This window comes from Ranitomeya imitator, chromosome 2 (assembly GCF_032444005.1).
Source record: "Ranitomeya imitator isolate aRanImi1 chromosome 2, aRanImi1.pri, whole genome shotgun sequence".
In the NCBI taxonomy this organism is placed as follows: domain Eukaryota; kingdom Metazoa; phylum Chordata; class Amphibia; order Anura; family Dendrobatidae; genus Ranitomeya; species Ranitomeya imitator.
In genome coordinates, this window is record NC_091283.1 from 372,257,177 (window position 1) to 372,395,550 (window position 138,374).

Genomic DNA, 138,374 nt, shown 5'->3' on the forward strand with positions numbered 1-138,374 from the left:
ACCCTGAAACCACTCCGGCAGCATCTGAACTATGCCAAGTCAGCGGTACCTGACCAGACCTGTGTGTCTGAACGAGAACCTATCCCAGTTGTCTGTACTTTGTCATTTTCCGAATATTTCCTGTCCTTTACTTCACTCCTGTGTCCCTGTCCAGCGAACCCAAGCCCTGGGATCGGCAGCTGCAGAATCCGGACTGCCTAGGAGTGGTGCCTGCAGCTCAAGCCTGACTCTAGTGAACACCAGTTAGCAGCTTAGCTTCCCCCCTCCTAGGCAAGTATGCATACACGTATTTTAGATTGGGATAGTTAGTTAGTAGAGATGTGTGAGCACTAAAATCAATCAATTTCTAATGTTTGGATGCTCATTTCGAGTAACGAGTATAATGGGAGTCTAGGAAATCGAAGAATTTTTCTGGCAGACAATACAAGGAGGTCTGGGGGCATCTTGCCTTGCGCAGGCGTGTACTATGGAGGACAGAGAATGAACTTCAATCCAATATTGCAGCCAGCATGCAGCCAGCGGGTAAGGAAAGGGTGAATCAAACACCTGAAAACCCCGCCCCTATGGCTGAAGATTGTTCCCTCCAAATTCAGGTGACAGAGTCCCTTTAAGCTTATTTCTTCTTTGCTGCCTTAGGCCCCTTTCACACATCAGTTTTTTGCCATGAGTCGCAATGTTTCAAATTTTGAACAAAAACCCGGATCCGTTGCAGATTGTGAAAAACTGATGTGACGGATCTGTTTCTTCGATGGATCCGACTAGGGGAGCTGGCTAAAGGATCCTAAAAAAATCGGAGCATGCTCAGTAAGGCTACTTTGACACTAGCGTCGTGTGACGGACGTCACAATGCGTTGTTTTGGAGAAAAAACGCATCCTGCAAAGTTGCCCGCAGGATGCGTTTTTTCTCCATAGATTTGCATTAGCGACACATTGCGACGTATTGCCACACGTCGCATCCGTCGTGCGACGGATGCGTCGTGTTTTGGCGCACTGTCGGCAAAAAAAGGTTACATGTAACTTTTTTTGTGCGTCGAGTCTGCCATTTCCGACCGCGCAATGCGCGGCCGGAACTCCGCCCCCTCCTCCCCGGACCTTACAATGGGACAGCGGATGCTTTGAAAAACTGCATCCGCTGCCCCCGTTGTTCATTATTTTCGAAGTTTGCATCGGTACGTCGGGCCGACGCAAAGTAGCCTTAAAAAAAATGGAATCTGTTGACGGATTCCGTCACTTGACAGATCCGGTGCCCCTAGGCTTCCATTCTAACAAACAACGGACGGCGACGGATCTGTCTTTTCGACGGAGACAAAAAAAATGTTACTTTGTCCGTTGTCTCCAGCCGCCGGACAGACAATTTTCGACGGACCCAGCGAAAACAGATGAAACATGAGGTCGCTAATACAAATCTATGAGTTTTTTTTTTCAAAATTTTACGGATTCCGACTGAGGGTAAAAAATTTTTGTGTGAAAGTGGCCTTAGAAAAGCCAACACAACTGCATCAATGTCAAATACTTAATATTAATCATCAATTCGAATCCTTAGGGTATGTGCACACATTGCGGATTTTGCTGCAGATCCGCAGCGGTTTTGTGGATTCACACCAGTTTTCCATGCGTTGTACAGTACCATGTAAACGTATGTAAAACAAAATCCCAGTGCACATGCTGCGGAAAAAAAACGTGCGAAAATGCTGCATTGTTTATTCCGCAGCATGTCAATTCTTTGTGCGGATTCCACAGCATTTTAGACTTGTTCCATAATAGGAATCCGCAGGTGTAAAACCGCAGGTGGAATCCGCACAAAAACCGTGGTAAATCACTGCGGATTTACCAAAATCAGTGCGGAAAAATCTGCACAAGATTCCGCAACGTGTGCACATAGCCTTACAATATTAAGTAATCAAGCTGTATATGTTGTGGCATATAGTTTTCCATAGGGTATATAGGTGCCTATACATTCAACAGCCCAGATTTTACCATGGTGACTTAAGGATAAAGATAGCTGGTGAAATATTAAGATCAAACACACAAAATAACAATTACCTAGATGTTTCTGTGCTCACTGCATGTGCCACTGTCAGGACCGTAGATCTCCCGCCCCGACGTGCGCGTTTCGCTACCCTGCATGTTCTGAGTCGGAAATAGTGTGTGCTTAAATCTAGATGCCAGACAATAGAAAAAATCATCTAAATACTGTATAATGCCACTGGTTGTCATGACGTACCACGCATGCGCGAGTGGTAAAATCCTGATGAAAAATTGGAGATGAATATACTTTTTATATTTCTTTGAGTTTTTGTCATGTTTTTTAACCTGTTAATTTTTTTCTAGTTTAAGCTTACTTACTTGATGCCTTGGATGACGTATCTTGGTGGGGAGTCGCTCTTCTTTGAGGGATCCATGGCTAGAGCTGTAATTGTAACCTCTGTCAGACACAATATTCTCCGGAATGCTATGCAAATGAACCACATGCTGAAAAAACAATGGAACCAGATCTGAGGAGGAAGGCAACTTAGGCAAAGGTACCAGATGGACCATTTTAGAGAACCGGTCACAAACAACCCAGATAACAGACATCTTCTGGGAAACAGGAAGATCCGAAATAAAATCCATGGAAATATGCGTCCAGGGCCTCTCAGGGACCGCCAAAGGCAAAAGAAACCCACTAGCGCGGGAACAGCAAGGCTTGGCCCGGGCGCAAGTCCCACAGGACTGCACAAAAGCACGCACATCGCGAGACAGAAGGAAGGCCACCAAAAGGACCTAGCAACCAAATCTCTGGTACCAAAAATCCCAGGATGACCAGCCAACACTGAACAATGAACCTCAGAAATTACCTTACTTGTCCATCTATCAGGAGCAAACAGCTTCCCCACTGGACAGCGGTCAGGCCTATCAGCCTGAAATTCCTGAAGCACCCACCGCAAATCAGGGGAGATAGCAGAAAGAATCACCCCCTCCTTAAGAATGCCAACCGGCTCCAGGACTCCAGGAGAATCAGGCGAAAAACTCCTAGAGAGGGCATCAGCCTTAACATTCTTAGATCCCGGAAGATACGAGACCACAAAATCAAAACGGGAGAAAAACAGGGACCATCGAGCCTGTCTAGGATTCAGCCGCTTGGCCGACTCGAGGTAAATCAGATTCTTATGATCGGTCAGGACCACAACACGGTGTTTAGCTCCCTCAAGCCAATGTCGCCACTCCTCAAACGCCCACTTCATAGCCAACAACTCCCGATTGCCGACATCATAATTGCGTTCCGCAGGCGAAAACTTTCTGGAAAAAAAGCACACGGTTTCATCAAAGAACCATCAGACTCCCTCTGAGACAAAATGGCCCCTGCCCCAATCTCAGAAGCGTCGACCTCAACCTGAAAAGGAAGAGAAACATCCGGTTGACGCAATACAGGGGCAGAAGTAAATCGGCGTTTAAGCTCCTGAAAGGCCTCAACAGCCTCAGAGGACCAATTCGTCACATCAGCGCCTTTCTTCATCAAATCAGTAAGGGGCTTTACCACACTGGAAAAGTTGGCAATGAAACGGCGATAGAAATTAGCAAAGCCCAAAAATTTTTGAAGTCCCTTCACAGATGTGGGTTGGATCCAGTCATGAATAGCTTGGACCTTAACAGGATCCATTTCTATAGACGAGGGAGAAAAAAATAAAACCCAAAAAAGAGACCTTCTGAACTCCGAATAGGCACTTAGACCCCTTCACAAATAAAGCATTATCACGAAGGATCTGGAACACCATCCTGACCTGTGTCACGATATGGTATGAAATATCATAAGTAGTTCTCTAGCCTGTGTGGGCTAAGCCCCCCTTCTTGGAGCAACAGTTTGTAGCTGCAAATTCCTGGCTTTCCTTCTCTGAGAGTATGGGGGAAGAGAGGTTTTATTGCTCTGGGGTCGTAAATTCCAGGCTCAGAGGAAAGTCCCTCACCCCTCCCACATTCTCTAGTTCAAACTGGAAAAGTGGCTCCAAGATTCAGGAAAGATTCTTTGTTTAGTTTTTGTTAGATATTAGGCAAACGATTTAAGCTAGAAATACGAAAATATATATTTTTATTCTCACTCGGTGTATCTACACAACCCGCGAAACACGAGCTTTCTAACTCCATCTGGTAAAGAAGTAGGGATTTCTCTGGAAATATGTATCCCAGATAGGACATATTTGATCTCATTAGAATGCCCACGTTAATCTGAGATGAATGATGAGTTTGGTCTGACTCTGACATGTTTTGTAGTGAAGTTATAGAAATCAGAGAGAATAGTTTAAAGTTTAGGCAGAATGTAGAGAGAGGAGGGTCTGGATAAGCCAGCCTTTCTGTGATGTCACAGCCTTAATGTTTTAATGCTGAAGCGACTGCGGGGTTAATAATTATTGTTCCTGCCTGTGTGGGAGTAGTTATCGCGTCGCTGCAGCGTGCCCAATAGCCAGTACATAGCAGGCAGCCTTTCTGGCGACTAATTACCCAGGGTGCAGTACCTAATCTGACCTGAGAGAAAGGGGGGCGCCAGAGAGCTGCAAGTGTTAAGTGGAACTGTAAGCGGGATATACATAAATCCCTGCAGTTCGTGGTATATAGAAAGCAGTGGGATACCTAGAATAAGCCCCTGCTGTAAACTAAGAGGTCAATAGCCTTGTGTGGGTTTTTTCATCACATCGTGGAGTGGAGGGATAACTAAGATAAGCCCCCTGCACATGTGATAGCCGTCTGTTGGCCTAAAGTCACCTCAATCCGTGACGTAGGGGTGACGGTCACGGTGTGAATCCTGACCCATTGGTGACAGCGGTCAGGGGGAATCGTGACAATTGGTGGCAGCGGTGGGATATCTTAGAGCATTAGTGATTTGGTTTGAGTAATCATTCCTCTCACTAAAAACTTGCAGAAAGTTCTTGCGAGGACTCTGCGCAAATAAGTTTGGAGAACGAACTCAGTGCTTTTTAGTTGTGAGACAATTGTGTACTGGTAATTATCCCTTCCCTTTCTCTTCGTTTTTCTATCCTATCTTTTATTTGGCAACCATGGCTGCGAAAGGGGAAGCCTGGTACAACCAGCAGAAGAAGGACTTTCTTGCTGGGATATGCACGTGCCATGGCCTGAACCCCCAGGGCAAGACCAAGGCTCAAATGGTCTCTGAACTGGTGCAATTTGAAGCAGACCAAGCCAGGCCACAGAGCCCAGAGGCCGCAGAAGCCAGCACAAGCGAACATGGTGCTGCAGCAGAGGTCCAACCACTGAATACGGGCCCTACTGGCAACCAGGGGGGTGCAGACCTCCTCCTGCAGCTGGCTCTGCAACAATGCTCCGCAGATGACCTAGAGAGGCGTCTGCAGCTGATCCTGCAATACCAGGAGCGAGCCGAGCGAGAGGCCGAGCGGGAGGCTGAGAGAGCCGAGCGCCAAGCCCAGCGAGCACATGAACTGGAGATGCTCCGGCAGGGGGGGATGCCCTCCACCGCCCAGAGACGTGAGCCCAGCAGCGCTCAGATACCTAAGCCCCGGCCCGATCACTTTCCTGTTATGGAGAAGGACGGGGACTTGGACACTTTTCTGCGGGCCTTTGAGAAAGCCTGCAGGCAGTATCAGCTGCCTACAGATGAATGGGCCCGATACCTGACACCAGGGCTGAGAGGTAAAGCTCTGGAGGCGTTTGCTGCCCTCCCTCAAGAACAAGATGGTGACTATGAGGCCATCAAAAAGGCTCTGATAGCCAAGTACCAGCTTACACCCGAGGTGTACCGTAGAAAGTTCCGGACCCTCCAACGTGGCCCACACGACAGTTACAGTGATGTGGTGCATGGACTGGGGACCCACTTTGACCAGTGGACCCAAGGACTGTCAGTGACCACCTTTGCACAGCTGCGAGACCTGACGATCAAAGACCAGTTCTTTCATCTTTGCCCAGCTGAGGTGCGACAGTTCGTGATGGACAGAGAACCCAAAGACGTGACGAAAGCAGCACAGATTGCCGATGCCTATGAGGCCAACCGTAGATCGGAAGGGCGGAAGCCAGTCACCACCAGCTGGAGAGGGGGTAAGCCTGCAACCAACGCCAGTACCCCTGCCAGCCAACACACCAGAGGTCCTGGCCCCGTGACCAACAGCACCAGACCGACCACCGAACCTCGCACATGTTACACCTGCCGTCAGACTGGTCATATCAGTCTCTCCTGCCCAACCAAGCAGAAGAACACCCAAGCCAAGGCCCCAGGGCCTAATGCAGCAGTTCTTTTAGTGGGTGGTGTGGTTGGGAGGGTGTGTGACAACGTACAGCCCGTCACTGTGGGAGGCCATGTTGCTACAGGTCTCAAAGACACCGGGGCTGAACGAACCCTCATCCGACCCGAACTGGCGGCCCCTGAAGAAATCATTCCGGGGAAAACCCTAACTGTCACTGGGATTGGGGGCATCAGCTGTCCCTTACCGATGGCCCGGGTTTTTATTGATTGGGGTGCTGGGAGCGGGGTGAAGGAAGTGGGGCTGTCTGATAATTTGCCCACTGATGTTTTGTTGGGGACTGATTTGGGGAGGTTGGTTGCCCACTACGTCACTGATACCCCTCCCCAATCTACTAATGAGGGTAAAGTTAACCCTGATGATGATGATGATGGGAGATCGCATGTGTTACCTGACCATGCTTTATCTTGTAATGATGCATCTATTAACCATTTTTTTCCTAGGATTGATGGTGAAAATGTTGTACCTGTGCCAGCTGAACCTGATAATGATTTTTCTGTGAAGGTTAATGTGTCCATAGGTACAGGCGTGCCCAGCCACGTCGCTCTGCGGAGTGAGACGGCTGAGGAACCCCTAACAGGGGCAAGTGTCGGTGCTACCGGAAATGGGGAGATGCATGGGAACCGTGAGGAAGGTGATGCCATGAAAGTGACCAGTGCCACCGAGGAAGGTAACTGGCCCATAAGTAGCACTGCCCCTGAAGTGTTGGGGGTGGATGGGGAGGTAGAGCCCAGAGCAGCGCCGGCTGATGGGAATGTAGACACCCCCGGGGAGACTGCCTACGTAGCTGCTGTCACCCGCAGTCAGAGTGCCCGGAACGCAGATAACTGTCAGCCTTCCGGACCCTCCTCAGTCACCACTGTGACTGAACCAAAGGTGGACCCAGAGCAGGTCCAAGAGGGTTCCCGTGGGGAAGGGACCCTGACGTCGCTTCTGGCTTCCCCTAGCCAGGAGTTTCAGGCCGCTCTGCACACAGATGCGAGCCTAGAGAGTTTGAGACAACTTGCCGGGACGCCCTTCTCCGAGACTGATAAGGAGAAGGTGTTCTGGGAACAAGGAAGGTTGTACCGGGAGACAGTACCCGGAGAATCACAAAAGGAGTGGTTGAGGGAAAGACAGCTGGTCGTCCCGCAGCAATTCCGGGGTGAGTTGTTGCGGATTGCCCATGAGATCCCGCTAGCTGGACACTTGGGGATCAGCAAAACTAAGGCCCGGCTGTCTCAACACTTCTATTGGCCTAAGATGGGGACAGATGTGTCAAACTACTGCCGCTCCTGTATCACTTGTCAAAGAGTGGGGAAGGCGGGGCCTGCTCTTAAGGCTCCCCTGATCCCTTTGCCAGTGATAGAGGAGCCTTTCCAGAGGATCGCGGTGGACATTGTGGGCCCGCTGGCCGTCCCCAGCAGCTCTGGAAAGCAATATATCCTTACTGTGGTAGACTACGCTACCCGGTACCCAGAGGCAGTAGCTCTGTCGTCAACTAGGGCAGATAAGGTGGCGGATGCCCTGTTGGCCATCTTTTCACGTGTAGGGTTTCCCAGGGAAATGCTTACTGATCAAGGGACCCAATTTATGTCTCGCCTAATGGAGGCTCTCTGTAAGAGAATGCAGGTGAAGCACCTGGTATCGAGTGCGTATCACCCACAGACCAATGGCTTGTGTGAACGCTTCAATGGTACCCTCAAACAGATGCTACGCATGCTGGTTGAGACTCAAGGGCGCGACTGGGAGTGGTACCTCCCACACCTGCTGTTCGCTTACCGAGAGGTTCCGCAGGCCTCGACGGGGTTCTCACCCTTCGAGCTCCTGTACGGCAGGCGAGTCCGGGGACCCCTTGGGTTGGTAAGAGAATTCTGGGAAGAGGAGCCAAACCCTTCTGAAGTGTCCATAGTGGAGTATGTCATGCGCTTCCGTGACAAGATGCAGACCTTGACGCAGTTGGTGCATGACAACATGACGCAGGCTCAGGCTGATCAGAAGCACTGGTACGACCAGAACGCCCGGGAGCGGACCTACCACGTGGGTCAAAAGGTGTGGGTGCTGGTCCCTGTACCAACGGATAAGCTTCAGGCAGCCTGGGAGGGCCCGTACGTCGTCCACCAACAGCTCAACCCGGTCACGTACGTGGTCACGCTTGACCACGCTCGGGGTAGGCGAAAGGCCTTTCACGTCAACATGATGAAGGCTCATCACGAACGTGAACCTTTCGTCCTACCGGTCTGCAGCTTACCCGAAGACGGGGAGGAAGACACCCTCCTGGACTTGCTGGCCCAAGCCAAGGCCAATGGGTCCATCGAGGATGTGGAGGTAAGCGCCTTGTTAACTGAACCCCAGCGGGTGCAGTTGCAAACCACACTGGAACCCTTCAGGGTCGTATTCTCCAACCGACCTGGGAGGACTGAGTTAGCAGTCCACGAGGTGGACACCGGGAATCACGCCCCACTACGGCGAACACCCTATCGAATCTCTGACCAGGTGCAGCAGACTATGCGCCAAGAGATCGATGAGATGTTACAGCTGGGGGTGATTCGACGGTCAAAGAGCGCGTGGGCATCACCTGTAGTTCTCGTGCCAAAGAAGGACCGGACCACCCGGTTCTGCGTGGACTACAGGGGGCTCAACGCCATCACAGCCTCGGATGCGCACCCAATGCCGCGCATGGAGGAGCTGCTTGAGAAGTTAGCTGGCGCAGATTACCTAACAATAATGGATCTGAGTCGAGGATACTGGCAGATTCCCCTGAGCCCCGAGGCGCAGGAAAAGTCCGCCTTTATCACACCCTTTGGACTGTACGAGTCCACGGTCATGCCCTTCGGCATGAAGAATGCCCCTGCCACTTTCCAGCGGATGGTCAACCTCCTGCTTCAGGGACTGGAGACGTACGCCGTGGCGTACTTGGATGACATTGCCATCTTCAGTCCCTCCTGGAAGGAACACCTGCAGCATCTCGAGGAGGTGCTCAGGCGAATTCACCAAGCAGGACTGACTATCAAGCCGGGAAAGTGTCAGATGGGCATGAGGGAGGTTCACTACCTGGGGCACCGGGTAGGCGGGAACACCCTGAAGCCAGAGCCTGACAAAGTGGGAGTGATCGTGAACTGGCCCACTCCCGTGACCAAGAAACAGGTGATGTCCTTCTTGGGCACTGCAGGGTACTATAGGCGCTTCGTAAAGCACTATAGTAGCCTGGCAAAACCTTTGACGGACCTCACCAGGAAGAAGCTACCTCACATTGTCAACTGGACAGATGGCTGTGAGGGGGCCTTCCAGGCGTTGAAAACCGCACTGTGCAACGCCCCTGTGTTGAAAGCAGTCGACAGCAGTCGACCGTTCTTGGTGCAGACCGACGCCAGCGAGTTTGGCCTTGGTGCTGTGCTCAGCCAGGTTGACTCGGAGGACCAAGAGCACCCCGTGTTATACCTGAGCCGGAAACTTTTGCCGAGGGAAGTGGCCTACTCCACAATTGAGAAGGAGTGCCTGGCCATAGTCTGGGCCCTGCAGCACTTGCAGCCCTACTTGTATGGTCACACTTTCACTGTGGTGACCGACCACAACCCTCTTCGCTGGCTAAACGCCATGTGTGGAACCAACGGCAGGTTGCTACGCTGGAGCCTTGCCCTTCAGCAGTTTGACTTCACCATTGAACATAAAACGGGCAAAGAGCATGGGAATGCAGATGGACTCTCCCGCCAGGGTGAACCTACTGAGGTGCCCATGGAGGCATACCGTGGGGTACTGCCTCCCTATCGCACACCAAAAGGGGGAGGTGTCACGATATGGTATGAAATATCATAAGTAGTTCTCTAGCCTGTGTGGGCTAAGCCCCCCTTCTTGGAGCAACAGTTTGTAGCTGCAAATTCCTGGCTTTCCTTCTCTGAGAGTATGGGGGAAGAGAGGTTTTATTGCTCTGGGGTCGTAAATTCCAGGCTCAGAGGAAAGTCCCTCACCCCTCCCACATTCTCTAGTTCAAACTGGAAAAGTGGCTCCAAGATTCAGGAAAGATTCTTTGTTTAGTTTTTGTTAGATATTAGGCAAACGATTTAAGCTAGAAATACGAAAATATATATTTTTATTCTCACTCGGTGTATCTACACAACCCGCGAAACACGAGCTTCTAACTCCATCTGGTAAAGAAGTAGGGATTTCTCTGGAAATATGTATCCCAGATAGGACATATTTGATCTCATTAGAATGCCCACGTTAATCTGAGATGAATGATGAGTTTGGTCTGACTCTGACATGTTTTGTAGTGAAGTTATAGAAATCAGAGAGAATAGTTTAAAGTTTAGGCAGAATCTAGAGAGAGGAGGGTCTGGATAAGCCAGCCTTTCTGTGATGTCACAGCCTTAATGTTTTAAGTGTCTGGCAGGCTCTGAGGAGTCTTTCTGCTAGATTTCTTCCTGACTTCTTGTCCTCTCCTGAAGCCAGCAGCATCCCATGGACTGGGATATATGGAAACTGCCCTAGCCTGATTGCCTGCAATGCGTTGAACATGTGAGTGATACTTTTTTCTCATTTAATCCCTGTTTATTTCATAATTACCCTTGTACATATTTGCAATTGTCTCATTTGTAACTTCTTTATAAAATATTTTTTCATAAAGCACTGCCTAATTAATTTCAATGGAATATACTATTATATATTAGTTCGTTCATCCATGCTCTAAACTTACCCAGTCTTCTGAAGTGAAATACGCTACTGTTACTGTTGAGTTGGGTTAGCTTCGGACCCGTTTAATCGAAGCTGGTGGCAGCGAAAGTGTGCAGACTGTTGAGCGATGCTGAAGCGACTGCGGGGTTAATAATTATTGTTCCTGCCTGTGTGGGAGTAGTTATCGCGTCGCTGCAGTGTGCCCAATAGCCAGTACATAGCAGGCAGCCTTTCTGGCGACTAATTACCCAGGGTGCAGTACCTAATCTGACCTGAGAGAAAGGGGGGCGCCAGAGAGCTGCAAGTGTTAAGTGGAACTGTAAGCGGGATATACATAAATCCCTGCAGTTCGTGGTATATAGAAAGCAGTGGGATACCTAGAATAAGCCCCTGCTGTAAACTAAGAGGTCAATAGCCTTGTGTGGGTTTTTTCATCACATCGTGGAGTGGAGGGATAACTAAGATAAGCCCCCTGCACATGTGATAGCCGTCTGTTGGCCTAAAGTCACCTCAATCCGTGACGTAGGGGTGACGGTCACGGTGTGAATCCTGACCCATTGGTGACAGCGGTCAGGGGGAATCGTGACAACCTGCTTCACATGAGACTCCCAATCATTGGAAAAAATCAAAATATCATCCAAATATACGACCATGAATTTATCAAGATAATTGCGGAAAATATCATGCATGAAAGACTGGAACACAGATGGAGCATTAGAGAGCCCAAATGGCATCACAAGGTATTCAAAATGGCCTTCGGGCGTATTAAATGCAGTTTTCCATTCGTCACCCTGTTTAATACGAACAAGATTATATGCCCCTCGGAGGTCAATCTTAGTAAACCAACTAGCCCCCTTAATCTGAGCAAACAAATCAGTAAGCAGAGACAAGGGGTATTGGAATTTAACCGTGATCTTATTAAGAAGACGATAATCAATACAGGGTCTCAAGGAGCCATCCTTCTTAGCAACAAAAAAGAAACCCGCTCCCAATGGTGATGAAGAGGGCCGAATATGCCCTTTCTCCAAAGATTCCTTAACATAGCTCCGCATGGCGGCATGCTCTGGCACAGACAGATTGAAAAGTCGGCCCTTAGGGAACTTACAACCAGGAATCAAGTTAATAGCACAATCACAGTCCCTATATGGAGGAAGGGAACTGGACTTGGGCTCATCAAATACATCCTGGAAATCCGACAAAAACTCAGGGACCTCAGAAGAGGGGGAAGAGGAAATTGACATCAAAGGAACATCATGATGTACTCCTCGACAACCACAACTAGTCACCGACATAGTTTTCCAATCCAGCACCGGATTATGTTCCTGTAACCATGGAAATCCCAGCACAACAACATCATGCAGGTTATGCAACACCAGAAAACGGCAATCTTCCTGATGTGCAGGAGCCATGTACATAGTCATCTGTGTCCAGTACTGAGGTTTATCCTTGGCCAAGGGTGTAGCATCAATCATCAGAGAAACAAAAAAGTTGAGTTCCAGCTCCTTAAAACATGACGTTTATTATATCCAAATATAAAATCCAAATGTCCATGGTGTGCAACCTCCCACCGGTAAGTGCCTGGGATGACAGAGATAAACGGCTACGCGTTTCGATCGGAGTGATCTTTATCAAAGCCATACCTGGATCAGGCAGCTTCTCCTACTTATAAGGAGGCTCACCCAACCAGATCATTCATTTGAGTCACATGGCAATTTGACAAGTCCTTTCATCTAAAATCATTGTTCTATATGTAACAACATAACAAAAACAAAGGATTAAAATCACATCAGTGGCGTAGGAAGGGGGGTGCGGGGGGGGCGGTCCGCCCCGGGCGGCACAATGCTGGGGGCGGCCGGCGCTGCAGAAGAAGATAAAAAAAAAAAAAAAAAAAAAAAAAAAAAAAGACGCCCCTTTAAATCTTCGGGCGGCGCCGTCCGCCGCCACGACCAGGGCCAGCTCCGCTCCCCCCACCCCCGGGTCCCGCCCCCCGCTCTATACTCACCTCTCCTGGTTCCTGCGGCGCCGGCAGCTGCAGCCTCCTCTGACTCTGCGACGTCTCAGAGCAGAGGGCGCGATGACGTCACTACTGTGCGCGCCGCTCTGCCTCTCTGTCCTGAGCGTCGCAGAGCCGGAGAGACGCTGACTGCACCGGACCTGCGCTGGGAACGGGAGAGGTGAGGATTTTACTTTTTTTTTTTTTTCTTTATTTCTGACTGTCTGGGGCTGGGGCAATGCTGGAGACCATGGGGCAGAATGCTGGACACACTGGGGCAATACAGGAGACCATGGGGCAGATTGCTGGACACACTGGGGCAATACAGGAGACTATGGGGCAGATTGCTGGACACACTGGGGCAATACAGGAGACCATGGGGCAGATTGCTGGACACACTGGGGCAATACAGGAGACCATGGGGCAGATTGCTGGACACACTGGGGCAATACAGGAGACTATGGGGCAGATTGCTGGACACACTGGGGCAATACTGGAGACCATGGGGCAGAATGCTGGACACACTGGGGCAATACTGGAGACCTAGGGGCAGAATGCTGGACACACTGGGGCAATACTGGAGACCATGGGGCAGAATGCTGGACACACTGGGGCAATACTGGAGACCATGGGGCAGAATGCTGGACACACTGGGGCAATACAGGAGACCATGGGGCAGATTGCTGGACACACTGGGGCAATACAGGAGACTATGGGGCAGATTGCTGGACACACTGGGGCAATACAGGAGACCATGGGGCAGATTGCTGGACACACTGGGGCAATACAGGAGACCATGGGGCAGATTGCTGGACACACTGGGGCAATACAGGAGACTATGGGGCAGATTGCTGGACACACTGGGGCAATACTGGAGACCATGGGGCAGAATGCTGGACACACTGGGGCAATACTGGAGACCTAGGGGCAGAATGCTGGACACACTGGGGCAATACTGGAGACCATGGGGCAGAATGCTGGACACACTGGGGCAATACTGGAGACCATGGGGCAGAATGCTGGACACACTGGGGCAGTACAGGAGACTATGGGGCAGAATGCTGGACACTCTGAATACTGGAGACCATGGGGCAGATCTCAGGACACATTGAGGCAATGCTGGAGACCCTGGGGCAGACTTCTGGACATACTGGGGCAATACTGGAGACCATGGGGCAGATTGCTGGACACACCGGGGCAATACTGGAGACCATGGGGCAGAATGCTGGACACACTGGGGCAATACAGGAGACCATGGGGCAGATTGCTGGACACACTGGGGCAATACTGGAGACCATGGGGCAGAATGCTGGACACACTGGGGCAGTACAGGAGACTATGGGGCAGAATGCTGGACACACTGGGGCAATACTGGAGACCCTGGGGCAGATTGCTGGACACACTGGGGCAATACTGGAGACCCTGGGGCAGATTTCTGGACACATTGAGGCAATGCTGGAGACCCTGGGGCAGACTTCTGGACACACTGGGGCAATGCTGGACACTGGGGCAGATTGCTGGACACACTGGGGGTAATATACTGGACACACTGGGGCAATGCTGGACACTGGGGGTAATATGCTGGACACACTGGGGCAGACTGCTGGACACACTGGGGAAAGGCTGGACACTGGGGCAGATTGCTGGACACACTGAGGGCAGATTGCTGGACACACTGGGGGTAATATGCTGGACATACTGGGGCAGATTGCTGGACACACTGGGGGTAATATGCTGGACACACTGGGGCAGATTGCTGGACAACATGGGGGTAATATGCTGGACACACTGGGGCAGATTGCTGGACAACATGGGGGTAATATGCTGGACACACTGGGGGCAGGACTTGAGGCATGGGCAGAATGTAGATACGGGGCATGATTGGAGACACGGGGCAGGATTGGATCATGGGGCAGGACGGATACGATGGAGGCTGGTGGGGCAGGATGGGGAGATCATATGGGGTAGAATGGATACTCATGAGGGCAGGATACGACAACATATGGCTGGAGCCAGGAATGAGATAAACGGGGCCAGGGTGGGGAATATTATTACCATAGGGGATAATTAAGGGATATTGTTACTGCAGTGATGTATTTATTTTATTTTTTGAGTATACTGTTTTAAATGGGGGGCGGTCCTGTTACTGTGCAGAGTGACACTATATCACCTTTTTTTCTTCATGTGGTGTAATGTAGAAGTTGTGAAAAATTAAGTAATGTGTTCTGCAAGCGGAGCTCGAGATAACTGTGTTATTTCCTGCAGAAACGAGTCCTGGCTGGAAGGAATGATGGCGGTCTGTGCTGGATGAAAGATGAAGGACTTCACCTAGAGACGTCACTGGTGAGTCAGTGTTACCTATACACTGACACTATACACTGTATACTATATAGAGGTCCTGTGTATAATGTCACCAGTGATCTCTGTATTACCTCTACACAGACACTGCATACTAAGTACAGATCTCCTGTGAATACTGGCACTTATGGTGATAGTATTGTGGTTTTTTTTTTTATTACTGATCAGTATTGTAGTATTCAGTCACTATGTGGTGGTAATATGTGGTCTGGAAATGGTGCGGTGGTATTTGTCCCTTGTATGTAGTATTATTCGGTCACTATGTGGCCTGGTCATGGTGTGGTGGTATTAAGTCACAGGTGTGGCATGTGGGGGTGACACCATTAGGCCCAGTTTAAGTTCTACAAAACAGGAAAACCATTTTTGGTAACCTTTGTGTGTATTGAGCTGGGGGGGGGGCGCCAAACTCGGGAACAGCCCCGGGCGGCAAAAGCTCTAGCTACGCCTCTGAATCACATTCAGCAATAATGTAACATAACTTCATGACTTTTATTCAATCCTGTTGGGACGCAGGTGTTCAATTGGAAAATCCAATATGCTTCTCGTGTGAGAAGCCGGCGTCTAATGTCACCACCCCGACTGGGGGTATTAACCCGTTCAATGCCCTGAACCTGAAGAGTGACAGTGCTGCGTGCATGGTGCATAATAAAATGTTTGGATGCTGCTGATATATTCCTGTTATTATTCTGAGTGTTGCCTATGTCATATAAGTGTTCCCTAATGCGTGTTTTCAATTTTCTGGACGTACAGCCCACATACGACAGGTTACACTCTATACATTTGATTTTGTATACCACATTGCAAGAATTACAATTGATGTACTGCTTTATATCAAATTTGATAGTTTCATCCGCATTATAAAATGTCTTTTCAATACTAGCGAATTTACATGTGCTACAATTTCGTGTACCACACCTGAAAAATCCTGGATAATTTAACCAGGTTCTGATGGATTTATTTTTGGAGCAGAACAAGCTAGGGGCTATTTTATTACCAATGGTCGGGGCTCTTCTCGACACCACATTAATGCCAGAATTTAGTATGTTATACAGCTGCGGATCTTCATATAAAATAGGTAAATATCTGTTGACAATATCTCTAATTCTAGCGAACTGCGGGCTATATTGAAAGCATATGTATGGCTTTTGTTCCATTTGTAAATTTCTATGTTTTTGTGCTGTAACTAGTTCTTTGCGATCTTTTCCTGCTACTATTTTTTTAGCCCGATTAATTGTCCATTGAGGGTATTGTCGATATGTTAATTTATTTGCTATTTGATCGATTTCACCCTTGAGATCTTTTTCTGAACTGCAATTCCTTTTAATCCTGGTGAACTCACCCACCGGAATTGATTTAATTGTATGCCTGCTATGGCTGCTTTTGGCATGCAGTATTGTGTTACCCCTCACTGGCTTGTGATGTGTTCTGGTGACGATATTTGAATCTATTTGCCCCGTGAGCTCCAGATCTAGAAATGATATACTTTTACTATCTGCCCTATGCGTGAATCTAATATTGTACTCATTCTGATTCAGGTACTCCATGAAGCGCGGTATGGCAGACACATCACCCTCCCATATCATGAGCGTATCATCAATGTATCTGCCATACCACGCCACATATTCCAAATACGGATTGGTCACGGAAAAAACACACTCCATCTCCCAGAAGGACATAACCAAATTAGCAAGGGAGGGAGAGTATTTCGCACCCATGGCCACTCCAGCTTGCTGCATATAAAATTGATTATCAAATGCAAAGAAATTACTAGTGAGCAAAAAATGTATTACCATCAGCAGATATTCAATCAAATCCTCAGAATACTGACTGAATTTGACAAGGTGATATTGGATCGCTCTTATTGCTAGATCGTGCGGGATGCATGTATATAAAGATATAACGTCGCAGCAGAGCCAGGAATAATTTTTTTTGCCATATCTTACCATCAAAAATACGTAATACCTCCTTAGAATCTTTTATATATCCAGGGGAACGTTTTACAAGTGGCTGGAGGAGAGAGTCTACCCATTGACAGAGTCTTTCATTGCAGGACCCGATTCCAGATACTATGGGTCGCATTGGGGGAATCCCCTCTTTTTTATGTATTTTAGGGACCCCATATATTATAGGAGTGACTGGATATTCAACTATTAAATATTCCATTTGTATTTTAGTTAATACCCCCAGATCGAATCCCTCCTTGATAATGACATCTCTCTTTTTAATAATTTCTTGTGAGGGATTATTTTTTAGTTTCTTATACGTGATTTGATCAGATAATAGTTCCAGCATTTTTTTCTGATAGTCCACTGTGTCCAATACCACTACCACCCCTCCCTTATCTGACATTTTAATTGTAAGATCTGGCATATTTTGTAGCTCTCTTATAGCGTTACGTTTTTTTATAGATATATTCTTAGGATTGTATTTATTATTAGTTTTTATTTCCTTGTTTAATTGTCTGAGTTCCCTTTCTATGTTTTCTTGAAATTTGTCCATACACTCAGATCTGGCCTGGATTGGATAATAGTAGGGATTTTTTGTAGTAAAATTCTTGGAAACATGCACCCGGTCACTATCCAGCAATGTATCTGAGCTGAGATCTTGTAGCACAATTAGTGCTACTTGTTCTTTGAAATCCATCTGTGAGTACTCATTATCCACCATAGGTGGTGCTACAGATCCTTCCTGACTTAATTCCTCTTCAGTATTTTGCTCCTGATAAAAATGTTTTCTGATGGTCAGGTTGCGGATAAATTTATTAGTGTCCATAATTGTTGCAAATAGGTCAAAATCCTGGTCAGGAACAAAATTTAGTCCCAAGGATAAAACTTGGACCTGTTCTGATGATAAACTTCTGGATGACAGGTTAAGTACATTCGTATATTCATTTATCTTTTGTGCAGTTTCTTGTTGCGTGTAGTCATTCCCCCGTCGTTTGTGTTTTCTCCCCCCCCCCCGCCTGCTGCGTTTTTTGGCTGGCGGTAGTTATTTCTTGGGGTATATACTCTGTTTTCATTCAGGGAAATGTCTGACGCACTGGCCTGATTGTCTGATGAGTCAGGGTCTGACGAAGTAAAATATACATGCGATTTTTCTTTACTCTTAGCGTTTTTTCGTTTATGGCGAGATTGACTATACTTCAGTATCGATTTCGGGGTTTTATTTATATTAGTCCAGTTACCCCAATCATACACTTTATTAGTCGCATAATCGTCAGAGTCTCTAGTAAATTTTCTTTTTTTCCGATCCATGATTTGTTCCTCCAAACCCATAATTTTTTCTTTGGTTTGTGTCATAAGTGCATCAAACTGTGCACCTGTTTTATAATCATTCAAAAGAAGATTTACTTCATCTATTTCCTGCTGTATATTTTTCAATTTGTCCTCTTCATGTTTAATAATAAGATTCATCAAATCCTTCGAACATTTGCTTAGAATAGAATTCCACTCCTCCAAGAATTCTGCTGAGTATACAGTTGTGGGTATTTTTCTAATTCGCAGACCTCTTGGGATCATGTTCTTAGCCACATAATTATTTAATGTGGTTTGATCCCACCACACTTTTGTTTCCTGCATCATAAGTATTTCCAATTTACTCATATTTTCATTCAGAGTGGATATACCCACATCTTCATTTTCATGAGTAGAGAATACCTGGGCAGCTTTACGAAATCTGTCTCTTGTTATGTCCATAGCCATGCTGATATGTGAATAATGATAAAAGAAAAAAGGCTCTGTATCCCTTGGCAACTAAACCGGTAATAGACAGTACATTTGTCCGCAATAACTTTATCAGGGAGTAGTACAAGGAGCACGGCAGTCCAGCAATATAAATAGTAACAAAGAGAAAAAGAGTTTGTAGCCAGCTCACCGGTAAATCACCGCAGGTGCACGGGACTCCGCTGCAGGGAGACGATCCAATCATCAGAGAAACAAAAAAGCAGCCATAGCAGGCATACAATTAAATCAATTCCGGTGGGTGAGTTCACCAGGATTAAAAGGAATTGCAGTTCAGAAAAAGATCTCAAGGGTAAAATCGATCAAATAGCAAATAAATTAACATATCGACAATACCCTCAATGGACAATTAATCGGGCTAAAAAAATAGTAGCAGGAAAAGATCGCAAAGAACTAGTTACAGCACAAAAACATAGAAATTTACAAATGGAACAAAAGCCATACATATGCTTTCAATATAGCCCGCAGTTCGCTAGAATTAGAGATATTGTCAACAGATATTTACCTATTTTATATGAAGATCCGCAGCTGTATAACATACTAAATTCTGGCATTAATGTGGTGTCGAGAAGAGCCCCGACCATTGGTAATAAAATAGCCCCTAACTTGTTCTGCTCCAAAAATAAATCCATCAGAACCTGGTTAAATTATCCAGGATTTTTCAGGTGTGGTACACGAAATTGTAGCACATGTAAATTCACTAGTATTGAAAAGACATTTTATAATGCGGATGAAACTATCAAATTTGATATAAAGCAGTACATCAATTGTAATTCTTGCAATGTGGTATACAAAATCAAATGTATAGAGTGTAACCTGTCGTATGTGGGCTGTACGTCCAGAAAATTGAAAACACGCATTAGGGAACACTTATATGACATAGGTAACACTCAGAATAATAACAGGAATATATCAGCAGCATCCAAACATTTTGTTATGCACCATGCACGCAGCACTGTCACTCTTCAGGTTCAGGGCATTGAACGGGTTAATACCCCCAGTCGGGGTGGTGACATTAGACGCCGGCTTCTCACACGAGAAGCATATTGGATTTTCCAATTGAACACCTGCGTCCCAACAGGATTGAATAAAAGACATGAAGTTATGTTACATTATTGCTGAATGTGATTTTAATCCTTTGTTTTTGTTATGTTGTTACATATAGAACAATGATTTTAGATGAAAGGACTTGTCAAATTGCCATGTGACTCAAATGAATGATCTGGTTGGGTGAGCCTCCTTATAAGTAGGAGAAGCTGCCTGATCCAGGTATGGCTTTGATAAAGATCACTCCGATCGAAACGCGTAGCCGTTTATCTCTGTCATCCCAGGCACTTACCGGTGGGAGGTTGCACACCATGGACATTTGGATTTTATATTTGGATATAATAAACGTCATGTTTTAAGGAGCTGGAACTCAACTTTTTTGTTTCTCTGATGATTGGATCGTCTCCCTGCAGCGGAGTTCCGTGCACCTGCGGTGATTTACCGGTGAGCTGGCTACAAACTCTTTTTCTCTGTGTAGCATCAATGCCCCTCCAAGGAATAGGGCTCTGCAAAGGCTGCAAGGAAAAACCACAGCGCCTGGCGAATTCTAAGTCCATTAAGTTCAGGGCAGCGCCTGAATCCACAAATGCCATGACAGAAAAGGACGACAATGAGCAAATCAGGGTCACAGATAAGAGAAATTTAGGCTGTATAGTACTAATGGTAACAGACCTAGCGACTCTCTTAGTACGCTTAGGGCAATCAGAGATAACATGATTTTTTTTCCTCTTGATATCTGGGTGGTTTAGGATATATGTTTTGGCATGGATGTTCAGGGTTTGTTTTCTCGTGTGGATCAACTTGCTGCAAGAATACAGAGTATCCAGGACTATGTTGTTCAGACTCCGGCTTTAGAGCCCAGAATTCCTACTCCTGATTTGTTTTTTGGGGACAGATCCAAGTTTTTGAACTTTAAAAATAACTGCAAATAGTTTTTTGCTTTGAAACCCCGTTCTTCTGGTGATCCCATTCAGCAGGTGAAAATCATCATATCCTTGCTGCGTGGTGATCCTCAAGACTGGGCGTTTGCTCTTGAAACAGGGAATCCGGCATTATTGAATGTAGATGCATTTTTTCAAGCGCTCGGATTATTGTATGACGAACCTAATTCTGTGGATCATGCAGAAAAAAACCCTGTTGGCCTTGTGTCAAGGTCAGGAAGCGGCAGAGTTATACTGCCAGAAATTTAGAAAATGGTCTGTGCTCACTAAATGGAATGAGGAGGCTCTGGCTGCTATTTTCAGAAAAGGTCTTTCTGAAACCCTTAAAGATGTTATGGTGGGCTTTCCTACGCCTGCCGGTTTGAGAGAATCTATGTCTCTAGCCATTCAGATTGATCGGCGTCTGTGCGAGCGCAAAGCTGTGCACCATATGGCAGTATCCTCTGAGCATAGTCCTGAACCTATGCAATGTGATAGGATTTTGACTAGAATAGAACGGCAGGAATTCAGACGTCAGAATAGGCTGTGTTTTTACTGTGGTGATTCGGCTCATGTTATCTCTGATTGCCCTAAGCGTACTAAGAGGGTCGCTAGGTCTGTTACCATTAGTACTATACAGCCTAAATTTCTCTTATCTGTGACCCTGATTTGCTCATTGTCGTCCTTTTCTGTCATGGTATTTGTGGATTCAGGCGCTGCCCTGAACTTAATGGACTTAGGATTCGTCCGGCGCTGTGGTTTTTCCTTGCAGCCTTTGCAGAGCCCTATTCATTTGAGGGGCATTGATGCTACACCCTTGGCCAAGGATAAACCTCAGTACTGGACACAGATGACTATGTACATGGCTCCTGCACATCAGGAAGATTGCCGTTTTCTGGTGTTGCATAACCTGCATGATGTTGTTGTGCTGGGATTTCCATGGTTACAGGAACATAATCCGGTGCTGGATTGGAGAAACTATGTTGGTGACTAGTTGGGGTTAATACGCCCGAAGGCCATTTTGAATACCTTGTGATGCCATTTGGGCTCTCTAATGCTCCATCTGTGTTCCAGTCTTTCATGCATGATATTTTCCGCAATTATCTTGATAAATTCATGGTCGTATATTTGGATGATATTTTGATTTTTTCCAATGATTGGGAGTCTCATGTGAAGCAGGTCAGGATGGTGTTCCAGATCCTTCGTGATAATGCTTTATTTGTGAAGGGGTCTAAGTGCCGAATCACCACAGTAAAAACACAGCCTATTCTGACGTCTGAATTCCTGCCGTTCTATTCTAGTCAAAATCCTATCACATTGCATAGGTTCAGGACTATGCTCAGAGGATACTGCCATATGGTGCACAGCTTTGCAATAGCTGGGAGGCATCTTGTATAAAAGGCACCCTCCCCAATAGGAAGGTGTCTGAGCAACCCCTATAGTTTGTTAGTGGTAGCATGTGTGCAACTGTATGTTGCCATGTCCAAGTTAGTTACTTATCCTGTACTGTGCCTCTAGTCCTATGTAGTTTATACATGACCCTGAAACCACTCCGGCAGCATCTGAACTATGCCAAGTCAGCGGTACCTGACCAGACCTGTGTGTCTGAACGAGAACCTATCCCAGTTGTCTGTACTTTGTCATTTTCCGAATATTTCCTGTCCTTTACTTCACTCCTGTGTCCCTGTCCAGCGAACCCAAGCCCTGGGATCGGCAGCTGCAGTATCCGGACTGCCTAGGAGTGGTGCCTGCAGCTCAAGCCTGACTCTAGTGAACACCAGTTAGCAGCTTAGCTTCCCCCCTCCTAGGCAAGTATACATACCCGTCTTTTAGATTGGGATAGTTAGTTAGTAGAGATGTGTGAGCACTAAAATCAATCAATTTCTTGATTGAAGTTTGGATGCTCATTTCGAGTAACGAGTATAATGGGAATCAATAGGAAATCGAAGAATTTTTCTGGCAGACAATACAAGGAGGTCTGGGGGCATCTTGCCTTGCGCAGGCGTGTACTATGGAGGACAGAGAATGAACTTCAATCCAATATTGCAGCCAGCATGCAGCCAGCGGGTAAGGAAAGGGTGAATCAAACACCTGAAAACCCCGCCCCTATGGCTGAAGATTGTTCCCTCCAAATTCAGGTAACAGAGTCCCTTTAAGCTTATTTCTTGTTTGCTGCCTTAGGCCCCTTTCACACATCAGTTTTTTGCCATGAGTCGCAATCTTTCAAATTTTGAAAAAAAACCCGGATCTGTTGCAGATTGTGAAAAACTGATGTGACGGATCCGACTAGGGGAGCTGGCTAAAGGATCCTAAAAAAATCGGAGCATTCTCAGTAAGGCTACTTTCACACTAGCGTCGTGTGACGGACGTCGCAATGCGTCGTTTTGGAGAAAAAAACGCATCCTGCAAAGTTGCCCGCAGGATGCGTTTTTTCTCCATAGACTTGCATTAGCGACACATTGCGACGTATTGCCACATGTCGCATCCGTCGTGCGACGGATGCGTCGTGTTTTGGCGCACCTTCGGCAAAAAAAGGTTACATGTAACTTTTTTTGTGCGTCGACGTCGAGTCTGCCATTTCCGGCCGGAACTCCGCCCCCTCCTCCCCGGACCTTACAATGGGACAGCGGATGCTTTGAAAAACTGCATCCGCTGCCCCCGTTGTTCATTATTTTCGAAGTTTGCGTCGGTACGTCGGGCCGACGCAAAGTAGCCTTAAAAAAAATGGAATCTGTTGACGGATTCCGTCACTTGACAGATCCGGTGCCCATAGGCTTCCATTCTAACAAACAATGGACGGCGACGGATCTGTCTATTCGACGGAGACAAAAAAATGTTACTTTGTCCGTTGTCTCCAGCCGCCGGACAGACAATTTTCGACGGATCCAGCGAACACAGATGAAACATGAGGTCGCTAATACAAATCTATGAGGTTTTTTTTTCAAAATTTTTCGGATTCCGACTGAGGGTAAAAATTTTTTGTGTGAAAGTGGCCTTAGAAAAGCCAACACAACTGCATCAATGTCAAATACTTAATATTAATCATCAATTCGAATCCTTAGGGTATGTGCACACATTGCGGATTTTGCTGCAGATCCGCAGCGGTTTTGACGCTGTGGATTCACACCAGTTTTCCATGCGTTGTACAGTACCATGTAAACGTATGTAAAACAAAATCACAGTGCACATGCTGCGGAAAAAAAATTCGCGAAAATGCTGCATTGTTTGTTCCGCAGCATGTCAATTCTTTGTGCGGATTCCACAGCATTTTAGACTTGTTCCATAATAGGAATCCGCACAAAAACCGTGGTAAATCACTGCGGATTTACCAAAATCAGTGCGGAAAAATCTGCACAAGATTCCGCAACGTGTGCACATAGCCTTACAATATTAAGTAATCAAGCTGTATATGTTGTGGCATATAGTTTTCCATAGGGTATATAGGTGCCTATACATTCAACAGCCCAGATTTTACCATGGTGACTTAAGGATAAAGATAGCTGGTGAAATATTAAGATCAAACACACAAAATAACAATTACCTAGATGTTTCTGTGCTCACTGCATGTGCCACTGTCAGGACCGTAGATCTCCTGCCCCCGACGTGCGCGTTTCGCTGCCCTGCATGTCCTGAGTCGGAAATAGTGTGTGCTTAAATCTAGATGCCAGACAATAGAAAAAATCATCAAAATACTGTATAATGCCACTGGTTGTCATGACGTACCACGCATGCGCGAGTGGAAAAATCCTGATGAAAAATTGGACATGAATATACTTTTTATATTTCTTTGAGTTTTTGTCATGTTTTTTAACCTGTTAATTTTTTTCTAGTTTAAGCTTACTTACTTGATGCCTTGGATGACGTATCTTGGTGGGGAGTCGCTCTTCTTTGAGGGATCCTTGGCTAGAGCTGTAATTGTTTGAAAGAAGATCTTAATTAGTCCTTATACCCTGAACGTAAAAGAAGAAAGAAAAAAGGAAAGAAAGAAATATAGTTTATGTAGAAAGAAGTGTTGCCCTTTTTGTGTGGGCTTTCTGATTTATTGAGGACTTTTTGTCTTGAACAGATAGAAATATGTTAGATACATGAGATATCAGGTGTGAGGCAAAATCCCTGCTCCATAAGTTAAAGGGAACCTGTCACCCCCAAAATGGAAGATGAGCTAAGCCCACGGGCATCAGGGGCTTATCTACAGCATTCTGTAATGCTGTAGATAAGCCCCCGATGTATCCTGAAAGATGAGAAATAAAGGTTAGATTATACTCACCTGGGGGGCGGTCTGATCCGATGGGCGTCGCGGTCCGCTCTGGCACCTCCCATCTTCTTATGATGACGTCTTCTTCTTGTCTTCACGCTGCAGCTCCGGCGCAGGCGTACGGTCTGCCCTGTTGAGGGCAGAGCAAAGTCCTGCAGTGTGCAGGCGCTGGGCCTCTCTGACCTTTCCCGGCGCCTGCGCACTGCAGTACTTTGCTCTGCCCTCAACAGGGCAGACAAAGTACACCTGCGCCAGAGCCGCATCGTGAAGACAAGAAGATGGGAGGCCCTGGACCGCGATGCCCATCAGACCGGACCGCAGCTCATTTTCCATTTTGGGGGTGACAGGTTCCCTTTAAGTACAGTTAAAAAAAAGTGCTAGTACTTAGGTTTATAGCAGCAGTCATAATGCCGGACATCCAGAAATCTACATACCTGGAGACATAAGTATTAAAGGCAAAACTTTGGAGAAGACAAGTATGCATATAGTTACCCAGATGAACCTTTTAACATGCATTCCACTAGACTGCTTCTTCAGAAAGGGTATGAAGAGAAAGCACACGTCTGGTTACTTTTATATGAACAAGCCACCTATCAGCTGGCTATAGATATGCCAGGGAGAGCGGCATCACAGTCCATCAGTTATGGTGTAATTACCGTATATGCTCGAGTATAAGCCGAGATTTCCAGCCCAAAAAAATGGGCTGAAAGTGCCCCTCTCGGCTTGTACTCGAGTCATGGTCGGCGTGAGGGGGAGCGACGACTGTCAAATACTCACCTGCTCCTGGCGCTCCCCTTGCCTGTCCCACGGTCTTCGGGCGCGGCAGCTTCTTCCCCTGTTCAGCGGTCACTGGTACTGCTCATTAAAGTAATGAATATGGACTCCACTCCCATAGGGGTGGAGCCGCATATTCATTACTGTAATGAGCGGTACAATGTGACCGCTCACTACAGGAAGAAGCTGCCGCGCCCGAAAACCGTGGGACATGTGGGGACCGCTGTTGTGAATTCCGCTCTTGGGCTCCCTCCGGTGGTTGTAAGTGGCACTTTTGTGAGTTCTGCTCTTGGGCTCCCTCTTGTGGTTTCTAGTGGTATGGCTGCTCCTTGGAGTTAGCTGTCATCAGCTGCCTCCACTTATCGTCCGCTATTTAAGTCTGGCTCTTTCTTCAGCCTGTGCCACTTGTCAATGTTTCCTGGCTGGATTCACATCTCTGCTTGGATTCTCCTGGTTTCCTGACCAGTTCTGCAAAGATAAGTTCTGGCTTTGCTCATTTCAGTCCACATGTTGTGGACTTATTGTTCTGTGCCTTCTATATTTGTCCAGCTTGTCAGTATGGAATTTTTCTGTTAGCTGGAAGCTCTGGGAAGCAGATTTACCCTCCACACCTTTAGTCAGGTGTGGAGATTTTGTAAACTCTGTGTGGATTGTTTTGTAGTTTTTATACTGACCGCACAGTATTCTTTCCTGTCCTATCTATCAAGTTAGACTGGCCTCCTATGCTAAAATCTGATTTCATTTCTGGGATGTTATTTTCCCCTCCTCTCACCGTCAATATTTGTGGGGGGCTATCTTTCCTTTGGGGATTTTCTCTGAGGCAAGATAGGTTTCCTGTTTCCATCTTTAGGGGAAGTTAGATCTTAGGCTGTGCCGAGGGGTCTAGGGAGCGTCAGGTACCCCCGCGGCTATTTTTAGTTGCGCTGCTAGGTTCAGGGTTTGCGGTCAGTACAGATACCACCTCCTTCAGAGCTTGTCTCATGTTGTTCCTAAACCACCAGATCATAACAGTACAAGTGGCCAAAAATGAATAAAATGTATCTCAAAAGAAGGAAAAGAAAGTTCTGAACCATTTTTTTTTCTGTGCTTTGGTTTGTCTTTTTTTTTTCCTCTTGATCTCTGGGTGGTTCAGGATATATGTTTTGGCATGGATGTTCAGGGTTTGTTTTCTCGTGTGGATCAACTTGCTGCAAGAATACAGAGTATCCAGGACTATGTTGTCCAGACTCCGGCTTTAGAGCCCAGAATTCCTACTCCTGATTTGTTTTTTGGGGACAGATCCAAGTTCCTGAACTTTAAAAATAACTGCAAATTGTTTTTTGCTTTGAAACCCCGTTCTTCTGGTGATCCCATTCAGCAGGTGAAAATCATCATATCCTTGCTGCGTGGTGACCCTCAAGACTGGGCGTTTGCTCTTGAAACAGGGAATCCGGCATTATTGAATGTAGATGCATTTTTTCAAGCGCTCGGATTATTGTATGACGAACCTAATTCTGTGGATCATGCAGAAAAAACCCTGTTGGCCTTGTGTCAAGGTCAGGAAGCGGCAGAGTTATACTGCCAGAAATTTAGAAAATGGTCTGTGCTCACTAAATGGAATGAGGAGGCTCAGGCTGCTATTTTCAGAAAAGGTCTTTCTGAAACCCTTAAAGATGCTATGGTGGGCTTTCCTACGCCTGCCGGTTTGAGAGAATCTATGTCTCTAGCCATTCAGATTGATCGGCGTCTGTGCAAGCGCAAAGCTGTGCACCATATGGCAGTATCCTCTGAGCATAGTCCTGAACCTATGCAATGTGATAGGATTTTGACTAGAATAGAACGGCAGGAATTCAGACGTCAGAATAGGCTGTGTTTTTACTGTGGTGATTCGGCTCATGTTATCTCTGATTGCCCTAAGCGTACTAAGAGAGTCGCTAGGTCTGTTACCATTAGTACTATACAGCCTAAATTTCTCTTATCTGTGACCCTGATTTGCTCATTGTCGTCCTTTTCTGTCATGGCATTTGTGGATTCAGTCGCTGCCCTGAACTTAATGGACTTAGGATTCGTCAGGCGCTGTGGTTTTTCCTTGCAGCCTTTGCAGAGCCCTATTCCTTTGAGGGGCATTGATGCTACACCCTTGGCCAAGGATAAACCTCAGTACTGGACACAGATGACTATGTACATGGCTCCTGCACATCAGGAAGATTGCCGTTTTCTGGTGTTGCATAACCTGCATGATGTTGTTGTGCTGGGATTTCCATGGTTACAGGAACATAATCCGGTGCTGGATTGGAAAACTATGTCGGTGACTAGTTGGGGTTAATACGCCCGAAGGCCATTTTGAATACCTTGTGATGCCATTTGGGCTCTCTAATGCTCCATCTGTGTTCCAGTCTTTCATGCAAGATATTATCCGCAATTATCTTGATAAATTCATGGTCGTATATTTGGATGATATTTTGATTTTTTCCAATGATTGGGAGTCTCATGTGAAGCAGGTCAGGATGGTGTTCCAGATCCTTCGTGATAATGCTTTATTTGTGAAGGGGTCTAAGTGCCTATTCGGAGTTCAGAAGGTCTCTTTTTTGGGTTTTATTTTTTTTCCCTCGTCTATAGAAATGGATCCTGTTAAGGTCCAAGCTATTCATGACTGGATCCAACCCACATCTGTGAAGGGACTTCAAAAATTTTTAGGCTTTGCTAATTTCTATCGCCGTTTCATTGCCAACTTTTCCAGTGTGGTTAAGCCCCTTACTGATTTGACGAAGAAAGGCGCTGATGTGACGAATTGGTCCTCTGAGGCTGTTGAGGCCTTTCAGGAGCTTAAACGCCGATTTACTTCTGCCCCTGTGTTGCGTCAACCGAATGTTTCTCTTCCTTTTCAGGTTGAGGTCGACGCTTCTGAGATTGGGACAGGGGCCGTTTTGTCTCAGAGGGAGTCTGATGGTTCTTTGATGAAACCGTGTGCTTTTTTTTCCAGAAAGTTTTCGCCTGCGGATCGCAATTATGATGTCGGCAATCAGGAGTTGTTGGCTATGAAGTGGGCATTTGAGGAGTGGCGACATTGGCTTGAGGGAGCTAAACACCGTGTTGTGGTCCTGACCGATCATAAGAATCTGATTTACCTCGAGTCGGCCAAGCGGCTGAATCCTAGACAGGCTCGATGGTCCCTGTTTTTCTCCCGTTTTGATTTTGTGGTCTCGTATCTTCCGGGATCTAAGAATGTTAAGGCTGATGCCCTCTCTAGGAGTTTTTCGCCTGATTCTCCTGGAGTCCTGGAGCCGGTTGGCATTCTTAAGGAGGGGGTGATTCTTTCTGCTATCTCCCCTGATTTGCGGCGGGTGCTTCAGGAATTTCAGGCTGATAGGCCTGACCGCTGTCCAGTGGGGAAGCTGTTTGTTCCTGATAGATGGACAAGTAAGGTAATTTCTGAGGTTCATTGCTCAGTGTTGGCTGGTCATCCTGGGATTTTTGGTACCAGAGATTTGGTTGCTAGGTCCTTTTGGTGGCCTTCCTTGTCTCGCGATGTGCGTGCTTTTGTGCAGTCCTGTGGGACTTGCGCCCTGGCCAAGCCTTGCTGTTCCCACGCTAGTGGGTTGCTTTTGCCTTTGCCGGTCCCTGAGAGGTCCTGGACGCATATTTCCATGGATTTTATTTCGGATCTTCCTGTTTCCCAGAAGATGTCTGTTATCTGGGTTGTTTGTGACCGGTTCTCTAAAATGGTCCATCTGGTACCTTTGCCTAAGTTGCCTTCCTCCTCAGATCTGGTTCCATTGTTTTTTCAGCATGTGGTTCGTTTGCATGGCATTCCGGAGAATATTGTGTCTGACAGAGGTTCTCAGTTTGTCTCTAGATTTTGGCGGGCCTTTTGTGCTAGGATGGGCATTGATTTGTCTTTTTCTCTGGCGTTTCATCCTCAGACTAATGGCCAAACTGAGCGAACTAATCAGACCTTGGAGACCTATTTGAGATGCTTTGTGTCTGCTGATCAGGATGATTGGGTGTCTTTCTTGCCGTTGGCCGAGTTTGCCCTTAATAATCAGGCTAGTTCGGCTACTTTGGTTTCACCTTTCTTTTGTAATTTTGGTTTTCATCCTTGTTTTTCTTCTGGGCAGGTTGAGCCTTCTGATTGTCCTGGTGTGGATTCTGTGGTGGACAGGCTGCAGCAGATTTGGACTCATGTGGTGCACAATTTGATGTTGTCTCAGGAAAGGGCTCAACGTTTTGCTAACCGCCGTCGGCGTGTTGGTCTCCGGCTTCGTGTGGGGGATTTGGTTTGGTTGTCTTCTCGTCATGTTCCTATGAAGGTTTCTTCTCCTAAGTTTAAGCCTCGGTTTATTGGTCCTTATAAAATTTCTGAAATGATTAATCCGGTGTCTTTTTGTTTGGCTCTTCCTGCCTCTTTTGCCATTCATGATGTTTTCCATAGATCTTTGTTGCGGAGATATGTGGTGCCCGTTGTTCCCTCGGGTGACCCTCCTGCCCCGGTGTTGGTTGAGGGAGAGTTGGAATATGAGGTTGAGAAGATTTTGGATTCTCGTTTTTCGAGGCGGAAGCTTCAGTATCTTGTCAAGTGGAAGGGTTATGGCCAGGAGGATAATTCTTGGGTTGTTGCCTCCGATGTCCATGCTACCGATTTGGTTCGTGCTTTTCACTTGGCTCGTCCTGATCGGCCTGGGGGCTCTGGTGAGGGTTCGGTGACCTCTCCTCAAGGGGGGGTACTGTTGTGAATTCAGCTCTTGGGCTCCCTCCGGTGGTTGTAAGTGGCACTTTTGTGAGTTCTGCTCTTGGGCTCCCTCTTGTGGTTTCTAGTGGTATGGCTGCTCCTTGGAGTTAGCTGTCATCAGCTGCCTCCACTTATCGTCCGCTATTTAAGTCTGGCTCTTTCTTCAGCCTGTGCCACTTGTCAATGTTTCCTGGCTGGATTCACATCTCTGCTTGGATTCTCCTGGTTTCCTGACCAGTTCTGCAAAGATAAGTTCTGGCTTTGCTCATTTCAGTCCACATGTTGTGGACTTATTGTTCTGTGCATTCTATATTTGCCCAGCTTGTCAGTATGGAATTTTTCTGTTAGCTGGAAGCTCTGGGAAGCAGATTTACCCTCCACACCTTTAGTCAGGGGTGGAGATTTTGTAAACTCTGTGTGGATTGTTTTGTAGTTTTTTTTTTTAACCAATCAGTATTTATTGAACATTTTTCACAATAAACAACATATCAGAATGAAAAGGGAAGGTGGGATCAGGGGAAAAATCCAATGTATACCGTATTAAGGACAACACTGTAATCAATACAAAATACATAAATACAGTGTCACATAGAGGATAGAAGAAATAAACAGAAAACCAAAAAACAAGAGCAGAATTGTAGGAGCAAACAGTTTAAATAAGGGAAAGGGCAGACTGAGATACAAATGGCGAGGATGTCCAAGGGTCCCACCACGAGAGGACCTTAGCTCTTTTCGAAAGACCCCCTGCCATTATGACCTCATAACAAAAATGTAAATCAATCCTGGAGATCAGCTCTGCTCTGGAGGGGGAAACGGAGGTCTTCCAATGCTTCGCGATACATTGCCTAGCAGCCACTAGGATATTAGAAACTATGGGGCGCAGGGGGGCAGGGAGATCGATGAGGGAGATGCCCAGGACAGCGAGTTGGCCACTCAGAACAAGGGGCATACGGATCAGATCCTCAATCAAAGTCTCTACCTCACGCCAGAAGACCCGGACCTGCGGACACGACCACCAGACATGAGAGGAGGACCCAAGGGCGCCACATCCCTTCCAGCAGCGCGGAGAGGTAGCCGGGAAAACCCTCGCCAATCGGGCGGGGGTGAGGTACCAGTGGAGCTGAATTTTTTTCACCTGCTCCAAGTGGCCCAAACAAGACGAGAACCTAGAACGGTGTACCATAGCAAATTGCCAATCCTCCAGGGAAGCCTCAAAGCCCAACGCTGACTCCCAGGAAGACATAAAAGGAAGTTTGTCAGTAGAACCAAATGAAATGAGGGCTTTATAAATTATGGAGATGCCATGTGGCACAATGGTGGATGGTCTGAAAAATCTATGGGCCGGGTCCTCTGTCAGAGGCGGGGGTGCACCGAATGACCGCCACGGTCTGAGGAAGCTGCGAATCTGCAGGTATTGAAAGAAGTCAGACCCAGTGAGGGAAAATCTCCCTGCAAGGTCCTCAAACGACAAGAGACCGTCCGAGCCGAAAAGGTCCGCCACCCGGTGCACCCCACGCCTCGTCCAGGAGGCAAGAGAAATGTGGACAATGGCACACTCCACAGCCTGCAAAGAGACATAGTCAAACATGAATGTTAGGAGAGAAGTGCTAAGGAGCGCCCATAGTTTAGATGCGTTCCTAATAGAACGGAGACAGGGGCCCACAGGAGGAACTTGAAGTAGTTGGAGCTCCAAAAGCAATCTAAGCGAGTTTTGGGGAGCAAAATGGGATTCAATCAGAAACCAGGGCAAACATGAGTTCCCCTCCCACCATATTTTAAGGGGCTCAAGGATCGCCGCCCTGTAATACGCCTGGACCGCAGGAGCTCCCAACCCCCCCGCAGAGTACGGAAGGGACATAATCCGACGCCTGACCCTATGGGGCTTCTTATTCCAGATAAATCGGTCTATCAAAGATTGAAAAGCCGAAATAAACTTCGAGGAGATAAAAAGGGGAAGGCACCGAAAGAGGTACATTATTTTGGGGAGGAATAGCATTTTCGCCGTTTGTATGCGGGCCATCCACGAGAGAGACGCGCTTGATATTTGCTCCATGCCCCTCCTGACCTCCGAAAGAGTTTCTTCGCAATTTACTCGGACTATGTTATCTAGCCTAGTAATCTTGATGCCCAGATATGTAAAGCCCAAGGGAGCCCAAATAAAAGCATATTGAGATTGAATTTGAATCTGAAGGGGGGGGGGAGGAAGAGGGGGAAAATTGTGGATTTGGTGAGATTAAGTTTATAATATGAAACCGCCGAAAACTCAGATAGGATGGTGGTGATTGCAGTCAATGAAGTTAAGGGAGAGGTGCAGGTCAGGACCACGTCGTCGGCATAAAGACCAATTTTATGTTCAGTTCCCCCCACCGCAATTCCCCTTATGTCCGCGCACTGCCTGACCATGGCGGCCAAGGGCTCCATGATCAGAGCAAAGATGATAGGGGAGAGGGGGCAGCCTTGACGAGTACCGTTCCTAATAGGAAACGTTCGAGACCCGAATCCCGCCGATCGAACCGACGCGCATGGGTTGGAATACAATGCCATAACCGCTTTGCTAATCTGCCCGGTAAGCCCAAATTTCTCCAATGTGAGCTCGATATAGCCCCAGTGCACTCTGTCAAACGCCTTCTCGGCATCGAGCGACAGGAATACACTGGGGAGACTCCCCCTCTCCACCACATCCAAGAGATCTATCAGTCGTCTGGTACCATCCCTCGTCTGTCTGCCAGGAACAAACCCAACTTGGTCGGGGTGAATGAGATCAGGAAGGACTGAGAACAATCTATTGGCCCAGACTTTTGCGTAAATCTTAACGTCGCAGTTTAAGAGTGCTATCGGGCGGAAGTTCCCCGGAGATGTTGTGGGTTTCCCTTGTTTGGGGAGAGTCGCAATGGCTGCCTCCAACCCCTCAGCCCTAATACTACCAACCGCCAGCCAATTATTAAAAAGACGCAACAGAAAGGGGGCAAGGACAGGAAAAAACTGAGCATAGTAGGAGAAGGGAAAGCCATCAGGCCCCGGGGAAGAACCCTTATTGGCCTCTCTGATAATCTGCGAGAGTTCAGACTCGACAATGGGGGAATTTAGGAAGGAGAGCTGCTCCTGAGTGACCGAGGGGAGATTAGCCCTCTCCAAGAACGCCAAAATTGACTCCCGCGTAGGTTGAGGAATCCCCAGGTCAGACCCGAGGTCATAAAGCGAGGAATAATAAGAAGCAAACTCCTCCGCAATCTGAATCGGGTTGCGAACCTGGGAGCCGTCAGACCGGAGCAAGAATGGGATCTTGGATTGGGCCTCTCTCTTCCTAACACGTCTAGCCAGAACAGCACCCGCTCGATCCCCCATTGTGTAGAATTTGGCTTTGGTTTTCCTCAGGGCCTTCTCAGCCTTATGGAGGAGGAGATTGCGAACATGTATGCGGGCTTTAGAAAGGTCAGAGAGAAGCGCTGGAGTAGGAGAAAGTTTATGAGCAGATTCCAGGCGAGATAATTCGTCTAAGGCTACCTGAAGCGCCGCATTGTATTTCCTCTTAGCCTTTGCCGCTAGCTTGATGAAGTGACCCCTAATCACCGCCTTGTGGGCGAACCAGAGGGTATCGTCACCAATGTCAGGAGTGTCGTTGGAGGCAAAAAATTCTCCCAAGGCCTCCTCTATACATTGGGAATTGGATTGGTCAGCCAGGAGGTGGGCATTAAGGCGCCAACGCGCAGGGGGTCTGATGGCCAAGGGGTCCTTCAGGGTAAGGGACACCGGGGCATGATCCGACCAGGTGATACTGCCAATATCTGCTGCGATGCAGTGAGGGAGAGCCACGTCATTCACCAGCACAAAATCGATCCTGCTATAAGAACCGTGTCTGGGAGACAAAAATGTGTAGTCTCTCTCACCGCAGTGCAGGTACCGCCAGACATCATGCAAGTGGAAAGAGTCAGCTAGAGGCCCGACTTCACATCTAGACAGTGAGGAGGCAGAGCAGTCAAGGACTTTGGACATTGGGGCATTGAAGTCACCAGCTATCAGCTTGTGCCCATGTTGAATATCATTAAGAGTTTTGAATACACCCTCCAAAAACTTAAGTTGGCCTACATTAGGGGCATATATCGAGGCAATAGTATATGGGGCATTATTAATGAGACACAACACCACAATGAATCTACCCAATGGATCCGCTATAGATCGAACCAGTTGGAAGGAGTTGGACCTGCTGAAGAAAATGGCTACACCCGCCTTTTTTGATGGGCCATTGGCAAAAAACTGATGCGGGTACAGACCTGATTGCATTCTGGAGTTATCACATTCCAGCAAGTGCGTTTCCTGGAGACATAAAATATCATGACGGGATTTGCTCAACTGACGCCAAACCACAGACCTCTTACCCGGCGAGTTGAGGCCATTAACGTTAATTGAATACAGTGAGATACTCATTGAAAAGGCATAAGAACAGTTTTACAGTCCTCAAACACTGATAACCTGAGCAAAGGCAAAGAAAACATGTGGTCAATATAGCAGGACATAAGAAAGGGCAAAACAGAAACAGGAGAGAAAGAACATAGGGAAACAAACAGGACATACAACAAAAAAACCAGCGGACCAAGGTCCATTCAGGAATATCCTGAGTCCAGAAGGTGAGAATCAAAAACACAGTTCACCTATGGGGCAAACAAATGCTGCTGGAGCTCTCAAGCGAGAAACCAACGCAGCTTAAAAAAGGAAAAAAAAGAAAAACCAAGTAAATCCGTGCGGGAAAATAGCCAGGAACCAAAGATACAGTAGACTCAGGCCTCCTCCCAGTCCGGTGTGATACGGGCCCTGGGACCTCCGTCAGACCCATGCTTAGGAATGTTCACGGCACTCGAGGAGTCCGGAGTCGGGAGTCCCCATTTAGCGAGAGCCGAAGCCGCGTGGGACGGAGTTAGGCAGGTAGTGATTGATCCATCTTTGCGAATGAGCAGCTTCGTCGGAAATCCCCAGCGATACAGGATGCCTTTCTCTCTGAGGATGGCAGTGTAGGGGGCGAAGGTCCTCCGCAGAGCCAAAGTGCCCGGAGAGAGATCCGGAAAGACTGAGATGTTTGCAAATCGTTCAGGAAGCGCTGGGGTTCTCCTTAGGGCCTGTAGGAAGTCCTCCTTTATCTCAAAAAAATGTATGCGCGCCAGCACATCTCTGGGAATGGAGGGCCCCAGGCCAGAGGGTTTAGGGATCCTATGCACGCGGTCTATTATGAAGTCCTTTGGCGCGAACTGCGGTAAGGCTGCCGCCATAAAGTCCTGCAGGAATGACTTCAAATCCCCTGCCAGGACAGATTCCTCGATGCCTCTCAGTTTAACGTTATTTCTCCTGGACCTATCTTCCAGGTCCAGGGCTTTAGCGTGGGTTTTAGCAGCTAGGGTTTGCAGGGATTCATGTGCGTCCCAGAGCTCATTATGAGAGGAGACCAGTTCCGCCATCTTGCGCTCCAGGCGGTCCGTGCGGTTGCCCAGCTCTGCCACCTCTCCTCTTAGCTCAGCCAGCATAGAACGCAAGTCCTCTTGGATGGAGGATCTAAGGTCCCCAAGCAGTCCTCTAAGGAGAGATGCGGTCACCGGGCCATCAGCTGCGTCAGACGCCGAGCCGCCTGAATTTAACGCTGCTCTGCCAAAATGCGACGCTGCTGCGTCCGAATGTAGCGCTGTTCCATCTGGATGCGACGCCGCAGCGCCGGACCGCGACGCCTGAGCGTTGCGTTGTGAGGAGCGGGAAGCCCTGGGGGAGGACGGCGCCATCTTGGATTCCGGCGGTGGCTGCGGGGTGGCTGCAAAGAAGTCGGGAATTCTCCTAGGGGGATCGCGGTTGGACGCTCTGGATTTCCCCATGCACTCACCGACGCTCCGGGAGCCAGCACCGATGTCGTGAAGGCAGAAGAGGACACCTGAGAGGTAGAAGTGTGCCGCTTTGAGGTTCCTGGCTGAGGAGCTCCCACTCTGTGCGACCTACTCCATCAGCAGACAGGCCACGCCCCCTGTTTTGTAGTTTTTATACTGACCGCACAGTATCCTTTCCTGTCCTATCTATCAAGTTAGACTGGCCTCCTATGCTAAAATCTGATTTCATTTCTGCATATGTTATTTTCCCCTCCTCTCACCGTCAATATTTGTGGGGGGCTATCTTTCCTTTGGGGATTTTTTCTGAGGCAAGATAGGTTTCCTGTTTCCATCTTTAGGGGAAGTTAGATCTTAGGCTGTGCCGAGGGATCTAGGGAGCGTCAGGTACCCCCCACGGCTATTTTTAGTTGCGCTGCTAGGTTCAGGGTTTGCGGTCAGTTGTTGTTCCTAAATCACCAGATCATAACAGACCGCGCCTGGATCAGGTGAGTGTTTCATATTCACCTTTCCGCATTCCGCCGACGCTCCGTCTTCCGCTGTTATGTTTGCTAATGACAGGTGTTATGAAGGCAATCCAGAAACACAGTGTGCTTAGCGATCAGAGCGCACACAGTGATCTGACAAATACCCAAAAATACAAGAACGAGCTCTGAGACGTGGAAACTCTGTAGACTGCACACCTGATCCTATCCTAAACACAACTAAAAGCGGCTGTGGATTGCGCCTAACAACTACCTAGGCAACTCGGCACAGCCTAAGAAACTAGCTAGCCTGAAGATAGAAAAATAGGCCTGACTTGCCCCAGAGAAATTCCCCAAAGGAAAAGGCAGCCCCCCACATATAATGACTGTGAGTAAGATGAAAAGAGAAAACATAGGGATGAAATAGATTCAGCAAAGTGGGGCCCGATATTCTAGGACAGAGCGAGGACAGTAAAGCGAACTTTGCAGTCTACAAAAAACCCTAAAGCAAAACCACGCAAAGGGGGCAAAAAAAAACCACCGTGCCGAACTAACGGCACGGCGGTACACCCTTTGCGTCTCAGAGCTTCCAGCAAAACAAAAGACAAGCTGGACAGAAAAAAAGCAACAAAAAAGCAAAAAGCACTTAGCTATACAGAGCAGCAGGTCACAGGAGCAATCAGGAGAAGCTCAGATCCAACACTGAAACATTGACAAGGAGCAAGGATAGCAGCATCAGGCGGAGTTAAGTAATGAAGCAGTTAACGAGCTCACCAGAACACCTGAGGGAGGAAGCTCAGAAGCTGCAGTACCACTTGTGACCACAGGAGTGAATTCAGCCACAGAATTCACAACAGTACCCCCCCCTTGAGGAGGGGTCACCGAACCCTCACCAGAGCCCCCAGGCCGACCAGGATGAGCCGCATGAAAGGCACGAACAAGATCGGAAGCATGAACATCAGAGGCACAAACCCAGGAATTATCTTCCTGAGCATAACCCTTCCATTTAACCAGATACTGGAGTTTCCGTCTAGAAACACGAGAATCCAAAATCTTCTCCACATTATACTCCAATTCCCCCTCCACCAAAACCGGGGCAGGAGGATCAACAGATGGAACCATAGGTGCCACGTATCTCCGCAACAACGACCTATGGAATACATTATGTATGGAAAAGGAGTCTGGGAGGGTCAAACGAAAAGACACAGGATTGAGAACCTCAGAAATCCTATACGGACCAATAAAACGAGGTCTAAATTTAGGAGAGGAAACCTTCATAGGAATATGACGAGAAGATAACCAAACCAGATCCCCAACACGAAGTCGGGGACCCACACGGCGTCTGCGATTAGCGAAAAGTTGAGCTTTCTCCTGGGACAAGATCAAATTGTCCACTACCTGAGTCCAGATCTGCTGCAACCTATCCACCACAGAATCCACACCAGGACAGTCCGAAGACTCAACCTGTCCTGAAGAGAAACGAGGATGGAACCCAGAATTGCAAAAAAATGGAGAAACCAAGGTAGCCGAGCTGGCCCGATTATTAAGGGCGAACTCAGCCAACGGCAAAAAGGACACCCAATCATCCTGGTCTGCAGAAACAAAACATCTCAGATATGTTTCCAAGGTCTGATTGGTTCGTTCGGTCTGGCCATTAGTCTGAGGATGGAAAGCCGAGGAAAAGGATAGGTCAATGCCCATCCTACCACAAAAGGCTCGCCAAAACCTTGAAACAAACTGGGAACCTCTGTCAGAAACAATATTCTCAGGAATGCCATGCAACCGAACCACATGCTGAAAGAACAAAGGTACCAAATCAGAGGAGGAAGGCAATTTAGCCAAGGGCACCAGATGGACCATTTTAGAAAAGCGATCACAGACCACCCAAATGACTGACATCTTTTGAGAAACGGGAAGGTCAGAAATGAAATCCATCGAAATATGTGTCCAAGGCCTCTTTGGGACCGGCAAGGGCAAAAGCAACACACTGGCACGAGAACAGCAGGGCTTAGCCCTAGCACAAATCCCACAGGACTGCACAAAAGTACGTACATCCCGTGACAGAGATGGCCACCAGAAGGATCTAGCCACTAACTCTCTGGTACCAAAGATTCCAGGATGACCAGCCAACACCGAACAATGAAGTTCAGAGATAAGTTTATTAGTCCACCTATCAGGGACGAACAGTTTCTCTGCTGGACAACGATCAGGTTTATTCGCCTGAAATTTTTGCAGCACCCGCCGCAAATCAGGGGAGATGGCAGACACAATGACTCCTTCCTTGAGGATACCCGCTGGCTCAGATAAACCCGGAGAGTCGGGCACAAAACTCCTAGACAGAGCATCCGCCTTCACATTTTTAGAGCCCGGAAGGTACGAAATCACAAAGTCGAAGCGGGCAAAAAATAACGACCAACGGGCCTGTCTAGGATTCAAGCGCTTGGCAGACTCGAGATAAGTCAAGTTCTTATGATCAGTCAATACCACCACGCGATGCTTAGCTCCTTCAAGCCAATGACGCCACTCCTCGAATGCCCACTTCATGGCCAGCAACTTTCGATTGCCCACATCATAATTACGCTCAGCGGGCGAAAACTTCCTGGAAAAGAAAGCACATGGTTTCATCACTGAGCAATCAGAACCTCTCTGTGACAAAACCGCCCCTGCTCCAATCTCAGAAGCATCAACCTCGACCTGGAACGGAAGAGAAACATCTGGCTGACACAACACAGGGGCAGAACAAAAACGACGCTTCAACTCCTGAAAAGCTTCCACAGCAGCAGAAGACCAATTAACCAAATCAGCACCCTTCTTGGTCAAATCGGTCAATGGTTTGGCAATGCTAGAAAAATTACAGATGAAGCGACGATAAAAATTAGCAAAGCCCAGGAACTTTTGCAGACTTTTCAGAGATGTCGGCTGAATCCAATCCTGGATGGCTTGGACCTTAACTGGATCCATCTCGATAGTAGAAGGGGTAAAGATGAACCCCAAAAATGAAACTTTCTGCACACCGAAGAGACACTTTGATCCCTTCACAAACAAAGAGTTAGCACGCAGGACCTGAAAAACCATTCTGACCTGCTTCACATGAGACTCCCAATCATCTGAGAAGATCAAAATGTCATCCAAGTAAACAATCAGGAATTTATCCAGATACTCACGGAAGATGTCATGCATAAAAGACTGAAACACAGATGGAGCATTGGCAAGTCCGAACGGCATCACTAGATACTCAAAATGACCCTCGGGTGTATTGAATGCAGTTTTCCATTCATCTCCTTGCCTGATTCTCACCAGATTATACGCACCACGAAGATCTATCTTAGTGAACCAACTAGCCCCCTTAATCCGAGCAAACAAGTCAGATAACAATGGCAAGCGATACTGAAATTTAACAGTGATCTTATTAAGAAGGCGGTAATCAATACACGGTCTCAGCGAACCATCCTTCTTGGCTACAAAGAAGAACCCTGCTCCCAGTGGTGATGACGATGGGCGAATATGTCCCTTCTCCAGGGATTCCTTCACATAACTGCGCATAGCGGCGTGTTCGGGCACGGATAAATTAAATAATCGACCTTTAGGGAATTTACTACCAGGAATCAAATTGATAGCACAATCACAATCCCTATGCGGAGGTAGAGCATCGGACTTGGGCTCTTCAAATACATCCTGATAATCAGACAAGAACTCTGGGACCTCAGAAGGGGTGGATGACGAAATCGACAAAAATGGAACATCACCATGTACCCCCTGACAACCCCAGCTGGATACCGACATGGAATTCCAATCCAATACTGGATTATGGGTTTGTAGCCATGGCAACCCCAACACGACCACATCATGCAGATTATGCAACACCAGAAAGCGAATAACTTCCTGATGTGCAGGAGCCATGCACATGGTCAGCTGGGCCCAGTATTGAGGTTTATTCTTGGCCAAAGGTGTAGCATCAATTCCTCTCAATGGAATAGGACACCGCAAAGGCTCCAAGAAAAACCCACAACGTTTAGCATAATCCAAATCCATCAGATTCAGGGCAGCGCCCGAATCCACAAACGCCATGACAGAAAACGACGACAAAGAGCATATCAAGGTAATGGACAGAAGGAATTTGGACTGTACAGTACCAATGACGGCAGACCTAGCGGACCGCTTAGTGCGCTTAGGACAATCAGAAATAGCATGAGTGGAATCACCACAGTAGAAACACAGACCATTCAGACGTCTGTATTCCTGCCGTTCAACTCTAGTCATAGTCCTATCGCACTGCATAGGCTCAGGTTTAACCTCAGGCAGTACCGCCAAATGGTGCACAGATTTACGCTCGCGCAAGCGTCGACCGATCTGAATGGCCAAAGACAAAGACTCATTCAAACCAGCAGGCATAGGAAATCCCACCATGACATCCTTAAGAGCCTCAGAGAGACCCTTTCTGAACAAAGCTGCCAGCGCAGATTCATTCCACTGAGTGAGTACTGACCATTTCCTAAATTTCTGATAATATACTTCTATATCATCCTGACCTTGGCACAAAGCCAGCAAATTTTTCTCAGCCTGATCCACTGAATTAGGCTCATCGTACAGCAATCCGAGCGCCAGGAAAAACGCATCGACACTACTCAATGCAGGGTCTCCTGGCGCAAGAGAAAATGCCCAGTCTTGAGGGTCGCCACGCAAAAAAGAAATAATAATCAAAACCTGTTGAATAGGATTACCAGAAGAATGAGGTTTCAAGGCCAGAAATAGCTTACAATTATTTTTGAAACTTAGAAACTTAGTTCTATCTCCAAAAAACAAATCAGGAATAGGAATTCTTGGTTCTAACATTGATTTCTGATCAATAGTATCTTGAATTTTTTGTACATTTATAACGAGATTATCCATTGAAGAGCACAGACCCTGAATATCCATGTCAACACCTGTGTCCAGAATCACCCAAATGTCTAGGGGAAAAAAAAAAAGTGAACACAGAGCAGAGAAAAAAAAAAAATGATGTCAGAACTTTTTCTTTCCCTCTATTGAGAATCATTAGTTGGGGCTCCTTGTACTGTTATGTTTGCTAATGACAGGTGTTATGAAGGCAATCCAGAAACACAGTGTGCTTAGCGATCAGAGCGCACACAGTGATCTGACAAATACCCAAAAATACAAGAACGAGCTCTGAGACGTGGAAACTCTGTAGACTGCACACCTGATCCTATCCTAAACACAACTAAAAGCGGCTGTGGATTGAGCCTAACAACTACCTAGGCAACTCGGCACAGCCTAAGAAACTAGCTAGCCTGAAGATAGAAAAATAGGCCTGACTTGCCCCAGAGAAATTCCCCAAAGGAAAAGGCAGCCCCCCACATATAATGACTGTGAGTAAGATGAAAAGACAAAACGTAGGGATGAAATAGATTCAGCAAAGTGGGGCCCGATATTCTAGGACAGAGCGAGGACAGTAAAGCGAACTTTGCAGTCTACAAAAAACCCTAAAGCAAAACCACGCAAAGGGGGCAAAAAAAACCCACCGTGCCGAACTAACGGCACGGCGGTACACCCTTTGCGTCTCAGAGCTTCCAGCAAAACAAAAGACAAGCTGGACAGAAAAAAAGCAACAAAAAAGCAAAAAGCACTTAGCTATACAGAGCAGCAGGTCACAGGAACAATCAGGAGAAGCTCAGATCCAACACTGAAACATTGACAAGGAGCAAGGATAGCAGCATCAGGCGGAGTTAAGTAATGAAGCAGTTAACGAGCTCACCAGAACACCTGAGGGAGGAAGCTCAGAAGCTGCAGTACCACTTGTGACCACAGGAGTGAATTCAGCCACCGAATTCACAACATTCCGCGTCCTCAGCACTGACTGTTCAGGTCAGAGGGTGCAATGACGTTTTAGTGTGCGTGCCGCCCTCTGCCTGAACAGTTACTGCGGAGAGACGGGACGCTGAGGAGCAGCGGGCAGGAACGAGAGGTGAGTATGTGATTTTTTTTTTTTTAGTGCAGCAGCAGCATTACATGTGGCACAATGGTATATGGAGCATCTACGGGGCCATAATGAACTGCATGGAGCATTATATGGGGCATCTATGGGGCCATAAAGAACTGTATGGAGCATTATATGGGGCCTATTTTGTATGGAGCTTCTTATGGGGCCATCATGAACTGTATGGAGCATTATATGGGGCTCCTGATTCAATATGGATATTCAAAAACACTTAACCTACTGATGTCTCAATTAATTTTACTTTTATTGGTATCTATTTTTATTTTTGACATTTACGGGTAGATGCTGCATTTTCCACCCTAGGCTTATACTCGAGTCAATAAGTTTTCCCAGTTTTTTGTTGCAAAATTAGGGGTCTCGGCTTATACTCGTGTCGGCTTAAACTCGAGTATATATGGTGCCTGATCAGCTAGGTGATGGCTTTATCATGGAGAAACTGAGCTGCAAGCCCGCCTGGTGAGCTGATATTAATAGCCTGGGAACCTTAATGGCTATTGGCTCTATCCCAGAATATTTACATCAGCCCTCAGTCGTTGGTTTTCCCTCTACTAGTTATGAAAATTACATGGGAGCCCTCGCCATTTTTTTAATAAATAAAAAATAAATGTCAGTCTGGGAGCCCGCTGATATGAACTGGAATAACCCTACCTCATTCTCACCCTCACTGCCATCAGGTGTCAAGGTGTGCACCAAGTTCTGCCAGATAGGGTATGTGCACACGATCCACAATAATAGCGTTTTGGATGCAGCTCACCTGCGCTTCGTTCAAACTGCTGCGTTCTACCATACAAGCACAGTGGATGGGATTTATAGTAATCCTTTGCCCACTGTGCTTCTATTTGACGTTGCTTAAACTCATCCGCAGCGCGGGTTTATGAGCCACAGCATGTCAAGTTCTGTTGCGGAGACGCTAATTTCTGCAACAGAAATTTCCACAATAGAATGTATTGGATGCTGTAAAACTGCATTGTTCAATGAACACATGCAGAATTAACTGCGTGATTGAATGCAGCATTTTAGATGCAGTGAAAATACACTGTGACCAAAGCGCTGATATTTCCTGAACGTGGTAACTTACCCTTGCTGTTTGGTTACAGCCTATGTAGGTTCATTCTGTGAATCAGATGTGTCAAACTGCATTCCTCAAGGGCCGCAAACAGGTCATGTTTTCAGGATTTCCTTGTCTTGCACAGGTGATAATTTAATCACCTGCACAGAATGATTCCAGCAGCTTGTGCAATAGAAGGAAATCCTGAAAACATGACCTGTTTGCGGCCCTTGAGGAATGCAGTTTGACACCTCTGCTGTGAATGCTCCTGTATAGGCTAGTGACAACATGGGACATCGCTTTAACCCTTGGATTACCTCAGGACTTGGGGTTAAAGAAAACAAAATTTGAGCTTAGTTTAAGTTGGTATACATGTAGCACATAAGCGCATGTTCACTTTGGCCATAAAGCATATAAAAACCAACAAGAAGAAAAATTAATATACACCCTGCTGTAACTAAATAAGTAAAAAGCAAAAGTGCATTTAAATAACACAGGGTTCTTAGTAACACTGTTTTTCATCAAAAATAGAATAAAAAAGTCATCCCACTGTCGGCAAGGTGACCCTGGTCGGGATGGTCCTATACTGTCTAATATTAAAAACCTTACCATGTGTCACAGTGTTTTATTCTCTGTGTTTATTTAACTCTTTACTTACAAATTTAGTAATGAGGGTGTCTGACTGACACCTTCATTACTAAACCTAAAGGCCCCTTCACATTAAGCGACGCTGCAGCGATACCGACAACGATCCGGATCGCTGCAGCGTCGCTGTTTGGTCGCTGGAGAGCTGTCACACAGACCGCTCTCCAGCGACCAACGATGCCGGTAACCAGGGTAAACATCGGGTAACTAAGCGCAGGGCCGTGCTTAGTAACCCGATGTTTACCCTGGTTACCATCCTAAAAGTAAAAAAAAACAAACACTACATACTTACCTACAGCTGTCTGTCCTCCAGCGCTGTGCTCTGCTCTCCTCCTGTACTGTCTGTAAGCACAGCGGCCGGAAAGCAGAGCGGTGACGTCACCGCTCTGCTTTCCGGCTGACCGACGCTCACAGCCAGTACAGGAGGAGTGCAGAGCACAGCGCTGGAGGACAGACGGCTGTAGGTAAGTATGTAGTGTTTGTTTTTTTTACTTTCAGGATGGTAACCAGGGTAAACATCGGGTTACTAAGCGCGGCCCTGCGCTTAGTTACCCGATGTTTACCCTGGTTACCAGTGAAGACATCGCTGGATCGGTGTCACACACGCCGATCCAGCGATGTCTCCAGGGAGTCCAGCGACGAAATAAAGTTCTGGACTTTATTCAGCGACCAACGATCTCCCAGCAGGGGCCTGATCGTTGGTCGCTGTCACACATAACGATTTCATTAACGATATCGCTGCTATGTCACAAAAAGCAACGATATCGTTAACAATATCGTTATGTGTGAAGGTACCTTAAGGGTGCCGTCTCACAGTGGCACTTTGGTCGCTACAACGGCACAATCCGTGACGCTCCAGCATCGCACCATTATCGCTCCAGCGTCGTAGACTGCAGTCACACTTCGCAAAGCACGACGCTGGAGCGATAATTTTATGACGTGTTTGCGATGTAGAAGCTGTTGGTTACTATGCGCACATCGTATACAGTATCGTGCACACCTTTGTTACACGATGCGATCATGCCGCCACAGCGGGACACTTGACGACGAAAGAAAGTTTCAAACGTTCTGCTACGACGTACGATTCTCAGCGGGGTCCCTGATCGCAGTAGCGTGTCAGACACAGCGAGATCGTAAGTATATCGCTGGAACGTCACGAATCGTGCCGTCGTAGTGATCAAAATGCCACTGTGTGACGGTACCCTAAAGGTACCGTCACACTTAGCAACGCTGCAGCGATACCGACAACGATCCGGATCGCTGCAGCGTCGCTGGAGAGCTGTACAACAGACAGCTCTCCAGCGACCAACGATCCCGAGGTCCCCGGTAACCAGGGTAAACATCGGGTAACTAAGCGCAGGGCCGAGCTTAGTAACCCGATGTTTACCCTGGTTACCAGCGTAAAAAAACAAACAGTACATACTTACATTCAGCTGTCTGTCCCTTGCCGTCTGGTTCCTGCACTGACTGCTGGCCGTAAAGTGAAAGTGAAAGCACAGCACAGCGGTGAGTCACACAGCGGTGACTCACCGCTGTGGCTGTGCTCTGCTTTCACTTTACGGCCAGCAGTCAGTGCAGGAACCAGACGGCAAGGGACAGACAGCTGAATGTAAGTATGTACTGTTTGTTTTTTTACGCTGGTAACCAGGGTAAACATCGGGTTACTAAGCGCGGCCCTGCGCTTAGTTACCCGATGTTTACCCTGGTTACCAGTGAAGACATCGCTGAATCGGTGTCACACACGCCGATTCAGCGATGTCTACGGGGAGTCCAGCGACAAAATAAAGTTCTGGACTTTCTTCCCCGACCAGCGATCTCCCAGCAGGGGCCTGATCGCTGCTGCCTGTCACACTGGACGATATCGCTAGCGAGGACGCTGCAACGTCACGGATCGCTAGCGATATCGTCTAGTGTGACAGTACCTTAAGGCTTTGTGTCAGAGACAGCTGCTGTCACCAACCCCTAATCCCATTACCCAAATGTGACTGTACTGAGGCATCGGGAAGAGCCCGGGCTAAGAGCCAGAATTTGAGCTCTAAATATGAAGTGCCATTTCTGGGGTAGCTGAGGGATGAGATTTTTAGCCTGGGACAGGGCAAATGAACATGAAAAAAGCCGTGGTTGAGCATGGAAATGACATCACAAAACTAAAGCATTCATTGATGTACAAGAACGCATAAAAGCCGCATGCAAAAACTTGTTAAAAAAAAAAAATCGCATAAAAAAAGAGCGTATTTTCCGTTGCTGCCAACAAGTTCCTAGAGATGCAGAAACGGTGCAAAAATCTCTGCAGTGAAATACTCAACGTGTGCACATAACCTTAGTATTTCCTCACTGCAGAGTTTATGCTCATTTTATTTTTTTCTTGGGTTTTGACTGTGAAATGACCACAGTGTTACCGTGCTCTTACATGTGCACATATACCAGCTTATAGTCCAGCTCATTTCTGTGGTTTTCAGGCTATTAGACCAGAAATCAGATAAGTGAAAATCCCGTACTGGGACAAATTATCAAAAAAAAAAAAAAAAAAGAGAGAGTTCAAAATGTCCTGAAAAATATTTAGTAGCTGAACACACATTTTTTTTATGTAAAAAGAAACTTTAGGAAGGCAAAGTTTGAACAGCTTAGAGATGCCCTTAATCTGGTAGACTGGGACAATATCCTCAGAAATAAGAATACAGATAATAAATGGGAAATGTTTAAGAACATCCTAAATAGGCAGTGTAAGCGGTTTATACCTTGTGGGAATAAAAGGACTAGAAATAGGAAAAACCCAATGTGGCTAAACAAAGAAGTAAGGCAGGCAATTAACAGTAAAAAGAAAGCATTTGCACTACTAAAGCAGGATGGCACCACTGAAGCTCTAAAAAACTATAGGGAGAAAAATACTTTATCTAAAAAACTAATTAAAGCTGCCAAAAAGGAAACAGAGAAGCACATTGCTAAGGAGAGTAAAACTAATCCCAAACTGTTCTTCAACTATATCAATAGTAAAAGAATAAAAACTGAAAATGTAGGCCCCTTAAAAAATAGTGGGGAAAGAATGGTTGTAGATGACGAGGAAAAAGCTAACATATTAAACACCTTCTTCTCCACGGTATTCACGGTGGAAAATGAAATGCTAGGTGAAATCCCAAGAAACAATGAAAACCCTATATTAAGAGTCACCAATCTAACCCAAGAAGAGGTGCGAAACCGGCTAAATAAGATTAAAATAGATAAATCTCCAGGTCCGGATGGCATACAACCACGAGTACTAAGAGAACTAAGTAATGTAATAGATAAACCATTATTTCTTATTTTTAGTGACTCTATAGCGACAGGGTCTGTTCCGCAGGACTGGCGCATAGCAAATGTGGTGCCAATATTCAAAAGGGGCTCTAAAAGTGAACCTGGAAATTATAGGCCAGTAAGTCTAACCTCTATTGTTGGTAAAATATTTGAAGGGTTTCTGAGGGATGTTATTCTGGATTATCTCAATGAGAATAACTGTTTAACTCCATATCAGCATGGGTTTATGAGAAATCGCTCCTGTCAAACCAATCTAATCAGTTTTTATGAAGAGGTAAGCTATAGACTGGACCACGGTGAGTCATTGGACGTGGTATATCTCGATTTTTCCAAAGCGTTTGATACCGTGCCGCACAAGAGGTTGGTACACAAAATGAGAATGCTTGGTCTGGGGGAAAATGTGTGTAAATGGGTTAGTAACTGGCTTAGTGATAGAAAGCAGAGGGTGGTTATAAATGGTATAGTCTCTAACTGGGTCGCTGTGACCAGTGGGGTACCGCAGGGGTCAGTATTGGGACCTGTTCTCTTCAACATATTCATTAATGATCTGGTAGAAGGTTTACACAGTAAAATATCGATATTTGCAGATGATACAAAACTATGTAAAGCAGTTAATACAAGAGAAGATAGTATTCTGCTACAGATGGATCTGGATAAGTTGGAAACTTGGGCTGAAAGGTGGCAGATGAGGTTTAACAATGATAAATGTAAGGTTATACACATGGGAAGAGGGAATCAATATCACCATTACACACTGAACGGGAAACCACTGGGTAAATCTGACAGGGAGAAGGACTTGGGGATCCTAGTTAATGATAAACTTACCTGGAGCAGCCAGTGCCAGGCAGCAGCTGCCAAGGCAAACAGGATCATGGGGTGCATTAAAAGAGGTCTGGATACACATGGTGAGAGCATTATACTGCCTCTGTACAAATCCCTAGTTAGACCGCACATGGAGTACTGTGTCCAGTTTTGGGCACCGGTGCTCAGGAAGGATATAATGGAACTAGAGAGAGTACAAAGGAGGGCAACAAAATTAATAAAGGGGATGGGAGAACTACAATACCCAGATAGATTAGCGAAATTAGGATTATTTAGTCTAGAAAAAAGACGACTGAGGGGCGATCTAATAACCATGTATAAGTATATAAGGGGACAATACAAATATCTCGCTGAGGATCTGTTTATACCAAGGAAGGTGACGGGCACAAGGGGGCATTCTTTGCGTCTGGAGGAGAGAAGGTTTTTCCACCAACGTAGAAGAGGATTCTTTACTGTTAGGGCAGTGAGAATCTGGAATTGCTTGCCTGAGGAGGTGGTGATGGCGAACTCAGTCGAGGGGTTCAAGAGAGGCCTGGATGTCTTCCTGGAGCAGAACAATATTGTATCATACAATTATTAGGTTCTGTAGAAGGACGTAGATCTGGGGATTTATTATGATGGAATATAGGCTGAACTGGATGGACAAATGTCTTTTTTCGGCCTTACTAACTATGTTACTATGTTACCAAAAAAGAGTACATGTACTGGGAATCGCCTCTTCCAGAATGAACTAATCTATATTGTCTCCCATTACTTATCCTATATGATATCTTAAGCCGGGGTCACACTAGCGAGTTTTATGGACGTATGAGTGGCGCAGAAAATACGGATTGCACACGGTACAATGATTGTCTATGGCCCAGCTCCTATCTGCCGTATTTTACGTATCCGTATTATACGGTCTTGTACGGCCGTAGAAAATCGCAACATGCTGCGTTTGTCAGCGTATTGCGCAAAAAAATATGCCAATGAATATCAATGGGGACGAGAAAAATGCGGATTACACACGGACCAGCAGTGTGACTTGCGAAAAATACGCCAAACATCTCCAGGTGCAAGCAAATGTGCCAAGCTCTCAATCAGGAAGCTCAGACATGCTAATTAGCTGAAAAAGCCAGACAGACATCCCGAAAGTCTGGCGCTCACCTCCATGGAGTTCCAAGCAGCATGGCAAACATAATCAATGTTGATATGCTCCTGGTACTGGTCCAGGAAAGGCACGAAATTTGGGACCAATGGGACGCCAATTATGCCAACAGGGCTAGGAAAGAGGCTGCTTGGAGGAGCATTTGTGGGATCCTTTTCCCAGAATTACCAGCGGCCACGTGAGGTCCAGAATCAAATGAGTAAGTACACTCATGTTTATCTATTCATTAATATTGGAAACTGCATTACCTACATGATTTACTACCTATTGTATTTTACATTCAAATTATGATCATTTATTTATGTCGCACCATTAATTACATGGTGCTGGTCATGAGAAAGGGGTTACATTCAGATTTTTAAAAATGTTGGTTACATTATCAAAATTTACATTTCCATACTGCTACAGAGAAATCGATGTGAATACTTTTCTGCCCAATGATGACAGAAGTATTCTGGGAGTGATACCTTCATTGGCTAACCTGAAAATAATATGTTTGAAAGCTTTATGAGCACAGTGGCTCCTTCTTCAGGCAAGATTACAAATAGATTAATAAGAAACAAGTACAACATTTAAAGAATAGTACAGTAGCACATTTGTTAGGGGGTGGGAAGTGTGATGAGTCCATAGATAAGGCAAGGTAATCCAATTAGGCATTTTCTTACAAATGGAGAGGTAATGGGAACAATGTTCTTAGTTATCTGGAGTCCATCTCCATGTATTGTATCCATATCCATGTATCCATATCCATGTATTGACTCATAAATCCAGGTGTTAAATTGAGTCCTAGTGTCAACGAAGTAAACATATTCATTAGTTTGTCTTCACAAATTTTGCTACAGAGGGAAGAGGACCTTATCTATTATTTTTTGATGTTTCATTGCAGTGGAAGATGTTATGAGATGATGGTGCAGCATACCCGACCAGTATAGGAGAGAAAGACAGCAGAGGGCCAGGAGTGGGTCCGCAGCGCCTGCCAAAAAGCGGAAATATATTTATTATGACTGACTCTCCATTTTGATCCCAGTATGGATCTGAGAGCATAAGTAAAAACATCCAAACACATTACACATATATTTTTATACAGTCAAAGTAAACAATTAAATTACTTATTCTCATACTTTACTAACAGAACACAGTCTAACCTCACTGAGAGGGAGACCAGCTCGGACTCGGAGGCCATCATAGATCCGGTTGGGGAAGGGGAAGAGGTGGCTGGCCCATCTTCACTTCTTTCAAGTGTCCTCCCTCCTGCAACATCTTCAGTTCCAAATCACGATCCGGCAACAAGTGGCCAAGAAACAGCAGCACCACCCACAGCAGCAGCACATCCAGGAAGCCAGGAGGAAGCAGGAAACAGCAGCAGCCCTACAGTTCCTCTAGAGACATCACCACAGCCTGCTGTCATTTCCCGCCGTGGCCGCAGGCAGGAGGAGAGAGCTTCAAGAAAGTCGCAGGAATGTGGACACTGGGGTCCTAAATTATTTGGCCAGGGCTGCTCAGGATGATGGTGAGGAGGCCTTTGCGAGGAGCCTGGCCCGGTACCTCCATCCCATACCTCGTGAGCAAGGCTACATGTGAGAGGGTGTATTCAAATACTTACTGATTCATGCACCCCCCCCCCCAAATTATCCATATGAATTGTTTGAGATCATTGAGAGGTGGCAGCTCTCATCACGTAACCTCCTGCGCATTCCATCATCTCACCAGGTGCATGATCAACAAGTATTTGAAGCACCCCCTCCACGTGTGCCTACACCTCTACCCCTTCCCACCCAAAACCAACCAAGGCCATCACATTACATTAATCCAACATTCCAGCCAGTGGCGTAGCTAGAGCTTTTGCCGCCCTGGGCCGTTCCCGAGTTTGGCGCTCCCCCTCCCCCCCTGACTCAATACACACAAAGGTTACCAAAAATAGTCAGGACAACACGCACAGAAAAAAAACTCTTTATTGTTTAACTGAAACTTTAAATTGTCACTTTGGGAGTAAAGTTGATTTCAAATATTTTAGAATTTTACTTTTCTTGCCTTTCTGTTTGCAAAATCATTGATAACATCATCAAAGTCTATTTCTTCACTCAGCTGATGTTCAATAGACAGAATGGCCATATTTCCTAAACGCATGGCGCTCATTGTGGATCTTAGGTAATTTTTAATCAGCTTTAACTTGGAAAAACTCCTCTCACAAGTAGCAACACTTACAGCAACAGTAAGAAAAATGCGAAGGAGTATGACAATATTTGGAACTGAGTTCTCTAGACTGTATTTTACAATAAACTGCAACAGTTCAAGCGGACTGTCCTCCTTCCATGTCTCTTTTTTGTCTTGTGTAACAGCAACATAAAGAAAACTTTTAAGCCTTTTTCTCTCAATGAGGAACTCTTCCTTATTAATATCATCGTGATCTTGATTTAGCTGACACTCATACTTATCGTCCAAAAGGTGTGATGGAGTAAGGAAGGCATATTTTTCAGCAAGAGCATGAAGCTGTTAAAATCTTGTTGTGATTTCTTGGATCACTCTGTCCAACGAAAGGTACATTTCTCTCATCAACTCCGTTTCATATGGCAATGCAGCGTCTTGCGATTCTTCACCTGCCATCTTTTTCTTCTTTCTAGAGCGGCGATCCATATCTATTCCCAAATCTTCACAAATTTCTTTTGCATAAGCTACTGAATGCTTAACTAAGTCCTCTCTGTTTTCTGTTAAAAATGCTTTTAATGCTCCAAGTTTTGTGTCACATTGTTGGATATTTAATCCTTTGGTCTGTAGGTAGACCTGTGTGTCATTAATTTCTTTAAGCACAGATTCCCACAGGCCAAGAAAGCACAGGAAGGAAAAAGATTGTAATGCAACAAGCAACACACCAGCATCTGACCTGGTAACTAATTTTCTTCTTCACCAGTTAAATGTTCTACAGCCTGTAAAATTTTGGAGTAATTTTTTTTCACTGCACTCACAGCATCTCCCCGTGCACTCCACCGAGTTTCTAATTCATGCTTGACACTTTGACCAGTGACTGAAATCAGAACATCCCAGCGATGGGTAGAAGAAGAAAAAAATGTGAACAAACGCTCCACAGTTCCAAAAAATGTAACCGAACTCAGTGCAACAGAAGCTGCATGTACACCTGCCAAATTCAGAGAGTGATTTGTACATGCAACAAATTCAGCTTTTTTGTTTATTTCCTTAATGCGTCTCTGAACGCCAGTATGTTGACCAGCCATTACAGCAGCATTATCATATGCTTGTCCTCTACAATTTTGGATGTCAATTCCGTATTTTTCTAATTGTTGCAAAATCACAGTTGAAATACTCTCTGAAGTTTTACCTTTTATTTCAATAAAATCAACAAATGATTCCACAACCTTAACTTCATTTCCATTTATCATAACGTAGCGTAAAACTTGGCACATTTGATCCTTATGAGAAATATCAGGGGTGCTGTCAAATATCATAGAAAAATACTTTGCTATTTTTACTTGCTCCACAACTTTGCTTCTTACTTTCCCTCCCAAAATTTCTATAAACTCATTCTGAATTGTAGGAGAGAAATATGATGTAGCAAACTTTTTTCCAAACTTGATTCTTAGAATATGTTCACGTAGCACTGGATCATATTTCGCCAACAAATGAACTAATTCTAAAAAATTTCCCTTTTTTCCAGTTGATTCAGGTTCGTAATCAGTCTCATGATGGATTACTTCTCTGTCACCCCGTAAAGCCAAATTTTGTTTAGCAAGGAATCTAATGATATCCAACAATCTTGAAAGTATCTCCCTCCACTTCTTCACATTATTTTCTACTTCTTCCTGTACTTTTTTATCAATTTTTACGCCACGTTGGAGTCCAATTTCTACCTCCTTCCATTTTGTGAAACATTCTACATGGGCCACACTAGATTCATGGTTGTATACTTTAGGATTAAATTTCCACCATGTGTTGAATCCATTCACTGAATCAAAATTAGACTGACTTGTTTCTGCATCTGCAAATAGTCTGCAACAAAAGCAGTAAAGGGCTTTTTTGGAAGGAGAGTACAGCAACCATGACCTCAACATTTTTTCATTATTTGGCAGAGTTTTAAAAAACCAGTTGCGTGTAAGTTTTCTGTTTTGTCCTTTGATTGATGCTCCCTCACGAACCACTTCAGCAAAGTCTGAGTCTAGATGCTGAACCACTGATGCACCTTGACGTACCAGTAAGATCCTTGTATCATCATTAATTTTACTTGGCCAAAGACCAACATCCTTTAAATCAATAGCAGGAATATTTTGATCGTCACACTCCTCATTGCTTCTTGAAGTTGCAGGAGCACTTGGGTCAATGTCTTGGTCATCACACTGCTCATTGGTTCCTGAAGTTGAAGGAGCACTTGGGTCAATGTCTTGGTCATCACACTGCTCATTGGTTCCTGAAGTTGAAGGAGCACTTGGGTCAATGTCTTGGTCATCACACTGCTCATTGGTTCCTGAAGTTGAAGGAGCACTTGTGTCTGATGCTGTGAATTTAGGAATCTCCTCAGCAACAGGAGTAGTAGTATCGTGGCTGAGATATTTTAGTAGTGCACCTTCATTTTTTTTTCAATTCTTCCTCCTTAGCCTTTTTATTTTTTCTAAACATTGCACCACTTTCTTTTCTTTGCTTCATTTTATCTAAGCCTAACAAAATAACAAAAACATAAAGTTAGGTCAGACCAGGGCCCGGGCCACCAGGATGGCACTCCTGTAGCCGGCATAAGAGCGGGACTGGTTGCAGACACTCCAGCATTCCCAGAATGACGTCACTTTCTGCCTACGTCTGGGTGCTGCTACACACAGTCCCGCCCTCTCACCAAATGACCAATCGGCCCGGCAGCGGAGTAAGTTGGTAAAGCCTGTACGCTGAATTTGAATTGTCTATGATGCATTTTTTAGAATAAAAAAAAATGCAGCAGAAATAAGACCTCAGATGGACAAGTTAAATTCTTTCACCGGTGAATGTTACCATCACATGATCGGGACTACAAAAAAAAAAAAAAGTTCTGCTTACCACCAATGTGACCGCTGGGACCACAACGCGATTGCTGGGACCACCAACGTGATCGCTGGAACCACCAAGACCTCTGGGACCACCAACGTGACTGCTGAGACCTACAAAGCTTTTTTTCCTCAACTCTTTTTTTTTTTTGCTCACACAGGGTTAATGCCGGCGGTAACGGACCGCGTTATGCCGCGGGTAACGCACTCCGATACCGCTGCTATTATCCCTGTGTGACCAAGTTTTTTACAATTTACAACAATAGTTAAAACATCCAATGTTAAAAATAATAATAAAAAAAAACCCCATTATATACTCACCTACGCCGCTTTTACCGCTCCTCGCGAGACAACCGCCACGTTCCGTTGGCATAGATCGTCTGGCAGAAGGACCTGCCGTGACGTCACGGTCATGTGACCGCGACGTCATCACAGGCCCTGCGTGCCTAAAGTATAAAGTATAATGGGGAACACCTCGTCCCCCCCCCAAAAAAAAAAAGTATAAATAGATAAGAAAGTCTGAAGGACCCTAAAAGTGGTGTGTAAAGAGAAACTGCAAATACATAAATAAAGTGCATAAATGCGGCCTCCCCCTTATCACCACACCGGGCGGCTGCTGTCCGGCGGTTGCTCACCTCAGCCCGGTGCGATCCTCTCTGCCTCTGATCTGATGTGATCTGCTGCTGTGCGGACGCTCAGAAATCCCCGGTGCTTCCTGGAATCGCTGCAGTGACACTGACAGGAGATCGAAAGTGAAAGTTACGGGTAATATAATAAAAGATGCGAACTCGGCTTCAGGAAAATGGCCACCGCGATCTCCATCTGCGCACGCGCAGCATTCCGCGGCCATTTTCCTGAAGCCCCGGGAAGCCGAGCACTACCATCTGTGCATGCGCGGCCTCCGGAAGATGGCCGCCGCCAGCGATAATCCGTGGTATAGCGCAGATCGCGCTCGTTTTCTTCAGCCAGCGCCGGCTGCGGCCCGGTGACCCACCCCCCGCATTGTGCCGCCCGGGGCGGCCCGCCCCCCCTGCACCCCCCTTCCTACGCCACTGGGAGTATAATAGGGAACCTGAGTGTTAGCTTTCGGCAGATTATGGCAGGACCCACTTTTAAAGTCATAATCACAAGCATTTTATCTGGAACTCAATCTAGACCCAAAAATATTAAATTAATGTACACCGTATTTATTTTCTCTTAAAAAAAAAAAAAAAACAGAAAATGCAAGCTAGGTTGTTATAAGTAGAACTAAGGGTACCATCACACAGTGGCATTTTGATCGCTACGACGGCACGATTCGTGACGTTCCAGCGATATACTGTATCTGTGACGTTCCAGCGATCTCGCTGTGTCTGACACGCTACTGCGATCAGGGACCCCGCTGAGAATCGTACGTCGTAGCAGATCGTTTGAAACTTTCTTTCGTCGTCTATTGTCCCGCTGTGGCGGCATGATCGCATGGTGTAACAAAGGTGTGCATGATATTGTATACGATGTGCGCACAGTAACCAACGGCTTCTACATCGCACATACGTCATGAAATTATCGCTCCAGCGTCGTACATTGCAAAGTGTGACAGCAGTCTACGACGCTGGAGCGATATTGTTACGATGCTGGAGCGTCACGGATCGTGGCGTCGTAGCGATCAAAATGCCACTGTGTGACGGTACCCTAAGGGTAAAAAGATAATACCCCGCACTGCTGTTGTAGTTAGACCCTATTATCCAAACAACCCTTTGTTCAAGAGAGGACCGACAAAATTCCTTTATATAACAACGGGGTGCAGCTTCTGCAGAACAACATGAAAGTCCAAGAGAAAAAGCCAAAAAAAGTGCACTTACCCGAGTGTGGTGGTCACAATTTTTATTCGGACATTTTTCAAAATATGCAGGGAGGGATGTGAACAAAGCGGACAACGGCCGTTTCGTGCCTCAGCACTTCAACGGGTCCTACCAATATCTGGAACTCAATCTAGACCCAAAAATATTAAATTAATGTACACCGTATTTATTTTCTCTTAAAAACAAAAAAAACAGAAAATGCAAGCTAGGTTGTTATAAGTAGAACTAAGGGTATGTTCACTATGCGGTTTTTACTGCGGAACCGCCGCGATTTTGCCGCTGCGGGTCCGCAGCTGTTTTCCATGCAGGGTACAGTACAATGTTACCCTATGGAAAACAAAAATCGCAGTGCACATGATGCGGAAAATCCTGAAAAAAACGCGCTGAATTGCTGCGGAAAAAAAGAAGGACCATGTCACTTCTTTGTGCAGAATCGCAGCGATTCTGCATCCATACAAATGCATTGATCCGCTTACTTCCCGCATGGGGCTGTGCACACCATGCGGGAAGTAAGCGGATAATGTGCGGGTGGTACCCGGGGTGGAGGAGAGGAGACTCTCCTCCAGGCCCCAGGAACCATATTTGTGGTAAAAAAAAAAAAGAATTAAAATTAAAAATAAGCTATACTCACCTCTGAAGTCTCAGCGCTGCACGCGGCAGTCCGGTCTCAGGTTTGCTATGCGACCAGGACCTGCGGTGACGTTGCGGTCACATGACCGTGACGTCACGAAGGTCCTGGTCGCACAGCATCTTTGGAGCAGCGCCGCGGAGATCGGGACGTCAGAGGGTGAATATATAATTATTTTATTATTTTTAACATTACTATTGATGCTGCATATTGCTGCATATGCAGCATCAATAGTAGGGGTAAAATCCCGCAGCGGAACCCGCAGGACAAACCGCGATAAATCTGCAGGGATAACCGCAGCGGGTTTGCCCTGCAGATTTATCAAATCCGCTGTGGGAGAACCCGCAGGACAGAACACAACGTGTGAATGTGGCCTAAGGCTACTTTCACTCTGGCGGTTTTTTGAATACGTCGCAATGCGTCGTTTAGGGGAAAAAACGCATCCTGCAAAGTGGTTTGCAGGATGCGTTTTTGCCCCATAGAGTAACATTACCGACGCATTGCGACGTATAGGCACCCATCGCAACCGTCGTGCGACGGTTGTGCCGTGTTGTGGCGGACCGCCGGGAGCAAAAAACGTTAAATGTAACATTTTTTGCTGCCGACGGACCGCTTTTTCCGACCGTGCATGCGTGGCCAGAACTCCGCCCCCACCTCCCCGCACCTCACAATGGGGCAGCGGATGCGCTGGAGAAATGCATCCGCTGCACCCGTTGTGCGGCGCATCAAATGCTAGCGTCGGAATCTCGGCCCGACGCAATGCGACAGGCCGAATCCGACGCTAGTGTGAAAGTAGCCTAACTGCCTTAGTGTTGCACTAGTCACAACAAAATACAGTACCATAAGGAAGTGGTACATAAACCCAGGAGTGAGACTAGATGCCTCTCAGTCTCTAAAGTCACAAACCAATATTACATAACATTCCACATAAACTGTGCTTAAATACCTGCTAGGAGTAGGGACTGCAGTCTGCAGTGCAGCATGCCTGAGAGGGTGAGAGAGTCTGCCTCTGATCTGATCCGACCGATTCCGATGTGAATGTGATCCATCTGAGTGACTCAGTCAGACTGACTGTCTGCAGCTGCTGTGCACTGCAGTGCAGAGATCCCCGGCGGCGGCGCTTCCTGGAATCGCCTCAGGAGATCGAAAGTGAAAGTTACGCCGGGTAATGCGAACAGGGCTTCAAGAAAATGGCCACCGCGATCTCCATCTGCATCCCGCGGCCATTTTCCTGAACCCCCGGGAGGCGCTACCATCTGCGCAAGCGCGGCCTCCGTAAGATGGCCGCCACCCGGTCCCCACCAGCAATAATGGTATAGCGCAGATAGCGCCGCTCTCCTCTTCTTCTTCAGCCAGCGCCGGCCCACCCCCCGCATTGTGCCGCCCCCCCCGCATCCTCCTTCCTACGCCACTGATTCCAGCAACCTTCCCAATATGGCCACTTGTCCAGACACGGTGCTGGTGGCTGGTCCCAACCTATTTTTGGACGACATGGCTATATTGGGTGGGGTTATGAGCCAAGGCCTCATGAGGGCCAGACTCAAAGCACGTATCTTTCTAGCCAATACCCAACTGGCCAATATGATCAAGGGCATCATTTTGAGCATGGTCAAACATCCAACACACAGGATGTACAATTGGCCCAACAAAGGCCACCTGACCAGAACCCTGAGCTTCCACCATCTCTTCCACCAACATACAGAAATCTGTAATGCTTTTTTTTTAATATTTTGCTAATTTTTTATATTTTATTTTTTTTCTAATTTTCTGTTTTAATCTGCTGTGATAACACTAGGTTGGTTTTTTTTTGTATATTTTTTATAGTACTTTTATAAAAAAAACATATGCTAATAATATGGTGTTGAAACACAAAAAGTGGCTTGGGCTCAAAATAATAGAGTCCAAAATCATTTACAGTTTACTTGACCAATCATTCAAACATCAGACTCAATTACTCGGTTGTTAAACATCAACTTCATTTGTCAAAGAAACACAGATATATATATATATATATATTTAAGTTTTTAACTTTGCAAAACATATATACTGTATATATATATATATATATATATATATATATATATATATATATATATATATATATATATATATATATATATTTAAACATTACAACATAGAAACAGCATTATCTTGCCAGGGAGTAGCTCCACGAGTTGACACTAAATAATTTGTAGATATATCCCTAACTTTTAGGCCAGAAAGGGGATGCCATGGAGGAGGAACTTGTGTTGTAGGCCTACCCACATTAGGCGACATGTCTTCACCACTGTCAGCTGAGGAACACTCATGAATTCTTGTGAAGTGGTGTAGAACAACACAAGCTTTTATTATTTCATTAACATTTGCCTCACTCAGCTGAATGGTAGACTGGAGAACACGCCATTTTGATGCCATAATGCCAAAGGCACACTCCACCAGTCGCCGTGCCTGTGAAAGTCTGACACTAAATGCACGCCGCCGGTGATCCAGGTTGCGCCGGGGATAAGGCCTCATGAGATTCCTGGTCAATTGGAAGGTCTCATCTGCCACAAGTACATATGGCACTGGTTCAGCATTGGAGCCTGGGAGTTGTTGTGGTGATGGGAGGTCCAATAGGTTTTCACGTAGCCGCCAACCCATAATGAACACATTGAAGACTCTAGAGTCTCCAGTTCGCCCATAGGCCCCAATGTCTACAATTATAAACCTGTAGTTACCGTCAACTACAGCTAACAGGACTACAGAGAAAAACTGCTTATAATTATAGAATTGGGAGCCCGAGTTCGGTGGCTTACGCACCCTGATATGTTTCCCATCCAGTGCGGAAATTGACAAGATTGTGAAAAACCACAGGCTATTTTGAGCCAATCCTCCATTTTAGGCTCCGGCATCACAAGTCCATGCAGTCTATTCCAGATTTCAATACATGTGTTACGTACAATGCCTGAAATTGTTGACTGCCTATGAGAAATTCTAGATGTAATCCTGCATAAGATAAGCCAGTTGACAGGAATCTGAAAGCACAAGACAAAAAATATATACGTTACAATGCTTAGACTAAACCATAGTTTGGAAATAAAAAGGCAGGAGAACAGTGTACCTTCAAAAATTTACACTGGATAGCAACATTTAACCTTAAAGATATATTTGTCTTGGATTCCTAAAACATTTTGTAAACTAGTTATCAAAATATGCTAGGTTGCTAACATTACCAAAAAAATATCATCAACATACAGTATGTGAGGATGGTGATTACATACCGGAAGGTAAGGAGAAGACGCTCCTTTGCGGATATTCATTTCCACATCTTGGTATCTTGATACGTGATTCCTGGACGTACGATCTCCAACCACATATCAAAGGTGGATATTGTCATCTGACAGTAGTTGTAGAATTTTGCCGGATGTGTCCGCAGAGCTGAATATAGCCTGTGAAAATGCCCTTTAGTGAGGCGTTGCCACAAAAGTGGATGCACCCACATCCTTCTCCTCCTTCGTTTATCAACTATCACGGGGTATGTGTGGCCAAAGCGGCGTGACAAGACCCAATTAAATAACACCCGCTGAGTTGGTGTGAATTGCAGGAGGTCAGACATATTGCACAAGTAACACCACAACACCTACCCAAGCACAGCAACAAAATGGCCATATGGGAGGGTTTCATTTGTTGTTGAGGCCTTAAATAGGATTAGGATGATGATTTAAATTATTTTCAGGCCTCAAAACCGTTAACATGTCCAATTTGTGAATTTGCGTAAAAAATACGCATTACTGATGGCATACGGATTACATACGGAGGTAAACATGCGTAAAATACTCTGCCACACCCTGCCTACGGATGACATACGGAACACTGTTTTGGAAATATTTCTGCGTATTACGCATGTAAAATACGGACCGTATTTTCTTAAGCTGAGTGTGACCCAGGCCTAAGGGGTAAGGTTTCTCCCTATGGAGAGTGAGATACCAGGTCTGGCTTGTCAAGGTAAGGAGGCTTACCGTGCAATGCTTCCCTGGGAAATTTAACCTCTTTCTCACCTCGGACGGGATAGTACGTCTGAGGTCAGATCCCCCTCTTTGATGCAGGGCATCGGCGGTGAGACCGCATCAAAGCCTGGACATGTCAGCTGTTTTGATCAGCTGACATGTGCCTGCAATAGCGGCAGGTGAGATCGCGATTCACCCGCCGCTATTAACTAGTTAAATGCCGCTGTCAAACGCTGACAGCAGCATTTAACTGGCGCTTCCGGCCGGGCGGCTATAAATGAGCGCATCGCTGACCCGTGACATGATCAGGGGTCAGCGATGCTTCTGCATTGTAACCATAGAGGTGCTTGAGACCTCTATGGTTACTGATCCCGGCTAGCTGTGAGCGCCACCCTGTGGTCGGCGCTCATAGCACACCTGCCATTCAGCTACATAGCAGCGATCTGATGATCGCTGCTATGTAGCAGAGCCGATCGTGCTGTGCCAGCTTCTAGCCTCCCATGGAGGCTATTGAAGCATGGCAAAAGTAAAAAAAAAAAGTTAAAAAAATAAAAAAATCTAAAAGTTTAAATCACCCCCCTTTCGCCCCATTCAAAATAAATCAATAAAAAAAAAATAAAACCTACACATATTTGGTATCGCCGCGTTCAGAATCGCCCGGTCTATCAATAAAAAAAAAAAGATTAACCTGATCGCTAAACAGCGTAGCGAGAAAAAAATTCGAAACACCAAAATTACGTTTTTTTGGTCGCCGCGACATTGCATTAAACTGCAATAATGGGCAGTCAAAAGAACGTATCTGCATCAAAATGCGATAATTAAAAAGGTCAGCTCGGCACGCAAAAAATAAGCCCTCGACCGACCCCAGATCATGAAAAATGGAGACGCTACGGGTATCAAAAAATGGCGCAATAATTTTTTTTTAGCAAACTTTGGAATTTTTTTCACCACTTAGATAAAAGACAACCTAGACATGTTAGGTGTCTATGAACTCGTAATGACCTGGAGAATCATAATGTCAGGTCAGTTTTAGCATTTAGTGAACCTAGCAAAAAGCCAAACAAAAAACAAGTGTGGGATTGCACTTTTTTTGCAATTTCACCGCACTTAAAATTTTTTCCCGTTTTCTAGTACACGACATGCTAATACACCAGTACACCAATGATGTCGTTCAAAAGTACAACTCGTCCCGCAAAAAAATAAGCCTTCACATGGCCAAATTGACGGAAAAATAAAAAAGTTATTTCTCTGGGAAGAAGGGGAGCAAAAAACGAACACGGAAAAACGGAAAATCTGAAAGTCATGAAGGGGTTAATATGCAAATTGCCTCTTCAGAGAAAAAGAGGACTTGAACTCTATAGCACCACCTATTGGAAGTAGGATCACTAGGTAGGTGGCGCTATAGAGTTCAAGTTCTCTTTTTCTCTGAAGAGGCAATTTGCATATTGTATATGATAAACACCGTAACAAATAAATATAAAACACATAAATTAAGCTTTTATATCATCCTGACACACAAAATACTCTGCACACATGCTACATACAGCTCCGCTCTGCACACACACATCTTTGCTACATACACCTTGTACACAAACAGCTCCTCTCCGTACACCTCATACACACGCTTCTCTGCTCCGTACACCTCATACACACGCTTCTCTGCTCCGTACACCTCATACACACGGCTCCGCTCCGTACACCTCGTACACACACGGCTCCGCTCCGTACACCTCGCACACACCCGGCTCTGCTCCATACACCTCGTACACACATGGTTCCACTCCGTACACCTCGTACACACACAGCTCTGCTCCGTACACCTCGTACACACACGGCTCCGCTCCGTACACCTCGTACACACATGGTTCCACTCCGTACACCTCGTACACACACGGCTCTGCTAAATCCACACTGTAAACCCGTCCTGACCCCACCTCATCCAGCACCATGACAACCAGCACAGCAGAGTCCTGCATACACTGAGGCCCCTGATCATGTGACCCCTGACTCCTCCCCTCCTGTGACCTCATCACAGGTCCTGTGCGCACAGAACAGCCATATATGTGGTGTGCGGCTCTGCAGGTGGAGGTAGGTGCTCGAGATTCCCCATTACTAAGAACTATAAGGCTATGTGCACACGTTGCAGATTTTGCTGCTGATCCGCAAGCGGATCTGCAGCAGCTTTCCATGCGTTTACAGTACAATGTAAACCTATGGAAAACGCAATCCGCAGTGCCCATGTTGCGGAAAAAAACGCGCAGAAGCGCTGCGTTGTTTATTCCACAGCATGTCAATTCTTTGTGCGGATTCCGCAGCGGTTTATACCTCTATAATAGGAATCCGCAGGCGTTAAAACCGCGGGTGGAATCCGCACAAATTCCGCATGAAAACCGCAGTAAATCCGCAGGTAAAATGCAGTGCCTTTTACACTGGCCCGTGGCCATCAACATACACTGCTCAAAAAAATAAAGGGAACACTTATACAACAGAATATAACTCCAAGTAAATCAAACTTCTGTGAAATCAAATTGTCCACTTAGGAAGTAACACTGATTGACAATCAATTTCACATGCTGTTGTGCAAAATGAATAGACAACAGATGGAAGTTATTGGCAATTATCAAGATATACTCAATAAAGGAGTGGTTCTGCAGTTGGGGACCACAGACCACATCTCAGTACCAATGCTTTCTGGCTGATGTTTTGGTCACTTATGAATGTTGGTTGTGCTTTCACACTCGTGGTAGCATGAGACAGACTCTACAACCCACATAAGTGGCTCAGGTAGTGCAGCTCATCCAGGATGGCACATTAATGCGACTGTGGCAAGAAGGTTTGCTGTGTCTGTCAGCGTAGTGTCCAGAGGCTGGAGGCACTACCAGGAGACAGGCCAGTACACCAGGAGACATGGAGGGGGCTGTTATGATCCGGTGACCTTGGAGCTGCATGAGAACTTTCACTGGAGAAGATGGCCACTATACTGACCGCAATCCTGAACTTAACACCGCAACTAAAAGTAGCCGTGGAGTGTACCTAACACACCTAGACACCTCGTCACAGCCGGAGGACTAAATACCCCTAAAGATGGATATTGGAATACTATCTTGCCTCAGAGAAAATCCCCAAAGGATAGACAGCCCCCCACAAATATTGGCGGTGAGTCGGAGAGGAAAAAACATACACAGGCAGAAAAACAGGATTTAGCACAGGAGGCCACTCTAGCTAGATAGGACAGGATAGGACAGAGTTCTGTGCGGTCAGTATTAAAACCCTTCAAAACATCCACAGCAGAATATACAAAAAACTTCCTACATCTAACTAAAAGATGTAGGAGCGTAAATCTGCAACTCCAGTGAATCCTACAATCAGAGTAGGAATAAAACTGAAACAAGCACACAACAGTGTGCCACATATACAAAAACCAAACACTTATCTTTGCTGAATTTGGCAGCAAGCAGGAGAAGCCAGAAAGTGATCCAACACTGCACAAGGAACATTGCCAACTGGCAAGGGCTAAAGGATCCTGCACACCTAAATATCCCAGTCAGAATTGTAATCATCCGATACACCTGGCCAGGACTGCGAGTCAGAGACAACTGCATTCCCACCTACAACCACTGGAGGGAACCCAAGAGCAGAATTCACAACATGGGGCCGTAGGAGGGCAACATCCCAGCAGCAGGACCGCTACCTCCGCCTTTGTGCAAGGAGGAACAGGAGGAGCACTGCCAGAGCCCTGCACCCTGAAAAATGACCTCCAGCAGGCCACAAATGTGCTTGTCTGCACAAACTGTTGGATACCGACTCCATGAGGATGGTCTGAGTGCCCAACGTCCACAGATGGGGGTTGTTCTCACAGCCCAACACTGTGCAGGACGCTTGTCATTTGCCACAGAACACCAGGATTGGCAAATTCACCACTGGCGCCCTGTGCTCTTCACAGATGAAAGCAGGTTCACACTGAGCACATGTGACTGAGTTTGGAGATGTCGTGGAGAGCGATCTGCTGCCTGCAACATCCTTCAGCATGTCCGGTTTGGCAGTGGGTCAGTAATAGTGTGGGTGGCATTTCTTTGGAGGGCCGCACAACTCTCCATGTGCTTGCCAGAGGTAGCCTGACTGCCATTAGGTACGAAGAGGAGATCTCAGACCCCTTGTGAGACCATATGCTGGTACAGTTGGCCCTGGGTTTCTCCTAGTGCAGGACAATGCCAGACCTCATGTGGCTGGAGTGTGTCAGCAGTTCCTGCTAGATAAAGGCATTGAAGCTATGGACTGACCCGCCCGTTCCCCAGACCTGAATGTGATTGAGCACATATGGGACATCATGTCTCGCACCATCCACCGTCACGTTGCTCCACACACGGTACAGGAGTTGGCGGAGGCTTTAGTCCAGGTCAAGGAAGAGATCCCCCAGGAGACCATATGCCGCCTCATCAGGAGCATGCCCAGGCTTTGTACAGTAGGAAGGTCATACAGGCACCCACAATACTGAGCATCTTTTCCTTGTCATGAGGCATTTCCACTGAAGTTAGATCAGCCTGTAATTTGATTTTCCACTTTGATTTTGAGTATCATTCCAAATTCAGGCCTCCTTGGGATATTCATTTTGATGTACATTGAAAATTGTTATGTTTTATTGTTCTGAACACATTCCACTATGCAATGAATAAAAATTTGCAACTGGAATATTTTATTCAGAGATATCTAGGATGTGGTATTTTAGTGTTCCCTTTATTTTTTGAGCAGTGTATTTTGGTCATAGTAGACTACGCCACACGGTTACCCAGAGGCGATACTTCTCCGCCACACAAATTAATAGCTTGCGAGCTGTTTGCCATGTTTTGTCACCTTGGGCTACCAAAGGAGGTCCTTACAGATTAGGGGACTCCTTTTATGTCCAAGGTGAATTGGGGAGCTATTTAAGCTGTTCTGGATTAAACAGCTACGTAAGTTGGTGTGGAGAAAGTTAACAAGACCCTTAGATCCATGCTAAAAAAGGTGGTCGCCAAGGACGGGAAGCATGGGACATCTTACTGCCCTGTCTCATGTTCGTATCCGTGAGGTACCGCAGTGGTCGACGCAGTTCTCTCCATTTCAGTTATTGTATGGCAGGCACCCATAGACGTGGCCAATGAGATGTGGGTTCAGGAGCCCACTCTGCATAAGAGAGTCATCGAGCATGTGGAAAGCATGCAGGACCGGATTGCGGCAGTATGGGCCATAGTAAAGGAGTATCTGATGGATGCCCAGGCCGTGAAGAGCCGCGTGTATAAGAGCCATGTTCAGGACCTTTTAAGAAGGGGACAGGGTGTTGGTATTAGTGCCTACCCCAGAGAGTAAGCTCATGGCCAAGTGGCAAGGGTCATATGAGGTACGGGGAAGGTGGGAGAAGTAAATTAAAGAGTTTACCAGCCCAGGAAAAGAAAACCTGAACAACTGTATCACGTCAACCTGTTGAAAAAGCGATGAAGGACTGGAAATTTCTGGTCGCGGAAGCGGCCCCGGTTGTACCAACAGGGACCCTTTGTCACTGGCCGAGGCCGAGAGAGAGGTAAAAATAGGAGACATTCTCAAAACAGCAGCGTCGTGAGGTTCGGAAATGAGTCCAAGAGAATGCAGACGCATTCTTAGAATTACCCAGTCATACCTCCGTCATCCAGCATGACATTGTCACCGAGCTGTTATGATCTGGTGGCCTTGAAGCAGCATGAGACGTACTCTGGAGAAGGTGGTCCCTGTACTGACCGCAAACCCTGAACCTAGCAGCGCAACTAGAAGTAGCCGTGGGGGGTACCTAACACTCCCTAGACCCCTCGGCACAGCCTAAGATCTAACTACCCCTAAAGACAGAAACAGGAAACCTATCTTGCCTCAGAGAAAATCCCCAAAGGATAGATAGCCCCCCACAAATATTGACTGTGAGAGGAGAGGGAAATAACATACGCAGATATGAAATCAGATTTTAGCATAGGAGGCCATACTAGCTAAAAAGAAAGAATAGAACAGAGTACTATGTGGTCAGTATAAAAACACTAGAAAATATCCACCGCAGAAAATACGGATCACCACATCTGACTAAAGACATAGGGGGTATATCTGCATCTCCAGAGAAATAGCTAGGCTGCAAAAAATCCTTCACAGACCAAGCAGGACAAGACAAAAACATGAAAATGCACAACCCTATAAGGTCCACTGCAGGTGGTCAGCAAAAACAAAGCCAGGACTTATCTTTGTAGAAAAACACAGCAAACTGGAGAGACCAGCAGGGAAGTGAATCCTTCAAGAACAATGGACAACTGGCACTGACTAAAGGATCCAGCAAAGCTATATACCCCAGTCAGTCTTGCAATTAGTAGACACACCTGTCCACTCCTGCAGTCCAGGCACAACTGCATTACCCTCTACAACCACCGGAGGGAGCCCAAAAGCTGAATTCACAACAGTACCCCCCCCTTGAGGAGGGGTCACCGAACCCTCACCAGAGCCCCCAGGCCGATTAGGATGAGCCCGATGAAAGGCACAAACCAAATCAACGGCATGGACATCAGAGGCAGAAACCCAAGAATTATCCTCCTGACCATAACCCTTCCACTTGACAAGGTACTGAAGCTTCCGCCTCGAAAAACGGGAATCCAAAATCTTCTCAACAACATATTCCAACTCCCCATCGACCAATACAGGGGCCGGAGGATCAACAGAGGGAACAACGGGCTCCACATATTTCCGCAACAAAGATCTATGGAAGACATTATGAATAGCAAAAGAGGCCGGAAGCGCCAGGTGAAAGGACACCGGATTAATAATCTCAGAAATCCTATAAGGACCAATAAATCGAGGCTTAAACTTAGGGGAAGAAACCTTCATAGGAACATGACGGGAAGATAACCAAACCAGATCACCAACCCGAAGCCGGGAACCAACTGTTATGATACGGTGGTTTAGGAGCAACATGGAGCGAGCTCTGAAGGAAGTGGTAACTGTACTGACTGCAGTCCCTAAGCTCAACACAACACTAGAAGTAGCCGTGGGATGCTCCTAACTCTCCCTAGGCACCTCGTCACCGCCTAAGAGCTAACTACCCCTAAAGATAGAAGCAGGAAAACTATCTTGCCTCAGAGAAAATCCCCAAAGGCTAGATTAACCCCCTACAAATAATGACTGTGAGTGGAGAGGGAAAAGACATACACAGAATGAAACCAGGATGAGCACAGGAGGCCAGTCTAGCTTGATAGATAGGACCAGATGGAATACTGTGCGGTCAGTATAAAACACTACAAAAATCCACGCAGAGTTTACTAAAAATCTCCACACCTGACTAAAGGTGTGGAGGGTAAATCTGCTTCCCAGAGCTTCCAGCAAGACAGAATTAATTCATACTGATAACGCTGGACAAACATAGAAAGCACAGAACGGATAAGTCCACAATCAGTGAACAGAAAAAAGCAAGCAAGACTTAGCTTAGCTGAACTGGTCAGGATAACAGGGAAATCCAAAGAGATGTGAATCCAACCAGGAACCATTTACAAGTGGCACTGGCTGAAGAAAGAACCAGGCATAAATAGCCGAGCAGAAAAGACGATCAGTGAAAGCAGCTGCAGACAGCTAACTCCAAGGAGCAGCCATACCACTTGAAACCACAGGAGGGAGCCCAAGAGCAGAACTCACAAAAGTACCACTTACAACCACCGGAGGGAGCCCAAGAACGGAATTCACAACACCAACACACCGACGACGGTTAGCAAAACGCTGAGCCTCCTCCTGAGACAGCACCAAATTGTCCACCACATAAGCCCAAATCTGCTGCAACCTGTCGACCACAGAATCCACACCAGGAAGGTCAGAAGGCTCAACCTGCCCAGAAGAAAAACGAGGATGAAAACCAAAATTACAAAAAAAAGGCGAAACCAAAGTAGCCGAACTAGCCCGATTATTAAGGGCAAACTCGGCCAATGGCAAAAACAACCCACTAGCGCGGGAACAGCAAGTCTTACCCCGCGCACAAATCCCACAGGACTGCACAAAAGAACGCACATCCCGTGACAAAGAAGGCCACCAAAAGGACCTACCAACCAAATCTCTGGTACCAAAAATCCCAGGATGGCCAGCCAACACAGAACAATGAACCTCAGAAATCACTTTACTAGTCCATCTATCAGGAACAAACAGTTTCCCCACAGGACAGTGGTCAGGCTTATCAGCCTGAAATTCCTGAAGAACCCGTCGCAAATCAGGGGAGATGGCAGAAAGAATCACCCCTTCCTTCAAAATGCCGACCGGCTCAAGAACCCCAGGGGAATCAGGAAAAAAACTCCTAGAGAGGGCATCCGCCTTAACATTCTTAGTACCAGGAATGTACGAGACCACAAAATCAAAACGGGAGAAAAACAGGGACCATCGAGCCTGTCTAGGATTCAGCCGTTTGGCAGACTCGAGGTAAATCAGATTCTTATGATCGGTCAGGACCACAATACGGTGCTTGGCCACCTCAAGCCAATGTCACCACTCCTCAAATGCCCACTTCATAGCCAACAACTCCCGATTGCCGACATCATAATTGCGTTCCGCAGGTGAAAACTTCCGAGAAAAGAAGGCACACGGTTTCATCAAGGAACCATCAGAATTCCTCTGAGACAAAACGGCCCCTGCCCCAATCTCAGACGCGTCAACCTCAACCTGAAATGGAAGAGAAACATCTGGCTGACGCAACACAGGGGCAGAAGTGAATCGGCGTTTAAGCTTCTGAAAGGCAGAAACAGCTGCGGAGGACCAATTTGTCACATCAGCGCCTTTCTTGGTCAAATCGGTTAGAGGTTTAACCACACTGGAGAAGTTGGCAATGAAACGACGATAAAAATTAGCAAAGCCCAAGAATTTCTGAAGGCTCTTCACAGATGTGGGCTGAATCCAATCATGTATGGCCTGAACCTTAACCGGATCCATTTCTATAGATGAGGGAGAAAAAATGAAACCCAAAAAAGAAACCTTCTGCACTCCAAAGAGGCACTTTGACCCCTTCACAAACAAAGCATTATTACGGAGGATCTGAAATACCATCCTGACCTGTTTCACATGAGACTCCCAATCATTGGAAAAAATCAAAATATCATCCAAATATACAACCATGAATTTATCAAGATAACTCCGAAAGATATCATGCATGAAGGATTGGAACACAGATGGGGTATTAGAGAGTCCGAATGGCATCACAAGGTATTCAAAATGGCCTTCGGGCGTATTAAATGCAGTTTTCCATTCGTCACCCTGCTTGATACGAATAAAATTATATGCCCCTCGAAGGTCAATCTTAGTAAACCAGCTAGACCCCTTAATCCTAGCAAACAAATCAGTAAGCAAAGGCAAGGGGTATTGAAATTTAACCGTGATCTTATTCAAGAGGCGATAATCAATACAGGGTCTCAAGGAGCCATCCTTCTTGGCAACAAAAAAGAACCCCGCTCCCAACGGTGAAGAAGATGGCCGAATATGCCCTTTCTCCAAAGACTCCTTAATATAGCTCCGCATGGCGGTATGTTCAGGTACAGACAGGTTGAAAAGTCGGCCCTTAGGGAACTTACAACCTGGAATCAAATCAATAGCACAATCACAGTCCCTATGCGGTGGAAGGGAACTGGATTTAGGCTCATCGAATACATCCTGGAAGTCAGACAAAAACTCAGGAACTTCAGAAGAGGGGGAAGAGGAGATTGACATCAAAGGAACCTGATCATGAACCCCCTGACAACCCCAACTAGTCACAGACATGGATTTCCAATCTAACACCGGATTATGTAGCTGCAACCATGGAAAACCCAGCACAATATCATCATGCAAATTATGCAACACCAGAAAACGACAATCTTCCTGATGGGCTGGCGCCATGCGCATGGTCAGCTGTGTCCAAAACTGAGGTTTATTTTTAGCCAACGGTGTAGCATCAATGCCCCTCAAAGGAATAGGGTTCTGCAAAGGCTGCAAGGGAAAACCACAACGTCTGGCAAATTCTAAGTCCATTAAGTTCAGAGCGGCGCCTGAATCCACAAATGCCATGACAGAAAATGATGATAATGAGCAGATCAAGGTCACAGATAACAGAAATTTAGGTTGTATAGTACTGATGGCAACAGAACTAGCGATTCTCTTAGTACGCCTAGGGCAATCAGAAATAACATGAGCAGAACCGCCGCAGTAAAAGCACAACCTATTCTGACGCCTGAATGTTTGACGTTCAGCTCTAGACAAAATCCTATCACACTGCATAGGCTCAGGGCTCCGCTCAGAGGACAACGCCACAGTGTGCACAATTCTGCGCTCGCGCAAGCGCCGATCAATCTGAATGGCCAGAGACATAAAATCACTCAGACCAGCAGGCGTGGGGAACCCCACCATAACATCTTTAATGGATTCAGAAAGACCCTTTCTGAAAATTGCCGCCAAGGCATCCTCATTCCATTTAGTCAGTACAGACCATTTTCTAAATTTCTGGCAATACAATTCTGCCGCTTCTTGACCTTGACACAGGGCTAACAAGATTTTCTCAGCCTGATCCACATAATTAGGCTCATCATACAACAACCCCAATGCCTGAAAGAACGAATCAACATTAAGCAAAGCAGGATTGCCAGATTCCAGGGAAAATGCCCAATCCTGTGGGTCACCACGCAGCAGAGATATGATGATTTTAACCTGTTGAATAGGATCACCAGAAGACCGGGGTCTTAAGGCAAAAAACAGTTTACAGTTATTTTTGAAACTCAAAAATTTGGATCTGTCACCAAAGAATAAATCAGGAGTGGGAATCTTAGGTTCTAAGGCAGGAGTCTGAACAATGAAATCTGAAATACCCTGTACCCTAGCAGCAAGCTGATCCACCCGAGAAACTAACTCCTGAACATTCATGTTAATACTACAGGTCCTTCTCAAAAAATTAGCATATAGTGTTAAATTTCATTATTTACCATAATGTAATGATTACAATTAAACTTTCATATATTATAGATTCATTATCCACCAACTGAAATTTGTCAGGTCTTTTATTGTTTTAATACTGATGATTTTGGCATACAACTCCTGATAACCCAAAAAACCTGTCTCAATAAATTAGCATATTTCACCCATCCAATCAAATAAAAGTGTTTTTTAATAACAAACAAAAAAACCATCAAATAATAATGTTCAGTTATGCACTCAATACTTGGTCGGGAATCCTTTGGCAGAAATGACTGCTTCAATGCGGCGTGGCATGGAGGCAATCAGCCTGTGACACTGCTGAGATGTTATGGAGGCCCAGGATGCTTCAATAGCGGCCTTAAGCTCATCCAGAGTGTTGGGTCTTGCGTCTCTCAACTTTCTCTTCACAATATCCCACAGATTCTCTATGGGGTTCAGGTCAGGAGAGTTGGCAGGCCAATTGAGCACAGTAATACCATGGTCAGTAAACCATTTACCAGTGGTTTTGGCACTGTGAGCAGGTGCCAGGTCGTGCTGAAAAATGAAATCTTCATCTCCATAAAGCATTTCAGCCGATGGAAGCATGAAGTGCTCCAAAATCTCCTGATAGCTAGCTGCATTGACCCTGCCCTTGATGAAACACAGTGGACCAACACCATCAGCTGACATGGCACCCCACACCATCACTGACTGTGGGTACTTGACACTGGACTTCAGGCATTTTGGCATTTCCTTCTCCCCAGTCTTCCTCCAGACTCTGGCACCTTGATTTCCGAATGACATGCAAAATTTGCTTTCATCAGAAAAAAGTACTTGGGACCACTTAGCAACAGTCCAGTGCTGCTTCTCTGTAGCCCAGGTCAGGCGCCTCTGCCGCTGTTTATGGTTCAAAAGTGGCTTTACCTGGGGAATGCGGCACCTGTAGCCCATTTCCTGCACACGCCTGTGCACGGTGGCTCTGGATGTTTCCACACCAGACTCAGTCCACTGCTTCCTCAGGTTCCCCAAGGTCTGGAATCGGTCCTTCTCCACAATCTTCCTCAGGGTCCGGTCTCCTCTTCTCGTTGTACAGCGTTTTCTGCCACATTGTTTCCTTCCAACAGACTTACCATTGAGGTGCCTTGATACAGCACTCTGGGAACAGCCTATTTGTTGAGAAATTTCTTTCTGGGTCTTACCCTCTTGCTTGAGGGGGTGTCAATGATGGCCTTCTTGACATCTGTCAGGTCGCTAGTCTTACCCATGATGGGGGTTTTGAGTAATGAACCAGGCAGGGAGTTTATAAAAGCCTCAGGTATCTTTTGCATGTGTTTAGAGTTAATTAGTTGATTCAGAAGATTAGGGTAATAGGTCGTTTAGAGAACCTTTTCTTGATATGCTAATTTATTGAGACAGGTTTTTTGGGTTATCAGGAGTTGTATGCCAAAATCATTAGTATTAAAACAATAAAAGACCTGACAAATTTCAGTTGGTGGATAATGAATCTATAATATATGAAAGTTTAATTGTAATCATTACATTATGGTAAATAATGAAATTTAACACTATATGCTAATTTTTTGAGAAGGACCTGTAGACTCCGTAGCCACCCACAGGTAAAGAGGGAGGAACAGACCAAACAGGCTAAGGAAAAAAAAATGGCTCAAAATCTTTCCACCCTTCTTCTGAGATGCAACTAACTCATTGTTGGCCAGTTGTACTGTTATGATCTGGTGGCCTTGGAGCAGCATGAGACGTACTCTGGAGAAGTTGGTCCCTTGTTGTGAATTCTGTTGTTAAGCTCCCTCCTGTGGTCATGAATGGTACTTCGGCTGGTTCTGTCCATGGGCTTCCTCTGGTGGTTGTGAGTGGGGCTGCGGCTTCTGAGGTTTCTTCCACAGGTGACGAGGTTAATTCGTGAGCTGGCTGCTCTATTTAATTCCACCTAGATCATTGCTCCATGCCACCTGTCAATGTTCCAGTATTGGACTAGTTCGCTCCTGGATCGTTCTTGTGACCTGTCTTCCCAGCAGAAGCTAAGTTCCTGCTTGTTTTTTTCTGTTTGCTATTTTTTCTGTCCAGCTTGCTATTTTGATTTTTGTCTTGCTTGCTGGAAGCTCTGGGACGCAGAGGGAGCGCCTCCGCACCGTGAGTCGGTGCGGAGGGTCTTTTTGCGCCCTCTGCGTGGTCTTTTTGTAGTTTTTTGTGCTGACCGCAAAGTTACCTTTCCTATCCTCTGTCTGTTCAGTAAATCGGGCCTCACTTTGCTAAATCTATTTAATCTCTGTGTTTGTTAATTTCATCTTAACTCACAGTCATTATATGTGGGGGGCTGCCTGTTCCTTTGGGGAATTTCTCTGAGGCAAGGTAGGCTTTATTTTTCTATCTTTAGGGCTAGCTAGTTCCTTAGGCTGTGACGAGGCGCCTAAGGAGCGTCAGGAGCGCTCCACGGCTATTTCTAGTGTGTGTGATAGGATTAGGGATTGCGGTCAGCAGAGTTCCCACGTCTCAGAGCTTGTCCTGTATTATTGGTAACTATCAGGTCATTCCGTGTGCTCTTAACCACCAGGTCCATTATTGTCCTCACCAACAGGTCATAACAGTACAGGTGGCCCAAAGTACTAATGCATCTCAATAGAGGGATAAGAGAAGTTCTGAGACCATTTTTTTTTCTTTGCAGTGTGTTTTGTCTCTCTTTTCCCCTTTACCTCTGGGTGGTTCAGGATACAGGTGTAGATATGGACATTCAAGGTCTGTCCTCTTGTATGGATAATCTCACTGCAAGGGTACAAAATATTCAAGATTTTGTGGTTCAGAATCCGATGTTAGAGCCTACGATTCCAATTCCTGATTTTTTTGGGGGGGATAGATCTAAGTTTCTGAATTTCAAAAATAATTGTAAATTGTTTCTTGCTTTGAAACCTTGCTCCTCAGGTGACCCTGTTCAACAAGTGAAAATCATTATTTCTTTGTTACGTGGCGACCCCCAAGACTGGGCACTTTCCCTTGCGCCAGGAAATTTGGCATTGCGTGATGTTGATGCGTTTTTTCTGGCGCTTGGATTGCTTTATGATGAACCAAATTCAGTGGATCAGGCAGAGAAAATCTTGCTGGCTCTGTGTCAGGGTCAGGATGAGGTAGAGATATATTGTCAGAAGTTTAGGAAGTGGTCTGTACTCACTCAGTGGAATGAATGTGCGCTGGCAGCAATTTTCAGAAAGGGTCTCTCTGAAGCCCTTAAGGATGTCATGGTGGGATTTCACATGCCTGCTGGTCTGAATGAGTCTATGTCTTTGGCCATTCAGATCGATCGACGCTTGCGTGAGCGTAAAGTTGTGCACCATTTGGCGGTATTATCTGAGCATAGACCTGAGCCTATGCAATGTGATAGGACTTTGACCAGAGCTGAACGGCAAGAACACAGACGTCGGAATGGGCTGTGTTTTTACTGTGGTGATTCCACTCATGCTATCTCCGATTGTCCTAGGCGCACTAAGCGTTTCGCTAGGTCTGCCACCATTGGTACGGTACAGTCGAAATTTCTTTTGTCCGTTACTCTGATTTGCTCTTTGTCATCCTATTCTGTTATGGCATTTGTGGATTCAGGCGCTGCCCTGAATTTGATGGACTTGGAGTTTGCTAGGCGCTGTGGTTTTTTCTTGGAGCCCTTCAGTATCCTATTCCATTGAGAGGAATTGATGCTACGCCTTTGGCCAAGAATAAGCCCCAGTACTGGACCCAATTGACCATGTGCATGGCTCCTGCACATCAGGAGGGTATTCGCTTTTTGGTGTTGCATAATCTGCATGATGTGGTCGTTTTGCGGTTGCCATGGCTACAGGTCCATAATCCAGTATTGGATTGGAAATCTATGTCTGTGTCCAGCTGGGGTTGTCAGGGGGTACATGGTGATGTTCCATTTTTGTCTATTTCGTCATCCACCCCTTCTGAAGTCCCGGAGTTTTTGTCGGATTACCGGGATGTATTTGATGAGCCCAAATCCAGTGCCCTACCTCCTCATAGGGATTGCGATTGTGCTATCAATTTGATTCCTGGTAGTAAGTTTCCTTAGGGCCGACTGTTCAATTTATCTGTGCCAGAACACGCCGCTATGCGGAGTTATATAAAGGAATCCTTGGAGAAGGGTCATATTCGCCCGTCGTCGTCACCATTGGGAGCAGGGTTCTTTTTTGTGGCCAAGAAGGATGGTTCTTGGAGACCTTGTATTGATTACCGCCTTCTTAATAAGATCACAGTCAAATTTCAGTACCCTTTGCCGCTGCTGTCTGATTTATTTGCTCGGATTAAGGGGGCTAGTTGGTTCACCAAGATAGATCTTCGTGGTGCGTATAATCTTGTGCGTATTAAACAGGGCGATGAATGGAAAACAGCATTTAATACGCCCGAGGGCCATTTTGAGTACCTGGTTATGCCATTCGGGCTTTCCAATGCTCCATCAGTATTTCAGTCCTTTATGCATGACATCTTCCGAGAGTACCTGGATAAATTCCTGATTGTATATTTGGATGATATTTTGGTCTTCTCGGATGATTGGGAGTCTCACGTGAAGCAGGTCAGAATGGTGTTCCAGGTCCTTCGTGCTAATTCTTTGTGAAGGGGTCAAAGTGTCTCTTTGGAGTTCAGAAGGTTTCATTTTTGGGTTTCATTTTTTCCCCTTCTACTATCGAGATGGACCCTGTTAAAGTTCAGGCCATTTATGATTGGACTCAGCCGACATCTGTGAAGAGTCTGCAAAAGTTCCTGGGCTTTGCTAATTTTTATCGTCGCTTCATCAGTAATTTTTCTAGTGTTGCTAAACCGTTGACTGATTTGACCAAGAAGGGTGCTGATGTGGTCAATTGGTCTTCTGCGGCTGTGGAAGCTTTTCAGGAGTTGAAGCGTCGTTTTTCTTCTGCCCCTGTGTTGTGCCAGCCAGATGTTTCGCTCCCGTTTCAGGTCGAGGTTGATGCTTCTGAGATTGGAGCAGGGGCTGTTTTGTCGCAAAGAAGTTCTGATGGCTCGGTGATGAAACCATGTGCCTTCTTTTCTAGAAAGTTTTCGCCTGCTGAGCGCAATTATGATGTTGGCAATCGAGAGTTGTTGGCCATGAAGTGGGCATTCGAGGAGTGGCGTCATTGGCTTGAAGGAGCCAAGCATCGCGTGGTGGTCTTGACGGATCACAAGAATTTGATTTATCTCGAGTCTGCCAAACGGTTGAATCCTAGACAGGCTCGTTGGTCGCTATTTTTCTCCCGTTTTGATTTTGTGGTTTCGTACCTTCCGGGCTCTAAGAATGTGAAGGCTGATGCCCTGTCAAGGAGTTTTGTGCCCGACTCTCCGGGTGTTCCTGAGCCGGCGGGTATTCTCAAAGAGGGGGTAATTTTGTCTGCCATCTCCCCTGATTTGCGGCGGGTGCTGCAAAAATTTCAGGCTGATAGACCTGACCGTTGCCCAGTGGAGAAACTGTTTGTCCCTGATAAATGGACTAGTAGAGTTATCTCTGAGGTTCATTGTTCAGTGTTGACTGGTCATCCTGGAATCTTTGGTACCAGAGATTTGGTGGCTAGATCCTTTTGGTGGCCGTCTTTGTCGCGGGATGTGCGTTCTTTTGTGCAGTCCTGTGGGACTTGTGCTCGGGCTAAGCCCTGCTGTTCTCGTGCCAGTGGGTTGCTTTTGCCCTTGCCGGTCCCGAAGAGGCCCTGGACGCATATTTCTATGGATTTTATTTCGGATCTCCCTGTCTCTCAAAAGATGTCGGTCATTTGGGTGGTTTGTGATCGCTTTTCTAAGATGGTCCATTTGGTACCCTTGTCTAAATTGCCTTCCTATTCTGATTTGGTGCCGTTGTTTTTCCAGCATGTGGTTCGTTTACATGGCATTCCGGAGAACATCGTTTCGGACAGAGGTTCCCAGTTTGTTTCGAGGTTTTGGCGATCCTTTTGTGCTAGGATGGGCATTGATTTGTCTTTTTCCTCGGCTTTCCATCCTCAGACAAATGGCCAAACCGAACGAACTAATCAGACTTTGGAAACATATCTGAGATGCTTTGTTTCTGCTGATCAGGATGATTGGGTGTCCTTTTTGCCTTTGGCTGAGTTCGCCCTTAATAATCGGGCCAGCTCGGCTACTTTGGTTTCGCCGTTTTTCTGCAATTCTGGTTTCAATCCTCGTTTCTCTTCAGGGCAGGTTGAGTCTTCGGACTGTCCTGGTGTAGATACTGTGGTGGATAGGTTGCAGCAGATTTGGACTCATGTGGTGGACAATTTGACATTGTCCCAGGAGAAGGCTCAACGTTTCGCTAACCGCCGGCGCTGTGTGGGTCCCCGACTTCGTGTTGGGGATTTGGTTTGGTTGTCGTCTCGTTATGTTCCTATCAAGGTTTCCTCTTCTAAGTTTAAGCCTCGTTTCATTGGTCCGTATAAGATTTCTGAGGTTCTCAATCCTGTGTCATTTCGTTTGACCCTTCCAGCTTCTTTTGCCATCCATAATGTATTCCATAGGTCGTTGTTGCGGAGATACGTGGCGCCTGTGGTTCCATCCGTTGATCCTCCTGCCCCGGTGTTGGTTGAGGGGGAGTTGGAGTATGTGGTGGAGAAGATTTTGGATTCTCGTATTTCGAGACGGAAACTCCAGTACCTGGTCAAGTGGAAGGGTTATGGTCAGGAAGATAATTCCTGGGTCTTTGCCTCTGATGTTCATGCTGCCGATCTGGTTCGTGCCTTTCATTTGGCTCGTCCTGGTCGGCCTGGGGGCTCTGGTGAGGGTTTGGTGACCCCTCCTCAAGGGGGGGGTACTGTTGTGAATTCTGTTGTTAAGCTCCCTCCTGTGGTCATGAATGGTACTTCGGCTGGTTCTGTCCATGGGCTTCCTCTGGTGGTTGTGAGTGGGGCTGCGGCTTCTGAGGTTCCTTCCACAGGTGACGAGGTTAATTCGTTAGCTGGCTGCTCTATTTAACTCCACCTAGATCATTGCTCCATGCCACCTGTCAATGTTCCAGTATTGGACTAGTTCGCTCCTGGATCGTTCTTGTGACCTGTCTTCCCAGCAGAAGCTAAGTTCCTGCTTGTTTTTCTCTGTTTGCTATTTTTTCTGTCCAGCTTGCTATTTTGATTTTTGTCTTGCTTGCTGGAAGCTCTGGGACGCAGAGGGAGCGCCTCCGCACCGTGAGTCGGTGCGGAGGGTCCTTTTGCGCCCTCTGCGTGGTCTTTTTGTAGTTTTTTGTGCTGACCGCAAAGTTACCTTTCCTATCCTCTGTCTGTTCAGTAAGTCGGGCCTCACTTTGCTAAGTCTATTTCATCTCTGTGTTTGTTATTTTCATCTTAACTCACAGTCATTATATGTGGGGGGCTGCCTGTTCCTTTGGGGAATTTCTCTGAGGCAAGGTAGGCTTTATTTTTCTATCTTTAGGGCTAGCTAGTTCCTTAGGCTGTGACGAGGCGCCTAGGGAGCGTCAGGAGCGCTCCACGGCTATTTCTAGTGTGTGTGATAGGATTAGGGATTGCGGTCAGCAGAGTTCCCACGTCTCAGAGCTTGTCCTGTATTATTGGTAACTATCAGGTCATTCCGTGTGCTCTTAACAACCAGGTCGATTATTGTCCTCACCACCAGGTCATAACAGTCCCTGTACTGACCGCAAACCCTGAACCTAGCAGCGCAACTAGAAGTAGCCGTGGGGGGTACCTAACACTCCCTAGACCCCTCGGCACAGCCTAAGATCTAACTACCGCTAAAGACAGAAACAGGAAACCTATCTTACCTCAGAGAAAATCCCCAAAGGATAGATAGCCCCCCACAAATATTGACTGTGAGAGGAGAGGGAAATAACATACGCAGATATGAAATCAGATTTTAGCATAGGAGGCCATACTAGCTAAAAAGAAAGAATAGAACAGAGTACTATGCGGTCAATATAAAAACACTAGAAAATATCCACCGCAGAAAATACGGATCACCACATCTGACTAAAGACATGGGGGGGTATATCTGCATCTCCAGAGAAATAGCTAGGCTGCAAAAAATCCTTCACAGACCAAGCAGGACAAGACAAAAACATGAAAATGCACAGAACTATAAGGTCCACTGCAGGTGGACAGCAAAAACAAAGCCAGGACTTATCTTTGTAGAAAAACACAGCAAACTGGAGAGACCAGCAGAGAAGTGAATCTTTCAAGAACAATGGACAACTGGCACTGACTAAAGGATCCAGCAAAGCTATATACCCCAGTCAGTCATGCAATTAGTAGACACACCTGTCCACTCCTGCAGTCCAGGCACAACTGCATTACCCTCTACAACCACCAGAGGGAGCCCAAAAGCTGAATTCACAACACCGAGCCTCATGTAAGGGTATGAAGGAAACCATACCGGGTGCCCGAGGCCTAGAGACAAGTCATTGCGAGTGAGCTAAGACAAATTTTCTAGCTGGGAGTAATGGAGGATCCTGCAGTGACTGGGCTAGTCCCAATGTGCTAATCCAGAAGCCAGGCGAATCATTATGGTGCTGTGATGACTTCTGAAAATTGAATGAGGTGTCGACGTTCGACTTTAACCCAATGCTCTGGGTGGATGAGCTGATCGAGCGCCAGAAACAGGCCCAGTACTTCACCACGCTTGCTCTGACCAAGGGTTATTAGCAGGTGCCTTTTACAGAGTCAGCCAAATAAAAGACCGCCTTCATAACACCGGAGGGTCTTTACCACTGTGTAGTCTTGCCTTTTGGGCTACATGGGGACCCTGCTACGTTACAGAGGTTGATGGACATAGTGTTGGAACCCCATCTGAAGTATGCGTCAGCATGCTTAGATGACATGATCATCTTTAGTGCTGAGTAGCATATCGACTTGTCCCAGGTACAAGCAGTAGTAGATTCGCTCAGAGCCGTAGGCTTGACGGCGAATCCCAAGAAATGTGCGATAGGGCTCGAGGAAGCCTGGTACTTGGGGTACGGGATGGGCCATGGGGTTATCAAACCCCAAATAAATAAAATCGAGGCCATTCAGAACTGGCCCTGACCTGTTAACACCAAACAGATGAGAGCCTTTTTTGGAATCATTGGGTATTACCGGAGGGTTATACCTAATTTTTACATGAAGAACAACCACTCTTACAGATCTCCTCAAGAGAAAGAAGTCGGTCATGGTTCGGTGGAACCCCCAGGAGGAGGAAGCGTACCAATCCATGAACGTGGCGCTGTGTGAGCAGCCTGTCCACATTAGCCCAACTTTCAGAAACGCTTCATTGTGCAGACAGATACCTCTAACGTGGGCCTAGGAGCGGTCCTGTCGCAGGAGGTGAACGGAGAGGAGCATCCGGTCACCTACCTGAGTAGGAAACTCACCCCGGCCTAGAAAAATTATAGCGTAGTGGAGGAGTGCCTGGCCATTAAGTGGGCCTTGAAGTTCCTACCTATTATTTGCTCGGTCGACCGTTTCGCTTAGTGACAGATAATTCGCCCTTGGTCTGGATGAGGAATGCCAAGGAGGGGAATGTTTGGGTCACCCGATGGTTCCTGTCTTTGCAAAATTTCAATTTTACCGTTGAACATCGGGCTGGGACGTCACAGGGAAATGCAGATGGCCTGTCACGAGCCCCCTGTATGGTGACAGATGTTTAACTCCACAAGTTTGAACAGAGGGGGGGGATGTATGTGAGGCTGTAACCGGGGTCATATGCGAGGGTTGCTATGTGTCCCCCAGGATGCGCAAAGAAGCATATTGAGGCCGCAGGAGTGCATTGCAGTCACAGGCGTAGCTGTTAGGCTTGGACAAGCTATTTGTCCAAGGCAGATTAGAAAAAAACTGCCTTGGGCTTTTATTTTTGAAACTGACTACAGGAACGTAGCGGGGCGGTCCGTTTCCTCCCCAGGCCCAGGTTTTCTATGTGGCCTACGGCCACTGCTTCTTTGTAAAAAACCACGGCAGCAGAGGGTTGGGTGTGTCAGTGTGCAGTTTGCAAGGTGCAGAACAGACGGCTATGCAAAAGCTCAGCCTGTATGAGGGAACACTGCACCAAGCAGAGCAAGCTCCTGGCAACCCGCTGCATTGCACAGTGGTGCAGTCGCCCTCGGCAACCGGCCGCATTTACGGTCTGTCTTGTTTCCTGGCTGCGATCTGGAGGATATCGTTGTTTTGTTTGCAAGTTTTGGGACATTAAATGGAATGAAGTGGTAGTTCCAGCTCCTTAAAATGCAAAGTCTTTATTTTCCAAGTTAAAACTTCATAGTCATCAAAAAATCCTTGTACATCATGGATGCATAGGCAGCGAAAAGAAAGGTATAAGCAACGCGTTTCGATCAACTAAGATCTTTATCATTGTGATAAAGATCTTAGTTGATCGAAACGCGTTGCTTATACCTTTCTTTTCACTGCCTATGCATCCATGATGTACAAGGATTCTTTGATAATTATTAAGTTTTAACTTGGAAAATAAAGACTTTGAATTTTAAGGAGCTGGAACTACCACTTCATTCCATATATTGTATCCACTGCGCGTCGGGTCAGGACGAGTTTCACGCACCTGTGGTATCGGTGAGCTGGCAGAGGCTTAGCCTCTTTTTCTTTTGTTTGGGACATTAAACCTGTGTTTACTTTGAACTCTCCTGGGTCACTGCCTCTTCACTGCATAGTGATGACACCACTGCACTACAGGGGATTATGAGGCTCTGGAATACATTATATTACAGGAGTTGCTGCAGTGAAGAAATAATGAGGCTCAGGAATACATTATAGTCAGGTACGGACTGGGAGTGAAATTCAGCCCTGGCATTTGAAATTACACAGGCCCATGGTGTCCCCGCCCCCGAGCACCAGATGGGCATATATTACTAATATTACCCTGGATGGTGGAAAGCAAGATTTACTACAAGACCAATATTTCTAATGATACCTGTGGCCTGCTGGGGTAAGTGACGAAGTCAGCAACTGTGTGCTCCGTCAAAACTCTTAGCAGTATGGATGTCTTAAGAACACCGATTCTGCTAACGTCGTAGCAAACAAGGCAGCCCACAACCAGACAGGCCCTTCTGGTATTTGCCAGAATTGCCAGATGGCCAGTCCGGCCCTTATTATAGTACAGGAGTTACTACTGTTAGGAGGATAATGGTGCTCAGGAATACATTATATTACTGGAGTTACTGCAGCGAGGGGATAATGAGGCCCAGAAATACATTATAGTACAGGAGTTACTACTGTTAGGAGGATAATGGTGCTCAGGAATACATTATATTACAGGAGTTACTGCAGCGAGGTGATAATGAGGCCCAGGAATACATTATAGTACAGGAGTTACTACTGTTAGGAGGATAATGGTGCTCAGGAATACATTATATTACAGGAGTTACTACTGTTAGGAGGATAATGGTGCTCAGGAATACATTATATTACAGGAGTTACTGCAGCGAGGTGATAATGAGGCCCAGGAATACATTATAGTACAGGAGTTACTACTGTTAGGAGGATAATGGTGCTCAGGAATACATTATATTACAGGAATTACTGCTGTGAGGGGATAATGAGAACCAGAAATACATTAAATTACAGAAATTACTGCTGTGAGGGCATAATAAGGCCCAGGAATACATTAGATTACAGGAGTTACTGCAGCGAGGTGATAATGAGGCCCAGGAATACATTATAGTACAGGAGTTACTGCAGCGAGGTGATAATGAGGCCCAGGAATACATTATAGTACAGGAGTTACTACTGTTAGGAGGATAATGGTGCTCAGGAATACATTATATTACAGGAGTTACTGCAGTGAGGGGATAATGAGAACCAGAAATACATTAAATTACAGAAATTACTGCTGTGAGGGCATAATAAGGCCCAGGAATACATTAGATTACAGGAGTTACTTCAGTGAGGGGATAATGAGGCCCAGGAATACATTAGATTACAGGAGATACTGCAGTGAGGGGTAATGAGGCCCAGGAATACATTAGATTACAGGAGATACGCTTATCAGGCACAGAATAAAAGGGGAGCCATAGTGGTACAGATTGATCTCATGCTCGACTATATCCTTAAGAATAGCTGCACGAAGGGGGCGATTTCAGAAATATATGGGTTTCTACTTTTTTCTTTCCTGGAAAAATATCCCATCCGAGCCAAAGGGAAATGGGAAGCTGAATTGGGAATAATTGACAATGATAGATGGGAGTCGGTCCTAGAATATGTGCCCAAGATATCAATGAGTGAACCAGGCAGGCTATCACAGTTATTCGTAATCCATAGGGCCTATAGAACCCCTGACAGGTTGTTCAAGGCTGGGCTTAGGCAGAACTCGGAATGCCCTCGGTGCTCACAATCCCAGGCGGGGATATTGCATATGATGTGGCAGTGCCCTAGACTGTCCTCCTTCTGGATAGTTGTTTTAAATCGTATTGAACTGGTGTATGGATGTTCTGTCCCTAGGGTTCCACTGACTTGCATATTGGGATATGTGGAGGAAATTGTTGCGGACAACATGTTTAAAATAGCTATTGCACGATTGTTATTCATTGCTAGGAAATTGATCGCCAAATTTTGGATTAGAGAGGAACCTCCAACAAGAAGAGACTTTCTTAAGCAAGCGGAGCATATACTTACTTTGGAGAAAAGTATCTACACCAAAAGGAATAAGCTGGACATCTTCCACAAGCTGTGGCAACCGTGGATGGACTTGAATTAGGATGATAAATGAGAATATAGGGAACCTAGTATTCAATGGAAATATAACGGATGTTTATTCAAATGTTTGTATGATGATGGGCAGTGGGGTGGCTCTGGCTGATGTCTCTGGGGTTGGGCAAGGTGGGGGGGCTCTGGGTCGGGGGGAAAAAGTTATCTGTAAATGTTTAATGAAACATTGTCATGAGAAATATTCTGATTGTTTATTCATTGCGGATAATAAAAATCTATCTGATAAAAAAAAAAAAAAGATTACAGGAGATACTGCAGTGAGGGGTAATGAGGCCAGGAATACATAGTATTACAAGAGTTACTGCAGTGAGGGGATAATGAGGCCGAGGAATACTTTATATTACAGGAGTTACCACTGTTAGGAGGATAATGAGGCCCAGAAATACACTAGATTACAGGAGTTACTGCAGTGAGGGGGTAATGAGATCCAGGAATACATTGTATTACAGGAGTTACTGCAGCATAGGGGATAATGAGGCCCAGGAATACATTAGATTACAGGAGTTAAGGCCCCTTCACATTAAGCGACGCTGCAGCGATACCGACAACGATCCGGATCGCTGCAGCGTCGCTGTTTGGTCGCTGGAGAGCTGTCACACAGACAGTTCTCCAGCGACCAACAATGCCGGTAACCAGGGTAAACATCGGGTAACTAAGCGCAGGGCCGCGCTTAGTAACCCGATGTTTACCCTGGTTACCATGCTAAAAGTAAAAAAAAACAAACACTAGATACTTACCTACAGCCGTCTGTCCTCCAGCGCTGCGCTCTGCTTCTCTGCACTCCTCCTGTACTGGCTGTGAGCCGGAAAGCAGAGCGGTGACGTCACCGCTCTGCTTTCCGGCTCACAGCCAGTACAGGAGGAGTGCAGAGCACAGCGCTGGAGGACAGACGGCTGTAGGTAAGTATCTAGTGTTTGTTTTTTTTTACTTTTAGCATGGTAACCAGGGTAAACATCGGGTTACTAAGCGCGGCCCTGCGCTTAGTTACCCGATGTTTACCCTGGTTACCAGTGAAGACATCGCTGGATCGGTGTCACACACGCCGATCCAGCGATGTCAGCAGGAGTCCAGCGACGAAATAAAGTTCTGGACTTTATTCAGCGACCAACGATCTCCCAGCAGGGGCCTGATCGTTGGTCGCTGTCACACATAACGATTTCATTAACGATATCGTTGCTACGTCACAAATAGCAACGATATCGTTAACAATATCGTTATGTGTGAAGGTACCTTTACTGCAGTGAGGGGGTAATGAGATCCAGGAATACATTAGATTACAGGAGTTACTGCAGTGAGGGGGTAATGAGATCCAGGAATACATTGTATTACAGGAGTTACTGCAGTGAGGGGATAATGAGGCCCAGGAATACATTGTATTACAGGAGTTAGGGTACCGTCACACTATAACATTTCGATCGCTACGACGGTACGATTTGTGACGTTCCAGCGATATCGTTACGATATCGCTGTGTCTGACACGCAGCAGCGATCAGGGATCCTGCTGAGAATCGTACGTCGTAGCAGATCGTTTAGAACTTTCTTTCATCGCTGGATCTCCCGCTGTCATCGCTAGATCGGTGTGTGTGACACCGATCTAGCGATCTAGCGATGCGATCCAGCGATGCGTTCGCTTGTAACCAGGGTAAACATCGGGTAACTAAGCGCAGGACCGCGCTTAGTTACCCGATGTTTACCCTGGTTACAAGCGTTAAACTAAAAAAAAAAAAACAGCACATACTTACATTCTGGTGTCCGTCAGGTCCCTTGCCGTCTGCTTCCCGCACTGTGACTGCCGGCCGTAAAGTGAAAGCAGAGCACAGCGGCTGTGCTTTCACTTTCACTTTACGGCCGGCAGTCACTGAGTGCGGGAAGCAGACTGCAAGGGACCTGACGGACACCAGAATGTAAGTATGTGCTGTTTTTTTTTTTTTAGTTTAACGCTTGTAACCAGGGTAAACATCGGGTAACTAAGCGCGGTCCTGCGCTTAGTTACCCGATGTTTACCCTGGTTGCCCAGGGACCTCGGCATCGTTGGTCGCTGGAGAGCTGTCTGTGTGACAGCTCTCCAGCGACCACACTACGATTTACCTACGATCACGGCCAGGTCATATCGCTGGTCGTGATCGTAGGTAAATCGTATAGTGTGACGGTACCCTTTACTGCAGCGAGGGGATAATGAGGCCCAGGAATACATTAGATTACAGGAGTTACTTCAGTTAGGGGATAATGAGGCCCAGGAATGCATTGGATTATAGGAGTTACCTCAGTGAGGGGGATAATGGTGCTCAGGAATACATTAGATTACAGGAGTTACTGCAGTGAGGGGGTAATGAGGACTAGGAATACATTAGATTACAGGAATTACTGCAGTGAGGGGATAATGAGGCCCAGGAATACATTATATTACAGGAGTTACTGCAGTGGGGGGATAATGAGGCCCAGAAATACATTAAATTACAGGAGTTACTGCAGTGAGGGGATAATGAGGACCAGGAATACATTATATTACAGGAGTTACTGCAGCGAGGGGATAATGAGGCCCAGGAATGCATTCGATTATAGGAGTTACCTCAGTGAGGGGGATAATGAGGCCCAGGAATACATTATATTACAGGAGTTACTGCAGTGAGGTGGTAATGAGGCCCATGAATACATTAGATTACAGGAGTTACGGCAGTGAGGGGATAATGAGGCCCAGGAATACATTATATTACAGGAGTTACTGCAGTGGGGGGATAATGAGGCCCAGGAATACATTAGATTACAGGAGTTACTGCAGTGAAGGGGTAATGAGGCCCAGGAATACATTATATTACAGGAGTTACTGCAGTGAAGGGGTAATGAGGCCCATGAATACATTATATTACAGGAATTACTGCAGTGAGGGGATAATGAGGCCCAGGAATACATTAGATTACTGGAGTTACTTCAGTGAAGGGGTAATGAGGCCCAGGAATACATTAGATTACAGGAGTTACTGCAGTGAAGGGGTAATGAGGCCCATGAATACATTATATTACAGGAATTACTGCAGTGAGGGGATAATGAGGCCCAGGAATACATTAGATTACTGGAGTTACTTCAGTGAGGTGATAATGAGGCCAGGAATACATTATATTACAGGAGTTAGGCCGGCTTCACACTCAGCGTATGAAAATACAGTCCGTATATTACGGCCGTAATACGCTGAAATGTCCCGAAAATAGTGGTCCGTAGCTCCTCCGTAGGCAGGGTGTGTCAGCGTTTTTTGCGCATGGCATCCTCCGTATGTAATCCGTATGGCATCCGTACTGCGTGCTTTTCTCGCAGGCTTGCAAAACCAACATACCGCTATAGAAGTGATCCATGTGTCCCAAAAAGAAAAAAAAAAATATATATACTGTCTATATATATATATATATATGTCAGTAGACACATATATGTATATATATTAATATTTTTTCCAGCGCTATACAGCTTGAAAGCCGGTAATTCAATTACCGGCTTTTTCTTTCTCCTTCCTAAAACCCGACATGATTTGAGACATGGTTTACATACAGTAAACCATGTCTTCTCTCCATTTTTTTTGCAGATTCCACACTACTAATGTCAGTAGTGTGTATCTGCAAAATTTGGCCGTTCTAGCTCTTAAAATAAAGGGTTAAATGGCGGAAAAAATTGGCGTGGGCTCCCACGCAATTTTCTCCGCCAGAGTAGTAAAGCCAGTGACTGAGGGCAGATATTAATAGCCTGGAGAGGGTCTATGGTTATTGGCCCCCCCCCTGGCTAAAAACATCTGCCCCCAGCCACCCCAGAAAAGGCACATCTGGAAGATGCGCCTATTCTGGCACTTGGCCACTCTCTTCCCATTCCCGTGTAGCGGTGGGATATGGGGTAATGAAGGGTTAATGCCACCTTGCTATTGTAAGGTGACATTAAGCCAAATTAATAATGGAGAGGCGTCAATTATGACACCTATCCATTATTAATCCAATTGTAGTGAAGGGTTAAATGAAACACAAACACATTATTTAAAATTATTTTAATGAAATAAAAACAATGGTTGTTGGAGTATTTTATTCTACGCCCAATCCAGTCACTGAAGACCCTCGTTCTGTAAGTAAAAAAACATAATAAACCAACAATATACTTACCCTCCGCAGATCTGTAACGTCCAACGATGTAAATCCTTCTGAAGGGGTTAAAACATTTTGCAGCAAGGAGTTCCGCTAATGCAGGCTGCTCCTTGCTGCAAAACCCCGGGGAATGAGGCTAAATATAGATCAATGATCTATATTTAGCTTCATTTGCGGTGAGGCGCCCTCTGCTGGATGTTCATAGATCGTGGGAACTTACCTAGAAAGCCTGGGAGCTTTCTAGGTAAGTTCCCACGATCTATGAACATCCAGCAGAGGGCGCCTCACCGCAAATGAAGCTAAATATAGATCATTGATCTATATTTAGCCTCATTCCCCGGGGTTTTGCAGCAAGGAGCAGCCTGCATTAGCGGAACTCCTTGCTGCAAAATGTTTTAACCCCTTCAGAAGGATTTACATCGTTGGACGTTACAGATCTGCGGAGGGTAAGTATATTGTTGGTTTATTATGTTTTTTCTTTCACATAACGAGGGTCTTCAGTGACTGGATTGGGCGTAGAATAAAATACTCCAACAACCATTGTTTTTATTTCATTAAAATAATTTTAAATAATGTGTTTGTGTTTTATTTAACCCTTTACTACAATTGGATTAATAATGGATAGGTGTCATAATTGACGCCTCTCCATTATTAATTTGGCTTAATGTCACCTTACAATAGCAAGGTGGCATTAACCCTTCATTACCCCATATCCCACCGCTACACGGGAATGGGAAGAGAGTGGCCAAGTGCCAGAATAGGCGCATCTTCCAGATGTGCCTTTTCTGGGGTGGCTGGGGGCAGATGTTTTTAGCCAGGGGGGGGGGGCCAATAACCATGGACCCTCTCCAGGCTATTAATATCTGCCCTCAGTCACTGGCTTTACTACTCTGGCGGAGAAAATTGCGCGGGAGCCCACGCCAATTTTTTCCGCCATTTAACCCTTTATTTTAAGAGTTAGAACGGCCAAATTTTGCAGATACACACTACTGACATTAGTAGTGTGGAATCTGCAAAAAAAATGGAGAGAAGACATGGTTTACTGTATGTAAACCATGTCTCAAATCATGTCGGGTTTTAGGAAGGAGAAAGAAAAAGCCGGTAATTGAATTACCGGCTTTCAAGCTGTATAGCGCTGGAATAAATATTAATATATATACATATATGTGTCTCACTGACATATATATACAGTGGGACAAAAAAGTATTTAGTCAGTCAGCAATAGTGCAAGTTCCACCACTTAAAAAGATGAGAGGCGTCTGTAATTTACATCATAGGTAGACCTCAACTATGGGAGACAAAGTGAGAGAAAAAAATCCAGAAAATCACATTGTCTGTTTTTTTAACATTTTATTTGCATATTATGGTGGAAAATAAGTATTTGGTCAGAAACAAAATTTCATCTCAATACTTTGTAATATATCCTTTGTTGGCAATGACAGAGGTCAAACGTTTTCTGTAAGTCTTCACAAGGTTGCCACACACTGTTGTTGGTATGTTGGCCCATTCCTCCATGCAGATCTCCTCTAGAGCAGTGATGTTTTTGGCTTTTCGCTTGGCAACACGGACTTTCAACTCCCTCCAAAGGTTTTCTATAGGGTTGAGATCTGGAGACTGGCTAGGCCACTCCAGGACCTTGAAATGCTTCTTACGAAGCCATTCCTTCGTTGCCCTGGCGGTGTGCTTTGGATCATTGTCATGTTGAAAGACCCAGCCACGTTTCATCTTCAATGCCCTTGCTGATGGAAGGAGGTTTGCACTCAAAATCTCACGATACATGGCCCCATTCATTCTTTCATGTACCCGGATCAGTCGTCCTGGCCCCTTTGCAGAGAAACAGCCCCAAAGCATGATGTGTCCACCACCATGCTTTACAGTAGGTATGGTGTTTGATGGATGCAACTCAGTATTCTTTTTCCTCCAAACACGACAAGTTGTGTTTCTACCAAACAGTTCCAGTTTGGTTTCATCAGACCATAGGACATTCTCCCAAAACTCCTCTGGATCATCCAAATGCTCTCTAGCAAACTTCAGACGGACCCGGACATGTACTGGCTTAAGCAGTGGGACACGTCTGGCACTGCAGGATCTGAGTCCATGGTGGCGTAGTGTGTTACTTATGGTAGGCCTTGTTACATTGGTCCCAGCTCTCTGCAGTTCATTCACTAGGTCCCCCCGCGTGGTTCTGGGATTTTTGCTCACCGTTCTTGTGATCATTCTGACCCCACGGGGTGGGATTTTGCGTGGAGCCCCAGATCGAGGGAGATTATCAGTGGTCTTGTATGTCTTCCATTTTCTAATTATTGCTCCCACTGTTGATTTCTTTACTCCAAGCTGGTTGGCTATTGCAGATTCAGTCTTCCCAGCCTGATGCAGGGCTACAATTTTGTTTCTGGTGTCCTTTAACAGCTCTTTGGTCTTCACCATAGTGGAGTTTGGAGTCAGACTGTTTGAGGGTGTGCACAGGTGTCTTTTTATACTGATAACAAGTTTAAACAGGTGCCATTACTACAGGTAATGAGTGGAGGAAAGAGGAGACTCTGAAAGAAGAAGTTACAGGTCTGTGAGAGCCAGAAATCTTGATTGTTTGTTTCTGACCAAATACTTATTTTCCACCATAATATGCAAAAAAAATGATAAAAAAACAGACAATGTGATTTTCTGGATTTTTTTTTCTCAGTTTGTCTCCCATAGTTGAGGTCTACCTATGATGTAAATTACAGACGCCTCTCATCTTTTTAAGTGGTGGAACTTGCACTATTGCTGACTGACTAAATACTTTTTTGCCCCACTGTATATATACCTATTCTATGTGTACACATTTATTCTACCTATTGGACTGTAAGCTGTCAGTGTGATTTTACTGTACACCGCACTGAATTACCGGCTTTTCTCTCTAACAGCGCTGCGTATTTCTCACAAGTCAAACTGCTTGTCCGTGTGTAATCCGTATTTTTCACGCTTCCATAGACTTTCATTGGCGTATTTCTTGCGCAGTACGGTGACAAACGCAGCATGCTGCGATTTTGTACGGCTGTAGAAAGCCGTATAATACTGATCAGTAAAATACGGCAGATAGGAGCAGGGGCATAGAGAATAATTGTGCCGTATTTTTTGCGAGTTTTACGGACGTAGTTTCTGCGCTCTTACATCCGTAAAACTCGCAAGTGTGACGCCGGCCTTAAGGTACCTTCACACTAAACAACTTCACAACGATAACGATAGCGATCCGTGACGTTGCAGCGTCCTGGATAGCGATATCGTTCGGTTTGACACGCAGCAGCGATCAGGATCCTGCTGTGAAGTCGTTGGTCGGAGCTAGAAGGCCAGAACTTTATTTAGTCGCTGGACTCCCTGCAGACATCGCTGAATCGGCGTGTGTGACACCGATTCAGCGATGTCTTCACTGGTAACCAGGGTAAACATCGGGTTACTAAGCGCAGGGCCGCGCTTAGTAACCCGATGTTTACCCTGGTTACCATCGTAAAAGTAAAAAAAACAAACACTACATACTTACCTTATGGTGCACTTAAGGTGCCTTCTGGGAGAAGCGAAGTCTCCCTAAGCTAGAAGATCGTTGGGTACAGCCGGGACCAGCTGCTTCGAAAGCATCACCAAACCGCGCGCCTTACGGCGCGCGAATTTTTGCCTGTAGGACATTATTGCAAGAGAGCTTGGCTGAGTAGATTACACAAGAAGGAAAACACACAGCAAGTCAGCAGGATCTAGGAGCAACATGGCAGATGTGACAACCTACATGGTGAGCTGCAGCATGTGCTACATGTTCACAGATCGACCAGAAGAAGAATCCAATTTCACCTGTCAGAAGTGTAGACTAGTGGCCCTTTTAGAAGAAAAGGTGCGGGGTCTGGAAGAAAGAATAGCAACTTTGAAACTCATCAAAGAGAATGAAGACTTTCTAGACAGAACAGAAGCATCTCTACTGGTCACAGAAGGTGCAAAAAGTGTCAGAGAACCTCCAAAAGCAGATGAGTGGAAGCATGTGACCAAAAGAAGCAAGAAGACCATGGAGAAATCACCAACCACACAACTGAAGAACCGATATCAAATCTTTGTAGAGGATGAAGATGGCACACCTAAGAATGAAGCAATACCAGCAAGCAAAAAAGAAAAGGGCACACAGCAACAAGTGACAGCAAAAAGTACAGCCAAGAAGCAACGAAGAGTGGTGGTGGTGGGAGACTCACTACTGAGAGGCACCGAAGCAGCCATCTGCAGACCGGACATAACTGCAAGAGAAGTATGCTGCCTTCCAGGTGCGATGATCAAGGATGTGACCGATAGGATACCAAAGCTCTTCAGCTCCAAGGACGTCCACCCATTTCTTCTGATACATGTTGGCACCAATGATACGGCAAGGAAGGACCTACCGACAATCTGCAAGGACTTTGAAGAGTTGGGGAAGAAAGTAAAGGAACTGGATGCACAGGTAGTTTTTTCTTCTATCCTTCCAGTAGACGGGCATGGCACCAGGAGATGGAACAGGATCCTTGATGCAAACAACTGGCTAAGACGATGGTGCAGACAACAAGGATTTGGATTCCTGGACCACGGTGTGAATTACTGGTATGATGGACTCCTCGCCAGAGACGGACTACACCTCAACAAACCTGGGAAACACACATTCGCCAGAAGACTCGCTACACTCATCAGGAGGGCGTTAAACTAGAAGAAGAGGGGACGGGAAGAAAAACATTAGACTCGAACAAAGACGACCCAGGAAAACATACTCAGAAGGGAGGTAAGAACATTTCTAAAACAATCCACAGTGAGGAGATTGGAACAAAACAAAATCCTCTAAACTGCATGCTCGCAAACGCCAGAAGCCTGACAAACAAGATGGAAGAACTAGAAGCAGAAATATCTACAGGTAACTTTGACATAGTGGGAATAACCGAGACATGGTTAGATGAAAGCTATGACTGGGCAGTTAACTTACAGGGTTACAGTCTGTTTAGAAAGGATCGTAAAAATCGGAGAGGAGGAGGGGTTTGTCTCTATGTAAAGTCTTGTCTAAAGTCCACTTTAAGGGAGGATATTAGCGAAGGGAATGAGGATGTCGAGTCCATATGGGTTGAAATTCATGGAGGGAAAAATGGTAACAAAATTCTCATTGGGGTCTGTTACAAACCCCCAAATATAACAGAAAGCATGGAAAGTCTACTTCTAAAGCAGATAGATGAAGCTGCAACCCATAATGATGTCCTGGTTATGGGGGACTTTAACTACCCGGATATTAACTGGGAAACAGAAACCTGTGAAACCCATAAAGGCAACAGGTTTCTGCTAATAACCAAGAAAAATTATCTTTCACAATTGGTGCAGAATCCAACCAGAGGAGCAGCACTTTTAGACCTAATACTATCTAATAGACCTGACAGAATAACAAATCTGCAGGTGGTTGGGCATTTAGGAAATAGCGACCACAATATTGTGCAGTTTCACCTGTCTTTCACTAGGGGGACTTGTCAGGGAGTCACAAAAACATTGAACTTTAGGAAGGCAAAGTTTGAACAGCTTAGAGATGCCCTTAATCTGGTAGACTGGGACAATATCCTCAGAAATGAGAATACAGATAATAAATGGGAAATGTTTAAGAACATCCTAAATAGGCAGTGTAAGCGGTTTATACCTTGTGGGAATAAAAGGACTAGAAATAGGAAAAACCCAATGTGGCTAAACAAAGAAGTAAGACAGGCAATTAACAGTAAAAAGAAAGCATTTGCACTACTAAAGCAGGATGGCACCATTGAAGCTCTAAAAAACTATAGGGAGAAAAATACTTTATCTAAAAAACTAATTAAAGCTGCCAAAAAGGAAACAGAGAAGCACATTGCTAAGGAGAGTAAAACTAATCCCAAACTGTTCTTCAACTATATCAATAGTAAAAGAATAAAAACTGAAAATGTAGGCCCCTTAAAAAATAGTGAGGAAAGAATGGTTGTAGATGACGAGGAAAAAGCTAACATATTAAACACCTTCTTCTCCACGGTATTCACGGTGGAAAATGAAATGCTAGGTGAAATCCCAAGAAACAATGAAAACCCTATATTAAGGGTCACCAATCTAACCCAAGAAGAGGTGCGAAACCGGCTAAATAAGATTAAAATAGATAAATCTCCGGGTCCGGATGGCATACACCCACGAGTACTAAGAGAACTAAGTAATGTAATAGATAAACCATTATTTCTTATTTTTAGTGACTCTATAGCGACAGGGTCTGTTCCGCAGGACTGGCGCATAGCAAATGTGGTGCCAATATTCAAAAAGGGCTCTAAAAGTGAACCTGGAAATTATAGGCCAGTAAGTCTAACCTCTATTGTTGGTAAAATATTTGAAGGGTTTCTGAGGGATGTTATTCTGGATTATCTCAATGAGAATAACTGTTTAACTCCATATCAGCATGGGTTTATGAGAAATCGCTCCTGTCAAACCAATCTAATCAGTTTTTATGAAGAGGTAAGCTATAGACTGGACCACGGTGAGTCATTGGACGTGGTATATCTCGATTTTTCCAAAGCGTTTGATACCGTGCCGCACAAGAGGTTGGTACACAAAATGAGAATGCTTGGTCTGGGGGAAAATGTGTGTAAATGGGTTAGTAACTGGCTTAGTGATAGAAAGCAGAGGGTGGTTATAAATGGTATAGTCTCTAACTGGGTCGCTGTGACCAGTGGGGTACCGCAGGGGTCAGTATTGGGACCTGTTCTCTTCAACATATTCATTAATGATCTGGTAGAAGGTTTACACAGTAAAATATCGATATTTGCAGATGATACAAAACTATGTAAAGCAGTTAATACAAGAGAAGATAGTATTCTGCTACAGATGGATCTGGATAAGTTGGAAACTTGGGCTGAAAGGTGGCAGATGAGGTTTAACAATGATAAATGTAAGGTTATACACATGGGAAGAGGGAATCAATATCACCATTACACACTGAACGGGAAACCACTGGGTAAATCTGACAGGGAGAAGGACTTGGGGATCCTAGTTAATGATAAACTTACCTGGAGCAGCCAGTGCCAGGCAGCAGCTGCCAAGGCAAACAGGATCATGGGGTGCATTAAAAGAGGTCTGGATACACATGATGAGAGCATTATACTGCCTCTGTACAAATCCCTAGTTAGACCGCACATGGAGTACTGTGTCCAGTTTTGGGCACCGGTGCTCAGGAAGGATATAATGGAACTAGAGAGAGTACAAAGGAGGGCAACAAAATTAATAAAGGGGATGGGAGAACTACAATACCCAGATAGATTAGCGAATTGGGATTATTTAGTCTAGAAAAAAGACGACTGAGGGGCGATCTAATAACCATGTATAAGTATATAAGGGGACAATACAAATATCTCGCTGAGGATCTGTTTATACCAAGGAAGGTGACGGGCACAAGGGGGCATTCTTTGCGTCTGGAGGAGAGAAGGTTTTTCCACCAACATAGAAGAGGATTCTTTACTGTTAGGGCAGTGAGAATCTGGAATTGCTTGCCTGAGGAGGTGGTGATGGCGAACTCAGTCGAGGGGTTCAAGAGAGGCCTGGATGTCTTCCTGGAGCAGAACAATATTGTATCATACAATTATTAGGTTCTGTAGAAGGACGTAGATCTGGGTATTTATTATGATGGAATATAGGCTGAACTGGATGGACAAATGTCTTTTTTCGGCCTTACTAACTATGTTACTATGTTACTATGTTACCTTCCGCTGTCTGTCCCCGGCGCTCTGCTTCTCTGCACTCCTCCTGCATCCTGTGTCAGCGCCGGTCAGCTGGAAAGCAGAGCGGTGACGTCACCGCTATGCTTTCCGGCCGCTGTGCTCACAGTCAGTGCGGAAAGCAGAGCGCCGGGACAGACAGCTGAAGGTAAGTATGTAGTGTTTTTTTTTTTACTTTTACGATGGTAACCAGGGTAAACATCGGGTTACTAAGCGCGGCCCTGCGCTTAGTAACCCGATGTTTACCCTGGTTACCGGGGACCTCGGCATCGTTGGTCGCTGGAGAGCTGTCTGTGTGACAGCTCTCCAGCGACCAAACAGCGACGCTGCAGCGATCGACATCGTTGTCGGTATCGCTGCAGCGTCGCTTAGTGTGAAGGTACCTTTACTGCAGTGAGGGGATAATGAGGCCCAGGAATACATTATATTACAGGAGTTTCTGCAGTGAGGGGGATAATGAGGCCCAGGAATACATTAGATTACAGGAGTTACTTCAGTGAGGGGGTAATGAGGTCAAGGAATACATTATATTACAGGAGTTTCTGCAGTGAAGGGATAATGAGGTCCAGGAATGCATTGTATTACAGGAGTTACTGCAGCAAGGGGATAATGAGGCCCAGGAATACATTAGATTACAGGATTTACTTCAGTTAGGGGATAATGAGGCCCAGGAATGCATTCGATTATAGGAGTTACCTCAGTGAGGTGATAATGAGGCCCAGGAATACATTATATTACAGGAGTTACTGCAGTGAAGGGGTAATGAGGCCCAGGAATATATTACAGGAGTTTCTGCAGTGAGGGGGTAATGAGGCCCAAGAATACATTATATTACAGGAGTTACAGCAGTGAGGGGGTAATGAGGCCCCGGAATACATTATATTACAGGAGTTACAGCAGTGAGGGGGTAATGAGGCCCCGGAATACATTAGATTACAGGAGTTACTGCAGTGAAGGGGTAATGAGGCCCAGGAATATATTATATTACAGGAGTTTCTGCAGTGAGGGGGTAATGAGGCCCAAGAATACATTATATTACAGGAGTTACTGCAGTGAAGGGGTAATGAGGTCCAGGAATACATTATATTACAGGAGTTTCTGCAGTGAGGGGGTATAATGAGGCCCATGAATACATTATATTACAGGAGTTTCTGCAGTGAGGGGGATAATGAGGCCCAGGAATGCATTCGATTACAGGAGTTACTGCAGTGAGGGGGTAATGAGGCCCAGGAATTCATTATATTACAGGAGTTTCTGCAGTGAGGGGGTATAATGAGGCCCAGGAATACATTATATTACAGGAGTTTCTGCAGTGAGGGGGTATAATGAGGCCCAGGAATACATTATATTACAGGAGTTTCTGCAGTGAGGGGGTATAATGAGGCCCAGGAATTCATTATATTACAGGAGTTTCTGCAGTGAGGGGGATAATGAGGCCCATGAATACATTATCTTACAGGAATTACTGCAGTGAGGGGATAATGAGGCCCATGAATACATTAGATTACAGGAGTTACTTCAGTTAGGGGATAATGAGGCCCAGGAATGCATTCGATTACAGGAGTTACTGCAGTGAAGGGGTAATGAGGTCCAGGAATACATTATATTACAGGAGTTACTGCAGTGAAGGGATAGTGAGGCCCAGTAATATTTTATATTACAGAAGTTTTTTTTTGTTGAATAGGAATAAGCTATTATATATACGTTTTTAACATAAACCTGAAAAGTTGTAAATTTGATTTTGCTTAATTTTTTTTTTTTTTGCATATTTCTATATGGGTAAGGGTGATTTCACACTTGCGTTTTTGTCTGCAGCGTTTTTGCACAAAAAAACGCATGCATTTTTTTTCCTATATTTAACATTGAAAACGCATGCATTTTTTGTTGTACGCCTTTGGTCGCGTTTTGAAACGCATGCGTTTTTTTGCTGCATGCGTTCTTTTTCAGAAATGCAACTTGTAGTATTTTTGAGAGGCCTTTTTTTGACACATAAAAACGCATGCGTTTTCATGCATTTTTTTGTGTCAAAAAATACATTGGAGTCAATGGAAAGGCATTCGTTTTTAAGCACATGCGTTTGTTTGCTTTAAAAACGCATGCGTTTTTATTAAAAAAAAAACAGAAAACACACTGATATGCCACCCCCCACCATAAAGGTGATAAAGGGATCCTAACCCTAACCCTAAAGGGATCCTAACCCTAACCCTAAAGGGACCCTAACTCTAAAGGGATCCTAACCCTATACCTAACCCTATCCCTAACCCTACCCGTAACCCTAAAGGGATCCTAACCCTAACCCTAAAGGGATCCTAACCCTAACCCTAACCCTAAAGGGATCCTAACCCTACTCCTAACCCTAATCCCTTTAGGGTTAGGGTTAGGATCCCTTTAGGGTTAGGGGTAGGGTTAGGGTTAGGATCCCTTTAGGGTTAGGGTTATGATCCCTACCCCTAACCCTAACTATTTCTGTTTATAGTGGGTTTTTTACTTTATTTTGATGATTGGCAGCTGTCACACATTTCTCAGCATGCGTTTAAAAAACGCAAACGCATGAAAAAACGCATGTAAACGCGTCAAAACGCTGCGTTTTTTTCACCACATGCAAAAACGCATGCGTAAAAAAACGCAGCGTTTGCACGCGCTTACATGCGTTTTTTAACCATGCGTTTTTTTTAAAAAACGCATGCGTTTTGAAACGCAAGTGTGAAACCAGCCTAACACATTTTGCAAAATTCATATTTTTTTCTGATCAATAAAACATTACATACAGCGCTGATTCATCAGCTTTACCAGAATGGGACTTTCCCGTATGTTCACCAGTTCTGGCCACACCGCCAAAATTTTGAAGAGTGGGCGGAGCTTAATGGGGATAGGCGTAACAGCGACAGTCATAATTTACACCACAGATGTGACGTAAATCATGACGGAAATGTGGGGGACTATTATGTTGTAATTTTCGCCACGTTTGTGATGTAATTTATGTTGATTTTGTCATTTGCGCTCCAACACAGTCACGCCCCTCACTGCAAAACTTCGCCTACTTTTAAAAATTGTGGTGCTGGCAGGGACTTGTGTACATATGGGAAAAGTGAATTCTATCAAAACTGAAGATGTAAATTTTATTAATTGTAAAAAACAATTGCTTAAAGTCCCACAGTTTTTTCCAGCTAGTCCTTCATTAAGACTGGCGTGTAAAATGCCAGTGTTCATGAATCGGGGCTGTAATCTTGTTTATGTGTCTTCACAAAAATAATGAAACTCACTGCAGAGGCGCCATTTTCATTGTCTCACTACAGAGATGAGTAGATCGGAGTTGCTGCACCGAAGTTTATGATTTCTGTGCACAACGTAATGTCTATAAGGTCGTCCTCTGTCCAGCAACTCCTTTCTAGCCTCCGCCTCACTACAGAGATGAGTAGCTGGGAGTTGCAGCACTGCACAGTACGGTCTATTCTAGTGGGTACACTAAGGCTTGCATGCACATAAGGCTAAAGTCGGCAGGTTCAGCTACAATCTGATGTGTATGGGACCTCTCGACTTCCTTTGTTAGCTTGGTAACTCTTGGTTCAGCCAAACATTTACGCGCATCTTCGCACCTGCTTGGTTTCCATTTATACAATTACCAAAAGACTGACACATTCAAATAGAAAACAAGTGTGAACAGGTGCTTACTAAAGGTACCGTCACATTCCGCGACGCTGCAGCGATATAGACAACGAGCCGATCGCTGGAGCGTCGCTGTTTAGGTCGCTGTAGAGACCTAAAACACAGCAACTCCGGAACGATGCAGGAGCGATCCAGTGACGTAACGGCGACTCACTTATCGTTCTCGCTGGTTGTTAGCTCCATGTAAAACGTTGCTGGCATCGTTGCTTTTGATGTCAAACATGACGATACACGCCGACCTGATGACGAAATAAAGTTCTGGACTTCTAGCTCCGACCAGCGATGGCACAGCGGGATCCAGATCGCTGCTGCGTGTCAAACACAACGAGATCTCTATCCAGGACGCTGCAACGTCACGGATCGTTGTCGTTCTCGTTGCAAAGTTGCTGAGTGTGACGGTACCTTAAGAGTAGTCATCTCCAGATCTAATCAACAAATAAATAAAGTAACACGCTGTAACGCTATAGCATGCAAACATGAAATATATGAAATTTGAATTGCATTACTGCTCTAAAAAAATTGAAAAATTGAGAATACTTGTACCATAAATTGGCCAAATCATGCATACCCAACGGCCACGATAAGGCGATTCTCATTGCTGGGAACCAGCCTGTGTGAATTGTCTCTTGAGCTAAAGCCTACATTTAAGTAACGCAGTACAGGCACTCAGAAAGGTGGTGGCATTGAATCACACAGTAAAAAACTAACAGGTTTGGTAACAGGTTTAATAAAAATCCGGAAAAAATGTTTCATCCCATATGACTTCTACAACAGATCAGGCTGTATAGGCAACAGACAATGGTAAGGGGGGGGGGGGGGACACAGAAGGCCAGGGACACACAGATACTGCTGGGACCAGCCAGGATCAGGGTTTTACTTTTTTTATTAGTTAAGGACAGGAAAGAAATTGTCAGTGAGATCTTGACGATTTAGTGTGGTTCTACTGGTGAGGACTTTGCTACAGATTGTTTCCGCAACAAATTGCAATGTGTGACCATACTGTGAGAAATGAAAATTCAACCCATAGTTCTCAAACTTTTATTAAATCACATATAGATGTATGTCCACCAAAAAGGAGAAATATCTAAAAATATTTATACATATAAGTCTATAACAATAAACTTTACAAATCAATAAGTAGAATTAAGCCATGTAATAGATGTGTTTTTTCTGGGGTGGCTGCGGGCTGCTATTTTTAGGCTGTGGGGGCCAATATCCATGGCCCCTTTCCAGTCTGAGAATACCAGCCCCAACTATTGACTTTAGCTTGGCTGGTTACAAAAAATGAGGGGGGCCCCTCGCTGTTTTTTTTTAAATTATTTATTTAAATAATTTTTTTAAAACGGCGTGGGACCTTTCTATTCTTGATAACCAACCATGACATAACTGATAGCAGAGAGTTGCAGACCGCAGCTGTCATTTTTCGCCTGCGTCGGTTATCAAAAATAGAAGAATCCTCACGTCATTTAAAAATAAAATTACTGTATATACTCGAGTATAAGCCGACCCGAGTATAAGCCGAGACCCCTAACTTTGCCACAGAAAGCTGGGAAAACTTAATGACTCGAGTATAAGCCTAGGGTTGAAAATGAAGCAGCTACTGGTAAATTTCAAAAATAAAAATAGGTACCAATAAAAGTAAGATTAATTGAGATATCAGTAGGTTGTGTTTTTTAATATCCATATTGAATCAGGAGCCCCATATAATGCTCCATACAGTTCATAATGGGCCCCATACGATGCTCCATATTAAAATATTCTGCACAAAGGTTAATAAGGGCCCCATAAGATGCTCCATAGAGATATTTGCCCCATATAATGCTGCACAAATCCTGATTATGGCAACATAAGATACTCCATAGAGATATTTGCCCCATATTCTGATGTTGCGATTAAAAAAAAAAATTACATACTCCCCTCTCGTTGCTCAGGCCCCTGGCACTTGCAATATTCACCTGTCCTTGTTCCACCGCCGGGCACCGCTGTGTCTTCCGGCTCTCTGCACTGACGTTCAGGCAGAGGGCGCGCACTAACCACGTCATCGCGCCTTCTGACCTGAGCGTCACAGCAGAGGATTCGGAAGACGGAGCGGCGCCCGGCGGTGGAACGAGGACAGGTGAATATCGCGCAATGCTGCTCACCCTCCCCATTATGCTCACCTGCTCCGACACGGTCCCTGGCAGCTTCCCTGATGGTCTTCTCCGGCGCCGGCAGCTTCTTCCAGCGTTGAGCGGTCTCCAGTACCGCTCATTACAGTAATGAATATGCGGCTCGACCCCTATAGGAGTGGAGTCGCATCCATATTCATTACTGTAATGAGCGGTACCATGTGACCGCTCAACGCCGGAAGAAGCTGTGAGTGCCCGGAGACTATTGGAGATGCTGATATGCGCCAGGAGCAGGTGAGTATGTGACAGCCGCTGCTCCCCCTCCCCCGCCGACCTCCCTGGGACAATGACTCGAGTATAAGCCGAGAGAGGCACTTTCAGCCTAAAAAAATGGGCTGAAAATCTCGGCTTATACTCGAGTATATACGGTGTTTATAGCACAGGCGCCGGCTGATGAATATTCCCATTAGCGGTGCCTACTCTCTCTGTTATCAGTGATAGCAGGCGTAGGCTCATGGGAGTAGTACACTATCATCAGAGAGAGTATGAGACCCCACGCATCATGCCACCAAATGTGGTTTGTCAGGGAGAAAGTCAGTGCTAAATGAAGTATCTGTATATGTGTATATATATATATATATATATATATATATATATATATATATATATATATATATATATAGACAATATCACAGGCGTGCAGGTCTGAAAGGAGTTACCTATAATCAAATGGCATAGGAATAAGGTGGGAGCCATTCTATGTCATGGTGTTTAATCATCATTGGCGACGTGCGAGTCATGTTAGGTGCATGGCACAGAACTTCTAATCATTGCTGCAGTGCTGATTTATTCTCTAATTGTAGATCTGTGCCAATTTTTCTGGTGATATCTTCCACCAGAAGGTTCAATCCATAAGACTTTTCTGTATATAATCCGTTTGTTTTTGTACTGTTTTTTTCCTTCTATGTAAATCTTATTTCTTTTATTTGCTTGGACAAGTGATTGGGAGAAGCGGAGTTTCTTTTACAATCACAAGTCACGAGTGCAGCAAATGGGTGATGTTTATGACATTCCCGTTTATACAATCTAAGAAAACAACATCTACACTTTCTATCTCCTCAAATGTTCCCCTTATTATTTGTTTTGTTACATGGGATCTTAATGATGATGATGTTACATTGTCATCTTCTTAATTAGGTGCCTACATTTTCAGATCCTCTTGGTGGAGAACTTCTATGTAAGAGAATTTTCCTGATTGATCTGTCAAGCATGGATCGGGACAAGGAGCAGATGGCGGATAGGATATTACACCTCACCCTAGAGATCGTCTTCCGGCTTACTGGAGAGGTGAGAGATTCTGATGACATCACATTACATCATTCTTATCTATGGGAATAACAGATGGACAGAACTGGAGAGGTGAGGACTCTGGAAATGTCTGTAGTGAGATTTATGAATGTGTCTCTCCATAACCAGGATTACACAGTAGTGAAGAAGATCTCTAGTGAGGGTTTTCAGGACCCTGTGTCTGAGGGATGGGGAAAAACCCTGAGCCCAATCACGGGGTCTACACCTCACACCCTCATACATGAGGACATCAATCACCAGAAGATCCTAGAACTTACCTACAAGATGATTGAGCTGCTGACTGGAGAGGTGACACTGCTGGGAATGATGGGACATTATACAGTAATGCTATGAAGGGATCGAGGGGATGATGGTATCATTGTATGTGTCAGGTTCGTATAAGGTGTCAGGATGTCGCCGTCTATGTCTCCATGGAGGAGTGGGAGTATGTAGAAGGACACAAAGATTTGTATAAGGACATCATGATGGAGGATCCCCAGCCCCTCACATCACCAGGTAATAGGACTAAATGCACACGGCCTTTAATTATATATTCGTAAAGAATGAATTCAGTCCCTGTATGTATTTCCTTCAGCTATATCCAGTGAGAGGACAACACCAGAGAGATGTCCCCGTCCTCTTCTTCCACCGGACTGTAAGCAAGAAAATCCCAAGGTTCCTCAGGATCCTCAGGTACAAAGAGAAATTGTGTGATATGATCTCCCCCATGATGTGTAGATGGCTGTGATGGTCTTGTGTCCAGTCTTGTTTTATCCACCAGTTTTATACTTGTGTAATGAGAACTGTGGAGATGGCAGGATTAGAGCTGATCATAGATGTGACTTCTCCATCTCTCTGTGACTTTTACAATAATTGTTCCAGGATGAAGATCTGACCCATATTAATACTACAGAGACATATGTGAGGCGTGATGAGCAGTGTAAAGAGGAGATTCCTGCAGATGACTACCCAGGTGAGAAGTCACAGATTCTCCTCCGTCACTGGCTGTCACTGCTTTATCAATGGTGTAGTCCGACCACATCCCAATTAACAGTCTCCATTCTGCCACTATACACTGCATGCTCCTCCACCCAAAACTGTCGCTATCAGTTTGAGCATTTATATAAGAAATTGTACTGTAGCCATGTATAGTTGAATCTGCGAGGCCAGAAAATAAAAGTTCCCCATCTGTAGCAGAGTAAGTAGTAAACAAAATATTAGCGTATATAAATAGAAAATCTTGCTATCCCAACATATTGTTACCCCTTCATAAATCACATGTGAGGCCACATGTAAAATATAGGTTCCAGTTTTGGGCTTCACATGTCAAAATGTCTAATATTTCTTAAAAAATCTCATCAAACAGAAAATATTGTCCCCTACGATAGTTTGGATTGCCAAATACTACCATGTCACGTGCTCTAATTTAGTAGCGCACAACATTTTTTGCTCCAAAGGCCACATAGCAACATTGAACTAATTCCAAGGGCCACAAAAAATTGTAAGGGGTACTTATATGAATACGTCACTAGAACCACCATCAGTACATCAACCCCTTTCTGACATCAGACGTACTATCCCGTCGAGGTGACCTGGGCCTGTATGACCATGGACGGGATAGTACATCACACGAGATCAGCTGCACTCACTGGGGGGAGAGTGGCCGGGTGTCAGCTGATTATCACAGCTGACACCCGGCACTATGTGCTCACAGAAGACTCCAGGCATTTTATCCCCTGGCACACTGCGATCAAACAAGATCGCAGCATTCCGGTGGCATAGGGAAGCATCACGCAGGGAGGGGGCTCCCTGCATGCTTCCCTGAGACCCTCAGAACAACATGTTGTTCCTCCGGTCTTCTCCCTGAGAGTAGGCAACAGTAAACCTCCTGCACTGCCTGTCAGATCGCTTATCTGACGCAGTGCTGTGCAAAGTGTCAGATGAGTGATCTGACTTTATACAGTGATGACCCACCCTGGGACAGTGTAAAAAAGTAGAAAAAAAATATTAACATGTTTAAAAATATTTTTTAAAAAATCCCAAATAAAGAAATAAAAAATATTGTTCCAATAAATACATTTATACATACATGTAATACAACACAACACAATACATATAAATTAAAAAAAAACAATAAAAGTACACATTTTTTGTATCGCCTTCCGTAACGACCTGCTCTATAAAACTGTTCCACTAGTTAACTCCTTCAGTGAACACTGTAAAAAAAAAAATTAAAAAAAAGCAATAAATAATGCTTTATCATCATACCGCCGAACATAAAGTAGAATAACACACGATCAAAAAGACGGATATAAATAAACATGGTACCGCTGCAAACGTCATCTTGTCCTGCAAAAAACGAGCCATGATACAGCGCCATCAGCAAAAAAATAGAAAGGTTACAGCTCTCAGAATTAAGCAATGCAAAAACAATTATTTTTTATATAAAATAGTTTTTATTGTATAAAACCGCCAAAATATAGATATATATATTTATAGATATAAATCAGGTATCGCTGTAATCGTACTGACCCGAAAAATAAAACTGCCTTATCAATTTTACCATACGCGGAACGGTATAAACGCCCCACCCAAAAGAAATTCATGAATTGCTGGTTTTTGTTCATTCTGCCTCCCAAAAATTGTAATAAAAAGTGATCAAAAAATGTCATGTGCCCGAAAAGAGTACCAATAAAAATGTCAACTTGTCCCGCAAAAAACAAGACCTCACATGACTCAGTGTGCCAAAATATGGAAAAATTATAGCTCTCAAAATGTGGTGATGCAAAAACTATTTTTTGCAATAAAAAGCATCTTTTAGCGTGTGACAGCTGCCAAACCTAAAAACCCGATATAAAAACCGGCTATCAATAGTAAATCAAACCCCCCGTTATCACCGCCTTAGTTAGGGAAAAATAATAAAATTAAAAAATGTATTTATTTCCATTTTCCAGTTAGGGTTGTGGCTAAAGTTAGGGTTGGGGCTAGAGTTGGGGTTAGGGTTTGGATTACGTTTACGGCTGGGATTCGGGTTGGGATTAGGGTTAGGGGTGTGGGTAGGGTTATGGTTAAGGGGTGTGTTGGGGTTAGGTGTGTGTTGGGGTTAGGCTTGTGGTTAGGGTTGGGGTTAGGCGTGTGTTTGCATTAGGGTTGGGATTAGGGTTAGAGGTGTGTTTGGGTTAGGGGTGTGGTTATGGTTAGGGTTGGGATTAGGGTTAGGGGTGTGTTAGGGTTGGAGTTATAATTGGGGGGTTTCCACTGTTTAGGCACATCAGGGGCTCTCCAAATGCGAAATGGTGTCTGATCTCAATTCCAGCCAATTCTGCGTTGAAAAAGTAAAATGGTGCTCCTTCCCTTCTGAGCTCTGCCGTGCGCCCAAACAATGGTTTATGTTATGACCTGGTGGTCAGGACAATAATGGACCTGGTGGTTAAGAGCACACAGAATGACCTGATAGTTACTGATAATAGAGGACGAGCTCTGGGACGTGGGAACTCTGCTGACCGCAATCCCTAATCCTATCAAACACACTAGAAATAGCCATGGATTGCGCCTAACGCTCCCTATGCAACTCGGCACAGCCTAAGGAACTAGCTAGCCCTGAAGATAGAAAAATAAAGCCTACCTTGCCTCAGAGAAATTCCCCAAAGGAAAAGGCAGCCCCGCACATATAATGACTGTGAGTAAAGATGAAAATACAAACACAGAGATGAAATAGATTTAGCAAAGTGAGGCCCGACTTACTGAACAGACCGAGGATAGGAAAGGTTACTTTGCGGTCAGCACAAAAACCTACAAAAAGACCACGCAGAGGGCGCAAAAAACACCCTCCGCACCGACTCACGGAGCTTCCAGCAAGCAAGACAACAATAAAAATAGCAAGCTGGACAGAAAAATAGCAAACCAAAGAAATACAAGTTGGAACTTAGCTTCTGCTGGGAAGACAGGTCACAAGAACGATCCAGGAGTGAACTAGACCAATACTGGAACATTGACAGGTGGCATGGAGCAAAGATCTAAGTGGAGTTAAATAGAGCAGCCAGCTAACGAATTAACCTCGTCACCTGTGGAAGGAAACTCAGAAACACCCACCAGAGGAAGTCCATGGACAGAACCAGCCGAAGTACCATTCATGACCACAGGAGGGAGCCCGACAACAGAATTCACAACAGTACCCCCCCTTGAGGAGGGGTCACCGAACCCTCACCAGAGCCCCCAGGCCGACCAGGATGAGCCAAATGAAAGGCACGAACCAGATCGGCAGCATGAACATCAGAGGCAAAAACCCAGGAATTATCTTCCTGACCATAACCCTTCCACTTGACCAGGTACTGGAGTTTCCGTCTCGAAACACGAGAATCCAAAATCTTCTCCACCACATACTCCAACTTCCCCTCAACCAACACCGGGGCAGGAGGATCAACGGATGGAACCACAGGCGCCACGTATCTCCGCAATAACGACCTATGGAACACATTATGGATGGCAAAAGAAGCAGGAAGGGCCAAACGAAATGACACAGGATTGATAACCTCAGAAATCTTATACGGACCAATGAAACGAGGCTTAAACTTAGGAGAGGAAACCTTCATAGGAACATAACGAGACGATAACCAAAACAAAATCCCCAACACGAAGTCGGGGACCCACACAGCGCCGGCGGTTAGCGAAACGTTGAGCCTTCTCCTGAGACAATGTCAAATTGTCCACCACATGAGTCCAAATCTGCTGCAACCTATCCACCACAGTATCTACACCAGGACAGTCTGAAGACTCAACCTGCCCTGAAGAGAAACGAGGATGGAAACCTGAATTGCAGAAAAACGGCGAAACCAAAGTAGCCGAGCTGGCCCGATTATTAAGGGCGAACTCAGCCAACGGCAAAAAGGACACCCAATCATCCTGATCAGCAGAAACAAAGCATCTCAGATATGTTTCCAAAGTTTGATTAGTTCGTTCGGTTTGGCCATTTGTCTGAGGATGGAAAGCCGAGGAAAAAGACAAATCAATGCCCATCCTTGCACAAAAGGATCGCTAAAACCTCGAAACAAACTGGGAACCTCTGTCAGAAACGATGTTCTCCGGGATACCATGTAAACGAACCACATGCTGGAAAAATAATGGCACCAAATCAGAGGAGGAAGGCAATTTAGACAAAGGTACCAAATGGACCATCTTAGAAAAGCGATCACAAACCACCCAAATGACCGACATCTTTTGAGAGACGGGGAGATCCGAAATAAAATCCATAGAAATATGCGTCCAGGGCCTCTTCGGGACCGGCAAGGGCAAAAGCAACCCACTGGCACGAGAACAGCAGGGCTTAGCCCGAGCACAAGTCCCACAGGACTGCACAAAAGAACGCACATCCCGTGACAAAGACGGCCACCAAAAGGATCTAGCCACCAAATCTCTAGTACCAAAGATTCCAGGATGCCCAGCCAACACTGAACAATGAATCTCAGAGATAACTCTACTAGTCCATCTATCAGGGACAAACAGATTCTCCGCTGGGCAACGGTCAGGTCTATCATCCTGAAATTTTTGCAGCACCCGCCGCAAATCAGGGGAGATGGCAGACAAAATTACCCCCTCTTTGAGAATACCCGCCGGCTCAGGAACACCCGGAGAGTCAGGCACAAAACTCCTTGACAGGGCATCAGCCTTCACATTCTTAGAGCCCGGAAGGTACGAAACCACAAAATCAAAACGGGAGAAAAATAACGACCATCGAGCCTGTCTCGGATTCAACCGTTTGGCAGACTCAAGATAAGTCAAATTCTTGTGATCTGTCAAGACCACCACGCGATGCTTGGCTCCTTCAAGCCAATGACGCCACTCCTCGAATGCCCACCATGACATCCTTAAGGGCCTCAGAGAGACCCTTTCTGAAGATTGCTGTCAGGGCACATTCATTCCACTGAGTGAGCACAGACCACTTTCTAAACTTCTGACAATATATCTCCGCTTCATCCTGACCCTGACACAGAGCCAGCAAGATTTTCTCTGCCTGATCCACTGAATTAGGTTTGTCATAAAGCAATCCAAGCGCCAGGAAAAACGCATCAACATCACGCAATGCCGGATCTCCTGGTGCAAGGGAAAATGCCCAGTCTTGAGGGTCACCACGTAACAAAGAAATAATGATCTTTACTTGTTGAACAGGGTCACCTGAGGAGCGAGGTTTCAAGGCAAGAAACAATTTACAATTATTTTTGAAATTCAAGAACTTAGATCTATCACCAAAAAACAAATCAGGAATTGGATTCCTAGGCTCTGACATCGGATTCTGAACCACAAAATCTTGAATGTTTTGTACCCTTGTAGTGAGATTATCCATCCAAGAGGACAGACCTTGAATGTCCATGTTTACACCTGTGTCCTGAACCACCCAGAGGTAAAGGGGAAAAGAGAGACAAAACACACTGCAAAGAAAAAAAAATAGTCTCAGAACGTCTCTTATCCCTCTATTGAGATACATTAGTACTTTGGGCCACCTGTACTGTTATGACCTGGTGGTCAGGACAATAATGGACCTGGTGGTTAAGAGCACACGGAATGACCTGATAGTTACTGATAATAGAGGACGAGCTCTGGGATGTGGGAACTCTGCTGACCGCAATCCCTAATCCTATCAAACACACTAGAAATAGCTGTGGATTGCGCCTAACGCTCCCTATGCAACTCGGCACAGCCTAAGGAACTAGCTAGCCCTGAAGATAGAAAAATAAAGCCTACCTTGCCTCAGAGAAATTCCCCAAAGGAAAAGGCAGCCCCCCACATATAATGACTGTGAGTAAAGATGAAAATACAAACACAGAGATGAAATAGATTTAGCAAAGTGAGGCCCGACTTACTGAACAGACCGAGGATAGGAAAGGTTACTTTGCGGTCAGCACAAAAACCTACAAAAAGACCACGCAGAGGGCGCAAAAAAGACCCTCCGCACCAACTCACGGTGCGGAGGCGCTCCCTCTGCGTCCCAGAGCTTCCAGCAAGCAAGACAACAATAAAAATAGCAAGCTGGACAGAAAAATAGCAAACCAAAGAAATACAAGTTGGAACTTAGCTTCTGCTGGGAAGACAGGTCACAAGAACAATCCAGGAGTGAACTAGACCAATACTGGAACATTGACAGGTGGCATGGAGCAAAGATCTAAGTGGAGTTAAATAGAGCAGCCAGCTAACGAATTAACCTCGTCACCTGTGGAAGGAAACTCAGAAACACCCACCAGAGGAAGTCCATGGACAGAACCAGCCGAAGTACCATTCGTGACCACAGGAGGGAGCCCGACAACAGAATTCACAACAGGTTTACCCCAACTTATGGGGTATCAGCGTACTCAGGACAAATTGCATAACAACTTTTGAGGTCAAATTTCTCCTGTTATCCTTGGGAAAATAAAAATTTGGGCGCTAAATATCATTATTGTGTGGAAAAAAATATTTTTTTATTTTCACGTCCCTGTATTATAAACTTTAGTCAAAGTTCTCACATCACATCTAAATAAGTTACTTGGGGTGTCTAGTTTCCAATATGGGGTCACTTGTGTGGTTTTTCTACTGTTTAGGTACATCAGGGGCTCTGCAAACGCAACGTGACGCCCGCAGACCATTCCATCAAAGTCTGCATTCCAAAATGGCACTCCCTTCAGAGCTCTGTCATGCGCCCAAATAGTGGTATACCCCGACATATGGGGTATCAGTGTACTCAGGATAAATTGCACAACAACTTTTGGGGTCCAATTTCTCCTGTTACCCTTGGGAAAATAAAAAATTGGGGGTGAAGAGATAATTTTTGTTAAAAAAAACATGATTTTATATTTTTACGGCTCTACATTATAAACTTCTGTGAAGCACTTGGGGGTTCAAAGTGCTCACCACACATTTAGATAAGTTCCTTAGGGGGTACGTTCCAAAATGGTGTCACTTGTGGGGAATTTCCACTGTTTAGGCACATCAGGGGCTCTCCAAATGCGACATGGCGTCCGATCTCAATTGCAACCAATTTTGCATTGATAAGTCAAACAGTGCTCCTTCCCTTCCAAGCTCTGCCATGCACCCAAACAGTGGTTTACCCCCACAGATGGGGTATCAGCGTACACAGGACAAATTGCACAACAACTTTTGGGGTCCAATTTCTCCTGTTACCCTTGGAAAATAAAACAAATTGGATCTGAAGTAAATTTTTTGTGAAAAAGTCATTTTTTTTTTTAAATATTCCCAAAATTCCTGTTAACACCTGAAGGGTTAATAAACTTCTTGAATGTGGTTTTGAGCACCTTGATTTGTGCAGTTTGTGTTGTCACATTTGGGTATTTTCTATCAAATAGACCCCTCAAAGTGACTTCAAATGTAATGTGGTCCCTAAAAAAAAAGGAGGTGGAGCCGCATATTCATTTCTCTAATCAGCGGTCACGTGGGACAGGGGAAGAGCTGCAGCACCGAAGACCGTGTGACGGGCAGAGGGAGCGTCAGGATCGCCGGGACTAGGTGAGTATGCCTCAGCGCCCTCTCCCCCTCACCCGCCGCCCCTGCCGCCCACCGTGACTCGAGTATAAGCCGAGAGGGGCACTTTCAGCTCAAAATTTTGGGCTGAAAATCTCGGCTTATACTCGAGTATATACGGTATTATTGGGCAGGTGATAAGCAATGCCTGGTTTGTTCCAAACATACCGCTTAGAATTATCACCAAAAAGGTCTATCTTTGTCTCATCAGATCAGAGAATCTTATTTCTTATAGTCGGGAGTCCTTCATGTGTTTTTTAAGCAAACTCTACGCGGGCTTTCATATGTCTTGCACTGAAGAGAGGCTTCCATCGAGCTACTCTGCCATAAAGGCCTGGCTGGTAGAAGGCTGCAGTGATAGTTGACTTTGTGTAACTTTCTCCCATCTCCCTACTGCATCTCTGGAGCTCAACCACAGTGATCTTGGGGTTCTTCTTTACCTCTCTCACCAAGGCTCTTCTTCCACGATTGCGCAGTTTGGCTGGACGGCGAGGTCTAGGAAGACTTCTGGTGGTCCCAAACTTCTTCCTTTATGGATTATGTAGGCCACTCTGCTCTTGGGAACATTGAGTACTGCAGAAATTCTTTTGTATCCTTGGCCCGATCTGTGCCTTGCCGTAATTCTGTCTCTGAGCTCCTTGGCCAATTCTTTTGACCTCAGCATTCTCATTTGGTCTGACATGCACTGTGAGCTGTGAGGTCTTATATAGACGGGTGTGTGCCTTTCCAAATCAAGTCCTATCCGTTTAATTAAACATAGCTGGACTCTAATGAAGAAGTAGAACCATCTCAAGGAGGATCACAAGGAAATGGACAGCATGTGACTTGACAGCATATGATTGTCTGAGCAAAGGGTCTGAATACTTATGACCATGTGATATTTCTATTTTTCTTTTTTAATAAATTTGCAAAAAAATCTACATTTCTGTTTTTTTTCAGTCAAGATGGGTTGCAGAGTGTACGTTAATGAGAAAATAATGAACTTTTTTGAATTTACCAAATGGCTGCAATGAAACAAATTGAAAAATTTAAAGAGGTCTGATTACTTTCCGTACCCACTGTATGTCATTTGAGTGCCCAAAAAGTGGTGCCCAGCTTGTGCTTCTGGAGACACAACAACTAAAAATTTTTAAGTGGGTTCTTCCTGCTACAGCTATTTTAAAAATGTTGATGGTGACAGTATTTGGGCAGTCACTAGAATTCAGAATCAAGGGGAATATTTGGCTTTGGAAGCACAGATTTTGCTGGATTGGTTCATGGAAGCCATGTTGCTTTTCAAGATCTACTTGCTTTGCAAAATAACTTTTTTTGTCTTGGTTAATGATATAATTACAGTATGCTGCATAACTTGCAATTTCGTTGGGTATTTTAGAAATTTTAAAAATATAATTCAGCTTAATTTATTAAAAAATAATCATTATTCTTGGCAGGTGACTACACCAAGAGATCAGATGGTACACTGACTACTTCAATTTTTAAATCGGATGACCTTGATATCACTCAAGATATAACAGACGCCTATGCCACTATTCCAGAAATACAGTCATCCTTTCACCGCAAAGATCTATCATCTTATCCTTTTAAACAGGTTCCATCTTCTGATTCATCACAGTTTATTAAGAAAAATAAAAGTCACAAAAGAGATATTAAATATCGAAATACTATTACAGCAAAAAAGTCATTTTCAAGTGCAGAATGTGAAAAAAGTTTTTCCCTGAAAACATCTTTTGTTACACATCCAAAAATTCACATAGAGGTTGTTAGTCAAAAAAGAGTTCACACAAGGAAGAAGACAAATTCATGTTCAGAATGTGGGAAATGTTTTGCAAGTAAGTCAAAACTAGTTATACATCAGAGAACTCACACAGGAGAGAAGCTATGTTCATGTTCAGTATGTGGGAAACATTTTAACCAAAACTCACATCTTATTAGACATCAGAGAATTCATACAGGGGAGAAGCCATATTCATGTACAGAATGTGGTAAATTTTTTGCAGATAAATCATATCTTGTTACACATCAGAGAATTCACACAGGGGAGAAGCCATTTTCATGTTCAGAATGTCATAAATGTTTTACACATAAATCATATCTTATTACACATCAGAAAATTCACACAGGGGAAAAGCCATATTCATGTTCAGAGTGTGGGAAATGTTTTATATATAGATCACATCTTTTTACACATCAGAGAACTCACACAGGGGAAAAGCCATTTCCATGTTTAGAATGTAAGAAATATTTTTCATATAAATCAACTCTTGCAATACATCAGAGAACTCACACAGGGGAGAAGCCATTTTCATGTTTAGTATGTGGGAAATGTTTTGCAGATAGCTCATATCTTGCTACACATCAGAGATCTCACACAGGGGAGAAGCCATTTTCATGTTTAGAATGTAAGAAATGTTTTACCAAAAAATGGAGTCTTACTAAACATCAAATATCTCATAAAGGGAGAAGCCATTATCATACCTAGAGGTGGGAAATGTTTTACTTGAAAATCATATTTTGTTGACCATTGTTGAATATTGCACAGTTATATATTTATATATTCACTATATGGACAATAGTATTGCAACAACTCCCCTTAAACCTCTCAAAAATACCCAATATTTCCAACTACCAATCTCAGTGATATGCCAGTCATCGGTTTCTTTTAATATACTATCTCCATGTGTGAACAAAGTCTATAACTTGTCTATACTGCGATAATAAACCTTTTCATATTGTAAATTACGATTTACAGGTACGATTCATTCCTGCTTTGTTAGAACATCTGGTGTTATACATTCCAATCAAAATAAAATGTTTCCCTCTCCCCACCTCCCTTATCCAAATTTGTAATTCTGGGGTAATATTATCAATTCAGAGACCTCATGTATGGAAATATTAGGGCTACAGGAACATCACATATTTTATAGCGCTATATCCATAGTTCTTTATACATTGATGTATAGATCAGACAAGGTCCTCGTATTTAGGCAGTTTCTGCTTTACTCAAACGCTCTGTATATCAACCAGATCAGTGAGACTCATTATACCGAGTAGAGAAGCTCAGGGCCGTATTTAGACTTTATGCTGCCCTAGGCACTTTTCGTGCTGCCTCCCCCATTGGTATGACTAATGCAGATACTGTCGATGGTGACTTAGGCTACTTTGACATAGCAATTTTTGCCATTTGCGGATGATCCGGCAGTTTTTCTGCATCTGCCACGTAACGGATCACTTACGGCAACACTGTGTTCGGCCTCATTCATTCAATATGGTACTTGCGGACATGTGTGGCACTTGCCACGATCCGGTTAGCATTGTTTTTTTGTCTCACCACAAGTGCAAAACTGCAAGTGCCGCATATGTCCGCAAGTAGCCATAACTACCTGTCCCTGCACCTTGCAAGCTCATCCCTAACAACCCCTCTGATCTAAAACTGCACTATAAAGCTTTAGAAAAACAATTTAACTGACATATTCCTCTGATAATGAGGCTCCAGGTTATGGCGTAGAATGGGACGGGTAGTCTCCGGGTCTCCAATCTCTCCCCCTCGCTGCTCTTATCACGCCCCGCTGGGTGTCATCATTCCTTCTTTTCTCGCCCCCTATGTTAAAATTCCCGCCTCCTCCTCATAGTATGACGTGCAGCCGGACATCAGTTCTGGTCCGGTGCATTGTGGGGGCTTATCAGGTGTACGGCCAGCACGGGCCAGCTTCAATATGAGGACTGCGCGTGCACCTGGACCCAGACCGTACAGCCCATACACCTGCTGTATTTTTACAGCAGCTCTCTTAATCTGATGAATTTGTATGGCATAACTGAGTTTAGCTAGGAGAGTCTCCCTTATTATTAAAACATAACTTTTTATACAACACTAAAATCATGGGCAAAAAAGACACAAAGAAAACCACGTGTATAAAGTGCTCGTGCATACCAGTGCTCAAGATAAAAAATGGTTTGGTCTCACCATTGTAGTAGACATATTTTCATTGAGGGTCCATTTTTTCATAAGGGGAGGGACTGAAATAGTTCTCTGACTCCCTGTGATGCCGCTGGCTCCTGACACTGTGGGAACCGCGGCTCACTGACCCGCCGGGACGATTTCACCACCGATCAGAAGCGGTGTTTGCTGCGCTGTCATGCACATGACAGCGTGTCAAAGGCTAGGTTCACGTTATGTGAACCCGTTTAACGGACTACGTTACACCATGGCATAACGCGGTGTAACGTAGTCCATTAACGCCGCCATTGTGTGAACTTACCCTAAAACATTACTAATAAGACTGTGTTCATGTGTTGTATTTTTGCAGGGTTTTTTGCTGCTTTTTTATGCAAGTTGTAAGCTGCGTTTTACAGTATTTTCGGGAAAGTGTATGAGATTTCAGAAATCTCATGCACACACTTTGGTTTTATTTCCCTGACTGATTTGGAAAACTACTGTGTTTTTAAAAACTGCAACATGTCACTTTCAGCGGTTTTTATGCCCTTGTTTAAAAAAAAAAAAAAAAAAAGCATAAAAAATGCTGAAAGTGACATGCTGCACTTTTTAAAAACGCAGCAGAAATCGCAAGTAGCAGTTTTTGGTGTAAAAACCTTAGAGTTAAATCAGACTTTTTTGGGGAGGTGGAGGGGCACTAAACTTTATCAACATGCACGAAAGACAACAAAACACAGCAAAAACTGCTTTTTGTAGGCAGCTTAAATGCAGCTTTAAATTTGCATAAAAAAAATGCAACATGTGAACATAGATGAAAGGTACCGTCACACTGAACGATATCGCTAGCGATCCGTGACGTTGCAGCGTCCTGGTAGTGATATCGTTGAGTTTGACACGCAGCAGCGATCTAGATCGTTGGTCGGAGCAGAAAGGCCAGAACTTTATTTCGTCGCTGGACTCCTGCAGACATCGCTGAATCGGCGTGTGTGACACCGATTCAGCGATGTCTTCACTGGTAACCAGGGTAAACATCGGGTTACTAACCAGCGTAAACGTAAAAAAACAAACACTACATACTTACATTCCGGTGTCTGTCCCCCGGCGCTGTGCTTTCCTGCACTGGCTGTCAGCGCCGGCCGTAAAGCACAGCGGTGACGTCACCGCTGTGCTTTACGGCTGACCGGCACTGACAGTGCAGAGAAGCAGAGCGCCGGGGGACAGACAGCGGTAGGTAAGTATGTAGTGTTTGTTTTTTTACGTTTACGTTGGTAACTAGGGTAAACATCGGGTTACTAAGCGCGGCCCTGCGCTTAGTAACCCGATGTTTACCCTGGTTACGAGGGGACTTCGCATAGTTGGTCGCTGGAGAGCTGTCTGTGACTACTCTCCAGCGACCACACAGCGACGCTGCAGCGATCGGGATCGTTGTCTGGATCGCTGCAGTGTCGCTAAATGTGACGGTACCTTAACAGTTCCATACATCCCATCCCCAATATGTACTGCGCTGCCTAAAAGAAAATAGTGCTGCTAAATATCAGAACTGTCACAATAACAATCAGTCATAAATGCTGACAACCCCACAGTCGTAGTGACAACTCCAGGGTAGTGTCATTATGGATGGCAGTGCTCATATTGGACCTATGACCTTCTAGGGACCACCTAGTATTTTCCCCCATAGTGACCCTTAGGTTAAGTGCACACGCTGCGGATTCCATTGCGGAATTTTCCACAGTGGATTTGCAAAATCCGCAGTGAAAAACCGCTGCGTTTTTTACTGCGGATTTACCGCGGTTTCTTTTGCGTTTCTTCTGCGGGTTTTCACCTGTAGTTTTCTATTGGAGCAGGAGCAAACCCGCAGCGGAATCTGCAGAAAGAATTGACAGGCTGCTGAAAATAAACCGCTGCGTTTCCGCACGCTCTTTTCCGCAGCATGTGCACTGCGGATTTCATTTCCCATTGCTTTACATGGTACTGTAAATGCATGGGAAATGCTGTGGATCCGCAGCAAAATCCGAAGCGTGTGCACATACCCTTACATGACAGGCGGCTGCAGACCATCTGCTGACGGTACAGTGACATGATGAAGGTGCCAGGACTTGCAGGCATTGTTGGGACCATGGCATCTCCTGGAGGTGCACAGATCAGTATCAGCCCCATTCCTCCCCCAAGACTTTTCACACATGATTAGCGTTCTCTCCAACACACAGACTCCTTTGATCAGTGCTCCCCGGCTATACCGCCCCCATCACAGAGCAGCCCCGAGCCCCTGCCGTGCACTTACACTATCCAGGTCCTGGTAAAGAGAAGGCTGGCAGCGTGATGGGCAGGATCACCCAGCCTGGATTCCTGGAGAGACGCATGCTGGTGCCAGGTCTGTGCTGCTCTGCTGACCGCTGTCCTGGGCTTCAGCACTTCACAGGAAATTGCCGGGATCCAGGTGGAGGCTTCTCATACTAACTCCAGAGGTTTCAGCTGCTCTTCTCCCACAGCCCAGGATGGCGCTCCCCACCACCAGCGCCCCCCACTGCCAGCCGCTCGCAGGTCCTGATGGGCAGAGCGGGCTTTAGCCTTTCCAATCCCCGGGTCAAGGCACCAGCAGTCCGGCCAGGTTACAGCAGAGGGACGTGATCCCCAGCAGCCAGGACACTGAGGTGGGCGGGTGGACTGTCAGGCAGCTACTGAATTTGGCGCCTTAGCGAGGAGGGGGCGGGGCCTATGAAGTGACGTGTTTCTGCTTCTGGCTCCCTGTGCAGTACATTTAACTGCGTGTGATCTGAGACCCGCCGCAACAAGAAGACATAGGTGGGTGGAGGGAGCAGGGCGGAGGTGGGCGGAGGTGGCAGAGGAGGGCGGGCAAGCCCCGGACCATTGAAGAAAAAAATAAAAAAAATAAAAATAAACAAAACCTTGTTCAGGTGCCGCCCCCCCGCATCCTGCCGCCCTAGGCACGTGCCCTCAAGTGCCTAGTGGTAAATACGGCCCTGGAGAAGCTCCAGGGAAAAATTCCCCATCTCGTTCTAATATGCTGGAAGTCAGGCCCGAAGTACCCAGCCCTAGTGCCTGGATTCTCTTATTTTTGGTTCTATCGTTTCTTTTAGAATAAATCCCTTTCTCATATCGTTCCGTAGTAATGACTATTAATCACGTTTTTAGAGGATGGTTCATTTAAATCCATCTAAATGTTATCAATTTATGTGCAACAAACTGTGTTCTACCGCAGTTTTACCATGTGTGTCCAGTGTCAGTAACCATAATAACCATGGAGTCTCCAACCAAACCTGCTAATTATGATTTTAGTAAAGATTGCTCAACAACAGTATTTGTAGCATGGTCTGTAAATAACAGTAAGATAGATTACACCTCGCAACAAATTTCAGGGAAGTTCTTGTCTCCTGAGAAAATTTTATAGTATCTTATAGATTTTATTATGCTGAATACGAATATGTCTGTATCACGTAAGGTTTTTAACACCTTCATGACTGGATTTTTTTTCAATTTTTCATTTTCGTTTTTCGCTCCTCTTCTTTCCAGAGCCATAGCTTTTTTATTTTTCCATCTATGGCCATGTGAGGGCTTTTTTTTTTGCAGGCGCTGGGTCGATAATGCAGCAAGAGGAGGCGGCGCCCGGCGCGCACAGCTCCGGAGCGACGGCTGTGCAGCTTCTAATTAGGAAGGAAAGTCCCGCCCCCCGGGACGATTTCAGGGTATGTGGGGGCACATTTTATAAGTGTTTTTTTTTTCAGCGTGTGCAGGCGTTTTTAATTAAAAAGCCACCTTGTCAGAATGCAGCATTACTGCTGCACAAGGTGGCTCTTTTAGTTACAAACGCCTGAGGGGGGTGACAGGTTCCCTTCAATTCTTTTTTTTTTTAATTGATAGATCGGGCGATTCTGAACGCGGCGATACCAAATATGTGTAGGCTTCATTTTATTTTATTTTTTATTTTGATTTGGGCGAAAGGGGGGTGATTTGAACTTATGATTTTTTTTATTTTGTTTTTTAGATTTTTAAACCTTTTTTTTTTAACTTTTGGCATGCTTCAATATCCTCGCTAGGAGGCTAGAAGCTGCCATAGCGCGATCGCCTCTACTACATAGAGGTGATGGTCAGATCACCTTTATGCAGCAGAATTACAGGTTTGCTATGAGCGCCGACCACAGGGTGGTCATCACTGCGTTGCCATCACAACCAGAGGTCTCCTCGAGAACTCTATGGTTGTTGATGGCAGATTGCTATGAGTGCCACCCTGTGGTCGGCGCTCATAACAAGCCTGTAACTCAGCTGCATAGAGGTGATCTGAGCATCAGCTCTCTGTAGCAGAGGCGATCACCTCCTATGGAGGCTATTGAAGCATGCCAAAAGTAAAAAAAAAAAAGTTTTAAAAATCTAAAAAACATAAGTTCAAATCACACCCCCTTCGGCCCCAGTCAAAATAAAACAATAAAAAAATCAAACCTACACATATTTGGTATCACCGCGTTCAGAATCGCCCGATCTATCAATAAAAAAAAATAATTAACATGACCGCTAAACGGCGTAGCGATAAAAAAAAAATCAAAACACCAGAATTTCATTTTTTGGTCGCCACGACATTGCATTAAAATGCAATAACGGGCAATCAAAAGAACATATCTACACAAAAGTGGTATCTTTAACGTCAGCTCGTCCTGCAACAAAAAAGCCCTCAAACAGCCATATTGACGGAAAAATAAAAAAGTTATGGCACTGGAAAGAAGGGGAGTGAAAAACAAAAACGTTAAGTGATACAGTCTTTTGAAGCACATATTTGTGTTCAGCATATCAAAATCTATAAGATATAATAACATTTTCTCAGGGGACTAGAACTTCCCTGAAATTTGTTGCGCAGTGTAATACATGTTTTTAGAATTATAACAGAATATTATAATGTTTCGTATCATTTCTCAAAAACCTTACGTGATAGGAAAAATCTGAAGTCATTTCTTAAATCAGCATGAAAACATCTATCAAAATTGTCTGAGGGACAAAACCTTTGTAACACAGTGTTATCATACCTAGAAGGTAGGAACTATTTTACTTTAAAATCATATTTTCTTGACCATAAAGGAAAACTTACACAGATATAAACCTTATACACGACCGTTCCAAAGTTTAGGGTCACTTAGAATTTTCCTTATTTTTTAAAGAAAAGCATAGTTTTTTCTAATGAAGCTAACATTAAATAATTCAGAAATACGCTCTATACATTGTTATTGTGGTAAATGACTATTCTAGCAGCAAATGTCTGGTTTGTAATGCAATATCTTCATAGGTGTATATAGGCCCATTTCCAACAACCATCACTCCAATGTTCTTATGGTACTTTGTGTTTGCTAACTGTGGAAGAAGGCTAATGGATGGTTAGAATACCCATGAAAACCCTTGTGCAAGTATGTTAGCACAGCTGAAAACAGTTTTGCTGATTAGAAAACCTATAAATCTGACATTCCTTTGAGCTAGTTGAGAATCTGGAGCATTACATTTGTTGGTCCCATTAAACTCTCAAAATGGTCTGAAAAAAATAACTTTCATGTGAAACTCGACAGTCTATTCTTGTTCTTAGAAATTAAAGCTATTCCATGCATGAAGTTGCCAAGAAACTGAAGATTTCCTACAACGGTGTGTACTACTCCCTTCAGAGGAGAGCACAATCAGGCTCTACCAGAGTAGAAAGAGAGGTGGGTGGCCCCGCTGCACAACTGAGCAACAAGACAAGTACATTAGAGTCTGTAGTTTGAGAAATAAACGCCTCACAGGTCCTCAACTGGCAGCTTCATTAAATAGTACATGCAAAACGCCACTGTCAACATCTACAGTGAAGAGGCGACTTCGGGATGCTGACCTTCAGGGCAGAGTGGCAAAGAAAAAGCCATATCTGAGACTGGCTAATAAAAGGAAAAGATTAATATGGGCAAAAGAACAAAGACATTGGACAGAGGAAGATTGGAAAAAAGTGTTATGGACAGACGAATCCAAGTTTGAGGTGTTTGGATCACACAGAAGAACATTTGTGACACACAGAACAACTGAAAAGATGCTGGAAGAGTGCCTGACGCCATCTGTCAAGCATGGTGGAGGTAATGTGATGGTCTGGGGTTGCTTTGGTGCTGGTAAAGTGGGAGATTTGTACAAGGTAAAAGAGATTTTGAATAAGGAAGGCTATCACTCCATTTTGCAATGCCATGCCATACCCTGTGGACAGCACTAGATTGGAGCCTATTTCATCCTACAACAGGACAATGACCCAAAGCACACCTCCAAATTATGCAAGAACTATTTAGGAAAGAAGCAGGCAGCTGGTATTCTATCTGTTATGGAGTGAACAGCACAGTCACCAGATCTCAACCCCATTGAGCTGTTGTGGGAGCAGCTTGACCGTATGGTACGTAAAAAGTGCCCATCAAGCCAAACCACCTTGTGGGAGGGGCTTCTGGAAGCATGGGGTGAAATTTCTCCAGATTACCTCAGCAAATTAACTGCTAGAATGCCAAAGGTCTGCAATGCTGTAATTGCTGCAAAGAAAGCATTCTTTGACAAAAGCAAAGTTTGAAGGAGAAAATTATTATTTCAAATAAAAATCTTTTATTCGAACCTTGTCTATGTTTGGACTAGATTTTCAATTCATTTGGCAACTTATTTGATTAATAAAAGTATGAGTTTTCATGGAAAGCACAAAATTGTCTGGGTGACCCTAAACTTTGGAACCGTAGTGTATATTTGACAAACTGTACAACAAAACATATAAGATAGTCAAAGTAACGACAAAGAAGTAAATGAGAAAGTAAGTTATAACTTTGAATTAAAAAATATGCAGTTATTAATATACGAGTTCCATGTGTCATCTAAAAATCTAATGAAATGCAATATTCCATTAAATATTTCACAGTTACTTATATATACAGTTGTGTGAAAAAAGTGTTTGCCCTCTTCCTGATTTCCTGTTCTTTTGCATGTTTGTCACACTTAAATGTTTCAGATCACCAAACAAATTGAAATATTACAGAAAGATAACACAAGTACACACAAAATACAGTTTTTAACCCCTTAGTGACCGAGCCAAATTTTTGAAATCTGACCAGTGTCACTTTTTGTGGTAATAACTCTGCAACGCTTCAACAAATCCCAGTGATTTTGAGATTGTTTTTTCGTGACACATTATACTTTATGATAATGGTAAATTTAGTTCAACATTTTTTGTGTTTATTTATAAAAAATATAAAAAATTTGAGAAAAATGTTAAAAAATTAGCAATTTTCTAAATTTGAATGATTATCCCTTTAATCCAGATAGTCATACAACAGCAAACCATTAATAAATAACATTTCCCACATGTCTGCTTTACATCAGCACCATTTGTAAAATGTTATTTTATTTTGTTAGCATTTTAGGAGGTTTAAAAATGTAGCAGCAATTTTTCATTTTTTCAAAGAAATTTACCACATTTATTTTTTTAGGGACTTATCCATGTTTGAAGTGACTTTAGGGGTCCCATATATTGGGAAACCCCCAAACGTGATACCATTTTAAAAACAGCACCCCTAAACATATTGAAAACTGCTGTCAGGTAGTTTATTAACCCTTCAGGTGCTTTACAGAAATTAATGCAAAGTGGCATGACAGAAATGAAAATGTGCATTTTTACCACCTAAATGTTGCTAACTTCTAAACAGATTACTATAGCCGTCAGACTCTAAGGCCGCTATTTGGTCATGAATTGCCATCGCAAACATCAGGACAACAAAATCATGATCTGAGGGCACCAATTGGGATAAAGAAGAAGCCCCCACACTCTGTTAACCATTTATAATGATGTAGTCACTATTGACAGCAGCATCTAAGGGGTTAAACAGATTTAGAAGGTGCAAATACTGATCGTGGCTGATACAGCAAGTTGTCAGCTATAATGTACAACCAACAGATGCTGGATTGTCATCTGTATGGGGAGGCTATTCTCTTATATCTCAGGTCAGTTAAAAGACGTATTGGCGGTCATTAAGGGGTTAAATGAAGGTCTTTTTTATTAAGGGAAAAAGAAATCCAATATTACAGGGCCCTGTGTGAAAACGTGTTTGCCCTCTAAACCTAATAACTAGTTGGGCCACTGTTATGAAAGGCAATTCAGTACTACAATGGACATAGCGGTCAGAGCACATACAGTGATCTGACAATAACCCAAAATCATAGAACGAGCTCTGAGACGTGGGAACTCTGCAGACCGCAATCCCTAATCCTATTATTTTTGAAACTCAGAAACTTAGTTCTATCTCCAAAAAACAAATCAGGAATAGGAATTCTTGGTTCTAACATAGATTTCTGATCAATAGTGTCTTGAATCTTTTGTACTCTTGCCGAGAGCTGATCCACAAATGAAGACAGACTTCTAATGTCCATCGCTACACCTGTGTTCTGAACCACCCAAATGTCTAGGGGAAAAAAAGGCAAAACACAGTGCAAAGAAAAAAAAATGGTCTCAGAACTTCTTTTTTCCCTCTATTGAGAATCATTAGTACTTTGGGCTTCCTGTACTGTTATGAAAGGCAATTCAGTACTACAATGGACATAGCGGTCAGAGCACATACAGTGATCTGACAATAACCCAAAATCATAGAACGAGCTCTGAGATGTGGGAACTCTGCAGACCGCAATCCCTAATCCTATCCAAACAACACTAGAGGCAGCCGTGGATTGCGACTAACTCTGCCTATGCAACTCGGCACAGCCTGAGAAACTAACTAGCCTGAAGATAGAAAATAAGCCTACCTTGCCTCAGAGAAATACCCCAAAGGAAAAGGCAGCCCCCCACATATAATGACTGTGAGTTAAGATGAAAAGACAAACGTAGAGATGAAATAGATTCAGCAAAGTGAGGCCCGACTTTCTTAACAGATCGAGGATAGAAAAGGTAACTTTGCGGTCTACACAAAACCCTAAAGAAAACCACGCAAAGGGGCAAAAAGACCCTCCGTACCGAACTAACGGCACGGAGGTACACCCTTTGCGTCCCAGAGCTTCCAGCAACAAATTAGACAAGCTGGACAGAAAAAATAGCAAAGAGGAACTTAGCTATGCAGAGCAGCAGGCCACAGGAATGATCCAGGGAAAAGCAAGTCCAACACTGGAACATTGACAGGAAGCCAGGATCAAAGCATTAGGTGGAGTTAAGTAGAGAAGCACCTAACGACCTCACCAGATCACCTGAGGGAGGAAACTCAGAAGCCGCAGTACCACTTCCCTCCACCAACAGAAGCTCACAGAGAGAATCAGCCGAAGTACCACTTGTGACCACAGGAGGGAGCTCTGCCACAGAATTCACAACAGGCCACTCTTAGCAGCAACAATTGCAATCAAGCATTTGCGATAACTGGCAATTTCTAGAACTGGTAATCTCGAGTCTTCTACAATGCTCTGGAGGAATTTTGGCCCACGTCTAGTGGTAAAAATGTAATTGGTCTTTCTTCAGCGCCCAAACATATAAAATTCTGTTAGGCACATGTGGTGTTAATGGAGCGCCCCCAGACACAGGGCCGCGGGATACTCGGTCCGGGGTTGTCACGGTGGCTAGACCCGGTCCGTGACCCTGCTAAGGGGCGTCCAATAAAAGGTGATAGTGCGTAGTGCAGAACGCGATGAATAACAAGGACACAGGGTTGCAGTTTCTTTACCTTTTACTGAAGGTTTCGGGATCCGCAATCCAGAGCACTGCTAACAGGGCTGGCTGAGACCGGCTGGTTCAAAGGCACATCCAGAGTTCCCTTTGCAGGTGGAAATCCGTGTCTACCTACTAGCGCCTGTGTGTTGTAGTCCTTCCCTGCTGAGCACCACGGGATAGTCCTCACAACTGTCGTATCTGTCCTCTCTCTTCTCTCCGTCCCCCAGTATGATATGGCTAGGACGCACCTGTATGACAGGTAAGCCTGGAGTTATTCTGGGACCCTAGCGATGCCCCTCTTCCACGATTGCCTCCTATGTCCGTTCAGGTGATTTAAGTTAGACAGCCAACCTGTAGTTAACTGTCCTGCCGCTGTTTGAAGTAATGCGTAGCGTAGAGTCTGTTACTTCCTCGGTGCTCCGGGCCACCGGCTACGCGCCTCAGTAGGATGTTGCCGTTCTCGGGGCATGACTCCTACTGGCTCTATCTCCTTTGTACTCTGATCCCGTTTCTCACTGCTCTACAGTATCCTCTTCGTGTCCTTTCTAAGATGCCGCCGCAAGGTAGTGCAGGCGTGGCTCTGTAACAATCAGTCCTTTCTGCTAGGCCCCTGTCAGGAACCCACCTCTGACAGGTCCTCCCTGGAGCTCTCCCAGGCTACTTTCTGAACTAACTTCCTATCCGACCCCTAGTTTTACCAGTGTGAGGAGTGACCTAGTAAATAGTGCCTTTTGCTCCCCCTAGTGGCCGGAGTGTGAAGTGTAATGTGTGCTTGTGATACCTGGTCAGATGAACTCCTTTAGTGCAATCAGACATAACATCACCCTCCTTAGCGGCAGAGCGACATTACTGCAACGATCAGGTCTCTGGGGTGCTGCACTCCTCCCCCCCGGTTAATTCCAGTACTCCTGGACTGGGAAAAGAAGAATAACAAGACATGTTAGTGAAAACATACAAAAATTTCCAAATACTATGAACAAGTAAATATAACAGTGCTTCCCGTTATGGGAGGTCAGGATGCTTGGACGTTGCAAAAGGTTGGCCATGCATAGTTCATGACTCTCAGTTCAGTAGGTGCAACCTTGAAGTAGCAGGGACCCCGGGTAAACAAAGGGGCCACTGTGAAAGTTTTGGAGCCATTCACTGTCCATCACACCATTGTCCATTCTTAAACCATAACAAAGATATTTACACAAACATTTTCCACCAAATAGCAACTATCGTTAATATCGCCAAGTTTTATAGCGAAGGGGAGTCTGATTCTTAGTGCTACGCATGGACCTCTTCAGCGCAGGGGTTGCTACTGGCCTAACAGGGTCCGCTACGCTTGCTATCGCTAGTGTAGTGCACTGTCTTCTAGCTACACTTCTAGTGAGTCTGGGCAGCACTGGCATGCTGGAGTCCTCAGAGCTGTCACTGTTGTGAGTTCTGTTTTTGGGCTCCCTCTGGTGGTTATTGATGGTACTGGGTGATTTGTGCTCTGCTGTCTCTGGTGTCCACCTGTTCTATTAGGATTTGGGAGTTTCCTATTTAACCGGGCTTTCTTGTCATTTCCCCGCCGGCTATCAAGGTTATCAGAGTGTTTTGTTACCTCAGCTTCTGGCTTCAGTAATCTTCAGGACAAGCTAAGTTTTTGATTTTCTTGTTCCACGTTTTGCTTTATTTTTGTCTTGTCCAACTTGCATATAATTGTTTCTTTGCTGCTGGTTGCTCTAGTGGGCTGTAATTGCTCCTCATGTTCCATGAGTTGGAACATGAGTTCAAGTAATTGCAGGATGGTTTTTTGAAGGGTTTTTTGCTGACCGCGCAGTTTACTTTTGTATCCTCTGCTATCTAGTTTTAGCGGGCCTCATTTTGCTGAATCTGTTTTCATACTGTGTATGTGCCTTCCTCTCATTTCACCGTCATTATATGTGGGGGGCTGCTATTTCTGTGGGGTATTTCTCTGGAGGCAAGAGAGGTCTGTGTTTCTTCTAATAGGGGAAGTTAGATCTTCGGCTGGTGCGAGACGTCTAGGATCAACGTAGGCACGTTCCCCGGCTATTGTTATTTGTGTGTTCAGGTTTAGGGTCGCGGTCAGCTCAGGTTCCATCACCCTAGAGCTCGTTGGTGCTTGTCCTTTTGTGATTCCCTGCCATTGGAATCATGACATGTCACTACTAATGGTGGGCATGGCAGATTCACCGATAGCAGAGGGAGGGCTTGCTGGTTCGACTGTTGGCATCGCATCTCCTGATGGGTTCGGCTGCGCTTGTGGGTCCGGATGCCCTGGCACCACGTCTAGCTCTGGCGGTTTCAGTTGACGAAACGTTAAGACAGGTACCACAATGGCCTGATTTATTTGAGTCCACGACTGGGGAAAATCGCCAAGGACAGTGTGTATCATCTTCTCCTCTTCCACGGGCGGAGAAGTCTCTGGATCTGTTTCCCCATCTCTCAGCTTATCAGGGCATATTTTGAGGTGGTCTCTGGATATGGCCGCTGAGGTTTCCCCTCCGTCTTTACTGATGAGACAGACCTTCGTATTGTCGAAATCGGAGGGCAGAATGGTATACGGTTCTGCTTCCCATTGGTCATCAAGCTTGTGTAGTCTCCTCTTTTGTTTGAGTACCTGCTCACCGGGTGACAATGGAGCCGCGGGAGCACACTGATTGTAGTCCCTTTCTTGTTTTTGTCTGGCTTGGGTGAGACTTCTTTCTACACTTTCCTGAACTTTGCGGTACCGTTGCTGCCTCTCGGTATCCCAATCCGCATCTGGCGATATATCTTCAGGGGTCAGGACCCCCATGTCCAGATCGACGGGCAACTTGCTAGACCTTCCTCGCATCAGGTATGCTGGGGTGCAGTTGGTGGAATTCACCGGGATGTGGTTGTACATGTCTACCAAGTCTGGTAACTTTGTGGGCCATAAGTTCCGCTCCTCTACCGGTAAGGTCTTCAGTAAGTCGATCACCACCTGGTTCATCTTCTCACACATCCCGTTGGTTTGTGGATGGTATGGCGTGGTTCGGATCTTCTTACACCCGTACAAATTGCAGAACTCCTGGAACACCTCCGCTTCAAATGCTGGTCCCTGATCGGTCAACACCTTCTCCGGGTACCCATGGGGTCTAAAGAAGTTCTGCTGGAAGGTTTTGTCAGCCGTCCTAGCCGTCAAATCTTTGACCGGTACGACTACCAGGAATCTGGAGTAGTGGTCCACAATGGTGAGAGCGTAGAGATAACCAGACCGGCTAGGTGTTAGCTTCACGTGATCCAGCGCGACCAATTTGAGCGGCCGTTTGGTGATGATGGGCCGCAAGGGCGCCAGTTGGCTGTCACGATCCTTCCGGCGTAGGCTACAGGGGCCATACTCTCGACACTTCTCGATAGCTTTCTTGATGCCAATCCAGTAGAACCTCCCACAGAGTAGCCTCTCCAGTTTTCTCCACCCGAAGTGTCCTGCCCATCGTGGTACGCTCCCAGGACCATTGGCACATCTTGTCTTGGGACTACGATCTGCCATACCAATTCATGGGTGCGTGGGTCGATGCTCCTCCGGCACAGCTTGCCATCATGGATAAACAGTTTGCCCCTCTCCTTCCACAACTGTAATGCCTCTGGTGGATCATCCAGGCCGGGATGCAAACCTGCCTGCGTCAGGAGCTCTTTCACTAGACGGACAGCAGGGTCGCCATCCTGGTTCTCTGTCCACCCATGATGGGGCAGGGGATCCAACGGGGCGCCTTGTTGATTCCTGCACCTGTTCTTCACTTGATGGGAACACTGGGTTACCTTGGGGCGATGGAAAGCGGGCAGCTCTACCTCTTCAAATGCTTCTGGATCCTCCCCCGTTTCAGGCAAGTGAGGCATCCGAGACAGTGCATCGGCATTCGCATTCTTGTGCCCCGCCCGGTACTTGATGGTAAAATCGTAATTGGACAACCGGGCCATCCACCGCTGCTCCAAGGCACCGAGTTTTGCTGTGTCCAAATGCGTAAGCGGATTATTATCCGTGAAGACGGTGAATTTTGCTGAGGCCAGGTAGTGCTTGAACCTCTCCGTCACGGCCCAAACGACAGTGAGGAACTCCAGCTTAAAGGAACTGTAGTTGTCAGGGTTTCTTTCAGTGGGGCGAAGTTTCCTGCTGGCATAGGCAATCACTCTTTCCTTGCCCTTCTGGACCTGGGACAGCACAGCTCCCAGCCCCACGTTGCTGGCATCCGTATACAATACAAACGGCTGGTCATATTCAGGGTAGGCCAGTACCTCTTCTCCCGTGACCTTGTCGGGGTCTGGGGCCACTCCTTCGGCACTCACCACATGCCCCAGGTACTGCACTTTGGGTTTCAGCAGATGGCATTTGGACGGTTTCACCTTTAAGCCAAAGTTGGACAGGGCTTCAAACACCTTGGCCAGGTGCTTCAAATGGTCTTCATATGTCTTGGAGAAGACAATGACATCGTCCAAATATAGCAACACGGTCTCAAAGTTCTTGTGTCCCAGGCAGCACTCTATCATCCTCTGGAACGTCCCCGGGGCGTTACACAATCCGAAGGGCATGTAGTTGAACTCGCAGAGACCCATTGGTGTCGTGAAGGCCGTCTTTTCCTTGTCCGCCTCTGCCACGGGAACCTGCCAGTACCCACTGGTGAGATCTAAGGTAGAGAAGTAGTTAGCAGACTTTAAGGCAGCCAAGCACTCCTCTATCCTAGGCAGGGGGTATGCATCCTTATGTGTAATGCGGTTTAGTTGCCTATAATCCACACTAGTGTTGAGCATTCCGATACCGCAAGTATCGGGTATCGGCCGATATTTGCGATATCGGGAATCGGGATCGGGATGAATATTCATGTGTAAAATAAAGAATAAAAATAAAAAATATGGATATACTCACCCTCGGACGCACCCTGGTTGTAACCGCTGCAACCGGCAGCCTCCGTTCCTAAGAATGAGCTAGTGAAGGACCTGCGATGACGTCGCGGCTTGTGATTGGTCGCGTGAGCGGTCACGCGACCAATCACAAGCCGCGACGTCATCGAAGGTCCTTCACCCGCTCATTCTTAGGAACGGAGGCTGCCAGTTACACCGCTAAGGTCCAGGGTCTGCCGGAGGGGTGAGTATATCTATATTTTTTATTCTTTATTTTTTACATAAATATGGATCCCAGGGCCTGAAGGAGAGTTTCCTCTCCTTCAGACCCTGGGAACCATTCCAGGATCACTTCCGATATTTGTGTCCCATTGACTTGTGTTGGTACAACAAAGCCAACTCGTATATAGTTAAGTAAATAAGGCAGTTTATTCTCAGCGAGGTAAGGCAAGTGTAGGACCTGGTATAAGAGAGATGCCGTAAAGGGGCTACCAGGTACACATAAAATTGGCCATTTTTATGCGCTAAACGCTCTCATTTTTCATATTTCTAGTGCAGTAATGCAGTTCAAATTTCGTGTTTCAAGTTTGCATGTTTCAGCGCTGCAGTGTGCTGCCTTATTTACTTAACTATATACGAGTTGGCGTGTTATGTTTGCTAATGACAGGTGTTATGAAGGCAATCCAGAAACACAGTGTGCTTAGCGATCAGAGCGCACACAGTGATCTGACAAATACCCAAAAATACAAGAACGAGCTCTGAGACGTGGAAACTCTGTAGACTGCACACCTGATCCTATCCTAAACACAACTAAAAGCGGCTGTGGATTGCGCCTAACAACTACCTAGGCAACTCGGCACAGCCTAAGAAACTAGCTAGCCTGAAGATAGAAAAATAGGCCTGACTTGCCCCAGAGAAATTCCCCAAAGGAAAAGGCAGCCCCCCACATATAATGACTGTGAGTAAGATGAAAAGACAAAACGTAGGGATGAAATAGATTCAGCAAAGTGGGGCCCGATATTCTAGGACAGAGCGAGGACAGTAAAGCGAACTTTGCAGTCTACAAAAAACCCTAAAGCAAAACCATGCAAAGGGGGCAAAAAAAAACCACCGTGCCGAACTAACGGCACGGCGGTACACCCTTTGCGTCTCAGAGCTTCCAGCAAAACAAAAGACAAGCTGGACAGAAAAAAAGCAACAAAAAAGCAAAAAGCACTTAGCTATACAGAGCAGCAGGTCACAGGAACAATCAGGAGAAGCTCAGATCCAACACTGAAACATTGACAAGGAGCAAGGATAGCAGCATCAGGCGGAGTTAAGTAATGAAGCAGTTAACGAGCTCACCAGAACACCTGAGGGAGGAAGCTCAGAAGCTGCAGTACCACTTGTGACCACAGGAGTGAATTCAGCCACAGAATTCACAACAGTACCCCCCCCTTGAGGAGGGGTCACCGAACCCTCACCAGAGCCCCCAGGCCGACCAGGATGAGCCGCATGAAAGGCACGAACAAGATCGGAAGCATGAACATCAGAGGCAAAAACCCAGGAATTATCTTCCTGAGCATAACCCTTCCATTTAACCAGATACTGGAGTTTCCGTCTAGAAACACGAGAATCCAAAATCTTCTCCACAATATACTCCAATTCCCCCTCCACCAAAACCGGGGCAGGAGGCTCAACAGATGGAACCATAGGTGCCACGTATCTCCGCAACAACGACCTATGGAATACATTATGTATGGAAAAGTAGTCTGGGAGGGTCAAACGAAAAGACACAGGATTGAGAACCTCAGAAATCCTATACGGACCAATAAAACGAGGTTTAAATTTAGGAGAGGAAACCTTCATAGGAATATGACGAGAAGATAACCAAACCAGATCCCCAACACGAAGTCGGGGACCCACACGGCGTCTGCGATTAGCGAAAAGTTGAGCTTTCTCCTGGGACAAGATCAAATTGTCCACTACCTGAGTCCAGATCTGCTGCAACCTATCCACCACAGAATCCACACCAGGACAGTCCGAAGACTCAACCTGTCCTGAAGAGAAACGAGGATGGAACCCAGAATTGCAAAAAAATTGAGAAACCAAGGTAGCCGAGCTGGCCCGATTATTAAGGGCGAACTCAGCCAACGGCAAAAAGGACACCCAATCATCCTGGTCTGCAGAAACAAAACATCTCAGATATGTTTCCAAGGTCTGATTGGTTCCTTCGGTCTGGCCATTAGTCTGAGGATGGAAAGCCGAGGAAAAGGATAGGTCAATGCCCATCCTACCACAAAAGGCTCGCCAAAACCTTGAAACAAACTGGGAACCTCTGTCAGAAACAATATTCTCAGGAATGCCATGCAACCGAACCACATGCTGAAAGAACAAAGGTACCAAATCAGAGGAGGAAGGCAATTTAGCCAAGGGCACCAGATGGACCATTTTAGAAAAGCGATCACAGACCACCCAAATGACTGACATCTTTTGAGAAACGGGAAGGTCAGAAATGAAATCCATCGAAATATGTGTCCAAGGCCTCTTTGGGACCGGCAAGGCCAAAAGCAACCCACTGGCACGAGAACAGCAGGGCTTAGCCCTAGCACAAATCCCACAGGACTGCACAAAAGTACGTACATCCCGTGACAGAGATGGCCACCAGAAGGATCTAGCCACTAACTCTCTGGTACCAAAGATTCCAGGATGACCAGCCAACACCGAACAATGAAGTTCAGAGATAAGTTTATTAGTCCACCTATCAGGGACGAACAGTTTCTCTGCTGGACAACGATCAGGTTTATTCGCCTGAAATTTTTGCAGCACCCGCCGCAAATCAGGGGAGAACGTAACAAGAACAAGATACACGGCACTCTATAGATTTGTGAGTAGAGGTGCTCAAGTAGGGTTTCCAGCCCCTTAAATCAACTGTATCAAAAAACTTGGCACTCAATAATGCTTGTAGATAATAAAGTCATTTATTTTGCATCAGGACAAACAGATCAGCTGTAGCTCGTATCTTGCTAAACGTTTTCGGTCCTTTGTGGACCTTCCTCAGAGCAAGTTTATCTGGAGCGTAGGATCTGGACATATACCCAGATGCATGAGTATGCTGACACTATATGTAGAGGCAAATTTCAGAGGCACTAATGGAGACCGTAACTGAGCAGATAAAGCTGCTTGGGCATACGATGTGCCCACACTGTGCACATTCTATTGCCTGGAGCGCTGGTGGCGTGCTGAGACGCTGAGGGAGTCACGCTCCTAGACAGAGCATCCGCCTTCACATTTTTAGAGCCCGGAAGGTACGAAATCACAAAGTCGAAGCGGGCAAAAAATAACGACCAACGGGCCTGTCTAGGATTCAAGCGCTTGGCAGACTCGAGATAAGTCAAGTTCTTATGATCAGTCAATACCACCACGCGATGCTTAGCTCCTTCAAGCCAATGACGCCACTCCTCGAATGCCCACTTCATGGCCAGCAACTCTCGATTGCCCACATCATAATTACGCTCAGCGGGCGAAAACTTCCTGGAAAAGAAAGCACATGGTTTCATCACTGAGCAATCAGAACCTCTCTGTGACAAAACCGCCCCTGCTCCAATCTCAGAAGCATCAACCTCGACCTGGAACGGATGAGAAACATCTGGCTGACACAACACAGGGGCAGAACAAAAACGACGCTTCAACTCCTGAAAAGCTTCTACAGCAGCAGAAGACCAATTAACCAAATCAGCACCCTTCTTGGTCAAATCGGTCAATGGTTTGGCAATGCTAGAAAAATTACAGATGAAGCGACGATAAAAATTAGCAAAGCCCAGGAACTTTTGCAGACTTTTCAGAGATGTCGGCTGAATCCAATCCTGGATGGCTTGGACCTTAACTGGATCCATCTCGATAGTAGAAGGGGTAAAGATGAACCCCAAAAATGAAACTTTCTGCACACCGAAGAGACACTTTGATCCCTTCACAAACAAAGAGTTAGCACGCAGGACCTGAAAAACCATTCTGACCTGCTTCACATGAGACTCCCAATCATCTGAGAAGATCAAAATGTCATCCAAGTAAACAATCAGGAATTTATCCAGATACTCACGGAAGATGTCATGCATAAAAGACTGAAACACAGATGGAGCATTGGCAAGTCCGAACGGCATCACTAGATACTCAAAATGACCCTTGGGCGTATTGAATGCAGTTTTCCATTCATCTCCTTGCCTGATTCTCACCAGATTATACGCACCACGAAGATCTATCTTAGTGAACCAACTAGCCCCCTTAATCCGAGCAAACAAGTCAGATAACAATGGCAAGGGATACTGAAATTTAACAGTGATCTTATTAAGAAGGCGGTAATCAATACACGGTCTCAGCGAACCATCCTTCTTGGCTACAAAGAAGAACCCTGCTCCCAGTGGTGATGACGATGGGCGAATATGTCCCTTCTCCAGGGATTCTTTCACATAACTGCGCATAGCGGCGTGTTCGGGCACGGATAAATTAAATAATCGACCTTTAGGGAATTTACTACCAGGAATCAAATTGATAGCACAATCACAATCCCTATGCGGAGGTAGAGCATCGGACTTGGACTCTTCAAATACATCCTGATAATCAGACAAGAACTCTGGGACCTCAGAAGGGGTGGATGACGAAATCGACAAAAATGGAACATCACCATGTACCCCCTGACAACCCCAGCTGGATAACGACATGGAATTCCAATCCAATACTGGATTATGGGTTTGTAGCCATGGCAACCCCAACACGACCACATCATGCAGATTATGCAACACCAGAAAGCGAATAACTTCCTGATGTGCAGGAGCCATGCACATGGTCAGCTGGGCCCAGTATTGAGGTTTATTCTTGGCCAAAGGTGTAGCATCAATTCCTCTCAATGGAATAGGACACCGCAAAGGCTCCAAGAAAAACCCACAACGTTTAGCATAATCCAAATCCATCAGATTCAGGGCAGCGCCCGAATCCACAAACGCCATGACAGAAAACGACGACAAAGAGCATATCAAGGTAATGGACAGAAGGAATTTGGACTGTACAGTACCAATGACGGCAGACCTAGCGGACCGCTTAGTGCGCTTAGGACAATCAGAAATAGCATGAGTGGAATCACCACAGTAGAAACACAGACCATTCAGACGTCTGTATTCCTGCCGTTCAACTCTAGTCATAGTCCTATCGCACTGCATAGGCTCAGGTTTAACCTCAGGCAGTACCGCCAAATGGTGCACAGATTTACGCTCACGCAAGCGTCGACCGATCTGAATGGCCAAAGACAAAGACTCATTCAAACCAGCAGGCATAGGAAATCCCACCATGACATCCTTAAGAGCCTCAGAGAGACCCTTTCTGAACAAAGCTGCCAGCGCAGATTCATTCCACTGAGTGAGTACTGACCATTTCCTAAATTTCTGACAATATACTTCTATATCATCCTGACCCTGGCACAAAGCCAGCAAATTTTTCTCAGCCTGATCCACTGAATTAGGCTCATCGTACAGCAATCCAAGCGCCAGGAAAAACGCATCGACACTACTCAATACAGGGTCTCCTGGCGCAAGAGAAAATGCCCAGTCTTGAGGGTCGCCGCGCAAAAAAGAAATAATAATCAAAACCTGTTGAATAGGATTACCAGAAGAATGAGGTTTCAAGGCCAGAAATAGCTTACAATTATTTTTGAAACTTAGAAACTTAGTTCTATCTCCAAAAAACAAATCAGGAATAGGAATTCTTGGTTCTAACATAGATTTCTGATCAATAGTATCTTGAATTTTTTGTACATTTATAACGAGATTATCCAATGAAGAGCACAGACTCTGAATATCCATGTCCACACCTGTGTCCAGAATCACCCAAATGTCTAGGGGAAAAAAAAAAGTGAACACAGAGCAGAAAAAAAAAAAAATGATGTCAGAACTTTTTCTTTCCCTCTATTGAGAATCATTAGTTTGGCTCCTTGTACTGTTATGTTTGCTAATGACAGGTGTTATGAAGGCAATCCAGAAACACAGTGTGCTTAGCGATCAGAGCGCACACAGTGATCTGACAAATACCCAAAAATACAAGAACGAGCTCTGAGACGTGGAAACTCTGTAGACTGCACACCTGATCCTATCCTAAACACAACTAAAAGCGGCTGTGGATTGCGCCTAACAACTACCTAGGCAACTCGGCACAGCCTAAGAAACTAGCTAGCCTGAAGATAGAAAAATAAGCCTGACTTGCCCCAGAGAAATTCCCCAAAGGAAAAGGCAGCCCCCCACATATAATGACTGTGAGTAAGATAAAAAGACAAAACGTAGGGATGAAATAGATTCAGCAAAGTGGGGCCCGATATTCTAGGACAGAGCGAGGACAGTAAAGCGAACTTTGCAGTCTACAAAAAACCCTAAAGCAAAACCACGCAAAGGGGGCAAAAAAAACCCACCGTGCTGAAGTAACGGCACGGCGGTACACCCTTTGCGTCTCAGAGCTTCCAGCAAAACAAAAGACAAGCTGGACAGAAAAAAAGCAACAAAAAAGCAAAAAGCACTTAGCTATACAGAGCAGCAGGTCACAGGAACAATCAGGAGAAGCTCAGATCCAACACTGAAACATTGACAAGGAGCAAGGATAGCAGCATCAGGCGGAGTTAAGTAATGAAGCAGTTAACGAGCTCACCAGAACACCTGAGGGAGGAAGCTCAGAAGCTGCAGTACCACTTGTGACCACAGGAGTGAATTCAGCCACAGAATTCACAACATTGGCGACTCTAGGTTCAGCATCTGTTCACACTTAGTCTATGTTTGGATGTGCCGGTCAGGTTTTTGAAATGTATTCTCTAGCATTCTGATCGTGCACTCCGCCTCCTAGCCACAGGTGTTTTAATTACAGCAGGTCCAATACCCCTCCACAGAGAGAGAGAATTTTAGTCTAGGAAGAGGTTTCACATGTACCCATTCAGATGGAGACGTTTATTCTCAGCGAGGTTAGGCAAGTGTAGGACCTGGTATAAGAGAGATGCCGTAAAGGGGCTACCAGGTACACATAAAATTGGCCATTTTTATGCGCTAAACGCTCTCATTTTTCATATTTCTAATGCAGTTCAAATTTCGTGTTTCAAGTTTGCATGTTTCAGCGCTGCAGTGTGCTGCCTTATTTACTTAACAATCTTCATTCCATTTAGTCAGCACAGACCATTTTCTAAATTTCTGGCAATATAACTCTGCCGCTTCCTGACCCTGACACAGGGCCAACAGTGTTTTCTCAGCATGCTCTACAGAGTTAGGTTCGTCATACAACAATCCGAGCGCCTGAAAGAATGCATCTACATTCAATAATGCCGGATTCCCTGTTTCAAGAGCAAATGCCCAGTCTTGAGGATCACCACGCAGTAAGGATATGATGATTTCCACTTGCTG

The 138,374-nt window shown here is 45.4% G+C and overlaps 1 protein-coding gene across 1 annotated transcript; it reads left to right on the top strand.

The window, feature by feature from the left end:
• Positions 1–63,470: 63,470 nt before the first annotated feature.
• Positions 63,471–115,346, top strand: LOC138663976 (oocyte zinc finger protein XlCOF22-like). Its single transcript, XM_069750372.1, has 7 exons — positions 63,471–63,524; positions 103,865–104,014; positions 104,144–104,323; positions 104,407–104,530; positions 104,610–104,707; positions 104,897–104,987; positions 113,953–115,346. Exons 1-7 carry the CDS (start codon positions 63,498–63,500, stop codon positions 114,999–115,001), a joined length of 1,719 nt encoding a protein of 572 aa, XP_069606473.1. The 5' UTR covers positions 63,471–63,497; the 3' UTR covers positions 115,002–115,346.
• The last annotated feature ends 23,028 nt before the right edge of the window (positions 115,347–138,374 follow it).

Bases quoted from the DNA above. Each gene is read 5' to 3' on its own strand.
- LOC138663976 (XM_069750372.1), top strand. From the start codon at position 63,498: ATGTGGTGTGCGGCTCTGCAGGTGGAG. The intron at 104,015-104,143 runs GTGAGAGATTCT...CTCCATAACCAG, and splicing joins TCTTCCGGCTTACTGGAGAG to GATTACACAGTAGTGAAGAA. The intron at 104,988-113,952 runs GTGAGAAGTCAC...TATTCTTGGCAG, and splicing joins TCCTGCAGATGACTACCCAG to GTGACTACACCAAGAGATCA.